This window comes from Dreissena polymorpha, chromosome 5 (genome assembly GCF_020536995.1).
Source record: "Dreissena polymorpha isolate Duluth1 chromosome 5, UMN_Dpol_1.0, whole genome shotgun sequence".
NCBI classification, from domain to species: Eukaryota; Metazoa; Mollusca; class Bivalvia; order Myida; family Dreissenidae; genus Dreissena; species Dreissena polymorpha.
Window position 1 is genome coordinate 4231579 of NC_068359.1, and position 123888 is coordinate 4355466.

The following is a 123888-nucleotide window of genomic DNA, read 5'->3' on the forward strand; positions in this document are numbered from 1 at the left end:
GCTTGTAAATGTTAACTTATTGCCTGTAACATGTGAGTAACTTGGTTACTTTTTACCATGTGGTCATTTTAACCAACGACCAAAGAGTTCTAAATAGCTGAAAAGAGTCTTCATACTCTTACTTATTTGACTGTGTTGAAATTATTAAACCAGAGAGTTTAGACATTTGATAGTGTCTCAGAAATGTTATTTAAGGCAGTTTATGTGAAAGTATCTTGTTTTTCATGTTTTCATTTCTGTTATTTTGCCATTTTGTAACACAGCAGGGTAAAAACATACATCATAATTATAAGCTCATTCAAAAATGAGGTCTTATCATAAAAACGCTGCTAGGTTACTGGTGACACATTTTGCTCCTTAGCTCAACACATTTCTTTAACAAAGATGAAGTTTTAATATATTTTTTTTTATAGTTTATTAGTTATACTATGTATCAATATGCTCCCTTAGACTTTACAAGTCTTACTTTATTACATGAATTGCACTGCCTACTTTAAAACAGCCTCAGAGCATATCTAATTAAGATTAGATAAAAGTTAATTGATAGATCATAAGCTTGTAAGTGAGAACTTTTATCAAATTTAGTGTAGATCAAATAAGCATGGAAACATGAAGGCAGAATTTTGATGGACCAGGTAAGATATTACATATTTTTGTTCATTTATTTTTTTACTTGTATCTTTAGAATACGTGTGGTATAATATGAAGGCTTGCAGTCATAGTATAATAGTAAAATAAGTAGTAAAATAAAAGAAGAACATTTATAAATTAAAACAAAAAATTTGACCATACAACGAAATTAAATTATTTTTTTTTCCAAATTATTTTTTTCTGAATTTAATAACCGGGTAACTGTACAGGCACGGCTGCATTTAAGCTACCTACAAATAAAATTACAGCACAATACCTACCTTTTCTCTGAAGTTACTGAAAAGAAACCATATTTTTAAACGAAAGTGCCCTTGTCAAATAAAAACGCACTTTTTACCAAAACACACATTTAGCGCACTTAAAAGTGCGTTAATTGTGTGTTTTTTGTTAATATATGCGTTTTCAGTGTTCAAAAGTGCATATAAGTGCGCTTTTTGTGCGTTTTTTCTTTTCAAATGCGTTATTTTAGTTAAAAAGTGCGTTTTTTGTGTGTTTTCTTCATCTGTAAGTGCGCTTTTGAGTGTAGATGTGAGCAAAATGTATGTTTTTTATCTAAGAAGTGCGTCTTTTATTTAGGAAGTGCGTTTTTTTTGTGTTTTCTTCATCTGTAAGTGCGCTTTTGAGTGTAGATGTGAGCAAAATGTGTGTTTTTTATCTAAGAAGTGCGTCTTTTATTTAGGAAGTGCGTCTTTTATCTAAGAAGTGTGTTTTAAGGTTTACAGATGTGCGTCTTTTTTAAGCATAAGTTAGTCTATTATTTCATAAGTGCGTTTTTATCATATGATCTGTTTTAAACGGATGTATCTAAAAAGACACATGTTTAACACACTTCTTAAAAAGTGCGTCTTTAACAACCGTTTAGCAAATGTTGTACAGAAATTGAACAAGAAACAAAATTGTTGCAGGCTCTAACAATTTATTTACATCAAATGAATAAACATAGACATATATCTCAGTAACCTGTAATAATATAAGGGGCAGTTTGAATAATTACTGGTTGTCCATATTAACCTGTTTAATGTTAACATACTTTATCATACAATTTCAATGCATACCCTATTGCTTACGTTTTAATCTCAAACATTTCTAAAAATTTCCACCTAAATCAGACTGTTGGTAACTAATTAAAAATATTGAAAGTGTCAAAAGTATTATGTGGGCTTGATAGTATCAATTATATTTCCTCAACATAAATAAGTATTTGAACTTTCTTATACTGATATTTATACCCTAATACAATTAATGTCTACCACACTGACCATAAACATACATTTTAAAAGGCAATTAAAATACATTTTAAAAGGCAATTAAAATAATATTTATACTATTGAAATTATTTGCTAAAACCATTCAGCATGTTATATTTAAATATTTACAATTAAATATAATGTGTTAAGGGTGCTGTGTATTATTCAATAAATAGTTTGGTGTTGAAATGACTGCCTTATCAGTATCTCTCAAATTATGTAATTTTTGGCTTAGACACAGCATGGAATCAGATAAGAGAATAGCCAGTCCCTATCAGTCCTCCATCTAAGCCTTAACAAAGGGGTGTTGATATACTTTTTGATTGGTTCAGGCACCATCTATTTGAGAACCACAGATAGGAAGTTATTTTTTGAAAACAAGCAGCAAAAGCAACTGACTTTAAGCATGAAGTATTGTGTGATGAAAAAATGTGTATTTACTACAATGTGTAAATCAACAATTAGTTTGTTGCAAAGGAGATTAAAAGTGGGTGGTTAAAGACATATAAAGTGATATGGTCTAGTTCAACAACTGCCTGTATTTTTGGAATACTGAAGAACAGTCTGTTGTAACAGGTTTGTACTTTCAATTCTGCATCCCTTTTTTATTTAGTTTATTGAATTAATTATGATCATTATCATATTTATGTATTGTCACTGGGAAATGTAAATGGATGAGTAAATGTAATGCAATTTTAAGGAAAAACAACACCATTTGAATTATTATGGCTGTATTTTATGGTTATTGTCATCTTAAAGTTATTTATACCTATTTTTGGTCATTAATGAACAGATTTTTTCCCCCATATTAAATGAGAACTTAAATTTAAAGGTTAAACCCCATGGTGACCATGAAATTTACATTGATCAGAAGATCCTTTGGAAAGAATGTGCATCATCGCATGCAGCCTGCCAAAAAAGGGAGCAAAAGGGAGACTACCTGATGTATGGACTTGAATACCAGGTTTTACCCTGCACAAGCTGGCCGACATGAGGAGAACAGGAGTGGGAAAACAGCTCCCTCTCCTTGACCAAAAAAAGCTGGATTTGTTTAGAGGTAAAACTATACAGGGTACTGGTTATTGCATTTTAAAGGTGTCACACTTCCGACCAGTCCACACAGCAAAATGAGACCACGTATCTTGGTACATTTTGGAACAGTATTTTCTATCAAACGTATTTATTTATGAAAAGCGTTAAGTCACATGTGATCAGGGGATTAAAATTGCAAAATAAACAACCAAAAACAACAAGCAAACAAACTAGTTTTGATTTAAATTTATAATTTTTATAGCAACGAGATTACCATAACAGCAATATTCAACACTTACATTATAAAATATCTTTCAGGACCTGATCAAATGAGATCTGATGCACAAGACGCATCGCGCAAAGGCCATGAAAGTATAATAGTTGCAAAGAAGTTTGACCGGCTGGTGGCAGACGTGGAGAGAAAGATGAGAGCTGCACTCTGCGGCCTCAAAGAAATGCTGACAGGCCTTGATTGATATGCATCTTTCTTATGTATATAGCTGTTCGTGTGTATATACTGTACATGTTATTATAGTATGCTATTATTTTTTGTTTATTTATAATGAAATTATGTTTATATTTATTTCATCAAATTGCCATTGATATTTAATTACTCATGTATGTTAAAAAATGTTGGTGTACATTAAAGTATAAAATTGAATTATTTTGTAATTATTAAAATACACAAATATATATGTTTATATAAATATTGGTATTTATTGCATATCTGAATTAAAAAAAACTTTTAACAGCATATAATTGAATCAACTGTTAAGGCAAAAGATGCACCTTTAACGCACATGTGTGCTTTTTGTGAGTGCGTTTTTTACTGCCATTCATGTGCGTAAATTGTGAGTTTTGTGTGGGTTAAAACTGCGTTTAACGTGAGTTAAATGTGCGCTTTTAAAAATAAAAAAGCGCACATTTAACGTGCTGAAAAGCGCAGTTTTAACCCACTTAAAAGCGCACATTTTACACACATGTGCGCTTTTATGTGGGTTATAACTGCGCTTATAGTGAGTTAAATTTGCGCTTTTTAAATAAAAAAAAAATTAAAACGTCTCCAGATTGATCGACATCTTAGAACATGTAGCATGTGATAGCGATATCTCAACCCAAAGGGAAGGGTGAAACTCCTCAGCCTGACCAAGCAGACTCTTAATATCACCTGTACGAAAAAGTTTGGGCAGACTGCAACCAGATTATGTGCAGAATAAAATACACCAAATCTGTATTGAATATCATATGGGCAGAAAATATTTTGTCCCCGTTTGAAATGAGTTGAACCATATTTCTATTTATAGATTTTTTCAATATAAACAAAGAACGAATTCTGTAAAGATTTTACGAATTATTTAAATTAAGCAGATTTTTTTCGGGGCAGAAAAAAATATGGGCAGAATTAAATGTGGGGAGAACCAAAATGTGAGAATGGAATTCTGTGCAGAATAAATCTGTTCACAAATAATTCTGTACAATAAATGTAGCAAAATGTAAAGTAAAATATACAGACTGTAAATATTAACCATGTTTATTTAATGATATTATGACATGTTATATATATAAGCAAAGTAACACATACTGACAGTCAATACAATAAAATAATTTACACTTAGACATCCTGTTAAGAAATAAATCCTTAAATACAACACACATTAGTTTATCACTGCTTTATGACATAAAAGCACAGTATATAAAGTTTAAGCTTATGTTTCAAGAAGTTACAGTTATTACATTGAGATGAAAATCCCTTTTAGAGCTCTTCTTTGCCTTAACTGGACCCTGGTGAGGTACCATCACTCTGTGACTGCATTACTGAGGTCGTTGTCAGGGGAAAGTTGCTGCATAATTTTTGACAATCGCTGAAAGCAAAAAAAAAATCCAATTTACAATTTTAAAATCATTTGGTTAAGTCAATCTGAATGATATGATCACATGGTAATTCTACTCATATTACAACTTAAATATTAAATGCAACTTGCTTCTCTTTATATTTTGCTTTTCACAGTATAAAATAAACTTGACATTTTTCATATGAAGGTCAGTTCATAGGGTGTGAGATAAAAAGAGAATTTGTAATGTTGATTTAGGTACAAACGACATTTTATTAAGTTTTTGCCTCATACCTTTTAAGTGATAACAGCACAATTACTCTGTGACTGCACTACTGAGGTCATGGTCAGGGGTTAAGTTGCTTCACAAACTGTTTTGACAATTGCTGAAAGCAAAAAATAATACAATTTATTATTTAAAAATTATTTTTTAGTCAATCTGAATGAAATGATCATATGGGATCTACTGAAATTACAACTTAAATAATGCAACACCTCTTAAGTGATTACAATAGCTTTCTACAATATATATAATATATAATATTATACAGTTCGCCTTGGCATAATGGATAAGGTGTCCGCCTAGCAATCGGGAAGTCATGCATGGGTTTGATCCCCACTTGTGAGTGTTCAGGAAATTTTGACTCGTTAGTGTTTCTATAAGCCTGAGGCTTTAAATGCAATCAAGCTAAAATAAATAGGTTTAAACTAAATATGTAAATGATAAAAGGCTTTAAATTTCCTGGCAGAGTAGTTATTCATAAATAAATCAAGGTATTGGCTAGATTGCCATTTCATTTGGTCACTGCAGATTAGGCAATAGATTGTTACCACTATGTTGGTTTTGTAAGAAGGAGATACCTTTGACAGACTTATGTCTTTTATGTGAACTTACTGCACAGATAATTGGTTTCATCATTTATTTTAAATGTTAATCACCCATCAAAACAGATATTTGCAACTGTTAAATGATATCATTAAATTAAACATAAAATTATAAGAAAACAATGCAAAGAAAAACAATACAAACCTGTTAAATAGTTCAAAGCATTTCCAAAAAGGCCACTTCATAACTCACTGAATTCCTCTTTTAGACTGATTTCCACTTTCTACTTAATTGTTTAAGAATGTTCATCAAAGTCAGTAATTCAGGATATTGTAAAAACTTCATTTTTTTCATACATTGCTTTGAAACTTCATTTCAAGCCAGTAACAGGCCTATCTTAACACATTGAAATTTGGCGTACAATCTGTAGCCAACCAATAGAAGAGATTATACACATTCCAGCAAGCAACAATAGATAGCTCTAATTTCAAGTTACAAATACCATTAGGCCCTGTTTCCATGTCTCCGCGCCCGCGTTCCGTGTGTCCGTGAGAAAACTAACTGGTTGAAATCTGTCGGAGCGATTCCATGTATCCGCGTTCCGCGAATTGCGTCCATGAAGAATTGCTCGGTGAGCGATTTTTCACAGACGCGGACTCAGTACACGGACGGAAGTGAACATGAATGGTCGACTTTCAAGTATAAATATTAGTGAAAAAATAATATATTTAGTAAGGGATCACCCTGAAATATCCAACCAATGTATGAAAGAATACAACGACAAAGACATTGCATCAAACGAATATATATTGTCTGCATATAGTACACTCTATAATCGCTTTTTAAAAGACACAGTATATATTTCAAACAAGATATAACGCTATAAGAAGTCGCTATTTATGTTCTTTTTTGTCTATGCGGGTTCACATACAAGTTTTGAAGTCTGTATAATTATAACGAATAATCAGCAATGTTTATCAATATAACTATGCTAATTGTCATTAATTCAGCCTGTCCAGAGTGGCTTATCAGCTAGTTTCGGCTTTCTGTACTGTGGTGTTGGAGAAATTAGCTGATAGCGGTATGAAACAATGAGATAATTAGGATTGCTGTATACCTTGGGTTAAAACAATATTAAAATATTTTGTTAATAATTATTAATAACTTACCAAGGTCCTGAACTCTTCATTGTTCAGCTCTAATTCTCTAATAAGATGGTAGTATTACAGTAATTTTGACGGTTTCTTATGATGGCACGTGACCAGTACCTATGTCTGCGTTTCCGTCTACTAACATGCAATGCTGCCGCAGCAGTCATCATAAAAAACCACCACGTTTGGAATGAGCTTTTTACACGGAAAGGCTGAAGTAATAGGCGGATGCATGGAAACGATACTCCGTGTCCGTATACGGAACGCGGACATGATTGCATGGAAACCCGGCCTTAAGCGGGCAGGATTTTTGTGTTATGGGTTTATGATTATTTACAAGTAAATTGTAGTGCCGTTTTTTTGAAGCACTGACATTGCAATGGTAATTTCTAAGTAGATCTACATTTACCTTTAATTGTTTATAGGTAAATTATTATTACATTCTCACATATTTTAATATTATGGCATGTAATACAAACGTGTATGGCAATTATTGTATGAATTGAACTGAACATAAATGTTGTTTTTCTTGTATATGGAAAATGTTTCCGGTTATAAATGTTTTCTCAACATTAAGAAACTGAAATCAGAAGTCTATTTTTTTTTTATCTAAGTCCCATTTTGAAATTTTGTTTCAATAGTCCAATATTTTGCCTTATTTTGGACCAAGTATCAAAAGTCTGTCTTGCTTAAATGCAGAGTGCTAAAAATCTGTCTTTTAAAAATGAAAAGTACAAAAATTCTGTTTGGTTTAATAATATGTACAGATGAAATTCTGCTTGATTGTAATTCTGCTTAAAAAATCTGTATAGATTTCGAGGCAGATTTTGGATCTGTGTCCTCTTTGTACAGAATATATGAATTCTGTCTTGATTCTGGGCAGATTTTGTACAGACTTTGTACAAAATTTGCATTGAATTTTCGTACAGGCAGGATCTTCCTTGGTCATTTTGGATATGAGCTGGTTGTGTATGCAAGAAAATGACCCGGCAAAGCCCACACATGCATTGTCCCATGAAAGTCTCAAGTATTTTGTTTTTTGACTGGTTCCTTCGACCAGGGATCGTACAGTGGGGTTAGGGAATTTTTTCCGGGATTAATCTCTTTAGAATCCCTAAAAATTAACCCTCTTTCAGCCGATTTTTAGGGATGAATCTGTTTTCACCGCGTTTCATCCGAATTAATCTGTATTAAACCTTTTCTAGTGGTGTTTAGGGTTGAATTGTGTTATTCATCTCTTTAAAGGATTAATCTCTACGCATGCGCAAACTTTTCAGATGTGAATTCGGATAAAATAAAATTTACCTCTACGCATTCGCAGTCGATGTCAGGGTTGAATTGAGATGAAAGAAGGATTTTATCAGTGTTATCAACGAGTAGGCGGGGCGTAAACAACTATTTTTAAGATTTAGATTTTACTTGCGTTAGTGTCCTTCATAATAAAATTTATAATTTAATGCTGCGTTCAACATAGTGCAATTTAGTGTAAAAAACGTCATTTATAAACTCAACATATATTTTGTACGTTATTTTGTACATGCATTCTTTAAATGGTACAATTGGGATTATACCTGGTTTGCACCATGCTACACACCAAAGATATATCAACTAACAAATATTCGTGTTATCGCGAGTTCCCATCGATTCAGCAACCGATATTTCAGTTAAGTAAGAAAGATGACGCATCTTATCGTGATAATCTTATCTATACATTGCCGGCATGTGAGTCACAGGCATACTCGTAAACGCTCTTAATCAACGATGGAACATGGTCTCCATTGAAGAAAATGCGTTTGCGCCATTATTGCAGATGTTTATTCAAAATGTTTATTGTTTTGCTTATATTATTCATTCGTAATAAGTGAAAGAAAAATCAATATATTAGTTTCTTTTTTTTAAGTTTAATATAACACTTTATTTAACACATTTAATGAAGAAATAGATCAGTTTAGAAAATATAGAGAACATAGCAGGAACATTGTTTTTTTCAATGCATCAATTTTATTTCAGCCTTTAGTTTTTATATTCATATAAAAGAAACTCGATTAAGAAACATAATTAAAATGACAGTTTATGACCAAGGCATAAATGAAGATTTCAATACAAAATGCCACTGCATGAAATTGTATAAGTTTCACGACTGAATATCTTCTAAACTACTTCATGCAAATTGAGTTCTAATTTGAATGAAGTAGTTCAGATGATATTCAATAGAGAAACAGTAAATTTTTAAGGTTGGCGCTAAGGAAAAAATAGACCATTTCGGCGTTACGATGACAACCCACATCATAGGATTATGAGCTCTATATATGAGTGCATCTGTCTCTTTGTGTGTGTGTGACTAACAACGAATGTACAACATAACACGGGCTGTTTGTAAAATATGCATGACCCCATATGGGCTCTTCGTTGTAGTGACAGCAATTGTGTGAACATGTTTTTTGTCACTGTGACCTTAACCTTTGACCTAGTGACCTGAAAAACAATAGGGGTCATCTGCGAGTCATGATCAATGTACCTATGAAATTTCATGATCCTAGCCATAAGCGTTTTTAGGTTATCATCCGGAAACCATTTTACTATTTCGGGTCACCGTGACCTTAACCTTTGACCTAGTGACCTGAAAATCAATAGGGGTCATCTGCAAGTCATGATCAATCTACCTATCAAATTTCATGATCCTAGGCCTAAGCGTTCTTGAGTTATCATCCGGAAACCATTTTACTATTTCGGGTCACCGTGACCTTGACCTTTGACCTAGTGACCTCAAAATCAATAGGGGTCATCTGCAAGTCATGATCAATGTACCTATAAAGTTTCATGATCCTAGGCCCAAGCGTTCTTGAGTTATCATCCGGCAACTACCTGGTGGACGGACCGACAGACCGACATGTGCAAAGCAATATACCCCCTCATAAAAATCAGTATTCCTTAAAGCAATAGCCGAAATTTCAACGCTAGATGACTGTGGTATCTTAACATAAATTTAACGAGATACAAAATGCTCGTTTTTATTTTTTTGTCATAATATATTCCATGAGAATTTCCCTCGACAATATCCTAACAGTTAGAAGAAAACGCAATCTCTCCTTGATTTGAGTGTTCATGGGGCTTTAAGAGGAATCAAGAGGGAAAAAAAGAAAACATAATTCCCACCTGCATTGCCTGGAAAAAGTAATTAAAAGCATTTAATTCTGTAAGCTTATAGTATTATTAAGGAAACATAAGCCCAAATAAACTTCATGACATAAAGTTGTTTTCAAAAAATGAATTGCATATTTCAATGTGATCATTTTTGGAATTATAATAATGCGATGCTCTGCACTACTGTTTTCAAGACTTTCGTACACAATATTTAGTTACGCATTTAAAAAAATGTTAGCAAAATAAACAAGAACAAGGGCTGTTTGTAAAACATGCATGCCCCCCTATATGGGCTATAAGTTGTAGTAGCAGCCATTGTGTGAATACGTTTTTTGTCACTGTGAACGGTGGTGGTGGTGGTGGTAGTGGTGTAGTAGTAGTAGTAGTAGTAGTAGTAGTAGTAGTAGTAGTAGTAGTAGAAGTAGTAGTAGTAGTAGTAGTAGTAGTAGTAGTAGTAGTAGTAGTAGTAGTAGTAGAAGTAGAAGTAGTAGTAGTAGTAGTAGTAGTGGTAGTAGAAGTAGTAGTAGTAGTAGTAGTAGTAGTAGTAGTAGTAGTAGTAGTAGTAGTAGTAGTAGCAGTAGCAGCAGCAGTAGCAGCATTACAATACCAATACTTAAGAATGATCAAATGGGAAAAGGTAACCTAGCACTGGCAGTAAATATGGGGCTCATTTACAGGTCAGATTTGGAATCTCTGCTGTAAATGAGATTTTGAATGAACTAAAGGGAGGCAAATCTGTAATAAAAAGAACATGCATAAACCGTAGTTGTTTCCCTTGTTTGAACCATGCTAAATCCTTACAAGGGCTGTTTGTAAAACATGCATGCCCCCCATATGGGCTCTCAGTTGAAGTGACAGCCATTTTGTAAATATGTTTTTTGTCACTGTGACCTTGACCTTTGACCTAGTGACCTGAAAATCAATAGGGGTCATCTGCCAGTCATGTTCAATGTACCTATGAAGTTTCATGATCCTAGGCATAAGCGTTCTTGAGTTATCATCCGGAAACCATTTTACTATTTCGGGTCACCGTGACCTTTGACCTAGTGACCTGAAAGTCAATAGGGGTCATCTGCCAGTCATGATCAAACTACCTATCAAGTTTCATGATCCTAGGCATAAGCGTACTTGAGTTATCATCCTGAAACCATTTTACTATTTCGGGTCACAGTGACCTTGACCTTTGACCTTGTGACATGAAAATCAATAGGGGTCATCTGCGAGTCATGATCAATCTACCTATAAAGTTTCATGATCCTAGGCATAAGCATTCTTGAGTTATCATCCGGAAACCATTTTAATATTTCGGGTCACCGTGACCTTGACCTTTGACCTAGTGACCTCAAAATCAATAGGGGTCATCTGCGAGTCATGGTCAATCTACCTATCAAGTTTCATGATCCTAGGCATAAGCGTTCTTGAGTTATCATCCGGAAACCATTTTACTATTTCCGGTCACTGTGACCTTGACCTTTGACCTAGTGAGTGATAATAAGATAATATATTTAAATGTATTAACAAATAAAAATGAAGAACAAGAAGAGGTGAAATTGTATGTTTTATTGTCAATAAGTATTGTAATGACTAGGTTTTCATAATTGAACGAGTATTACATTAGTTTCAATAGAAAAAGAAAACATTTTCGCCACTGAAAACTATGAACATAATGTTGGAATGAAATAAAAGAAAATGTATTATAATGTGTACAGATGTTAGTAGAATGAAAACATAAAAGACCCAATATTGCAAGCATCATAGTGATATGAAGTTTTTGCAGAAAAACAGAACTTTATATAAAAAATGAACAAAACAAAGTGCAAAGAAACATATTTACACTAATAAACGCAAATATGCAATAAATCAAAGACAGATATATTTCCAACACCTATATATTTCCTTAGTATTGCGGGCTACCGCCCCCAAACCCCCGCTTTGTTAAAAGTGGTAAACAACTGCGTACCAGTAAAGTGCAATCTTGCCTGTTTTTGTAGTGTTTAGTGTGGCCGCTACGGCATGTAAACAATAGATTCTTTTAATTGTACAGACATGTGATTAATGCTATACTGCTTAGTAAACTAAGGAGAAATGTTTCGATGTAATGTTTAGAGGTTGTTTTGTATCATGACAGTTTTTAATTTATTGTAATTTACATGTAATTTACAATAAATTCATATTTCAGTTCAAATGATACTGTATGCATCCAATGTTTTAATCTGGCAACCAGACTACCAATGTTTACGGTGATTTTTGTATTATTAGCCAATGCACAATTCGGGTTTATTCATGTTGGACCTATCATGAATGAAGGTCATCTAAGGTCAAAAGTGACGTTAAACAGCTACGCCGAAAAAAATTAAGATGCTCTTTTTTGATAGTCATTACATAGTTAGACATATGGTAAAATAAGTATATGCATGTACATGTCTTTGTAAATTGATTGTATCATATATACCGACATGAATAAAACTTTGAAAGAGGAAAACAAAAATGCTTTTTATATAATATATATTCAGTTGTTAATTTTCTAGAAAATGTTGGGCGAAAAATTTGGCCCAAATTAAATTCTCAAAGGGTATATTTTCCCCAAATGACTGTTTTAAATTCTCAATTTAACCCAAAGTTATTTAAAAGCAAATCCATCAATAAATAGCAAAGTTAGAGCAAAAAACAAGAAGTTCCACACACACACACGAACAGAGTGACTGCCTTTTAATTTTTTACCAGGAGGGCAAAGGGGCATGGCGCATTACTTTCAAAAAGGGCATTTTAACGCGGAGTTAAGGCACAAAAAGGGCAAATACGTTTGTGAATACCTGGTTTGGGGAGAAACATGTAATTAGTCTGGCAGTTGTGGGAAAATCATAAAAATATAAACAAGCACATTTACAAATGTAATGGTAATTGATGTATTTAACTTACTTAAATTAATATTAATATATTTACCTTGCAATGTCAATATTAGTTCCATGCTCTTTCAATCAAGAACAATATATGCATATGAATCTGATTATACGCAGATCCACTAACATATAAATGAAACCATGTTTGTCTTATTCAATTTTCTTACAATAATCTTGTCAGAGGTTTTACCTTTGCGAGTAAACTGAATGCTTACAATAGACCAGTTTCACAATACTACCGCTGTTGCTATATTTAGATATCACGTGACAGGTTGAATTTCAGAACGAGGCTGAACGTGTATAGATCTTTGGCGGAGCATATCGATGATTATAAACCACTTGAATTTTATCATTTTAATTCGGGATTTTCATGAGCACTGACACTGGTTACAATTACGGCAAACATATGCATATATGGATGTGTTGTTTAGTCAACAAATTGATGAGGGGTTATGAAATAAACATTCTCACACCCAAGTCATATTTCAAAGCCATAGTATATAGTACCACTAGTGTATATGTGTATATACATTTTATTTAATCTTGATTCAAATTCAAGATACCCATTGTCATCAGAGCAAAATGTGATTTGAAGAATAAACATTGATAATTGCACATAACAAAGATATACAAAAGTCGTATAATACAAAAGGTTATTATATAACTTAAATTCTCAAAGGTATGTTTGTTAGTCTGTACATTTTTTCACAAACGATCGAACGTTTAAAATGTGTGTTAAATCAATCATAAGAAAAAGCAATAGAAAATGCAAATCACATGATAAATGTTGTGTCGTTTTTCGTTTAACTTTTATTAATGTTCTTTAACAATGAAATACAATATTAAAGAATTCTTCTATACAGGTGAAAAAACGAACGTGGAGCAAACTGAACTGTCTATGCATGCAACTTGATTTCTCTTTAAACATGATTATAAGTGATAAATATATGCTACATCATGTCATAAATCTCTCTTGTGTGTGTGTGTGTCTTGATCTTTCGGAGACATTCTTGAACCCTGTTGTGGTAAATGAAAATTCGTGTTTTAATTGTGTTCTTCCATACACTAACGAACACTCTTTTTAAGACTATGTAAGGACGGAGTTTTATTTTATCGGTACCTGCTAAATAGGTTTCGTGTTTAGCATAAAAGCTAATAAATATTTCCAATGTATATATAAGTATAAAGCACTTTATTATGTATCCAAATATTCTTTCACAGGGAAAATTGTTACGCTAACTTTGACAAGGCGGACAATAGTTCACACGTTGTTTTAACTACCAGGACATTCATTTCCACGCTATTTAAACATCCCGGACAATCGTTCCAACATTATTTTGACAGCCCCGATATATATACTCCTACATAGTTTTTCGAGCGCCCAGAATTCTGCATTTTGGCAAATTACAGATCTCAGTGTAAGTCGATATATTCGTTTATTTTTTAACGTTATCATTCTCATGATCACGATAAAATCTTACACCAATATAAAATATACACAATATAAAATATACTCAAAATATGAGAACATTATTTTTAACTATTTCAATAATGACATATTAAAATACCGGATAAAAGTGCAACATTATTTTGATAAAATGTGATAATAATGACCAGGATAGCAATTATTCAGGAACTAATCTCCGGGCTGTCCAAATAACGAAGGAACGAATGTCCAGGCTGTCAAAATTATGTAGGAAACATTATGTGCTTTGTCAAAATAACAAAGACACGAATGTTCAGGTTGTCAAAAACATAGGGACGAATGTCCGCCTGTGTAAAAAATAGGCTAGGACGAATGTCCAGCATTCACTGTATAATAATGATTAAAACTGGCTAATATCTATAAAGTATTTAGTTTAAGTATTTGGCGTTACATTAGTCTTAGAAATGACTACGTAATACTTCTTCAACGATAAGACATTGAGGTACCATACATGGTGTTCAATGCTCAGGCATCTACCACGGGTGGTTTATGACGCCATGCTGTTATTTAGTTTTTGTCTGCACAGTATCTTATAATAACGAGATAATTGGTTTATCCGGAACACAGGGGCTACTTAACCACAGATGTATCAATAAACAAGATAGATCTTTTTTTCAAACTGCGCGATAAAAAAGCTCTACCATAGCGTGTCAAATGTGTGAAAAAACGGAGAAAAACAAGAACTTTATTAAATTAATCAAGACAATTTATTTAATGCATTGACACTTATAATGTGAATTACATACATTTGTATTTATAACTTATTCTGACAATGTCATATTGTGTTTTCTAAGTCGTTTCATCGCCAAATGTTCAAAAGAGTGAAAGGATGAAATCAGATGCGGCGTAACGCGCGAGTATTGGAAATTTATACACGTTCAGCCTCGTTCTGGAGTTCTGCGAGTCACGTGACTTTGCGCTCTTATAAATTTTGGCTTTTTGTGAAAAGGGCCTATTTGCAAACACTTGTTCCCGTGACTGAGTAGATAACTAAAAAATATGTTGTTGGTTTTCTAAAATGTTTTATGCATCGTTGATTATCACAGGCATTTCATTAACCCTTTCTAAATGTATGATCTCCATCGTTAATTCGATCGTTATTTGACATTTCTGCCAAGAGTCACAATTTATTGTCTTTATAGCCTGCCATCTTGTTAAAATTATGTTAGCGACAGGTGCCCATAGCAGCGTAAAATCATATAATATATCCGCCTTATACGCGATTCGCATTTTTAAAAATAAGTATACTTTACAGTAAGTATTTCATTTATTAATTATCTTTAAGACGATAACGATACAGATACAACTTGTTTGTGATTTTGTTTATTTAATTACACATAAAAATCAATGTTTTGATATAACTGTATTATGCATGAAATGCACAATTTCCACGAGGAAACCATCAAGGTTTTCATCAAAAGTCTCCAAAGAAACTGTCGACGATTTTATTGTGGAGGAGAACACATAACGGATTGATTAGTGTGCTTGGTATAACAAAGCCACTGACATTATCAATTGATATTGACACGGGGTGATTCACGCATGACTTATGCACAACTGCGTGAATCCTCGCTGCCTTGGGGCCATACTCAGATACAGTCGGCTTAGAAGTTTGGTCAAGAGACAATAAAGATGTTATCAATAAGGGTGCGAGGCCGCTTTTGCCTTTGAAAAGGGCAGAGTGGCGCTTAAGAAAGGCGGCGTGGTGCAGCGCCACGCAAAAAGGGCCTGGGAAAAACCCGGCGGGCTTATTCTTGCCTTCATATATAAATATATGATGGTTTGAACATTTACTGTGTTTTTGTACAAACCAATGAAAATGTTAAAAATAGTTACCAGTACAACCAAAGTAAAAATATACCAAGAAAAAACTCCAGAAAAGTGATATTTTAGAGAAAGATCATGGGCCTGTGTAAAATGTGTAAATTTTAATTTAGATGCAACATGTACAAGTCATTATCTGAAAATCGGGACGAAGTAAAAGTAATCATTTCTAAAAATAAACCAACATTTGTTTTTATTCAAATGGTCAACATTATTCATATTTGTGTTGTCTGTGTATTTTAGCTACTCTTATGAAAATAGATATCGTTTTTTCGATGTTTAAAGCAAGTCACATTTCTGAGATTAAAGTGTGTAAGTTTCTTCATTACGGTTACTGACCTACAATATCATTGTTTTGACAGATGACATCTGATGGTAATTGCATGAAGTATGCAGAGAAGCTGACAAAATGTTAAAATAATCGTGTAGAAGTAAAAATATCAGGGTATTATCTGTATCTGTTTCTAATATTCGTTAATTTTAAAATTATTTCATATTTGTTTAAGTATACAATCAATATTTGTAAATATTTCTTCTTGGCGAATCGCCACATTTAAAGACGCGGCTTGATTCGGCGGATCATTGCTGAGGCAGATACAGATGTGGCGTCACTCCTCGAATTATCGCAGAGTGCCTCGGCATAATGCCGAGAGAATCCTCATTGCGGATGCAGAAAAACAAAAGAATCTGTCAGCAGCAAAGCCGCAGACTTTGTTGGGCTCGCGTGAGCTGCACTGTATAAAAATGAATAATTATGATATGTTCAAACCAAGTTTTTAACAAATTAGCTCTCTTGTTATCTCACACATTTTTGAAATGAGGTCATTAGTATCAAACTTAAACATATGGTGTCAAATACTGTTGCTATTAGAAGCTTAATATATGTATGTTCTTATTAAGTATTAAACAAAGTCTTAATAGACAAGATTTTTTTCATGAATGCAGAATTTCCGTCATCACCAAGTACTTACACTTTTTGTGTTTTTGTTTATGGTAACCATAATAACTGTAAGTTTTCAAACACTATAATTTTTGGACACTTCCAATTTGGGTCAAATTAATAATTTTTCTTGACTCTAACATTTCAAACATACAGGTTTTCATCAATAGTTTATTACCCTAAATTTTTGGATAGTACATTTACAGCGCTATTTTACCAGATTTGTTCCCTGTTTTCCCTTATCTGGTGTCACTTCCATCATGCATTTGTATGACCAGATTAATGTCATAAACCTGGAAGATAAATGCCTTAGGGCAACGGACCATTACATTTGCGTAACTGTGTAAATAACCCATTTTCCCATCACGCGGGTCTTCAAATCTCATTGTGTCTTAAACCAAAGTTTAAACCACGATACTTTCCCATTGAAAATTGAAGTCAAACTGTGTTATTTTTAACACACAGGCAAATGTTGGTTACCTACTCTGGCTTGCAGGAAAGATTTTCAGACAGACTGACTGCATAGGCCTGTACGAAATGTTCCGCCCGGAATCGGCACGGAATCGCAAACTAAATTCCGGGCGTAAAAAATATTTCCAGGCGTATTTTTCTATATATGATTTTAAGAAGAGGGGCGGATTCCGGGCGTAAGCCGCCGGGCGGAAAACAGGGGCGAAATATGTAAATGAGGTGGGACGGAATTTTAAATTACGGGCGGAAAGCAGTTTATGGGCGGAATTCAGATTACTGGCGGAATGTTAAAATTACGGGCGTAACTTAGATTACGGGCGTAATTTAGATACCGGGCGGAAATCGGATTACATGCATATTGTAAATATACCCATATACCCATATAAGGACAGGCCATTTGAAAAAATAAAAGGCAATCGCAAAAGCTCACCATGAGCACTTTGTGCTCAGTTTAGCTAAAAACTTGTCAAAATTATGACAAGATACATTTAACATAGTATCTTTATATTTATTTTAAGATAATACATTTTAAAAACATGGATCACCATTTTATACTTCTGCAAATGCGGAACATATGCTGAAAATCCCCGCATGTTTTCCGCAGTCACAAAAAATGTGGAACTTATGCGGAAAATGTATGCATTTTCGTTCCGCATTTTGATGATACTTTTAAGATACAATGTAGCTTTTAAAGACAAACAACAAAAATATTCAATATATATACATAAAAAATAATTTGATAGACATGCACTTTTTAAAAAACAAACTGTTCTTATACACGGCCAAAATAAAAAAGTTCACTCTTTCACATTGACTGTGTTTTTTAAACTGCTTTCTTGAGTAGGAATTCCTCTCTATCACAGTATTGTTCAGGTCCACGATTCTCCCCCATCCTATGTCATAATCTGAAATGCAATTTGATATTAAGTACAACTACAGTTCACCTATTGCAAATACTGTTAACAACTTATGTAGAATTAATTGCTTTTTCAAACTTTTTATCTAATCCAGGGCCCCATCTAGGATTTGAAAAAGACAGGGTCAAAATTTGGCAACTAAGTACACTTTGAATGTGCTTAGATATTTATCCCTGTGGAATATTTTCAAATAACATGTGCAATATATGCGCATATTATTTAATATTACATGCATTTTCATTTTAACAAGGGCTGTTTGTAAAACATGCATGCCCCCCATATGGGCTGTCCGTTGTACTGGCAGCCATTGTGTGAATACGACTTTTGTCACTGTGACCTTGACCTTTGACCTAGTGACCTGAAAATCAATAGAGGTCATCTGCAAATCACGATCAATGTACCTATGAAGTGTCATGATCCTAGGCAAAAGCGTTCTTGAGTTACCATCCGAAAATCATTTTACTATTTCGGGTCACTGTGACCTTGACCTTTGACCTTGTGACCTCAAAATCAATAGGGGTCATCTGCGAGTCATGATCAATCTACCCATGAAGTTTCATGATCCTAGGCGTATGCGTTCTTGAGTTATCATCCGGAAACCATTTTACTATTTCGGGTCACTGTGACCTTGACCTTTGACCTAGTGACCTCAAAATCAATAGGGGTCATCTGCGAGTCATGATCAATCTACCCATGAAGTTTCATGATCCTAGGCCCAAGCGTTCTTGAGTTATCGTCTGACAACCACCTGGTGGACGGACGGACCGACCGACCGACAGACAGACCGACATGAGCAAAGCAATATACCCCCTCTTCTTCGAAGGGGGGCATAAAAATATTTTTTTTAATTGATAAAACTAGTTTCACTGTTAAAATAAAATTAGTTTATTGAAAATTAATTGAATATTCTGTAAAATAATGTGATCAGAACCAATTAAAAACATGACTCGGGGTCAAAGGGGGCAGGTTTGGATCTTAGTGCGGCAAGGTACTGAGACACCCTGTTATTGACAGGCCTAGCCCTGAGGATCACTAATCGTATAATTCAAATTAATCTTTATTTTGAACTTAACTATTTCAAACTAATAATACAATAACTTATATAGTAAAATTGTGATTTACCTATCAACAAATCCAGCTTTCCTTTGTCAAGGACCGCTTTGTACTCATCATCCAGGCGCGCACACAGGGCAAAATTTATATAAAAAAGTTCATTTTTTCACATGTTTTTTCAACACTGTGCTTTCTTGCAAACAAATTCTTCAATTTGTGATGTGGCTTTTTAGGTCCGAGAAGGGAAAATTTGTTATGCCACCAGCAACCTTTCTCCCTAATCCTATGACATAATCTGAAAATGAAATGTTAATTTAAGTACTTACTATATATTTTAAAGAAATTTGTGTATTTCATTTTAGTTTCAAACTGTGTTGTTTTTCCTTCAGATGCCCGTCTACTTTTCATCATCCTTTTACATTTCCCACTGGGACAGTACACAAATACAATTACAATTATATCAGTTAATAATCTAAATAATAGAGGAATGAAGGAGTAAAAATACAAACCTTTTATGCTGTTCTGCAGTCTATTCCAAAAACACAGGAATTTGGTGAGACCAAATCACAGTTAAACCTGAGCCAATTTGAACCTCTTTTGCAACAAACTTATTGTTCATTTCCACATTATGTGTATTAAATACAAATTGTTTTTGACACAGTACTCCCTGCAAGACATTTTTTCACTACAGTTTAGTCCTCATTTTGCTTAAGCATTATACTGACAATTTAGTTCCGAGTCAGTAATTTGCTTAACCGCTCGTTTTCAAACAGCAACTTCTACCACTCACTTCCTGTACCACTGACCAATCCACTGAAGCCTGATAAGCCCAGATGGTTTATAAACTTGTACAGATGTGACTCAGCCTTTGGTGAGTATAGAATGGGCAGCACAATACATGAGATCAACTCAGCAGGTTGTCAGTGTTTATCTGAGATTAAATTAACATGGTTTGGTATAATTATGTACATAATTATGGTCTTTTCAGACTGGGGAAATCTTAACTTCTATAAAAACATTTATAGAGTAACATGCAGAGAAACTGCATTCATATTGATGATATAAACAAATAATATTAAACTAGACTGTTGTGTGTTTAATGTTAAAGGAAACCTTAAAATGATGAAAACATTACCAAGTCTTGTTCTTTATTAAACTTTACAGTCATTATTATAATTATGAAATAATTATTAAAAATGAGCAAAATTTTCAAAAAAGAAGAAGAATTAAAGAAGTGAATTAAAAAAATAAGTGCATATAGATTTTTAATGCATGGTCATCCCTCAGACTTAAAATTATAAGTGGAAACTGTAAAAGTCAGCAATAGATAAAATTTATTTAATTAAAATGTGTTATTGTTATCTCCTATTTTTTTTTACCAGCAATATTGCCAATAATAATGCAAAATCTAAGAGTATAATTCATGATCACAAGTTCACAAGTCTGTCTCCTTTTCAGCTTTTCACAAATTAAGTGTAAAAATACTACAAAATATGTTTTAGAATCTGAACATGAAAATCATAAATTAGATCAAAGCTTTATGCTGAATTAATTATACTGTGACTGAAATAGTTGTGTCTATAATGAATGTTCATTGATTGTACAAATGTATAAATAAAATTAAATATTTTTTTTAAAAACGTTTATTAAGTTATCAGTTACTGGTAATATTTTGTTCAGTACTTTGGTTTAAATTAAATTTATTAAGTTATTGTTCAGTCCAATATTACTCTCTATAAAAACTACTAAGTTCAAATTCCGTCATGTGGCTTCACAAATATTTTATAAGTATGAAATTTTGCCCCACGAAAGAAACAAAGTGCAAAATTCCGTCCACAAATCTCCATCATACAAATTCTAAGTATAAAAATACGCCCGGATTTGTTTTACGCCCGGAAAAAACAGTTGAATTACGCCTAGAAATAATTTTAGTTCCGGGCGTAAAACTCATTCCGCCAGTTGTACGGGCGTAATTCCAACATTACGTGCCAATTCCGCCCTGATTACGCCCGGAATCCGCCCCATTATTTCGTACGGGACGACACACATTGAGTGGCTATATAATTTAACCATTTTCCTTCTATCATGGACACTGAACTATTTTGGTGGTTTTGTCTCACAATAAAACACAGATGGGATTAACCAATAGGTTTTCAATCATTTCTTTCCCTAAAATACCTGTTCTTGATATCTTGAAAGCAATACTGTGTTATCAATTATATGGCATTTATTGATAGTACATTCTGTCTTCCCCTGACGATTTCCCCTGCCGAGCCAGCACTGACCCAGAATGTCTTGGGGTATTGGGGATTGAACTGAACCGGTAATGCCTATTATGTGGGCAAAAATGTGCATATATGTTTCGTATGAACAAATGACAGTCGGCATTTGCCTACACTGATCAGTGTTACATCCTTTAGTTCAAAGACGCAGTGATGATGCTACTGTTCTGGGGTATTATGCTCAAATCAGCCAATGGAATAAATGGAGTGTATGCATTCCGGTCTGCTGGCATTTTGTAAAGTCATCTAAGGTAAAAAGCTGGGTTAAACAGCTAGGCCAAAAAAGTGTCTTAATAAGAGTCCAAACTTAAAGCAGTCATTCAAGGGATGTGGTCAAGGTGGCTGGTGGTGTTAGGTGATAACGTATATGTGTTAAACCACATACAATCATGCTCAATCATAACATTCTCCAAATTACACACCAAGCTCAGTTAAAGAATATGATTTTAAAACCATTTTTATTTACCTAATAACTATGTGACATTCATTGTGTCATCAAAGTCCTTCAAGATTTTACAGTTTTGTTATGAGAGTACATGTATTAATCTTATGTTTAAAAGCCAATAATAAGTAACTAGTAACACTGATGAACTATTTTTTGGAAAAAATGCTTTACAATCTTCATACTTAAAATTGTCACATTTCAGAATGGAATGTGCAAAATGTAGTGAACCTGTTGGAGAGGCTGCCAACTTTTGTAGGAAGTGTGAAACACCTTTCATCCGAGAAAGTAAGTAGAAAGAATGTATGACAATTTTACATGACTTGTTTAAAAATTATATTGTATTTCACTATTAACTAAACAAATTCATTAAATTATGTTCAACTTTGAAATTGCTTAGTTTCGCAGAGTATTTTCTTCATGGTGTCCTTCCTTGGTACAAACAAATGGTTTGCTAGTTACCAAATCCTTATATTATGTTAGATTCTGGTTATATATAGGGCTACTTATACTGGTGGACACATTGTTTTTGCCCTGTCTGTTGGTTTGTTTGTTGGTTTGCGTCAAACTTAACATTTGCCATAACTTTTGCAATATTGAAGATAGCAACTTGGTATTTGGCATGCATGTGTATCTCATGGAGCTGCACATTTTAAGTGGTGAAAGGTCAAGGTCATCATTCAAGGTCAAATATATGGGTCAAAATCGCTCATTTAATATACACTACATAGCAACTTCATATTTGGCAGGCTGTGGGGGGGGGGGGGGGCATAGTGTTTCTCAAACACATCTTGTTGTTAATTAGTAAGCCCCATATGGCCCTATATGGCTCATCAAATGTGCCCTCATCCAAGCTTTAGCGCTGGATGAGGGGCATTATTGGAATAAAGCCGGAGGCTAAGCATGTACAATCTTGCATATTGTCCTCGCAATATGAAGCGTCGATCGCGCTTTAAAGATTCAATAAGTATACTAAACCCGGTTTAATTGATTAAAAAATAATTGAAATCTAAATCAAGCACGACCGTTATCAACTTCCGGATGTGAACCCCGTACCAAATCATTCTCGAAAGTAAAAGGTGTTTAGTTCTATCAAAATGGGAAGGGAATAAATATCATAAATCTTTTATGAAACAAGATATATCCAATGTTGTAAATAGAAGCAATTTATAACATAATTATTAACACCATGGGCGGGTTTATACATGCTTAGCCTCCAGCTTTATTCCAATAATGCCCCCTCTCCAGCGCTAAAGCTTGGATGAGGGCACATTATTTTCATAAAGCCTTCAGCTTTCGCATGTATAATCTAGCATCTTTAAAGGCCCTATAAAGGTGACAAATTAAATTATTATGCATATAAACTTGCCTAATTTTTACCGGATTTCAGTTACTCTTGCATAAAAAATGCTAAGAACATAGCTGAGGTGCAACGTTGTCAAGAAGTATTGAAGATATACCCGTTTCATAATTGGAAGAAATGATTACAACTTTGCAACTAACGTGATGTGTAGCCCCAAAGCGGTGACGTATGCTAAAAATAGCCAAAAAGAACATTCACTTTTAATTCTATTTAAAACAACTTTTTACCAGCAAAAGGTAACTAATTAGATCACTACAAACGTTTTGACCATTATTAGAAGAGACATACTTTGTGAGTGATACCGGAAAACATTGAAAATCAACGATATATTTTTGGTGACCTGAGTCACTTTCCCAAGTAAACAGCGATGTAAATATACTGATTGTTACTGATTGTTTGTAAACACGATTGACTTGGAGGACACTGTATTTTGAGCTCAAAACAAGTTGTATTGCTCATATTTTTATGGTAATATGTCCAATAGCATATACATATTGTTTTTTGATAACCTGTATATATAAAATACGGAAAAAATATTTAACAATAGGTAAATAATTACGGATCTTCACCTTTATAGAGTCTTTAAAGAAACAAAACACCTTGCAAATAGTACATGTAAATAAACAAAACTCATCATGTTAAGTATTTTAATTGCCTTTTTGTCAACAAATACTACAACATATAACTGTGTCATGTGAGCAAGTTAATTGCTACATGTACATATAAACAAACAATTCATAATCTCACTTTAAATCAAACATCTTATTGAATTTCCACACATCACAAACACAAATCTGTTTCAAAGACATAATTGTTTAAATAAAGAAGTTTTTTCTTTTTCAAATAGACTAGTCTCGAATATATCATTATAGAAAATGAATACTTTTTTTTAAACATTTTTACGAACATTTAAAAACATTATCCGCAAATGACAGTTTGTTATTTACTTTCTCTCGCAAATAAAACCTCTTAACATTTTTATCTGACAACCAGTCAGCCCTTTCTAAAATATTTTTCAGAGTACATCCTCTTGAAAATTTCGCGGACACAGATGCACTTCTGTATGAATGAGCTTTGAATTGATCAGTATTTATTCCAGACATATTCAAAGCATCTTTTAGCCACCTTGAAATTGTACTTGTCGTAACAGACTTAAATGTAACATATGAAATAAAAAGTTTTGTAGACTTTCTACACACTTTAGTATTATTAACAAAATGTTATAATGTATGCATAGCACATAATGATTCATCTTTAAAATGCTCTATCTTCAGCGAAAATGCTTTCCCATTTTTGGAAGTTTAAAAAAAATTAGGAATTATAAAGAGAATGTAACATTTTTCTTTTCTCATGTATGACAAATCCATCGACACAAGAGTCTGTGCTTTAGGTGCAGTCGCTAACGCAATTAAAGCTACTGTCTTAAGTGTTAACAATTTCAAAGATAAATTTGAAAGAGGATACAAGCCTTTCAAAAACTTTAAAACTATAGAAACATCCCAGAAAACAATGTTTCTTGGTAAGGGCGGAGAACAATGAAACACACCCTTCATATACCTCTTAATCAAGAAACATTCTGTACACCATTTATTCCCATAAAAAGGAAGTGTCTGTAACAACATTGACTTATATGAACTGATAACTGAATATGATTTCTTTTGTGCATGCAAACTGTCCAAAAATTGAATAACTATACTTTCAGTTGTAATAAAGGGATTTCTTTCCCAGACAATGCACCAATACCACTTCCTCCATGAAGAATCATATTGTTTAAGTGTCCCAAGTTTCCATGAGTTGATGATGTCAGACACTTGTCTTGGAATTCCTTGCTTCTGAAGGCTTGTCCGGAGATAGCTGCAGCAATCAAGTCCATTTTCAATGGATGTTGTTGGCCATTGTGGGGTAGTCAGCAGGTTCTTGTGTCGTGGCAATCTAATCGGGTAATCAATTAAAATTTCCATTAATAAAGGAAACCAAACTTGTGTTTTCCAAAGAGGAAATACAATAATTGCCTTTTGTACACCATCAACTTTTAATTTATTGATTACTTGACCGATCAAAGAGAATGGTGGAAATATATAGGGATAAAATGAGCTCCATCATATACTAAAGGTATTACCACATGTAGCGCCTGGTTCTGGAAACCTGGAAACAAATTTATCAAGTTGTGCATTTAATCTGGATGCAAACAAATTGATTTGTGATTCAAAAAATTGTGAACAGATCCTACAAACAAGAGGGCCATGATGGCCCTGTATCGCTCCACTGCTGAAAAAAGGCTGAAACAAATATTCTCTGCATGTGCAAATACTTAAATATAGGCCCTATTTAAGCACATGTACACTTTTGTGACCCCCTGGGCTTGGTCGAATTTAACCACAGGGGCATAATTTGTGCAAATTTTGTAGAGGACTACTATATCTCACTACATGTACATACAAAATATGGTAGCCCTAGGTCTTAGAGTTAAGGACAAGAATATTTTTAAAGTTTTCACAAAATAAGCAAGATATAAGCGTATATAATGTTCAATTTTGTGACCCGCGGGTCAGGGTCAAATTTGACCCAAAGGGCATAATTTGAACAAACTTGGTAGAGGACTATAAGATGTTACTGCATACCAAATGGGGTAGCCATAACAATTAGATTTTTAAAGATTTCACAAAATAGGCGCTTTATAAGTGTTTATTCAATTTTGTGACCCCCCAGGGCAGGGTCAAAGTTGACCCCAGAGGCATTATTTGAACAAATTTGGTAGAGATTTATTAGATGTCACTACATACCAAATTTGGTAGCCCTAGGCCCAATGGTTATGGACAAGAAGATTTTTAAAGTTTTCACAAAATAGGCCCCATATAAGCGTATGTTCAGTTTTGTGACCCACCGGGCAGGGTCAAATTTGACCCCAGGGGCATAATTTGAACAAACTTGGTAGAGAACTGTTAGATATCACTACATACCAAATTTGGTAGCCCTATGCCTAATGGTTAAGGACAAGAGAATTTTTTAAGTTTTCACAAAATAGGCACTATATAAGCATATAATCGATTTTGTGGCCCCCAGGGCAGGGTCAAATTTGACTCCTGGGGCATAATTTGAACAAACTAAGTGGAGGACTATACAATGTCACTACATACCAAATTGTGTAGCCCTAGGCCTTATGGTTATGGACAAGATTTTTTTTTAAAGTTTTCACAAAATAGGCAATATATAAGCATGTGTTCAATTTTGTGACCCCCCAGGCAGGTTCAAATTTGACCCCAGGGATAAAATTTGAACAAATTTGATAGAGGACTATAAGATGTCACTACATACCAAATTTGATAGCCCTAGGCTGGCTGGTTATGGACAGAAAGATTTGTGAAGTTTTCACAAAATAGGCCTTATATAAGCATATGTTCCATTTTTTTGATCGCCTGGGGCAGGGTCAAATTTGACCCCAGGGGCATAATTTGAACAAACTTGGTAGAGAACTATAAGATTTCAATACATACCAAATTTGGTAGCCCTAGGCCCAATGTTTATGGACAAGAAGTTTTTTAAAGTTTTCACAAAATAGGCCTTATATAAGCGTATGTTCAATTTTGTGACCCTCGGGGCAGGGTCAAATTTGACCCCAGGGGCATAATTTGAACAAACTTGGTAGAGAACTATAAGATGTCACTACATACCAAATTTGGTAGCCCTAGACCCAATGGTTATGGAAAAGAAGTTTTTAAAGTTTTCACAAAATAAGCCCTTTATAAGCATACATTCAATTTTTTGACCCCCAGGGAAGTTTCAAATTTGACCCCAGGGGCATAATTTGAACAAACTAAGAAGAGAACTATTACATGTCACTACATACCAAATTTGGTAGCCCTATGTCATCGGGTTATGGACAAGAAGATTTTTGAAAGTTTTCCCAAAATAGGCCTTATATAAGCAAATGTTCAATTTTGTGACCCTCGGGGCAGGGTCAAACTTGACCCCAGGGGCATAATTTGAACAAACTTGGTATAGAACTATAAGATGACACTACATACCAAATTTGGTAGCCCTACCCCCAATGTTTATGGACAAGAAGATTTTGAAAGTTTTAAAAAAATAAGACCTTTATAAGCATATATTCAATTTTGTGACCCCCGGGGCAGTTTCAAATTTGACCCCAGCGCATAATTTGAACAAACTAAGAAGAGAACTATTACATGTCACTACATACCAAATTTGGTAGCCATATGCCATACAGTTATGGACAAGAATATTTTAAAAGTTTTCACAAAATAGGCCTTATATAAGCATATGTTCAATTTTGTGACCCTTGGGGCAGGGTCAAACTTGACCCCAGGGGCATAATTTGAAAAAACTTGGTAGGGGACTATTAGATGTCACTACATACCAAATTTGGTAGCCCTAGGCCCAATGGTTATGGACAGAAAGATTTGAAAAGTTTTCACAAAATAGACCCTATATAAGCATATGATCAATTTTGTGACCCCGGGGCAGGGTCAAATTTGACCCCAGGGGCATAATTTGAAGAAATTTGGTAGAGGACTATAAGATGTCTCTACATACTAAATTTATTAGCCCTAGGCCCAATGGTTATGGATGAGAAGATTTTGAAAGTTTTCACAAAATAGGCCTTATATAAGCATATGTTCAATTTTGTGACCCCCGGGGCAGGGTCAAATTTGACCCCAGGGGCATAATTTGAAGAAATGTGGTAGAGGACTATTAGATGTCTCTACATACCAAATTTGATAGCCCTAGGCCCTATGGTTATGGACGGGAGATTTTGAAAGTTTTCACAAAATAGGCCTTATATAAGCATATGTTCAATTTTGTGACCCCCGGGGCAGGGTCAAATTTGACCCCAGGGACATAATTTGAAAAAATTTGGTAGAGGACTATTAGATGTCTCTACATACCAAATTTGATAGACCTAGGCCCAATGGTTATGGACGAGATGATTTTGAAAGTTTTCACAAAATAGGCCTTATATAAGCATGTGTTCAATTTTGTGACCCCAGGGCAGGGTCAAATTTGACCCCAGGGGCACAATTTGAAGAAATTTGGTAGAGGACTATAAGATGTCTCTACATACCAAATTTGATAGCCCTGGGCCTAATGGTTATGGACGAGAAGATTTTGAAAGTTTTCACAAAATAGGCCTTATATAAGCATATGTTCAATTTTGTGACCGCCGGGGCAGGGTCAAATTTGACCCCAGGGGCATAATTTGAAGAAATTTGGAAGAGGACTATTAGATGTCTCTACATACCTAATTTGATAGACCTAGGCCCAATGGTTATGGATGAGGAGATTTTGAAAGTTTTCACAAAATAGGCCTTATATAAGCATATGTTCAATTTTGTGACCCCCGGGGCAGGATTTGACCCCAGGGGCATAATTTGAAGAAATTTGGTAGAGAACTATTAGATGTCTCTACATGCCAAATTTGATAGCCTTAGGCCCAATGGTTATGGACGAGAAGATTTTGAAAGTTTTCACAAAATAGGCCTTATATAAGCATATGTTCAATTTTGTGACCCCTGGGGCAGGGTCAAATTTGACCCCAGGGACATAATTTGAAGAAATTTGGTAGAGGACTATTAGATGTCTCTACATACCAAATTTGATAGATCTAGGCCTAATGGTTATGGACGGGAGATTTTGAAAGTTTTCACAAAATAGGCCTTATATAAGCATATGTTCAATTTTGTGACCCACTGGGCAGGGTCAAATTTGACCCCAGGGGCATAATTTGAAAAATTTGGTAAAGGACTATTAGATGTCTCTACATACCAAATTTGATAGCCCTAGGCCCAATGGTTATGGACGAGAAGATTTTGAAAGTTTTCACAAAATAGGCCTTATATAAGCATATGTTCAATTTTGTGACCCCCGGGGTAGGGTCAAATTTGACCCCAGGGGCATAATTTTAAGAAATTTGGTAGAGGACTATTAGATGTCTCTACATACCAAATTTGATAGATCTAGGCCCAATGGTTATGGACGAGATGATTTTGAAAGTTTTCACAAAATAGGCCTTATATAAGCATATGTTCAATTTTGTGACCCCAGGGCAGGGTCAAATTTGACCCCAGGGGCACAATTTGAAGAAATTTGGTAGAGGACTATAAGATGTCTCTACATACCAAATTTGATAGCCCTGGGCCCAATGGTTATGGACGAGAAGATTTTGAAAGTTTTCACAAAATAGGCCTTATATAAGCATATGTTCAATTTTGTGACCCCCGGGGCAGGGTCAAATTTGACCCCAGGGGCATAATTTGAAGAAATTTGGAAGAGGACTATTAGATGTCTCTACATACCTAATTTGATAGACCTAGGCCCAATGGTTATGGATGAGGAGATTTTGAAAGTTTTCACAAAATAGGCCTTATATAAGCATATGTTCAATTTTGTGACCCCCGGGGCAGGGTCAAATTTGACCCCAGGGGCATAATTTGAAGAAATTTGGTAGAGAACTATTAGATGTCTCTACATACCAAATTTGATAGCCTTAGGCCCAATGGTTATGGACGAGAAGATTTTGAAAGTTTTCACAAAATAGGCCTTATATAAGCATATGTTCAATTTTGTGACCCCCGGGGCTGGGTCAAATTTGACCCCAGGGACATAATTTGAAGAAATTTGGTAGAGGACTATAAGATGTCTCTACATACCAAATTTGATAGCCCTAGGCCCAATGGTTATGGACGAGAAGATTTTGAAAGTTTTCACAAAATAGGCCTTATATAAGCATATGTTCAATTTTGTGACCCCCGGGGCAGGGTCAAATTTGACCCCAGGGGCATAATTTTAAGAAATTTGGTAGAGGACTATAAGATGTCTCTACATACCAAATTTGATAGACCTAGGCCCAATGGTTATGGACGAGAAGATTTTGAAGTTTTCACAAAATAGGCCTTATATAAGCAGATGTTCAATTTTGTGGCCCTCGGGGCAGGGTCAAATTTGACCCCAGGGGCATAATTTGAACAAATTTGAAAGAGGTTCACCCCAGGAACATTCCTGTGAAATTTCATCAGAATTGGACCAGTAGTTCAGGAGAAGAAGATGTTATTCCTGGAACATGAACTGCCGAAATAAATATATTTCTCTCAATACACCATTCCCATATACACCTAGCCAAGTAATCCATAATTAATATATTTAATAGCAGAAATATTAACTGATTGAATCTCAATATGCACATGTTGTTGATGGAAATAAAGAGACTGCAAGGCATAAAAAACTGCTATGAGTTCAAGCACATTTATGGAATACAGACATTCTTTTGAATTCCATCTACCATTAGCATGTACTCCTATATTTCATTCAACAGAACCCCATCCGCTGAGACTTGCATCAGTACCACAAGTAATATTCACAAACAATGGTCTTATTGTCTTACCATTTCTCATTCTTACATTCTTAATCCACCAATCAACTTCTAGTTTACTCTCATCAGACAATATAATTATTTTATCATAATTAATTTCCTTATCTAAACCATAGATTTTGTCCCTTTCTAAAGCACGATAATGTAATGGTGCTTCCAAAACAGCATAGAAAGCATTGACTAATAAGCATATGAAAGTCGTAGATGCTATTTCTCTAATACTAACAAAAGGGGCGTTGAACAAATGCTGAGCATTAGTCATTATCTTATGAATTTTTTCTTCAGTAAGAAAAACCATAAATTGTACAGTATCTAACACAAATCCAAAAAACACCATTCTTTGTGAAGGAATCAGCACAGATTTTTCCTGATTAATAGTAAATCCCAAAATAGACAGAGTTTCTATGATTATCAAAGTATTAGATTTGCAAATCAATTCATTTTTATTCATATTCAAAGAATCATCCAAATTTAATAGTATGAACAACTAATACCTTGTTGTCTAAAAAATGCATAGACACTAGGTTTCAGTATTTTGGTAAAAACAAACGGCGCAGACTTCAATCCAAAACACAAACACGTAAATTTATAGTTTCCCATTCCAAATAAATTTTAAATATTGTTGATCATCTTCATGAATGGGAATGTGAAAATACGCTTGTTCCATATCAACTGAAGTTAAATAATCTCCTTCTTGTAAAAGCTGGAGTACCATATTAAATGTCTTTTGTTTAAAATGATCATAATGTACAAACTCATTTAATTTTTTCAGATTAATAACAGGTCTATACTTTCTACTTTATACTTAGGAACAATAAATAAATTTGAAATAAACTCCTGTGGCTCATGAGATGATTGAACAATCGCTCCGATTCGCTCTAACTTATAAATTTCTGCTTCAACAATTTTTCTCTGTTCATCACTGAATGTTATTGTATTGGGTAATACTAACTGCTCAGGTTTTTTGTCAAAACAAATATTATAACCTTTTATTGCATTTAACACCCATTGGTCATTGGTTAATTGTTTCCAACAAGGTAAAAAATGTTTCACCTTACCTACCAAAGATTTATTTGTCATTAGAGACTTCGAAGCTCCCTCTGGACACTCTTCGAAGCCAGGGCCTGCCTCGAAAGGGCCTTGCAATATTGCCATTTGTGGTCCAAATCTTTGAGTTACATGTTGTGGAGGGTAAAGGAGCATAATGACCTTGACCTCTCCGCATTGGTTGCCCTCTTCCACGCCATACTTGGCTTTTGCCTATGAAAGACATCAGTCAAAGGCCTTTATGTCTTTGGCCAAATCGTCACCAAATAAACTTTTTGTGATTGGCATAGAATAGTTACACAATCCGGAATATTTCCGATTAATGTTCAGTCGTATTCAGTTACGCCTTCGCACAGACAAATTAAATTGAACTTGTCCCATCAAAGTTAAGGCATCAGACACTAAAACTTTAGTTTCCTTTGTAATACTTGCATCATTTCTCATAGATTTGGCTAAATCAAAAATGGGCATCATAGCTGATGCTAACAATGTCTGAATATCTTGAACAGCTTTGTCATTCGAATGTGTGCGCTAGAAATTTCCAGATTTCTGAATTCACTGTAAGGGGGCCACACATATCTACATTTTCAGGAATTTTATACTTAGAAACTATCAAATATGTATCACAAGCTGTTGTACATGCTTGATTGATCAGTTTAGCCAATGAAGGAGCAACTGGTTTTCCTTTTTCAATATTTTTTTACTTTGGAGGGGCCCAGTTCTCATCTGAATCACTTCCAAAAAGCTCATATTGTATGTCATGGTCAACGTTTTTGCCGTTATGATCATCAGAATCATTTTCAGGTCCAATATGTAAATTTGGACGATTTTCCCTATTTAATCTTTGTCATCATATGTCTCGTGTACACCCAATTTTTCTCTGAGTAATCTTATCTCATTTGAATTGAGATTTTGTTAGTTCAAATTTGAAATGTTAGTGTTGTCATATGCCTTTTGTAAGGACAGTTTCTGTCTTAGTAATGTTATCTCATTTGAACTGAGATTTTTTATGTTCTAATTTGAAATATTTGCATTAGATTTTTTAGCTTTTTCTTTCCTTTTTGGCACAACCACAGTAGATTTCACTTTTTTTTTCCTGCCCTTCACTGGGCTTTTTCCATTAGATTTTTTGATTGGAGAATATGTTCCAACTTCAATTACTATTGCCACATATGGCGTGTCTACAATTTTATTTTCAAATCTTGAAAACTCCAAGTCAGACTCTGCAAGTTGGAGGACATTGTCCTCCTTTTTAGAGCTCATGATATTCCGTAAAAAAGAAATTGACAACTAAACCTGGACAGCGTCCTAGGTAAGCTCTCAACAAAAAAAATATACTCACCACGTGGTCTTCAAAGTGTATTTCGAGTTTTCATTTCGAACCGTCCTCGTTGACGCCAGAACAAAATATGATTTGGTACGAGGTTCACATCCGAAACTTGATAACGACGGTGCTTGATTTAGATTTCAATTGTTTTTTAATCGATTAAACCGGGTTTAGTATATTTATCGAATCTTTAAAGCGCGATCGACGCTTCATATTGACAGGACAATATGCTAGATTATACATGCGAAAGTCGAAGGCTTTATGAAAATAATGTGACTTGATAAATAACTGTCAATATATGGTAGCTGATTTCTGTCATACATCAGTCTAGTCTCTTGGTGGGTTTGAAGGGCACCAATAAACATCACCCAAGAGTGACAAAAATTAATACCAACACAACAAGTTTGTAAAAAACAAACACAACACTGTAAGAAATACATTGGTCCTTCTTTCACCCTAATTTAATGGAGTGTTGGTGCCCCTAATATGTCATACTATTGATCATATATCTAATTAGATCCAGAACAAAAAATGTAAAACAAGTGAAGAATTGAAATGAAAACATGAGTAAGTCATTTGGCAACATGCAAAATATACGTTCATGTTTGAAATACTTATACAAGCGTTATATGACCATTGTCATATCATGACGACCATGTCGGGACCATTTTCAGCAATTAAATGTAAATGTTTGACATCATATAAATCAGTAGCTATGCAATAACATTCTTTCAAAAGTGCTTTGGCAAAGATGTTCTATCTTGGCAGCTGATACAAGAATGTATAGTTTCCCTAAAAATTATAAATAATTAAATGGTCCATGTAAGCAAAAAAAAAATTAAGATACATCTAAAATTTTAACACATTGCACATATACAAGGTGACGATGACCAAGTTCCAGTCAGACAACCTGGGCAACCTAATTTTAACCTGCAAGGTGGTGGGTATAAGCCAGTGCAACAACAATATCCAACAGGTCCTTGGTGGTGGCCACCACAACCAATTCCACAAGGAAGTGGATATCCACCAACACAAAATTACTGGCGCTACCCCCCGTATTACCCACCTGGACTTTGGTATCCTCCACGGCCCTTAGTATCAGAACGAGAGCGCGGATGGCGTTGAAAGTATATTGGCAAGATACGGAAAAGTTGCTGCTGAAGTAAATGTTAAGGAACAGTTGACTAAATGAAAATCTTAAAGGCTATCAAGAAGAAAATATTTTTTTAAGATTAAGTACAAATCAATCAAACAAGAAGTGATGAAATATTGCAAAAACATCCTATATCAATCGGAAAATCGGAAACAACCGCGGAAACACGTATCAATTAAGCGAGCTTGGTATTTTGCGAGCGAGTTAATGCCCGAATGTTATTTCTGATTTGCCAGACGTTTTTTAATGCTCTTGTTTTAAATTGGAGAAGAATAGTTCCCTACAGATCTGTCTGTTGTTTGTTTATTGAAAAGATGAAGTAACTCATATAATTATTACATGTTCCTTTGAGATATTTGTTGTAAGCGAAATATGTAATCAAAACGATAGCCTTTCAGGAATGTTGGAATTAACGAAGGAAATGTGTATTGATGTAAGTTTATTGAAGAAATGTACAGAAAATATATAAAACATTAGGGCTGATTGTAAAACATGCATGCCCTCCATATGGGCTGTCAGTTGTAGTGGCAGCCATTGTGTGAATACGTTTTTTGTCACTGTGACCTTGACCTTTGACCTAGTGACCTGAAAATCAAATGGGGTCATCTGCCAGTCCCCTTGCAAAAAGTTAACCCACTTTCATACCAAAACACACTTAAACCAACATAAAACTGTGTTTTTTCTAAGTTTTTCTGAGCGGAAGTTGGTTTTTGCTAATAAAAGCGAGTTTTATCTGAGCTAAACTGTGCTTAACTGAGTTTAAAGTTGGTTTTTTAAAGTAGATATGTGTTAAAGCGAGTTTTTTTGCTGTAAGAAGTTGGTTTTTTATGTGTCAAAAGTGAGTCTTTTTATTTATGAGTTGGTTTATGTGTGTTTAAGTGTGTCTTTTTGTTTCATAAGCGAGTCTTTTACAACAGAAGTGGGTCTTCTTATAAACAGAAGTGGGTTAAAGCGAGTTTAAGTTGGTCTTTTTATAAATAATTTGAAAGCCGCAACAAGGCTAAAAGACTCACTTTAACACACTTATCAATAAGTTGGTCTTTTGTTTATTAACATAACTCAACAATAAAACAATAATTCTTCAACTAGGTCTTTGTTTCATGTTTATAGCCATATATTATTAAGGTGAATTGTAAAGGGGCTTTTTTACAGCTTGTTTGCCATTGCACCTTTTGTACATTTATGGGCTCCCCATAATTTTAAGGAAACATTGGATAAAAATTGCTCTTTCAGAACATCACAGGTTCACAGATACTATAAAAATGTTAAAATGTTCAAACTTAGTTTTATACCTGAATATGAAATTGTTTGTCTTTCACTTTGAATCAATACATAAATATTAAATATATTATAAGAACAATCACACATCTATAAAAATGTGAATACTTCCATTTAATTCATGTTCTTTGGAGAATTCAATAGACTTACAGTGTGTTTTTTTATTCATTTTTTGAGGGGGAGAGTGACACTGTTTCTATAATAAATAAAACTAGTTTCAGTGTGAAAGTGTTGATTAATATATGGAAACTTATGTGGGCTTGCCAGCATCAATTATATCTCCTCAACATAAAAACAATAACTATTTTAACTTTCTTATACTGATATTTAACCCCAATACAATTAATGCCTACCACATTGACCTTTAACATACAATTTAAAAGGCAATACAAATAAATAATATTTATACTATTAATATTATTTTCTAACACTATTCAGCATGTTTTTTTTAAATATTCACAATTAAATATAATATGCTAAGGGTGCTGTGTATTATTCAATAAATACATATATGTTGGTGTTGAAATCAGTAGATATTTCTCAGATTTCGTAATTGGCTTACACACATAAGAGATTAGCCCTCCCCCCCCCCCCCCCCCAATTAAATCATAAACATTAATTCTTATCACAGTATCAGTGCTCCATCTATAGGCCTAACAAAGGGGTGTTGATAGACTTTTGATTGGCTGAGCCACCATCTATTTGAAAACAAGCGACTTTGATTGGCTGGAGACAGGAAGTTATGTTTTGAAAACAAAGGGGGTTTTCATCAACTGACTTTGAGCTTTAAGGTATAATTGAGTAACATTAAGACTTATAATTCTAGTTTAAAATGTCTTGAATAACTTCAGCATGAAGTATTGTGTGGTGAAAACAATGTGTATGTACTACAATGTGTAAATCAACAATAAGTTTGTTGCAAAGGAGATTCAAAGTGGATGGTTAAAGTGATATGGTCTCATAATTCATCAACTGCCTGTTATCTTGGAATACTGAAGAACAGTTGTTTTAGGTTTGTATTTTCATTTTTACATCACTTTTTTATTTAGTTTTATATTGAATTAATTATGATCATTATCATATTTATGTATTGTCACTGGGAAATGTAAATGGATAAGTATAAATGTAATACAATTATAAGGAAAAACAACACCATTTGAATAATTATGGCTGTATTTTATGATTATTGTCATCTTAAATGTTATTTATACCTATTTCTGGTCATTAATGAACAGATTTCTTTCCCACATATTCAATGAAAACTTTTATATTTTAAATTTGAAGGTTAGACTCCCAAGGTGAAATTTACATTGATTGGAAGATTCTTTGGATAGAATATTCCTGCCAAAAGACAGCAGAAGGGGGACTAACTGATGTATGGATTTTGACACCAGATTTTACCCTGCACGAGCAGCCCAACTTGAGTAGATCAGGAGTGGGAAAACCGAGCCCTGTCCTTGACCAAGGAAAGTTGGATTTGTTGAGAGGTAAAACTATACAGGTTTTAGCATTTGAAAGGCGTCACACTTTCGACCAGTCCACACAGCCAAATGAGACCACATATCTTGAATGGTACATTTTCAAACAGTATTTTCTACCACACGTAATTTCTTTTAATTATTTATGACAAGCGTTAAGTCACATGTGATAACAGGATTTAAATTGCCAAAAATAAACAAACAAAAACAACAAGCAAAAAACTTGTTTTGATTTAAATTAATAATATTTATAGTAACAAGATATACCATAACAGCAATATTTATCACTTACATTATAAAATATCTTTCAGGACCTGATCTCAAATGAGATCATGCACAAGACGCACCTCGCACAGGCCATGACAGTATAGTTTTCAGACCTGATCAGCTGGTCAGACTGCTCTATGAAGTGCTGTTCAACCTCCCCTAAGGGGGAGATTCGAGAGGGTCTCCTGATTGCTGAACACTACGCCATGGTTGGTATGATTCTTTTTTATAGGGAAAAAGGGGATTTAAATATATAGGTGTTCTACTGCCTCCATATTCATTTTGAAACAAACATAATGCAATTGATTCAAATTTGACTCCAGCACATAATCTGTCTTGCGTTAATTTAATACTACTGCTAAAATTTAAGAGTTACTAAAAATTGTGTTTGTGTATAAAAGTTTTGAGAATTTAACACATAGGCAGACAAAAATAACCTCAGTATAAAGTTAACGATCAAGCTCTAATTTTGAACGATATAAAAAATTCAAGCAACAGTAATTTGCCTCCTTGTTTCAAAAACCTCTTTTGAAATCCTTCTAATGTAGATGATGTTAAAATGGGATATCTGAACTGATGATATTGATGTAAAAGTTTATTCCACCAAAATCAAGTCATTCAGATCAGACTTGATTTGGGTGGAATAAACTTCTACATGTTTTTTTAATACTGTAATGTACAGTAAAATCCTGCATTGATTGTTCATATACATTTCAGTTGTCATCTCCAAAAAGTTTGCCCTGCCCATATCAACAGTGGAAGAGAACATGAGATGGGCCTTGAGGAGGCTTCGTGTCATGTACTGCGGGGAGAATATATAAACTGTTTAGTGCTGAGCAATATGTTCCTTTGTTCATAGGTGTAAATATGTGTAAAGGGCTATCCAAGGAAAAGATAGGATGAAGGATTCCTTAATGTTGTCATTTTATAAATCCGGTACCACCAACACAGTTAAAAAAAATTATTATTAATTTTATCCTCTGTATCACCCCTCACTAACTGAAACTGTATATAATCATGGTTCATACCCTTCCTCCCATTTTTACCTGTGGTAGCCCAAAGAGGAGAATGTTATTTATTTTAATTTATTATGTTAAATGTGCTCGCATATTGTGATAATGTATCTTGGGTAGATGTTTTCCTGGTTTTGTTAAAAATGCACTGTAAAAATGTTCACATTATTTGTTTTTTTAATATAAACATTGTTTTTTGCAAATTGTGTGTGTCTTTTATTTATAATCACATGGGGCTTGTAATGATCTGTTGTGATTTTATCTCAAATAACCTTTTTACCATTAAGGTGTAAATATTTTTTTTTACTAAGGTTACAGGTCAAACAAGCAAAATTTTATGATCCCTTAAGCGAACAAAAGACTCACAAAAACCAACTTAAACACACTATTGTAGACAGAAGTGTGTTTAAGTTGGTTTTTTGTGAGTTTTGGTATGTTGGTTTTTTTGTGAGTTTTGGTATGTTGATTTTTTTGTGGGTTTTGGTATGTTGGTTTTTTGTGAGTTTTGGTATGTTGGTTTTTGTGAGTTTTTTCTGTGTTTAACTCAGTTTTAACCAAGTTGGTAAAAAAAACACTTTAAACACAGAAAAAACCAACATGCCAAAACTCACAAAAAACCAACATACCGAAACTCACAAAAAACCAACATACCAAAACTCACAAAAAAACAACTTACCAAAGCCCACATTTATGTAACAAGTGAGTTTTTTCTGTGTTTAACTCAGTTTTAACCAAGTTGGTAAAAATACCCACTTTAAACACAGAAAAAACCAACTTACCAAAACTCACAAAAAACCAACATACCGAAACTCACAAAAAACCAACATACCAAAACTCACAAAAAACCAACTTACCAAAGCCCACATTTATGTAACAAGTGAGTTTTTTCTGTGTTTAACTCAGTTTTAACCAAGTTGGTAAAAATACCCACTTTAAACACAGAAAAAACCAACTTACCAAAACTCGCAAAAAACCAACATACCGAAACTCACAAAAAACCAACTTACCAAAACTCACAAAAAACCAACTTACTAAAGCCCACATTTATGTAACAAGTGAGTTTTTTCTGTATTTAACTCAGTTTTAACCAAGTTGGTAAAAATACCCACTTTAAACACAGAAAAAACCAACTTACCAAAACTCACAAAAACCAACATACCAAAACCCACTAAAAACCAACTGCCAATACCGCTTGGTTTAACACGGCTAAAACTTGTGTTTAACTCGAGTTTTACACACTTATTTGGGAAGGGTCATGATCAATGTACCAATGAAGTTTCATGATCCTAGGCGTAAGCATTCTTGAGTTATAATCCTGAAACCATTTCACTATTTCGAGTCACTGTGACCTTGACCTTTGACTTAGTGACCTGAAAATCAATAGGGGTCATCTGCCAGTCATGATCAATGTCCCTTTGAAGTTTCATGATCCTAGGCGTATTAAGCATTCTTGAGTTATCATCCGGAAACCGTTTTACTGTTTCGAGTCACTGTGACCTTGACCTTTGACATAGTGACCTATATAAAATAGGGTTCACCTGCCATTCATGATCAATGCACCTATGAAGTTTCATTATCCTAGGCCTAAGCGTTCTTGAATTATCATCCGGAAACCATCTGGTGGACGGACCGACGGACCGACATGTGCAAAACAATATACCCCCTCTTCTTTGAAGGGGGGGCATAACAAGTTGATAGTACATGTATATATAATTATTTCTAAACCAGTTTTCGTGCACCGAAAAACAAAAAACTGGTTGGCTGAAAAAAAAATTGGGACAGCGCTAGCCCTGGTATATAGACCCCACGACACCAGTACATAATATAATCTGCAAATGTTGTCATTTGAAAGCAAAAACTGCATCCAAGAACGAGTCACTGTGACCTTGACCTTTGACCTTGTGAACTCAAAATCAATAGGTGTCATCTGCCAGTCATGATCAATGTACCTATGAAGTTTCATGATCCTAGGCGTAAGCGTTCTTAAGTTATCATCCGGAAACCATCTGGTGGACGGACGGACCGACCTACCGACATGTGCAAAACAATATACCCTCTATTCTTTAAAGGGGGGCATAATAAGCAATAGCGATATTTTTCTCAGCCACATAAGTGTTAATAGTTTAATGATAATGAATATCACAAAATGAAAGTGAAAGTAGAACTGTCAAAAATGACAACCTGTCAACGTGTTGTTTTTGCTGGCACCAGAGGGCGATTACACTCTGACAATGTTTTCACATTTTTACCATAGGCTTTGTCAATGACCTTTAAAGTATGAGCGGCTTTGTTAATTTTAATTGCTATCATGTAACTGCATGATTGTGTATATGATTGCAATACACAAAACACAAATAATGATATAAATATACTGATTGAGCTTATATTAATCTGATAACTATAGCCGGGTCAGTTAAGGACTTAAAATACATTTTTTTTTGTCCTGAATTCATCAAGACTTGAGACATTTATGCACATAGAGTATCAAGATATTGGGTGATCCACAAATAAAAAGTATTTTTGATCTGTGTTGTGCAGGCTCTTTTTCCATGACTGTGAAAATGAAATTTCCATGTGAAAAGAATGTCAATTTTTTCTGAAGTATTTGATTCAACCATTGCATAAAATGAATTATTCTGCATATAATATGCCATTTTGATAAGTGTTTGTTAGGTGATAAAAGGAGATGACCAGGGATCCTGAGAAAAGGGATATACATTTGAGATCTGGTCAGGGCTCCATATGAAAGTGGTAAAATGATATACATTTTATATTTGGCCAGTGCTCAAGAGAAAATGGGTATACATTTCAGAAAATTTTACCATTTCAAAATGTTTAAATACCTCTTCACTAAGGCTCTTAATTCATCTAGCATGAACATTTGTACTACAATGTATATCTTTTTAATACTAATAACATTAAATGTACAAATTTAATCTAGCAATGTATACAGATACTACTTAAATATATTTGACTTATTGAATGTAGGAACTAGCTAAAATATCCATTAGAAAAAGATCAGGGGGTGAAATATCCATTGCCTGAACTTAGGCTGAAGCTCTGACCCTGGGGCTATGTTTATATATCAAACACATAGATTAAAGAAGTAAAACAATACATTGATACAACAGATGGAAAATCATCCCCTCTAAACAACATGATACATAATTATGTATAATATTTTTGGATTTGGATCTGTACACAACAAAACCTTTCGGTATGCGCGCTGCGGGAGAGAGATTTTTGATTTAATTTAATTCACTGAAATTCATCATTGAAGTTACAGTATGATCTCATTTGATAAAGATGTACATGATTGTATCAAGCAACATATATTAAATAATTATCAGTATAAATTACTGTTTTGATTTCTGTATCATTTAAATGATTTCAGTCAAGTTTATCATTCATATTATACATTATTTTTGTAAATATTATCAATATAAGTATACTAGATGCAAACATATTTGAAATAATACAGTTTGATATACTGTATAATATAATTGACCAGTCGCAAAACACGAGATCGCTCCGCCCACTTAGTTGTGTATTCGTAAAACACTTTATCCATTACTCCGACAGTCTTTGTTTGTCGGACCATGTGACCGCAATAAACGAAATCTGATTGATTATTTCGTGAGCTTGATTGACAGCTGGCAACTGGTCAATTATGATGTAACTACACATCCAAGCAGTCGATCAAACCATTGCAGCCAAACCACCTGGTGTGCCGACGCACCAGCAGAAAAGTCAAATGCCTTCTGACCTAGTGCATTCTACATCTACATTAGTTAAAGATACATGTTAACATTTGTATGTGTCTGAAAAAAATTATTATCTTTAATGACATCATCTGACCATGCATGTCCTAGATTTCAAAATCAAGGCCCTGGTCTGAAACATTGGTAACATTTAAGTGAAATTCTTACCAGGCTTCTGAAATTAGTTTTTATTGAACTATGTAAGGAAATCTAAATCAGGCACTGATTTTTCTTGTTTTAAAAAAGTCATAGATCAGTTGTGGCCTGTTGGTAATGACCCATTGTTTGCTTACTTGTCACACTCTTACAACTTTCCACACTTCTTTAATAGCAAATCTGGATTTAGGTGATCTTCAATAGTACATTTACGCTTAAGCTCTGTCACAAGAGTGCTTGTAAAGTCAAGTCATATATTTAAATCTAAGCCATATCAACTCAAAGTGTCAAAGACAAATGAAAGATGCGTTCATTAATTATTGTTCCATTGTTAGATGGTCGCTTTAGCTACCGTCTAAAGTGCTTAGTGTAAAATTCAGGTTGGTACGGCCTTGGTATGATTAACCCAATTCCCGCTGACTACGCGCAAGAAAGAGTTGTATAATTTATGCAAGAGGTTTGAGTTCTCCAATTATGTTTATTCACAAATGGAAACATTATATTAATATCGTGTTAAATGCAATAGTTTCGAATGGTGTTTTATAGAAAAGAATAAAAAAACAATGATCGTATTGTACGTGTCGCGGAGGAGATTGTTTATGAATGATTAAAATAGTCCTCTTTCTGCTTCGTTTGCGTGACGTAGTATTTTCGCTCATCTCATTCATAACTCTGAGGCTGGCGATAAACAAAGGGGAGTCCGGGTGAGAATAACGCACTAGTATAAGGTTACGCTTGTTTATATTCGCAGGTCTCAATTAATAATACGTTGACCACGAGTTCAACAATTATTACAGGGATACGATAGACAACATAAAAAATGTTTCATTATCGCTGAAACTGTTAAAAAAACATTTAAATATAACAAGAATATTCTCTAAAAAATGTAGACTTACTGTTTTGAAATAAGGTTTGGAATTTTGGTTTCTAAATAACTTAATTCAAAACAAAAGTTTAATTATAGTGTTTTTTACTTGTTAGTCGCATATTTACCGCATTATAATGTGTGTTATAATAGGCAAACCATACATTAGTAAAATTCAATCTGCCTTCGCCTATAGAAGGAATGGGTCAATTAGGTGCTGAGTTTCCTTTGCTTACTTCAGTTAGAGGTCAATTCTTTACGTAATAGCAATCACAAGGCTCAGGCTTCAAAGGAATTACGGAGCGTTCTTACATAATAAAAGTCGTAGTCGCATGGTATTTGCGTTTTGCGTCCTATTTGGTCACGTGGTTCTTTTTCGCGGGTGTTTTGGCATTCATGATATGAGGCTATTAATAGATGCGCCTGTCGATAAACAAAGGAAAGTTTACTGGTTATAACAACGCAATAGTTTACACTCTCGCATACAACTCAATGACGTAGTACAGGTCGTAAATTGAGAGATTCGGGGAAAAAGTTGACACTTATTTATATTCTCAATTTATAAAACGTTGAACATAAGTTCAACAATAACTTCAGCGATATGATAGACAAAAAAAAAGTTTCATAATCGCTAAACCCGAATATAACAAACAATTTATAATAATAATACAAATGCAATAGTAGAAGGTTAGTAGAAGGTCAAGCTTGTTTATATTCACAGTTCTCAATACATAGACAGTTGGATATGAGTTCATCAATTACTACAGGCATACTAATAATAGGCAGCCTCGAAAATGCTTTTTAATCGCTAAAACCGAAAACAACTTAATATATTATATTAAATATATTTATAACAATAAATGTCTTTTAAAAATGTAGTCGGCGTATACGCTGACTTTGAAATAAAGTTAGCAATTTACTTAAATTCTAAATAATTAAATACAATTAAACAAAAGTTAAATTATTGTGTTGTGTTTTTCACTTGTAAGCTGCATATTCACCGCATGAAATGTGTATTAGCATTGTCAAACCACACATTAGTGTGAGTAAATAAAAAATATACTACGGGAGAGCACTTCATATGTGTCCTCATATGCCTTGTTATGAGTATCTTTCTTCACTATCGAAATATATCGGATGTTTATATTTGATTTAAACGCTGTTTTCTTTTGACACATTTAAATCACACGTCAATAGCGCCGTCATGCGAAAATGGGTCTTATGCATTTCGGCAAGCGTTTGTTAAACCCAACATGTGCTTTTGCGCAGTCAGGCCATATCTAAGGCGATGCTGTTTGCTTTAAAATCACTCAATATGTTATGTTTCTCCTTACCAGAAGGAGGGATAGCTGAATGGGCTATTTATATGATGGGCGCATATGGAATAAGACCCATTTTCGCATGACGAGGGTCATTACAAATCTCATTGCGAATTGAAAATGCCACATTTAAGAACAATGCTTTATGATACAAAATTGAATTCAATATAGCAAACTTGTTAATAATGGCAGCCTATCCACACATTAAGAAATGATTTCCAGACGTGCTGACCAAGTACGGCAAACATTGTGGTATGATAATTAAACGATTTTCTCTTATCGTGACACTATACTATTTCGCTAATGATTGTTACTCATCTTGGAGGCGAAAGTGAAATTCTGCGAGATGGATTGTAACGCGTAATTGTAACAGGGCCACAATTTGCGTCGTTTGAGCATACAGAGAGTAGTCCGGAATTCCTTACACTGAACAGTGCTACATCCTTTGAATTGAGCACATACACAATGATGTAGCAAAAATTCACAGGTTGTATCTCGAATCAGCTTATTAAATATTCGAAAATATTCATGCGTGTCTGTTGGCGTTATGCAAAAGTCACTAAGATGAAAACTGAAACAGCTACGCCTAAAAGCGCATTAGTGCTCTATACCTATGTTTATGTTAGCGTTGTTGACACTGTGTGAACTGCTCGGGTAACAAGTAAAGCATAAACAGCAATGTTTATATACTTTTATTCCTCCATATACAAGATACGAAGATTATTGTATATTTTGAATTTGTATATGGTGTCAAAAATCAAAAGTTTTGTACACGGAACTTTCATTATGAATTTATATTCTTGGTGAGATAGTCATTTGATATTAGAAAAAATATTCCTTTAATATGATGGTGACTGCAAATTTTCTTTATATTAAGTTCTCATTACCATTTTCATCATACTTTCTATGCTTTCAGAACTTCCAAAAAGCATGTTGTTTTTATTTTGTCTTAGTTATTTCTATGAAATAATAAGGATGATAAAAAGTGCACACAAAACTCGACCCGTGCGCTATGACACACACTTTATAAAGTTGAATATTGTGTGTTCATTTCAAACTTGCGATTGATTTTCAAAAATGAATTGCGTGTTAAATTATGCAATAGCGAACATCTTCAGTGCCTTCAGCGCTTTGATTTACTACTGCTGTGAGTTTTTATATAATATAACTCATGATGACCATCGATCATGTGAGAGAAAATTCACATTATCTTAGTATATCAGTTTTAGAAGCCTTTTAGATAACAAAGTGTGCTAGTTTTCAATGTTGATTCTGAGGATCAAACCCGCAGTGCAACCTCCTGCAATCAAAGTCTACACTCTAACACTAGGCTTTTAGGAAGATTCTGAAAAAAATTATCCCTTGAGAGCAACCAAACCAAAACTGAAGTCATATATTGCCGACTCGGTTTTATTGAGTCGGTTCATGAGAGATAATGGAAGGTGCAACATCTCTCATGCCCCCTAGCAGCGCCTTAAGCGGTATTCAATTCTCAACACGAAAGCGCTGGAGTCATTGATCCTGAGTGACCAGAAAAAAGCACTTGATTAATGTTCGAAATAAAATCATTTGATTAATGACAATTCTATTATTTGAGCCAGGTCACAAAAACGCAGTCTAATCGGTATCCAATTAAACTATTTGTTATTTTCAGAAAACTGCTTTTAAGCAAACAGCTTTCAAGCGACTGCAGGCTGATCTGGATCCAAACTGGCCACAATCGCCTTCATGTGTCTTTTACTGTGACACAGCTCATTTAACTTTAAAAATAGAAAGAAGAAATAATACAAACCAGTAATCAATGTTGAATTTCAGGACAGCTTGGTGATCTGCTAATCCCATATGATATGTTGATATCGGGTATCATAGTCATTTAATAAGTCACAAAATGCTCGAATAAAATTTATAAAGCAAAATGTGATTTAAATTGATAACTAAAAATACCAGTACCTATGCCAGTTTTGCCGTGTTAAGCTGTCAAGATCCAGAAAGTCCTTCATTCACATCGAACATATCCTTCGAATTCCATCTATTGTAGTCATTAGCGATATTTAGTGAATAAATAGCTCATTTATCCAAAATAACAGTTTCTGAATAGCCAAACAAGCCGAATTATGACACTTTCTCATGGGCGCAGCCATTGTTGGTATCACGTGGGCGGGTTACTTCCAGCCTGTAGTTCTAAAATTGTTTTGAGAACGAAATTTGTTTCAGTTTCTAATAACGTATGTTCACATAAAACGGTCTTAGAAAAATTCACTAAAAATGCTGTATGCAATATTTTTGGAGAAAAATGTTAGATAAACGTTTTTAAGTGAAAAATTGTAAGAATTACAAAATGCTATGTTAAATGTCTATTCCATCTGCCCAAAATCTGGTAAGGCACCAAAATGGCACACCGATTTACACAGTGATCTTGAAATACGGTATTAATAAAGTATACTTGCGTAAACGCAAATATACTAAAAAGGTAAATCATTTCCATAGCAAATAGTAAAACACTGCATGTAAACATGCATATTTAATTTTAATACTTGGCTTTAAAGGGGCCTTTTTACAGTTTTTGGCATGTTTTGAAGTTTGTCATTAAATGCTTTATATTGATAAATGTTAACATCGGATATAAAAAGCTCCAGTAACATAACAAGAACAAAATAAAAAAAATAAAAAAGGTAACCCTCAGCAGGGCTCCAACCACTGACCCCTGGAGTCCTGGAGTAAAAAGTCTCCCACTTAGACCACTCAGCCCTTTTTCTGATTTCAAAGTTAGGTGTATTTTATACCTGATATAACCAAATTCCTCGTAGTTTCACAAAATATAACGACGACAACAGAACTCTCCAAATTATTCATTCGTTTCGCGTTGCAACGCTTTATAATTTTCAGGTTTTAAATCGTCAAAAGATGCATATAATGGCTATTTTAGAGCATGGTAAATGTTCAGTATTACTGTTTCCTCACAAATATCATAACTAAAACGAAAATTTGCAAATCTGGAACAACTTTTTTCAATTTTGTCATTTTACCCAAACCTGAAAAGGCCCCTTTAAAATAACTTGAACCTAAGCTAAAACATTGTACAAAACACAAAAAAAGAATTATTAAGTTATGTGACTAAATTGAATAATTTGTTGAGCTTTTTATATTGTTTGGCCTTCTGATCAAACTATACATATATTATGCAATAACACAATTTTGAATAGATGTCTGGCATCATCTTTATGCCCCCCTTCAAGAGGAGGAATATTGTTTTGCACATGTCGGTCCGTCCACCAAATGGTTTCTCTATGATAACTCAAGAACGCTTAGGCCTGGGATCAGGAAAGTTCATAGATGCATTGTAAGGGCTGAACAGAAAACTGTTGTATCTCCTTCTTTATTAAATATGAGTAACAACAGTCTTCAGTTCACCCCTCAAATTTTGATCACGACTTGCAGATGACCCCTATGGATTTTCAGGACTCTAGGTCAAAGTTCAAGGTCACAGTGACCATGAATCAGTAAAATGGTTTATGGATGATAACAAAAAAACGCTTAGGCCTCATATCAGGAAAGTTTATAGGGACATTAGTCATGACTGACAGATGACCCTTACTGATTTTCAGGTTACTAGGTTAAAATTCAAGGTCACAGTGACTAGTAACAGTAAAATGGTTTCCGGATGATAACTCAAGAACACTTAAGCCTGAGATCAGAAAGTTCATAGGGACATTGGTCATAACTGGCATTAACTTTCAGGTCACTAGGTCAAGTTCAAGGTCACATTGACTAGAAACAGTAAAATGGTTTCCGGATGATTACTCAAGAACGCTTTAGCGTGGGATCACGAAAGTTCATAGGAACATTGGTCATGACTGACAGATGACCCCTATTGATTTTCAGTACTCTAGGTCAAAGGTCAAGGTCACAGTGACTTGAAACAGTAAAATGGTTTCCTGATGATAACTCACCAATGCTTAAGGTTAGGATCAGGAAAGTTCATGGGGACATTAGTCATTACCGACAGATGACCCCTAGTGATTTTCAGGACTCTAGGTCAAAGTTCAACGTCACAGTGACCTGAAGCAGTAAAATGGTTTCCGGAGGATAACTCAAGAACGCTCAGGCCTGGTATCAGGGAAGTTCATAGGGACATTGGTCATGACCGGCAGATGACACCTATTGATTTTCAGGTCACATGGTCAAAGTTCAAGTTCAGAGGGACTTGAAGCAGTAAAATGGGTTACGGATGATAACTCAAGAAGGCTTAAGCTTGGGATCAGGAAAGTTCATAGGGACATTGGTCATGACTGACAGATGACCCCTTTTGATTTTTAGTACTCTATGTCAAAAGTTAAGGTCACACAATGGCTGCCACTACAACTGACAGCCCATTTGGGGGGGGGGGGGGTTCGTGTTTTACAAACACTCCTTGTTAAATTATTGATTTTATAATCAGTGGAGGAAATCTTTTTATCAACACATACACATTATGGTTGTTTTTGCAAATTACAAAGTATTTTCTCAGGTACAAAACAATAGTACTTAAATAGTAATGTTTGTGATAGTGTAACGGTCTCCTTTTCGTCTCCAGCGCATGGCCCCAACTAAAATGGATTAGTTTGGGCAAACAGCGGTAAATTTGCTGCCACCAGTCCATGTTGAATGTGTGAACAAATATTAAATCCAAACTCAAATTAATGTCTTCTACAAATTTTATTTCACAATCACACATTTATTCAAGAAAGTACACTTAGAAATACACTATTATGATCAGTAATGAAAATTATATTTAAAACATTAAAGTGTTGATATCAAGGCACAAGTTTTCAATAGTATATATTATTTTAAAGCATCCATTTGTTTTCTCCTCAATTTTTTCTCCCCAAAACCCCCTTTAAATACTATTCAAATAAGACTGTATGCATTTTTCTGGACCAAGTGACCATGATTTATGGCAATTTGCAGAAATTAAGAGATTTAAACCAATTTGCATAAATGAAGAGGTACTCATGGGAGAGATGGCCTACACCTGAAGAGTGTGAGACCAACAATAAGATTACAGAAGTATTCATTACTTCCAACTTGAGCATAATTAAATGTCCAAAATAAGCTTATTAAAAAAATGCAACAGTATGCTGCTTTGTCAGTGGGCAAAGGCATGCGTTAAGTTTTAAGAACTACTTTCCCAACAATTCAAATTCAAACTTGTGAATATTTAACTTGATTCCTCACATGGTAGTCTTGTCATAGAATAGTAATGTATCAATTTGAATAAGTTTTCATCTTCATTTCTAATTTAAGATGACCATGGTCAAGTTCCAGGCAGACAACAAAAACAGCAAAAAGAGGATGCACTGACAGATTGCCCAGAGGGTAAATATAATTAACCAACTACACACATGAAATTTCGGAAATTTGCAGACTGAAGTGACCATGATTTATGGCAATTTGCAGAAATTAAGAGATTTAAACCAATTTGCAGAAATGAAGAGGTACTCATGGGAGAGATGGCCTACACCTGAAGAGTGTGAGACCAACAATAAGATTACAGAAGTATTCATTACTTCCAACTTGAGCATAATTAAATGTCCAAAATAAGCTTATTAAAGAAATGCAACAGTATGCTGCTTTGTTAGTGGGCAAAGGCATGCGTTAAGTTTTAAGAACTACTTTCCCAACAATTCAAATTCAAACTTGTGAATATTTATCTGGATTCCTCACATGGTAGTCTTGTCATAGAATATTTATGTATCAATTTGAATAAGTTTTCATCTGTATTTCTTATTTAATGTGACCATGGTCAAGTACCAGGCAGACGACAAAAACAACAAGACTATTGCCAAGCAATATATGTCCCCTACGGGCTCCACCATTGTCAAAAATGTATATTTTTTTATTTGTTGCCATAGCAACCAGAATTTTTCACGTAGGAACACAAAGAAATGACGTGCATTGACTGTCCTTATTGCCATCTATCCATGTTTCAAGTTTCATGAATAAATATTAAGAACTTTAAAAATTATCGCAGGATCCAGAAAAGTGAGACAGACAGACGCACAGAGCGCAAACCATAAAGTCCCCTCCGGTGAAACTGGTAGGGGACAACAAAAAGACAATGCACTGACAGATTACCCTGATGGTATATATAATCAACCAACTACACAATCTCCACAAGGTCCTCTGCTTTATCAAAAGCAGCATTTTTAGTTATTTATGTTATAATGCTTATGTATCGGCAATGAGCCAAATATTGTCCATGAACACTTGAAATAAAAAGTATGGTTAATATATATTTGTTCATTGTCATATCTTTTTCTAGGAACAAAAGTCTTTCAACGTTTGCTAGACATTTATCAGCTTGCACATGTAGCTTATTTACAAAGTTCATTGTACGCAGAGGAAACCTTCAATCTGTTGGACCTTAATTCCTCAATCAAACAAGCAAATGCTTGAAGTAGAATATCCTGATGTGCAGCAGTAACAGGTTGACAAATTCTTCCTCAAAAGACATTTCAGTAACAATTTGATACTCATTTGTTCATATCATAAACTTACACAGAAAAGCCTTTAATTATGTGCAATACATTGCTACCTGAACTTGGGTTTAGAATCCATTTTTTCATTTGGGGTCTAAGTATGGCTTTTCATCCTTTAGCACAACATCATACTTTCCAGACATGAATTAGTTCTAAAGAGGTTTTGTTGGGCATTTGATCTCACAATCGTGTCAATCAATCCATCTGGGCTCACCGCAATGTAAGGTTCTTGTTGACAAATCACAAGTCCATATCGACAAACAGTTTTCAACAAGTTTTTTCCAAACAATTGCCGTGCCACCGGTTTAAATTTTTGTCCATGTTGAGTAGCCACAGATCCCTTGAACCGGTTGTATAACTGACTGACAACAAACTTGTTGGGATCAGCACGGCCTGTTAAAGGTAGTGCATCATGACATGACTTGAGGTAATCCTTAACTCTCTGTCTATCCACATGTCTGAGTTTTGTGCTTCTGTCTTCTGTTGGATTGATCTTAAAATTGTCTAAGCACACATACTTTTAAAATGTGACATGGCACTGCTCGCATGACAAGGATCCCGACACTGGCTTAGTACTGTCAATATGGAGAACTTTGTACTTCTTTTCCCCAAGCAACCTGTTCATCTGTACATGTTTTTCCTGCTACTCCATGAGTCCAAGCAAGTGTTACGGCACATATGACTGCAGATATACGGCTGCAAGTTCTTCCTTTTCCAGCTGGACAAGTACAGTAACCCGTAAAGACTGTAGAGTCTGTAGACACAGCCACCCATGTGTCATAGTAATTTCTTCCAATACCAGGTTGTCTTGGTGATATAGTTGATTTCAAAAAGAAGACACAATTAGATGTGCACGAATAAATTTCAGCCATCAAGCCATTCAGAATATAATTTTACCCATAAAAGGCGCTGATGGATTTCATCATCTTCCCATCGTAGGCTTTAGACAAAATGAGATAGTCCATGAAGTCTTCATATGCTAACCTCCGTCAGGTGGAGGTTAATCTGAAAGACATAAATTGAACCATGTTAGGCGCCTTTGTTTGAAATAAGTATTGTGATCATAACAATATTTTACCATCTGGACTAGAAACTGCGAACAAGCAAATTAAGGGTGAAGACCATATATTTATTTCCAGGTGGTGGTCAGGGTTCAAGCCCTGCACAATTTTAACTACAGTTACATGTAAGTTGCCAAGAAATTGACAACATTGAAAAAGGCTATTATTTGAGTATCAGTACAATTCACCTCCGGAAGCGCATCCAGCAAAAAGAATAATTATAATCTTAGCATAAAAGTTATTAATTACAGTATTGTTTTCATACATACACTATTACATACTGAACTGTGTATTCATCTCTTGTGGTTAGATTGACAGTAAACTTATTGATAGCTAACTTCTATAAATTGATACTCTAAATCAGGTAATACATTAATATAACATAGTTCATCATTGCCTAATCAGATGGCATCAATTTTACAAACCAAATGGCTATCGTTTTCTGAAAGATTAAGTTAACGAACAGGCTATGATCATTAAAAGAGCGGCCATTTGCAAACAATTTCCATTGTTAAGCAAAGTTCACCTAAAAGTAGAACCGATTTACATTACAGTTCATTTCAGTAAATACACATTCAGTAAAAAGTAGATTCACAACCCTTGAGCAATCACAAAAAAATTCATACCAAGATATTCTCCGGACATTTGAAGACAAGCTTTTTTCTTGGTTGGTTGGTGGCTTTTGGAATCGCAGATTCGCCAAATTTTGCAGCAGTGTATAATGGCGGACAGTCACTTGGCTGACAAAATTGCGATAATCTATTTATACATTCTGGAATGGGCTCCATGCAAGACTATAATGTATCTCACTTTTTGAAAAATTTACAGGAGAAGCAAAAAACATTTTATTTTTCTTAATACTTTTGATAAAGACATAAATTTCTTAATGTGAGTTCAAAATAACAATATTTTACAAATGGAATGGTATACCGGTAATCAACATTAACTTTCATATTTTTTTTATATTTTGAACTTATTTTGAGTTACAACACAGGGAAAATGCTAAATTTGAAAAAAAATATAATTTCAAAATCATTTTAAGTAAAAATGTATTCCCATGCTATTCAACCACTTACTATAGTTTATAAACATCAACAGTAATACACTATTTCCAGTATGAAACAAGGGCTGTTTGTAAAACATGCATGCCCCCCATATGGGCTGTCAATTGTAGTGGCAGCCATTGTATGAATACATTATTTTGCACTGTGACCTTGACCTTAGACCAAGTGACCTAAAAATCAATAGGGGTCATCTGTGAGTCATGATCAATGTACCTATGAAGTTTCATGATCCTAGGCGTATTAGCTTTCTTGAGTTATCATCCTGAAACCATTTTACTGTGTAAAGTCACCGTGACCTTGACCTTTGACCTAGTGACCTGAACGTCAATAGGGGTCATCTGAGAGTCATGATCAATGTACGTATTTAGTTTCATGATCCTAGGTGTAAGCCTTCTTGAGTTATCATCCGGAAACCATTTTTCTAAGTTGAGTCACCGTGACCTTGACCTTTGACCTAGTGACCTGAAAATCAAAAGGGGTCATCTGTGAGTCATGATCAATATACCTATGAAGTTTCATGATCCTAGGCATAAGCATTCTTGAGTTATCATCCAGAAACCATTTTACTATTTCGGGTCACCGTGACCTTGATCTTTGACCTAGTGACCTAAAAATCAATAGGGGTCATCTGCGAGTCCTGATCAATGTACCTTTAAAGTTTCATGATCCTCGGCAAAAGCGTTCTTGAGTTAACATCCGGAAACCATTTTACAATTTGGGTCACCATGACCTTTGACCAAGTGACCTCAAAATCAATAAAGGTCATCTGCGAGTCATGATCAATGTATCTATGAAGTTTCATGATCGTTGCCATTAGCGTTCTTGAGTTATCATCCGGAAACCATTTTACTATTTCAGGTCATCGTGACCTTGACCTTTGATATAGTGACCTGAAAATCAATAGAGGTCAACTGCGAGTCATGATCAATGTACCTATCAAGTTTCATGATTCTAGGCATAAGCGTTCTTGAGTTATCATCCGGAAACCATTTTACTATTTCGGGTCACCGTGACCTTGACCTTTGACCTAGTGACCTGACAATCAATAGAGGTCATCTGCCAGCCATTATCAATCTACCTACGAAGTTTCATGATCCTAGGCATAAGCGTTCTTGAGTTATCATCCGGAAACCATTTTACTATTTCGGGTCACTGTGACCTTGACCTTTGACCTAGTGACCTGACAATCGATAGGGGTCATCTGTGAATCATGATCAATCTACCTATCAAGTTTCATGATCCTAGGCCTAAGTGTTCTTGAGTTATCATCCGGAAACCATTTTTCTATTTCGGGTCACTGTGACCTTGACCTTTGACCTAGTGACCTGAAAATCAATAGGGGTCATCTGTGAGTCATGATCAATCTACCTATCAAGTTTCATGATCCTAGGCCTAAGCGTTCTTGAGTTATCATCCGGAAACCATTTTACTATTTCGGGTCACCGTGACCTTGACCTTTGACCTAGTGACCTCAAAATCAATAGGGGTCATCTGCGATTCATGATCAATGTACCTATGAAGTTTCATGATCCTAGGCCCAAGCGTTCTTGAGTTATCATCCGGAAACCACCTGGTGGACGGACCGACTGACAGACCGACCGACAGACCGACGGACCAACAGACGGACATGTGCAAAGCAATATACCCCCTCTTCTTCGAAGGGGGGCATAAAAACAATCCTACATTTCTAACTCTTAGCACTTGCTTACATTAGTTTTGATGCAAATTGAACTAAATTTTTGATGGATTGGAATTAAGAGTAATCTAAAGTGACAGCATTACAATCAGGGTTCTCAATAAGAGTCCGTCGCCAGCCAAATCGGACGTTTGAAATCAGATATTTGCCGTTTAAAAATCGCTCAGATTTGGAAAATCGGCAATTGACTTTTCGAAATTTGCTTGTCTTTTCAGAAAGTTTGCTCCTATTTGCTATTAAGCAAAGACGCTTCATTATCTCCCTTAACGCATTACAACAAAAAACAACAATGAAAAGGTGCATATTGGAATCAGTCAAAAAGCAGTAAAATATTTTGACGTTCTGTTCATTACATGTTGAGTTAAAATTTTACAAAAGTAATAAAGAGGTTTTTCCATTTATCTTTTGTTAGTTAAAAAAGCTAAAATTCATCAAATGCACACAAAAATGCTCAAATTTAAGTGCCTGGTTGACCACTTCAATAGCCATAAAATAGCCCACAATGCAGGAAATCAAGTGCTCAATTTTAAATTTTTCAGGGGGAGCATGTCCCCCGGACCCCCCTTGAAGGCCTGTTGGTTTCACATTTGGGCCTGTTGGCTCAAAAGTTATTGAGAACCCTGATTACGATAAATTACCAAAGAGAGGGATATTTAATCAATCGAGGGGTTAAAGCCAGAACGTGATAACTCCATTTTTCAAATAGTGGAGAAAAACGCAAAATTAAGGTTTGACAGACTACAACTTTTAAATGAATATGAATATCAGCGTAATATTTGGTTATAATATAGGTAATAGTATTGTTATGACATTGTAAACATATTATATGATTGCATACAATATTTTAATGCTTTTGTATTCAAAATAGCACTTACTTCATTCTGGCATAAACGTAAAACATATATATTTTCAGAGTACAACTGTGTTAAGTGCACTTTGTGCTATTTTGCATAAGAATTGAACGCTGCTTTTCCTATGCCATACAGGACTTTGTGCCATTAAAGCATAACAGTCTTGTGCTCTGCATCTATTTTACGAGACTAAACGAAACATGTGCACTTAAAACAAGTTTATTTTAATAATTATAATGGTAATTCTTTTTGTAGAAGTACATACTTATTTTCTTTTGCATTCTAGATTTGAACAGGACATGCAAATGTGTCTCCAACCTTAACAATGGAAGAAAGTTAAGATTCAGATATTCTATTCCACATCTGCATCTTATCTATCTTCTATTGTATCTGGGTCTTGAATATTCTTGAAATACTGGTGATATTCTGAAGGAATTATCCCTTCAGAGCGAAGTGATGGCAGGTCTTTCTTCTTTGTTGCTGTTATTGGAAGTTTGGAATCTACAAGGGTTGTATGTCACATTTTATAGAAAGTCCTTTGATAGAGGATTTGATTTGATTTTATAGAGGATATGAGTTTACCACACTGAAAACTGGTATCATCAAAACTGCACTTAAAAAACACACACCTGGATCACAATTGTAGTTTTATCAATTTTTTTTTGTCCATATAATCTTTTGTCCACTTACATTTACAACATTTGGCGGCATTACAGTTTAAGCTACATGCTTGATATAAAAAGCGTCATAGTTTTTCATAGGCACTACGACATATGGAGTTCTCTTTGGTGTAACCCTCACAATTGGTTCCCCATTAGTAAATATACCAATGTAAATTTCTTTGCTCATTCAATGGAAGCAGGTTCACTATCACACTCCATCTGGGTATGTCCACTTTCTAAATACTTTTGTTCAATGGTGTCTATGTTTTTACATTTTTCAATGCAACAGTAATAACCTAATTTCGATTTTGACCACTACAACAGTCAGAATAAAAACAGACATTCTTTACTGTGATGGGAAGGGATTTCATGTAAGTCAAAAGACAGGTTCCCACTTCACAGCCGCATTTTCCTTCAGTTTCGTTCCACAATAAACATGTCAACCTTGTGTTTTGTAAACAGTAAAAGAAAATATTGAAACTTTTTCTTTTTCTTTTATAAAAAACTTGGCTCACACGAGAACATGGAATCAGTAAAACAGCCTCTAGATCAAATCTTATTTTACCATCTTAGTGGGAGAATAATGTCTTTTAGAAAAGCACCAATGAAGGCATATTCTCCCTATCTAATTACAAATTAGCACAATAGTTTGTGTATTCCTGTTTAAATAAACAAGATGCAATTATTCCTAAACAAGGAAAGGGCTTCATATTTTGTTTTTACCTTAAAATATATGCACACATGGCTTATGCTTAAATGATTTAAGTGCACTTAAATCCTTTTGGCACATGTTTTTCCTCTCAATATGTATGAAAACCTATTGTGCCAAAATGACTTAAGTGCACTTGAAGCATTCTGGCATACACCAGATTTGTCGATAAGCACTTAGTGCACCTTGGTTCTTTCGGATAACCTATGTTGTATTCAAGATGTGATTCCAGGGAATAGTGCATATTGTAGAGCGTTCGAATAACTCTATGAAAGTGCAAAAAAGTGATTTTTGATAAAAAGTGCACTTATCACGTTCTGGCTTTAACCCCTCGCAATAACAAACATCAAAATTATTAAATGTCCAGTTTACGAAATGAACAGACTGTTACCCAACTCATGACGCATTAGTAGGAAAAAGCAATGGTGCTCCCTTTCAAAAACGTAGTCTGCATAAAGACCTATGATGACTCGAATTTACACTCCCTTGTAACACTAAAATCATCCCTCAACAAGTGATACTGTGCTGGGTCTTGGTATGTCTCTTTTATATTTTGTGTCAAGTCAGTAAATTCCTCACCTTCATAATACAACTGATACTTAAATTGATTTGAATAACAGATGTCCATTTTTATGGTTTTAAATAAATATCAATCTACTTTTCCCGCTCTGTTGTACAATTGAAATATTCTATAAACAAGCAACTGCTTTATAGTCACAGAAGTTATTTAAGGACATCTATTAAATTTCACTAATCTCTACACAATATACCACACCATTTCCTAGACATCAACCTGTTTTGTCTACCTGTGACTCTATTCTTTAGGCTACTGACCTCACTTTCACTATTCCCTAGAAAACTGCATGACCTCACTTTCACTATTCTCTAAACAAATGACCTCAACTTCACTATTCCTTAGACAACTGACCTCAACTTCACTATTCCTTGGACAACTAACCTATAGCTTCAATATTCTCTAGACAACTGACCTCAACGTCACTATTCCCTATACAACTGACCTCAACTTAACTTTTCCCTAGACAACTGACCTCTACTTCACTATTCCCTGGACAACTGACCTACCTAATAGCTTCACTATTCCCTAGACAACTGACCTCAACGTCACTATTCCCTAGACAACTGACCTCTACTTAACTTTTCCCTAGACAACTGACCTCTACTTCACTATTCCATATACAACTGACCTCAACTTCACTATTCCATAAAGTAGTTGTTTCACCTACTGACCCCAACTTCACACTTCATTGGTCTACCTGCTTCTCTATTTGCTAAACTGTTTACCTTAACTTCACTATTTCCTAGATAATTTGCCTGTTCACTTTTACCTAAACAAACAACCCAAACTTCACTTTTCTATGGACTACAAATTTCCTCTTCAGTATCCCCTTGTCTGCTTACTTTATCTGCTCTATAATGTTTAGTCTACATTTGCATTTGATTTTCAGATTTATCAAAGTTATTGGTGTCGCACTGAAGTGCGGCGACTAGTATGTAATACTTTTTTTTTCGCTTATGGGAGAACTTATTTTACGGATCAATGTATATATTTTTGTTGTCAGAATATCTTGCATAGTAGTGATTTTTTGTGTAAATTAGTGTAAATAAGTACTGCATTTGTGCCGATTACATTTACTACAACTTTTATTGCCAATAAGGCAAAGCTAATTGTTTTAATAAATAACTGATCACAGGGACTAAGCAATAATAAAAGATCACAGGGACTGGGCAAATACGCGAACCGGTGAAACTTTCTGGTTTTGTATAAACACAAAACTTCTTTGTTCCACTATCCTAGCAACCACCTAGTTACTAATAAAGGCGCTATAGAGCGCGAAGCGCGACACGTATTATTAATTGTAATAATGAGTCTTGATAAAGGAAGCAACCGCTTTTCAATGAGGAGCACCATCACAGCACCCCAGTCTCATTACTATCAAGTCCTCCTACAGGGTGTTTTTTTTAAGAACCACATATAGAAGGCTGCAGGCCTAACCCGTATATTGCCAGTGTAATGGATCCTTTGGTATGGACCATTAACCCTGCTCACTCACTATCCAGCGTTTAAACTTCCGGGTTTACATTTAAACCGACTATTAATAGCTTATTAATATCTTAGTTAGAAGGTGATTTTTCAAGCGGTTCCGTAGTGTAGTGGTTACACGCTTGCTTCACATGTGAGAGGCCCAAGGTTCGAGCCCCAGTAGAATCAAATTATTTTATTTGTGTTCTATGTTAACTTTTTGTTTTGCTGTAGACATTTTAGTTTAAATAAATATGCTGTTTTATTGTAACCATTTTTTGTTTTTATTATGCCCATGAAATATATGTGTGAGAGGGTGGGGGTGGGGGGGTTCGTAAACACATTAAAACTTTTACAGTGTTATCAATGAGTACTCAACCCCTATTGTAAATGAGCAACGTAAGAATAAGTTCAGAATCATCTCCCCTTGAAGTTGAGAAAAATATGAAATTACGCTTACAAGATGAAGCAGATTTTTTAAAACCTACACAGTTCTGTTCCATTAATGAAAACTGCACACAGATGCCAGTACAAAAAAGGAAACTAATGTAAATAAAATGAACTATGAAATATTTGGGGGTTACAACACAAAATCATAGATAATGGTTATTTGGGGGTTATAACACAAAATCATTGATAATGGTTATTTGGGGGTTATAACACAAAATCATAGATAATGGTTATACCAGTATCTTTTTTTATTTTGTTTAAAATAATCGGCCAATAATATTTACAGTAGAAAAAAAAATCGTTCCATGTAACTTCATTGAGTGCCTTTTACACTGAATTTCCCGACGCCCTTTGATGCTTTGCATCAATACTTATCTTGTCATGTATATATGATGTTCAAAAGGAGTCCAACAGAATAATAAAATGGCATGAGAGACTTTATTGTCTCGGATGATAAAGAACAATTATACATTTTTAATTGTATGCAATTGACAGGCGTTGATAATGTCGATATTTTACACACAGCAGAGTAAGTTTTTTAATTAATTAAAAGGCCAGTCTTAATGGTACATGCAAATACGTGCAATATACAATAGCAATTGAAACCCTGAGAAACAAATGGTACTGTAACTCGTCAATGGATCCGGTAATTGTGTTCCGTTTAGCATTATGCATGTTAATAAGACAAAATATTTATTTACAAGGCAAACAATGCAAAAATGAACGAATATGTATTTGTACACAGTATTAAATGGATGCTGTCGACCATGGAACAAACTGAGAAGTAGAAAAAACCACTGTACAAAAATCACCGGCCAACCGAACAATAACAATGCAACATGGAGAAAGGTCAGTGTATTCATAAATTGTGGCAAACTGGGATCGAATTTCAAAATTTATAAAGTAAGAAATAAAAAGTACAATGTGCCATGACAACAATTTTTTTTAGAATATTTTAAAGAATTTTATGTTGTAAGGTATTAAAAGAATAATTATAATAATAAATTATGTACGGAGAAATTTTGCAAGTATCAAAATCAATACAAATTTCCATTAATCGGTAAATTTTTCGTAAATATCAGTAAATTGAGAATACAATAAATAAATAAGAATGTTTTTGATTTTTACATTTTTTATGAGTTATAGAAATAATGAAATTAGAAGCGCACAGATAATTGAGAGTATTTACAGAATTTTATATAACTTTTGTATAATTATAATATATATTTATGTACTTAGGACACTTTTGTTTGCATAACAATAAATACATTTTAAATTGTTGATATTTTTGCAAATTTTCATTAGATTAGAACACATAAGGAAATGTGAATATAAGAAAAATGTTACATTAATTTTAACATTATAGGAATACAGATATTTGAGGCGTATACATAATTAAGGATTTTTGAAGAATTTTTATTTTTTTATATTAATATAGGAAATTAGAAGATAGGCATATAAATTAGAAAGTAACTGAATTTTACGTCATTTTATTTATGATATAAACTAGGGACCTGCATATATAATGAGAATTTAGAGACATACACAAAAATCAGTATACTTGACTTATTTTATATGGTTTCGTGCATTAATAGAATAAATAAATTAGGAATGCAAGCACATAAATACGACAAGAGGGCCAAGATGGCCCTAGTTGGCTCACCTGAGAGGAGTCGGTTAATTCAATCTTTACCTAACGTCAAACTTGTCCAGACAAACATCCTGGTCAAGTTTCATTATTATTGAACCAAAACTCTGGCGTATGGAGTGCTTTTGTTTTTGTAAGATTTGACCTGGTGACCTATATCTTGAGTTGACCCCCCTTACCAAACATCAAACTTTGCTTACAATAAATATTTTGACTAAGATTCATAAAATCTGAAACAAAATTGTGACCTTTAGAGTGTTTATAAGGATTTTGTATAATATAATTAAAATTTGGACAATATAAGTTAATTTCAAGGGCAATAATTATGGCATTAATCATGTGATTTTGCTCATGCATCAAACTTGACTGAGATCTTTCAGCAACTTTCATAAAGAATGCTTGAGAAATGTGAATGCTAGAGTGTTTTCAAACCAAATGTGGACGGACGGACGGCGGACAAAGACCAATCCTAAAACCTCACCTGAGCAATCAGGTGAGCTAAAAAGTGTGTTTCACCGATCTGAGCCATTTTCCAACTTGTCCGAGAAATCAACAAAACCAATTTATTGACTTTGGAAACTCATCTGAGATATATATAAAACCAATCTTTTCACCAAGTTTCATGATGATTGGGTTAAAAATGTGACTTCTAGAGTGTTCACAAGCTTTTTTTACTATATAAATATAAGAAAACTGCCCCCCCCCCCCCGGCAGCCATGTTATTCAACTGACCGGAACCATTTTTGAACTCAACTCTCGTATCAAGTAAACAAATGTTTCGACCAAATTTCATGAAAATTGGGCCAAAAATGTGACTTCTAGAGTGTTCACATGTTTTCACTATAAACATATAGAGAAAAATGCCCTGCCCACTGGCGGCAATGTTTTTCCACCAATCTGGACCATTTTCAAACTCGTCCGAGATATCAATAAAACCAATGTTTTCAGCAACTTTCATGATGACTTGGCAAAAATTGTGACTTCTAGTGTGTTTACAAGGTTTCTCTATAGCCAAATAAGGAAAACTGCCCCGCCCACTGGCGCCCATTTTTTTCAACGGACCAGAACCACTTTTGAACTCAACCAACATATCATTGAGACAAACATTTTGACAAAGTTACATGAAAATTGGGTATGAAATGTGACTTCTTCAGTGTTTACAAAGTATTTCTTTTTTTTGACCTAGTGACCTAGTTTTTAACCCAGCATGACCCAGTTTCGAACTCGATCAAGATATCATTAGGACAAATGTTCTGACCAAGTTTCATGAAGATCGGACAAAAAAAGTGGCCTCTAGAGTGTTTACAAGGTATCTTTATAGCCAAAAAAGGAAAACTGCCCCGCCCACTTGAAGCCATATATTTCAATGGACCAGAACCACGTTTGAACTCAACCAACATATCATTGAGTCAAACATTTTGACAAAGTTACATGAAGATTGGGCATGGAATGTGACTTCTACAGTGTTTACAGTTTTTCTTGTTTTTGACCTAGTGACCTAGTTTTTGACCCAGCATGACCCAGTTTTGAACTCGATCAAGATATTATTAAGACAAATGTTCTGACCAAGTTTCATGAAGATCAGACAAAAAAAAAGTGGCCTCTAGAGTGTTTACAAGGTATCTTTATAGCCAAAAAAGAAAAACTGCCAAACCCACTGGTGGCCATGTTTTTCAACAGACTGGAACCACTTTTGAACTCAACCAACACATCATTAAGACAAACATTTTGACATGTTTCATGAAGATTGGACATGAAATGTGACTTTTACAGTGTTTACAAAGTTTTTCTTTTTTTTGACCTAGTGACCTAGTTTTTGGACGGGCATGACCCAGTTTCGAACCGAGATATCATTCGGACAAAGCTTCTGACCAAGTTGCATAAGATCAGAAAAGAAATGTTCCCTCTAGAGTGTTTACAATTAAATGTTAACGGACGGACGGACGACGGACAAAGACGGGTCACAAAAGCTCACCTGAGCAATCAGGTAAGCTAAAAAGTAATGTTAATTTCAAATATGAATAGGACAGACACAAAAAATAATATCCATATGTATATACATCATCATCATTGTGTTTATTGCAAACGTATGTAGATTATCAGTAATATTGAAGGTCTTGAGTAATTTTAAGTAAGAATTTAACGTGTTCTGTCACAGATACTGTGCAGTTAAAATATACTGATATATGCGCATTAAATTTCTGTTATAGAATAAACTCTATAGGGTACATAGAAGTTTATTAGAGCCTTCCATTTACGCATGGTGGAAGGATGCAAAATTGCATTAGATTTAAGGGATTAGTTCATTTAGAGAACAAGACCTAATTTGGAGATTTGCCAATAACGGTTCTGATATTATGAACGAATATATATAAAAGTCTGCCTTTTCGTATTTACGCATTTTTACCAATACCTATTCACAGTTCAGAATTATCAATAAATCTATGCCTAGAGGCAAACTTTAGTGGAACATGAGGTTTATGAAATCCCGGTATATAGAGGTACGCCTGTCATTGTACATTTCCCTAGGGCAGTAAAGTAGCGAATACCTGTCAAAAAATTCCTGGTTGCACCTTCGTAAAATGTCAATATATCAAGCTGTTACGTATTTTTTTAGAAAGTGTTTAGATATTAATTTAATAAAGGTTGTATTTACTTAGACGTTCTAGTAAGTTGTCATGACGATTTTAACTAATAACGAATAGGAATATTTATAAATGTTTGCCATGATTTTGAACAACTGATGCTTGTTTCACTACAACGCAGATGAAAGATCGAGATTTTAAGACCAGGCCAATAAAAAGCGACATCCCGAAACAACGCCTTTGACAACTAATTGAAGACCATACAATGTGAATAGCATGGGGACACCACTGTGTTTTACTCTTTAAGTGAACACATGGTTCTCTTGCAAATAGAAGACCCAACGCCAGAAGATTTCGAAGGAAAAAAAGTGAAGCAACACTGGAAAAATACTTATGACGTTAAACACTATAGAGTAGATGCATGTGGTTCATCTATATGATGTGCATGGATAGCCCATTCGAAGTCAACTACACTTTGAAACACTAAGCCATCAAAAGAAAAAACTGCTATAGTTAATACCTTGTAAGCATTATGACCAATAGAAGATCTTAATGTCCTGAAAGAAATGATGATGCTGGAACCAACAACAAAAGTACAAACAACAATGCAAACAACAACAACGATTATTGAAACAGAAACGACAATCAACAACGCATTATAATCATAGGAAAGCAGATCTGAATAACCAAACGCATGCAAATTGCCACAGATGAGTTGACAATCGGCTAATCTTCTTGACGGCGGCAGTGACTTTAAAGAAACATCATATTCGCCGCAAGTAACAACTTCAATACTACATGGATGACACCAGATGTACTGATGGCCAACGATCAACATGTGATATGCTCCTCTACATCTCGATTGACATTTACATTGTTTAACAAAGCCCAATGTTATTTATTTCAGCTGAGACGTTCGTCAAAATCTTACTGTTTTCTATCATATGTGTGTTTATGTGAATGATGTTTCATGTAATTTGTAATTCAATCGTTAAAATGTTAAATATTTTTTTAAATCATAAAATATAAAACAAGAGCACTGCATAATGGGTGCCAACGCTCGGCTGCGGATGCATTTTTGAATAAATGAAAGCTTGTCTTTTTTTTTTTATAGAGGTCACAGTGACCTTGACCTTTGACCTAGTGACCCAAAAATGGGTTTGGCATGTAGAACTTATCAAGGTACAGCTACATATGAAGTTTCAAAGTTGTAGGTGAAAGCACTTTGATTTTAGAGCCAATGATTAAAACCTTAACAAAATGTTAAGGTTTTAACACTAAGCCTACGACGGACACGACAACGGACATAACAAGCTGGCAATGAAAATTCCTCAGGTTTTCTACGAAAACAGCCGAGCTAAAAATCAATTTAGGGGGAAGGTTGTGTCACGTAACAGAACAATTTGGGGCATTTTTGAATTAATATAATTATCAAACTTTGTATTAACACAATAAACCAAATTCAATAGGCAGTCACACCGAGATCAACATTTCATTAGCCTCGGGTTATCAAACATCATTAAGAGCCAGATACGAATATGTGCTTCCCTTGTGTGTCAAAATTTGGTCAATTCCGTATGTATTCGTTATGTGTCCGTTGCATTGGTCATAGACACATGGCTTACATGTGGCCAATCAGAATTGCACACGTAACAATCAAAGGTTTCATTATCTATATTATGTTAGTAAATAGGCAGTTTCACGCGCGCAGACAAACATAGAAGGGCATAATTTCTTGCTCTCCTAGGCGTAACCCGTTGCATGTCTTCGCATTTTATCTTGAATTTTACAAACATTTGAAAACGTTGTGTTGTGTAATAAACAGATATAAAACTTAAAGAAATCTGAATTGGACTCTATGTTTACATGTATTGTGTTTCTCCAAGAACTTTGTTACAAAATTCAATTGTATTTTCCTTTTATTAATTTCAGACAATCCAATATCTGATGAACCATCAAAGCAAATGAAGTGCAAAAATGGTAATGCAGAAATGGATTGCTATTAGATATCTTCTTTCTAAACTTTTACATCAATATGTTAATGAGAACAGTATTTACTTATTTCATATTTGTCATGTATATGAAAAGATAAAATCTGTCATTATACTTATCCAGATCTAAGAATACTTCTTGTTGGACATACTGGCCATGGCAAAAGTGCGACTGGAAACACACTTCTTGGGATCACAAGGGATGAAGGATTCAAAGATGAAATGAGCGTTCAATCTGTAACAGAAACATGTATGAGGATGGTATGTTGTAAAAAATAACAGGCTGACCACTATAGCCCTATATCCTTCACCTGTGTGGTGTGGCAAGTTTGAACAAGGGCTGTTTGTAAAACATGCATGCCCCCCTATATGGGCTATAAGTTGTAGTAGCAGCCATTGTGTGAATACGTTTTCTTGTCACTGTGAACGGTGGTGGTGGTGGTGGTTAGTGGGTGGGTGGGGTGGGGTGGGGTGGGGTGGGTGGATGGGTGATGGGTGGTGGTGGTGGTGGTGTAGTATTAGTAGTAGTAGTAGTAGTAGTAGAAGTAGTAGTAGTAGTAGTAGTAGTAGTAGTAGTAGTAGTAGTAGTAGTAGTAGTAGTAGTAGGAGGAGGAGTAGTAGTAGTAGTAGAGTAGTAGTAGTAGTAGTAGTAGTAGTAGTAGTAGTAGTAGTAGTAGTAGTAGTAGCAGTAGTAGTAAAAGTAGTAGTAGTAGTTGTAGTAGCAGCAGCAGTAGCAGCAGCTGCAGCAGTAGCAGCAGCAGCAGCAGCAGTAGTAGTAGTGGTATGCATTACAAAAATGCAGTTAGCCTTACATTTGGTAAAATTTAAATATATTTAAAGGGAGGCAAATGCTGTAACAATAAATTTAAACTTATTGCATTTGTTTCCCCTGTATATAAGAGTGTATTACCTCCCCTGTCCTGCTTATATTTATATTAATCAACAAAATTAAAGTTTAACACAATATTGAATATACAAAATATACAAAAAATCTCATATTCTGATAATATTTTTACTTAACCACTGTATTTTACTAAAAGGATGATGTTTCATTGGACTAATAATTATAGATTTAGGATTACAGACCAGTTGCTTCAGTAATATTGTTTAGAGTGTGCCCTGTTGGCCGCGTATGCATTCTTGAGTTATCATTCAAAAACGATTTTACTATTTCAAGTCACCGTGACCTTGACCTTTGACCTAGTGACCTCAAAATCAAAAGGGGTCATCTGCGAGTCATGATCAATGTACCTATGAAGTTTCATGATCCTAGGCCCAAGCGTTCTTGAGTTATCGTATGACAACCACCTGGTGGACGGACGGACGGACCGACCGACCGACCATGAGCAAAGCAATATACCCCCTCTTCTTCGAAGGGGGGCATAAATATTTGGGGTAGCACGCAAACTTTAACATAGATTGATCAAATATATGCATATTTCAAGTATAACAGGGGCAATAATTATGACAAATGCTTGATAGAGTTGTCTGCTCTTGTTTATAGGTTGGGGTGAGTGAACTTGACCTTTGACCTAGTGACCTGAAAATCAATAGGGGTCATCTGCTAGTCATTATCAATGTACCTATCAAGTTTCATGATCGTAGCCTTTACCTTTCTTGAGTTATCATCCGGAAACCATTTTACTATTTCAGGTCACCGTGACATTGACCTTTGATATAGTGACCTGAAAATCAATAGGGGTCAACTGCGAGTCATGATCAATCTACCTTTCAAGTTTCAAGATCCTAGGCATAAGCGTTCTTGAGTTATCATCCAGAAACCATTTTACTATTTCGGGTCACCGTGACCTTGACCTTTGACCTAGTGACCTGAAAATCAATAGCAGTCATCTGCGAGTCATGATCAATGTACCTATGAAGTTTCATGATCCTAGGCATGAGCGTTCTTGAGTTATCATCCGGAAACCATTTTGCTATTTCGGGTCACCATGACCTTGACCTTTGACCTAGTGACCTGAAAATCAATAGGGGTCATCTGCCAGCCATTATCAATCTACCTACAAAGTTTCATGATCCTAGGCATAAGCGTTCTTGAGTTATCATCCGAAAACCATTTTACTATTTCGGGTCACTGTGACCTTGACCTTTGACCTAGTGACCTGAAAATCAATAGGAGTCATCTGCAAGTCATGATCAATCTACCTATCAAGTTTCATGATCCTAGGCCTAAGTGTTCTTGAGTTATCATCCGGAAACCATTTTACTATTTCGGGTCACTGTGACCTTGACCTTTGACCTAGTGACCTGAAAATCAATAGGGGTCATCTGCGAGTCATGATCAATCTACCTATTAAGTTTCATGATCCTAGGCCCAAGCATTCTTGAGTTATCATCCGGAAACCATTTTACTATTTCGGGTCACCGTGACCTTGACCTTTGACCTAGTAACCTCAAAATCCATAGGGGTCATCTGCAAGTCATGATCAATCTACCTATCAAGTTTCATGATCCAAGGCCCAAGCGTTCTTGAGTTATCATCCGGAAACCATTTTACTATTTCGGGTAACCGTGACCTTGACCTTTGACCAAGTGACCTCAAAATCAATAGGGGTCATCTGCGAGTCATGATCAATGTACCTATGAAGTTTCATGATCCTGGGCCCAAGCTTTCTTGAGTTATCATCCGGAAACCACCTGGTGGACGGACCGACCGACAGACCGACCGACTGACAGACATGTGCAAAGCAATATACCCCCTCTTCTTCGAAGGGGGGCATAAATATAGTGCTTTACATATAATTTGAACGATTTGTAGAGGACCAACAATTTGTAGAGGACCACAATCTGATGTTACATACCATAAAGTCAATTTAACCCAATTTACCTGCTCTAATCACAGACAGGGCATATGTTAACCCCAGGGGCATGGCCCTAGTTCGCTCACCTTTTTATGTCCCCCACCACTATAGTGGGGGACATATTGTTTTTGCCCTGTCTGTTGGTTGGTTGGTTGGTCTGTTGGTTGGTTTGCGCCAACTTTAACATTTGCAATAACTTTTGCAATATTGAAGATAGCAACTTGATATTTGGCATGCATATGTACAGTCAATCTTGTGGATGCGACCACTTGTATTAAGCGACCTTTGTCTTATGCGACCATTTTGAAATCCCACGGAGCTTTTTCGCTATATAATGATATTGTATTAAGCGACTTTTGTCTTACGCGACCAGCGACCGCTGCTTTGTGTGTATTTTGATGTCCGAATCTTGTATTAAGCGACCACTAGGAGGTAAAAGTGGTTAATCTATCGATCTTTCAGGGACAAATCCGTGTTAATTGTTTATCTAAGCCGATAAGATGTACTGTTACACCTCTGCTTTGTTTTCACAACCATTATGATTATGCTTTGTCTCGTTGACCGGTTCTGACCGGTATTGTTGTAGACTGCGTATTAATTTATTGAGTTGAATAATAGGGGAACGTATTGCGCACAGTCTACAGCTTAAATAGTTTACTATGTGGATCGTTAAGTGACAATGCCGAATTTTCTCGAGTATAGATAACAGGTGCAGAAACAATGCACTGTACGCGACAAACATTTCCTGAGAAGTGCGGAAAATAAACTATTAATCGGCAACATCTGTCGAAATCCGTACATTACCAATTTGTAATAATGCTAATTAGTAGATATTTGTAAGCCAATCACATTGTTATTTACTTAATAAATTTTCCAACCAGGTCTGATTGTTTGTTTTCAATTGACGTGTTTTAATTTTTTCAGCTCATTATGTATCATAATCGAGTTAGATTTCCTTAAGCGTACATGCAGAAATTAAAATGTCAAAACAAAAAGTGTTAACGTTGAACGAGAAAATTCGGGTTTTGGAATTGTCAAAGAGTATAAGTGCACGTAAAATCGCAGACGAGATTGGAGTCGGAAAAACCCAAATTCAGAACATTCTTAAGCGTAAAGCCGAGGTGCTTGAAGACGTGGAAAATAATGTGTCAGGTGAAAAAAAAACGCGCAATATAGAAACGGAAAGAGAAATACATGTGATAATATATCATAGCTTTTGGCTTCTGACATTTATTTCTAGTTTTAGCTGTACACATGTATATGTAGACTGTTACACATTTTTAGCAAAATTCTTTGTTCTTAGGAAAAATATTTCCTTGTCTATGTTGTTTTTGCAAATAAATATGTACACACAATTGATTTATAATAAATGATAATTTATAATAAGTGAAAAATAAAACACATTATAAGTAAAATATTGTTTATGTATTGTGTTTATATTCATTTTATTATAAAAGTTAAAATCATTGTGGATAAAAGAGATAATCCTTCATATAGATTAAAATTGAGGGTAAGCATTCTTCCAGAATGGCCTTTTGTATTCAAAGACCGTTTTATTAAGAGACCACTTTTGATTACTCCCTTAAGTGGTCTCTTAATACAAGATTGACTGTATCTCATGGAGCTGCACATTTTGAGTAGTGAAAGGTCAAGGTCATCCTTCAAGGTCAAAGGTTAAATATATAGCTTCAAAGCAGCGCAAAAGGGGACATAGTGTTTCTAACAAAAACATATCTTGTTTCACAAGGCCTTGTTCATTGCTTAGTTGAAAATTCAGTACTCAGAGCATTGATTATTTCTGATTGAGTTATGTCAATTTGCATGGGTGTTTTGCAATGCAAACAATTACAAGTAATGTATGTGTTTATAAGGTTTTTGTAAAATGTGGACCTTGTTACCAAGCTTTTGACCCCACATGACCCAATGACAAACTTTGCCTATAAGATATCATCAAGAAAAACATCCTGGTCAAGTATCATCATTATGGGACCAAAACTATGTCCACTAGTGTGTTTACAAGGTTTTTGTAAGATGAGACCCAATGACCTAGATTTTGTCTCCACATTACCAAACATAAAACTTGACCTAGATATTGTCCAGACAAACCTCCTGGTCAAGTTTCATCATTATTGAACCAAAACTCTGGCGTTTGGAGTGTTTACAAGGTTTTTGTAAGATTTGACCTGGTGACCTATATTTTGACCCCTCATGACCAAACATCAAACTTTGCTAACAAAAATTAATATTATGACCAAGTTTCATAAAATCTGAAACAAAATTGAGACCTCAAGAGTGGTTACAACGATTTTGTATAATAAAATGAAAATTTTTACAATCTAAGGGCAATTATTCTGGCATTTATTATGCGATTTTGCTCATTATCAAACTTGACTGAGATCTTGTGGCCATATAGATTCTCAGCAACTTTGATAAAGAATGCTTGAGAAATGTGAATGCTAGAGTGTTTACAAACCAAATGTGGACAGACGGACAGATGACAGACAAAGACCGATCCTAAAACCTCACCTGAGCAATCAGGTGAGCTGAAAAGTGTTTGTTTTTTCACCTGTCTGAGCCATTTTCCAACTTGTCCGAGATATCAATAATACCAATTTCTTGACTAAGTTTGACGATGATTCTAAGCCAAACAAGGTGACTTCTAGAGTGTTTACAAGGTTTCTCTATAGTCATCTAAGGAAAACCGCCCCACACCCCCTGGCGGCCATATTTTTTAGAACGATCGGGACCATTTTCGAACTCATCTAAAATATAAATAAAACCAATGTTTTGACCAAGTTTCATGATGATTGGGCAAAAAATGTGACTTCTACAGTGTTCACAAGCTTTTTTACTATATAAATATAAGGAAAAGGCGCCAACCTCCCTGCATGGCAGCCATGTTTTCAACGGACTGGAACCATTTTCGAACTCAACTCTCATATCTAGGAAACAAATGTTCTGACCAAATCTCATGAAAATTAGGCCAAACATGTGACTTCCAGAGTGTTCACATGTTTTCACTATATATATAGAGAGAAAACTGCCCCGCCCACTGGCGGCCATGTTTTTTCACCAAACTTGACCATTTCCAAATTCGTCCGAGATATCAATAAAACCAATGTTTTGACAAAGTTTCATGATGATTGGGCAAAACCTGTGACTTCAAGAGTGTTCACAATGTTTGTCTATAGCCGGATAAGGAAAACTGCACCGCCCACTGGCGGCCATGTTTTTCAATGGACCGGAACCACTTTTGAACTCAACCAACATATCATTAAGACAAACATTTTGACTAAGTAACATGAAGATTGGGCATGAAATGTGACTTCTACATTGTTTACAAGTATTTTGTATTTTTTTACCTAGTGACCTAATTTGTTGACCCAGTATGACCCAGTTTCAAACTCGATCGAGGTATCATTGAGACAAATCTTCTGACCAAGTTTCATGAAGAACGGACAAGAAATGTGGCCTCTAGAGTGCTTACAAGTTTTCTCTATAGCCAAATAAGGAAAACTGCCCCACCCACTGGCGGCCATGTTTGTCAACGGACTGGAACCACTTTTGAACTCAACCAACATATCATTAAGACAAACATCTTGACAAAGTTACATAAAGATTTGGCATGAAATGTGACTTCTACAGTGTTTACAAGTTTTTTTTTTTTTTTTACCTAGTCACCTAGGTTTTGGTCCAGCATGATTCAGTTTGGAACTTAATCGAGGTATTATTGGAACAAATCTTCTTACTAAGTTTCATGAAGATCAGACAAAAAATGTGGCCTCTACAGTGTTTACAAGCTTTCTCTATAGCCAAATAAGGAAAACTGCCCCGCCCACTGGCAGCCATGTTTTTCAATGGACTGGAACCACTTTTGAACTCAACCAACATATCATTAAGACAAACATATTGACATAACTATGTGAAGATTTGGCATGAAATGTGATTTCTACAGTGTTAACAAGGTTTTTCTTTTTCTTTACCTAGTGACCTACTTTTTGAACCAGCATGACCCAGTTTCAAAAATCAATCAAGGTATCATTGGGACAAATCGTCTGACCAAGTTTCATGAAGATCGGACAATAAATGTGGCCTCTAGAGTGAACAAATGTGGACGGACGGACAGACGGACAAAGACCGATCACAAAAGCTCACCTGAGCAATCAGGTGAGCTCATAACCGATTATGTAGAAGACCACTGTATGATGTTACATGCCAAACATAACATGTTCTTTGACGTTTGTTTTAAAGATATTTTTTTAATTTATGCCATGAGTCTATATAAATAATGTGACCCTGGAGTTTGTCCAGTTTTAACCCTTCAAAAAGATTTTGACCCAAGGAGTATGATTTGAACAAACTTTGTACAAGACATCTATCTGATGTTTCATACCAAGCATCAAAGCTCTAAGATTTGTTGTTTCAGAGATGACATTTTAAATTAAATGTTTAAAGTAATTGAATAAATAAGTCTTTATTATAAATCCAGTTACCCATGGGGGTGACAAATTTTTAATCCACGTGCATGATTTAAATGAAGATCTATTATCTTTACACTATAATTATAATTGTTTTTCGGCGTAAGCTGCATAAGCCAGCTTTTCACCTTACCTGACCTTTGTAAGTGTCCAATAAAATTCCAATAAAATTTCCCGCGGCTAGGTACGAATGAATACACTTCATTTATTCCATTGGCTGATTTGAGTATACCACCAGAACATTGGAAACATATCCGCGTCTTTGTAACACTGTTTTACTGTATGAAACAATTTTATCTCGAATGAAAAGGCTTAATAGATAGAACAGTTTTACACTCAATTCTCGACATCAATACAGTTTGTGCGTACACCTTTTATTTTCAGAGTATTACCAGCGCAAGAGCGTTTATACTTAAAAGGCTATGTTCTCATATTTAGTACTTACTTCCTTATTCCTGTCAACATGTTAACATGTAAAAGTACAAAGAGCAATGGAAGCGAGGCCTCACTTTAAAGCATTGCATTTCAACCCGCGAGGTATATCGGGTCAATTCGCGGACATTCAGAGTTTATATACAGGTCATCACCGGAGTTGGCGGCCAGTAAAATAATCGTTATATAATAAAGACGCTATCCGTGAACTAGGTGACCTGGAATTTTCTTTAGACCAGAAATATGTTAAATGAAGATATTCAGCAATATAATTATGGTATGTAAATAATAGATTCTTAATGTGTTTTCAACAATACAATGATAAATATTATTGTTGATAAATTTAACAATAATTATTCGTCCATATTGCCTAATGTACTAAAGTGATATTATGAGCATGTAACAGTTTATAGGTGTCTATCGCAACCGTTGATTATTTTTGATGTTTCTACTTCATATACACTTATATTAATTAATGCAGCATCATCATACTAAAACAATATACCAGAAAGAGAAAAATAATGCATTTGAATATCAACCGTACTTTCGTTTGGCAACTGATCATGCGTTTACGAGTTGAACCTAAATTTAGTTTTAGTGCAGATTTGTTCATACGACACAAAGACACGAACTTGTTTTACGGATCATTTCAGCTTACAGGACTGGGTGGGTCACGTAAGAATATCGAATATAAAATATATTTTTATAAACAACTGGTAGCAAGGTGAGTTGCAGATAATTAATCAGTAACCACATTTTAACTAACTATTTTGACCTGTTAATTCTTTTCAGCTCAATTCAACAGTGCAAAATGCCCATAATATCACTTTAAGCATTAGCACGATGATAATTGATACTGTTAATAATCGAATCAAATAGCAATGCCCGACAAACCACTAAAACAGGTTTGTTCGAAGAACGCGCCTATAAATACGGATACTTCTCGTGTGGCCGGTTGACTCATTTGTTTAAATTTCACTTCCATTCTTCTTTTGGTTTTCTGTTTTGTATCTATAGGTTTATGACCAGCAATATGTTATAATGTAAAATAAGCCGCGAAAACTCCCCGTAACATCCCGTACTGCGTGTGATGCAGCTAAGAACTGCACAGAAAAAGACATTCGCTATCCTTGATCTCATTCATTAAACTATTTACGCCGTATATCTTTTTTAAAGATATTTCTTGTTTTACTTAAGTACACATGTTTCACAATAACAGTTTCAAAGCTTCCTATAACCTGACTATATAAAGTGTATCACTCCACTAATTAGTCTGCATAGGACCATGTTTGTTAGATAATTGCCACTTGTTATTTTGAGATTTATCACCAAACAATAAACCTTAAGGTTATAAACTGATCTTATGTTCATCCAAGATTATGATCTAATCATTGATTAGACCAGGTTTGGAAAAGTCTCAGAGAAAAACAACGTCAAAATTGCATAAAAATGTGTGTATTTATTTTAGCGACAAATTTACCAATTAAATGACCTTCATGCATCATATTATAAAGCTTTTATGTATATTTTTTTCAGAAGTAAAATGTGCAGTAATTGAATTGCAAAACATCTTTAGTGAATGCTTTGTACCCAGTAAAACTATATATAACACGGGCTGTTTGTGAAACACGCATGGCCCCAAAATGGGCTTGAACTTTGACCTAGTGACTTGAAAATCAATAGGGGTCATCTGTCTGTCATGACCAATGTCCCTATGAACTTTCCTGATCCCAGGCTTAATTAAGGGTTCTTGAGTTTTCATCTGGAAACCATTTTACTGTTACGAGTCACTGTGACTTTGAACTTTGACCTAGTGACCTTAAAATCAATAGGGGTCATCTGCCTGTCATGACCAATGTCCCTATGAACTTTCCTGATACCAGGCCTAAGCTTTCTTGAGTTATCATCCGGAAACTATTTTACTGCTTCAGGTCACTGTGACCTTGACCTTTGACCTAGTGACCTGAAAATGATTAAGGGTCATCTGCCAGTCATAATCAATGTACTTATGAACTTTCCTGATCCCAGGTCTAAGCGTTCTTAAGATATCATCCGGAAAACATTTGGTCGACGGAACGACAGACGGACCGACGGACATGTGCAAAACAATATACCCCCTCTTTTTTGAGGGAAGCATAATACTCTATACATAGCCGCATTTGGATTGATTGCTACATTATTGCATCATGACAAGCGATAAAAAAAGAATGATCAGCTTTTAGAATAGTACTTCTTGACTTATCTGCCCACATCTCATTTGGGACAGAGAGTTATGATGTTCTAGAATCAAGAGTGTTTTCAAAGCATCCTGTATGGCTTTAAATTTACCAAAGTATTGTTTGTAATAGAACATTGCATGTAGTCTGATGTGTTGCCTGCAAGGTATTTTGTATCACGATAACATTTCTTTACCTTCCTTTTATTGTCTATAATCAATTCCTTACAATGTTTGAACTGACGAAAACTTACAGATTGTCAACACAAACTAAGTTGTCCAACCCCATGCACAGCTAAAAAACATTAAATAATTCATTATATTGCCTTGTCTGTAAATTCTTTGTTAAGTTTCATTTTCATGTTGAAGGAGATTGATAAAATAGATACCATTGTTTTGCAGACAAAAAAACGATTTGGACGAACAATAGAAGTTGTTGACACTCCTGGACTTTATGACACTTGCCAAAATGACCAACATGTATATGAAGAATTAACCAACTGTATAGCGTTGACATTGCCTGGCTTCAATGCTGTCTGCTTAGTACAGAAACCAGATCGGATTTCTCAAGAAATAGCCAACACTGTAGACCATTTCTTCAATTTTTTTGGAAAAGGCGTTGGTGAATATGCATTTGTCATCTTGACTCACATAGATTCAGAAGAAACATTGAAAAAATACATAAAAACTGGTGAGAAAAATACTGAACAACAGGGACAAAAGGCATTTATAGAGCTTAGAAATCGCTGTAAAGACAAACTATTGTTCATTGAAAACAATGATTATTTTCCTAAAGATAAAAAAGAAGAAATGGTTTGGAATATTTTGACGGCAGTGGATGAAGCCAACAACAAAGCATCAAAACCATACTTCCAAAACCAACTTACAAAGGATATAAAACAAAGGGCTAAAGACTTTTATATCAATCATGTTCTTGGTTCCGCTTCCAAGAGGGCAAAAGAAGGTTAGTACTTTTATTAAGTCCTTTGTCCATTCAAATGATTTTAAACTTTAAAAGCATATTAAATACAGGGCCATAATTTAACCATATCACCCATCTGATTAACTTAATCAACCTTATGTACGTCTTTTTATGCCTGTACATTATATTTTTATTTGACAAGTTATTTAGCACAACCCTTGTAAGCTTTGAAAACACAAATAAAGAGTAAAACTAATTCAACTTCTCATATAAATCCATTTCTATAAACAAGAGTACAACCACAACAAAACAAGAAACCGTAGGAGACGGGATATGCTCCCCATAGGTTTTTTTTGTCACAATATTGCACTATATATTCAGATAAAAGGAAATGTCTAGTAGTTGGGGGGACAAGAATTGCACTATATGTACAGTTTATAGAAAATTTCAAAGGGCCATAACTCTGTGAAAAATCATCCGAACAGAACCGGCTGATAATATGCACATCTTCTATTGGTAGTGAAGCTTCCCATAAAGTTTATTTGAATTCCGGTCATTAATTGCTGAGAAATAGCCCAGACAAAAATTGTGCACAGACGGCCGTACACAGACACGGACAGACAAAGCGGCGACTATATGCTCCCCCAAATTTTTTGGGGGGGATTATAAAAACTCCAATCAATATTTTTTAGGTAAAGATTGCACAAAATCACAATTGAAAGCATTTATTTTAATTTTGACCTTGCATTGTGACCCTGAACATTTCTTAAGGACTTAGTTTTTGAGTGCATCACACAATGTTTGTTGGCTTGTACCCGGGTGTACATTGTCCAGGGTAATCATGGAACTTAGGCTGGAAATCCATGGTATAACATGGAATTCCATGGTAATCCCTGGAATTTGAAACAGTTTCCAGGGTTTTCCAGGGTTTTGTTCTAGAAATGTCCATGAAACGTGGACTTTTTTTCCAAGCATTTTCCAGCCTTGGATGGAAAAGCATGGAAAAGGAATGGAAAACGCTGGATTTAGGCTGGATAACCCTGGAAAATATTTCCAGATAGCATGGAAAGTGGAACATAGAATTTTTTAAGCATGGAAAAGACTCTAACATTTTCAGCTAACCCTGGAAAAAACTTAGACTTTATAAGAGGAGAAAATAACTTATAAAAATGCAACACATTTTATTCAAAGTAAATCAGAGTTCAACAATTTACACAACATATGAATAAAACATAAAACAATGTGCATAGTTTGGGCAGAAATAGTAGTAGTTATAGTAGTAGTAGTAGTAGTAGTAGTAGAAGTAGTAATGCTGGTGCTGGCAGTAGAATATGTTGTAGGAGTAGATGTAAAAGTGGTTGTTGTATAAGTTGTACAAGCAGTTAAACTACTGATAATTATACTATTGGTGCAAATTTAACTGACAGTAGCAGTTACTATTGTGTTGTTGTTTTAGCATTTACAGGAATAGTAGCAGTAATGGTAGCAATAGTAGTATAAATAATAATAACAATACTAGTAGCAGCAGTAGTAGTAGTAGTTAAGGAAGTAGCATTAGCAGCAGCAGCAGTAGTAGTAGTAGAAGTAGCAGCAGCAGCAGTAGTAGCAGTAGCAGCATCAGCAGCATCAGTAGTAGTAGCAGTAGTAGTAGCAGTAGTAGTTGAAGTACTACTAGTAGTAGTAGTAGTAGTAGTAGTAGTAGTAGTAGTAGTAGTAGTAGTAGTAGTAGTAGAAGTAGTAGTAGTAGAAGTAGCAGCAGTAGTAGTGGTAGAAGTAGTAGTAGTAGTAACAGCAGCAGCAGCAGTAGTAGTAGTAGTCGCTGCAGCAGGAGTTGTAATAGTAGCAGCAGCAGCAGTAGCAGTAGTAGTAGTAGCAGCAGCAGCAGCAGCAGGAGTAGTAGCAGCAGCAGCAGTAGCAGCAGCAGTAGCAGTAGTAGTAGTAGTTGAAGCAGTAGTAGTAGTTGAAGTAGTAGTAGTAGTAGTAGTAGTAGCAGTAGTAGCAGCAGTAGTAGTAGTAGTAGTAGTAGTAGTAGTAGTAGTAGTAGATGTAGTAGTAGTAGTAGTAGTAGTAGAAGTAGAAGTAGTAGTAGTAGTAGTAGTAGCAGTAGTAGTAGTAGTAGTAGTAGTAGTAGGTAGTTGTTGTTGTTGTTGTGGCTGTTGTAATAGTAGTAGTAGTTTTGCAGAAGTAGTAGTAGTAGTAGTAGTACTAGTAGTAGAAGTAATAGTAGTAACTTTCAAAGCAATGTCTACAAGTTTAAATTCCTTAACCCTGTTCAAGGTGTATACACACTCAATATTTAACTACAGTCCAGGTTTGCAATTAACAAACTATCTGAGGTGCCTGTGTGTGAGTCAGATGTGTCTGCGGCTAATCTTTTGTTTATAAAATATCACAGCCTTTTCTGATTGGCGGAGTTCAAATACAGAAAGTTTACCTGTTAGATTGAAATTCTGGTGAAGGCGTATTGAAGAAAAAATGCAGGTTAAACTTGTTGTTAAAATGAAGTTAATGTAATTTCACAAACAGTAGAGTTTAACTTAATGAGTTTTTCCATTAACAAGAATTTCTTAAAATAATAATGTATGGATATCATTTGGAAAGTGACATGAAATGTTGTTAAAAAGTGATGCATACAAGTGTTTCAGAAGTCTGTCTAGGAATAGAACAACAACTGAAGGTTTGTGCTTTTCATTATTTCTAAATATTCCTTTAAATTTATTCTTCTTATGTCATCATTGTAGACCTTTTTTATGTGACATTTTAGGTAAAAGTATGGCAAATATAGAAGTTTAAAAGCAGCTGTCACACACATTTTCACAAAGTGCAGTTTGCAGCTTGATAAAGGAAGTCCTATGTGGAGATATTAATAAGCTTGAATGTAGTATTGGAAGTTTATAATGCATGGCTAGGGAACTGAGGCTAAGGGAGTTATGTGCTGTGCATGATGAGAACTCAATGCTCATTAATGCTGTTAATGTTTATAAATAAATTAATTAAACCAATAGCATTGTTTTTTAGGTTTCACTGTACATTTTCATACCAATAGAATTACACATCATTCTAATTATAGCAATAATAAATTTGTACTAATCATACCTACAAATTTTGTTATGCTATGCTTTGTGATGTATTAACTTCATTGTAAGTTATTATTTAAAGACAATTTTACTAAATATTTAAAACAATACTTGAATTATTTTCTATATACATTTTCATTATGTGCTTTAACTGTAGCTGACCAGTTGATGGAAGATACTGCAGAGTTTGGCAGGGAAATAACCCAAGACAGCAAAGCGGCTCTTTTGGCGCATTTACCAAGAGGACTAACATGGCCACAAATTCATGGTAAATATTGTTATGCCCCGGGCTCATATAAGTAATTTAGTGTTAACCACCTGAAAGTATTTTGTCTTTTTGGTATCCAATATTTTGGTCTAGTTTCAATTACAGGTTATTTTTATATGAATTAGCAAATTAGCATATCTTTCATATAGCAATATCTGAATATAAAATTCCTATATATGTTTGAGTTTCCAGATACATGCTAGTGTACCCCGTTTTGGGGCATTTAAGAAAACAACAATATAAATTTCAAAATAAAAGAGAGTCATATAAAAATATAAGTTAAATCAACAATTTATTCACTTGAAAGTCTCAGTTTTCCTGTGTGGTTGCCTGTTTGCAAGTAGATTAAAGCCCGCTTGCAAACTTTAAGAGAATAAATTTCAGTAAATGGAAAAGAAATAATTGCTAACTACTTAGGATCGTAAATGTTCGCTCAAATACAAAAAAGCCAGATGTACCGAATTGAGCAGTGATATGAAATATCTAAAATATATTAAAATATGAATGAGCATTGAAGTATAGATATTCAATCATATGATTGCTGCACATTTACTTTTACAGATGAATGTAAAAAACTTATGACTTTCTTGTAATATTGTTTGCTTTGTTTTCCTTTCAGAGATCATGCAGGAGCCGTACAGTATAACAGCAGTACAAGTTCTATAAAAGATCCACGACCTACTGAAGCCCAGCTAATTAACAAAAAAGTTTTTAAAAACTGTAATTTTATCCCACCTGGGTACTTATAATTTACTAAGCTGCCTTCACAAGTTTTAGACTTGCAATTATATTTTAAACTGTCACTTGGAAAGTAATACATGTACATGCATTCATGTTCTGAATTTCTTTGAACAATAAAATTATATAAAAGTATTTTAATGAAATTGAGCACCTAAATTGCATTAAAGTGAAAGTAGCTGAGAAAAATAGTATCCTTTATTGTTCTCATGGGCAGCTACATATATTGTGACAAACATGAAGTAGCTAAAATAACTTAAATTTTTCATTTTGTTTCTTGTATATCGTTTGTACAGGGTTCGTGAATTGTTACTGTATATTACTTGACTTGCTTGTATTTTGTTACTTTGAATACATGTTGTTAAGGTTGCATTATACTTTTTAACTTTTAAAGTAGCGCCTGTTCTGTTATGTAAGGCCCTGATTTATGATAATGGACCTAGAGGCTTTGTAAGCATGTATTAAACAACACTTGTTTGATCTGAATAATTTGTTAAATAAATGTAACACAATTTGTAATCTGATGTTATATTTTGATGAATTGTGAACAAAATAATACATCGAAGAAACTAAGGCATTATGTTGATTTTTTGTTTTGTTTTAATCTAACCTTAAATTATGATTTATTTAAGCTGTGAGTATTGTATTCATTTAATACATGAATATTGTTTTTAGACCAGAAATTTCTTTTTCTATTCAGTGACCATGGTAAACGCTGGACAATTTTCCATGTTATACCAGGCATCCATGGAATATTAAACAAAGAAAAAACCTGGAACATTTTCCAGGGTTTTCCAGCCAGCATGGAAAAAATACCGTCCGAATACTCCATGTAATCTGGAAAACCCTGGAAAAAAATCCATGGTTTTCCATGGTTTTCCAGATTACATGGAGTATTCGGACGGTATTTATTCCATGCTGGCTGGAAAACCCTGGAAATTGTTCCATGGTAATTATTCCAGGAAGCCTGGAAAACCATGGAAACTATTCCAGGCTATTTCCACATACCATGGACAATTTTCCACACTTTTTTTTTAAATATTGACGCTGGAAAAGGCTGGAAACTTAGTCCGAATACTCCAGCCTCATATTTTCCATGGATTTCCATGGAAAACCCTGGACAAAGTACACCCGGGCAATTACTGTGATTATGGTCAAGGTATTATCAAATTTATCCATACTGGACAAAGTTATTCTCAGACCACAATTTTAGGGGTTGGTATTATATATTTGACAAATGTATCTATTTATTAGAACTATGGAAAACCTGGTTAAAATATTATAATTTAGCTGATTGTTGATAAAAATTAGACCTAGTATTTGTAAAACAATATTTTAACTAAAGAGCCTATAATGAAATCTTTCAAAAGATCGTGCACATTTTAAGAATGTGTTAGAAAATTTGCGCTCTCAATATCCATGCGTATTTTTTAAAGATTAAAGCAATATCGACGTCACCGAAAATGTTGAGAGCCAATTTACAATTGTTTGTCAATTACATGTATCTTTCTACGCAACTTAAAGGCAGAGCCTCATTGTGTTGGAGAGTCAATATTGACCAATGAGAGCACACCCTTTGAATGAGCGACAGCATTCTTAGGCAGTCAATACCTGCAGTGAAATCATGCAGATGAGGCGAGGCATAATTGCCATAAGTGCATGGTTTTGTACCAGTTTGTTGGGTTTGTTATTCCTATCAGGCTTATTGGACCCTATGGTTTGCACTTCCACAATGAAACGTGGACAGTTAATTAGAAAACTTATGATGGGAACTAGGCGTAATGCTTGTGGAAATAGTGCATTTGATGCAATATATTGTCAAAAGATGTATTCAAGCTTTTTAAACAATGATTGTTAAATGGCTTACACACAACTGTTAACGTTTTGTTGAATTCTTAAATGACTTACTTGTCTTGACTTATTCCTTTGAACTCCTTGTGGAGCAAAGGGCCTTGGCAACAGTCCCCCAGCGTACTCTGTTTTGGGCTGCTTTCTTTAGCTCTCCCCATGACATTTTACTGTTCTTCATTTCTTCCTCTGAGATCGCCTCCAGTCGGTCTTAGGGTGTCCGACTCGTCTGTTGCCCTGGGGATTCCACTGTAAGGCCTGCCGTTTGATGTCTTCTGGAGGTTTTTGCAAGGTGTGACCAATCCACCTCCATTTCTGCCTTGCGATCTGCTGTCCGATGGGATCCTGGTCTGCCTGCTTCCATATGTAAGTGTTCTTGACTTTGTCTGTCCATCTGACCTTTAGGATGTTTCGGAGGCACCTGTTCATGAAGACTTGGATTTTATTGGTCAGAGTGTTGGTGACTCTCCAGGTCTCAGAGCCTTAGAGGAGGACAGACTTGACGTTGCCGTTAAAAATCTGGAGTTTAGTGTAGATAGAGAGGGTTGCTGCTTTCAAAACTGGCCTTATAGTGTTGAAGTAATATCTGGCTTTTCCGAGTTTAGCCTAGATGTCATCATCAGAACCGCCTGTTCTGCCAAGGTAGGTGAAGGAGTCCACCTCCTTGAGCTCTTTGTCCCCTAGGGTAATTGGCTTCTGCTGTTTCTTGTTCATGGACATGGTCTCTGTCTTTTCGAGGTTAATTTGCAGTCTGGTTTTTGCTGCTTCTCTGGTAATGTTTTTTGTTTTCTGCTGCATGTGTTGGAAGCATAAATTGGACATTAGGCACAAGTCAACTGCAAAGTCAAGGTCCTCCAAGGTCTTTGTCAGGGTCCACTGGATTCCGGTCGTACCTGTTTTGGTTGTCTCCTGAATACTTAAATGAGTGTAATTATATTTGTTATCTGAAACACACGTCTGAATTTTAATGTTTAAGCGACGTTAACAAATTCTTGCTTCAAATAAACAGTGCCCATGTTTTTCGTGTTCATTAAGTCTTGATAAAAAGCACGCAAAAATCATGCTGCTGCTGATGTACAACGTCACTACAACCACATGAAAAGCATGGATGTATCCATTAATGTATCACAATTTTGTAGCGCTGAGCCCTGGATATCATGAAAGGCATGCAAATCAGTAAATGTTATTTTTTTATTATTTAAATGATTCAGTTTGTAACCACCATGGGAAAACAGATTTTTTTTTTGTCATTAAGTTAGAACAATACTATGGAAAGAACTGTTTTATTTAACGGCAGTTATTATAGTATTTTACTGATGTGACAGTATATAATTATGTTAAAGGTAAAACAATTAAACATTGAAAGTAAAATGTATATAGAGAATATTATGTGACTTTTGGTTTATTAAGATCAAGTTTATCATGCGAGGCGTAGAACTTAGCATGATGACTTGATCTTTATCCAAAACTCACATAATATTCTATTTATCCTATTATGTGCTCCCTTTTTCCTTTAATAATGATAAAATATCACATTTTTTGACAATTTTATCTTTCTGTAGTTGACGAAAAAAATATTCTCCAATTTTTGGAAAACCCCAAATCTGATCTAAAAATAGCGATACAGTAGATTCCACTTAATTGAATATCAGATAATCGATTAATCCGATTAATTGAATAGAAATTAAAAACTCCAAGCCATTTGCATCTCTTCCCATTGTAAAAACATCATCTAATCTGATAGGAAATATGGAGTATTACGGTTAATAGAATAGCCAATTATTGATTGCACATTATAAACCAGTGTAGAATCTCATTAAATCTCCAAGGATACGCATCGTATTGATGATTTTGACATACACGCTACATTGACTGCCTTTGTTTTCATTTCACACAATGCATGTATGCAGCATCTGTCAAGCGTCATGTGACTAACAAGTGTAGTATGCTGGCTAAGTACAATGCAAACACAGGAGTCTCCTGTTAAAACTGACGCAGATCACAGTTTGCAGTCAGGCGCAAACTTTCGAATTCAAACATTTTATGTTGCATGTTATTTTTATTATATGTATTGCAATGCGTGTATAGGCTTTTATATGCTGTTTGTTTATAATGTGTTTGTATGCATTAATAACAAGCGATGTGTTTGTCAGAAACACAATGCCCCCTATTGCGCCGCTTTGAAGCCATAAATTTGACCTTTGACCTTGAAGGATGACCATGACTTTTCACCACTCAAAATGTGCAGCTCCATGAGATACACGTGCATGCCAAATATCAAGTTGCTATCTTCAATATTAAAAAAGTTATCAAACTTCAACCAAGGTTAAAGTTTTGGGACACACACATACAGTGACACAATGACAGACAGACATGCAGACCAAAAACAATATACCCCCGATCTTTTGATCAGGGCATAAAAAAGAGCAACAAAATAATTTTTTTTAATCGTCTGTACATGTTTCTAGTCAGTATTGTCGTCAGTGCCAATGAACATCAAGAATTTAATGTTACCTGTGAGTGAGTGAATATTACTAGTGGATTATTTTCAATGCACCGTTTAATGAAAAACAATCAACTTTCTTCGTCGCTTTTATTTGCGTTTATTGAATAAAACAAGTTTATTTAGCAATGCATTTAACAATATAGCTTTGAAATAGGTTAAAACACGATAACATACACACATGTATATGATAAACAGTGATAACATTGGAAATATAACTGATTCCGTATAATTGAATACTCAAGATAATTGAATATTCGGACGTGACAGATGGGCTATTCAATGAAGCGGAATCTACTGTAGTATAAAGCTTAAGTTTATATGATCGTTGTTATACTATTGATTTTCATCTGGTAATAGGATAAAAAAATGGTATTTGATAATTGTCCCCCTGTTTCTCAAAAATCGCCCCTATTTTTAAAGAGAGAAGGGAAACTAATATTGGATTTCTAGAATAGACACTGGGATAAAGCCATAGTTTATTGCTCTTTTTAAACTTTACCCTTGAATTGTAATCTTATAACATCAACTTCTATCCAAGTATTCCCAAATTTTGTATGTGCAAGTCTATAATTAAACCATTGACATTGAATTGAACCCTTAGGTTTTGTTCAAGACACTGTCAGTTCATTTTGCTATTCTTAGGTTTTTCAAAATGAATCCATTATTTATAAACACTTTTTGCAGTACAAAGGTATTATTTGAACAAAAAAAGTTTATAACCTACTTATACAATTTGACATTTGTGTTAGATTGTAACTTTGACCAAAAACTTCCAAACCTGAATCTTGGGGGTTACACGTCTTCTCATGATGCTGATCACTTTTGCCAAGTTATTGGAAAATTATCAATCCTGGACCATGTAATTTTCAAGACAAATGTTTTCCTTCAGCTTGCCCTACTGCCAAACCTGACTGTGTTCCCTTTAAGGACCTGACTTTTTGTATTATACTAATGACAAATGCTGTTTCCCATTTAGATATTTCCATTACAAATTATTGATTAACAATGCTGTCCTCGAGATAGCTACATCCACTGCCAGGATTTGTTTACCTTGACATGTTGACCTTGATTTATAGCTAAGTGTGAATGACTAATGCCTTTCAAACATCTTCTTGATAACCTTAACATTGTGGCCAATTTATATGAAAATCCGTCAATCCTTAAAAAAGATATGGACCAGACACTAGAACAAGGCTTAATGAATTTAAATTTAAGCATTACCTTGAACTTGAGCAGATATGACTAACTCGTGCCATCTGCAAATCGTCTCAATGACCAAAATATTGCAGCTTAGCTTCATGAAAATCCTTCAATGAATATCAACCTGATGGACCAAAACAAAAATAGAGCTTTAAAACTTTGACCTTGAAGCTTAACCTTGACCTTGAGCCGGGGTGACTGAATTCAATATTTTGTCTCAATGACCTAAAGATTTAAGCCAAGTTTCATAAACATTTCATAAGAATAAAACTTTTCTGGTTCTAGCTGTAAAACGCCCAGAGACAAATGATACATGGACAAATGTAATTGTGTATCAGGTAATAGTGGACAGATGAATGTCATAAATTGGATTTTGATGATTATTCAACTGCTAAGTGATATCAAAAATTCAATCAATATGTTCCCTGTCTCCAAAATGCTTTTGACATACAAATCATCACCTTTGAGTCAAAAGTTATGACTGTAGTCCTTCATATTGGGGTGGTGGCTAAATTTCGACGCCATGTTGGATTTCTGTGTACCATTATAAACTTACACAAACGATGATAATCTTAAAGTGTTCTTTGACCCCAGACGCCTAAGTATAGACACCAACATCATCAAATTTGAGTGGATAGTTACATAGTTATGATCACAAGTAGGTTTTGGCCGCCATCTTGGTGGCCATCTTGAAAAAAAAACACTTTCCACAGGTCCTATTTCAGTAAACTTATGATATGTTATAAAGTACCTAACAGTCAAAATAGCTTTTATAGCTTTTTGGAGATCCAAGTGCATATTGACCTGACTACAATGCCTGTGATATATGAGGAAGAATTAGAACACTTATTGCACAACACACTATTCCCTGTGCACAACACACTATTCCTGTCTATCCCACTTACAGATGTAACGATGCCAACAATAGGTTACTAATAACATCTCATATTATAGCTAGTTGCTGCAATATTTTCAGATCATGAGATGTCAATGAATATGTGCTTTGATCATGATATATTTAAGAGTTAACTGCTGCAAGACCTCACTCGTATTTATGGAATATATTTGAATGTAGAAGACGTCTTACCTTTACTCATTTTATTATGCAGTTTTATTTTACTAATTTATTTTCCATTCTACAAAAGCAACTTAAAATAATTGCATTAATTTTCGAATTTGTAAATGGTTAATATCGTAACCACAAAGCCTGTTATATAAGAAAATCTTCATCTAACTCTTAAACATTTATGATTACTGAATATAGGTTGTAAGATGGCAATGTGAAACATAAATTAAACGCTTAAATGAAAATTAAACAAAACAGAGAAAAGCATTTTGTCTATCTGTGTACATAATTATGGGATCTGTTTTGAATTCTTAATACATTTATATAATCATTGAATTACTATTATACATGAATTGCTAATGAGATCGAAAAATGCATTTTTTTAATTAGTCTGTGTAATCTTGTGTGCAAGCTTTAATAAACATGATCTTTATAATTTGCATGTGTTTAAGGAAATTATTTTAGTTTTAAATAAACATTGTAGTTTCACCTTTCCATTGCAAATTATTTTGTGTATGGTCATTGGTTTCCATGGTCACATGACATCTTAAACCTTGAGAAACCTTGTAAACAATCACTGATAAAGTTTGAAAAAAAAGTAGATGCATACCTTGGAATATAATGGAACAGTTTTTAAGACATATTGTGATGTGTCAATACAAATTTTTAAATAAGTTAAATGGACTGCAAACATATTCAGAGCAAATTAACACAAGAGTCCATATCTTTGTCAAAGATCTATCAAGAAACAAAGATTAGCGTTATCGGATTCTCGCGGAAATTCGCCTGGCAACGAGATGTCAGTTATGTGAGAAATGGTCTCCCTTGAAGAGAATGCGTTTGCACCTCTATCGCAGATGTACTGTATTCAAAACAAGAGCACCGCATAACGGGTGCCAACGCTCGGCTGCGGGTGCAGTTTTGAATAAATTAAAGCTTGTCAGAATAATTTTTTAGAGGTCACAGTGACCTTGACCTTTGACCTAGTGACCCAAAAATGGGTGTGGCGTGTAGAACTCATCGAGGTGCAGCTACATATGAAGTTTCAATGTTACATTGTAGGTGGAAGCACTTTCATTTTAGAACCAATGTTTAAAAGGCTAACAAAATGTTAAGGTTTTAGAACGACGCTTATGGCGGAAGACATGATGAGCTGGCTAAGACAATACCTCGGGTTTTCTCCGAAAACAGCCAATCTAAAAATAATTGTCTTGCGAATATCAGTAATCAGCAAAGGCACAATCAATATATTTGTTTCCTGGTTGATAGTTTTATCTAAAATTGACACTTTATTTGGAAAATTTAAATAAGAAATTAGTCAGTTTAGAAAATAAAGAGAACATAGTCGGAACAGTTTGATATGAATTTATATCACACCTCCTACAAAAATGAGCTCAGTAAATAATAATCCATTTTATTTAAGTTGTTAGTTTTTCAGCGTAGCTGTTTAACGTCACTTTTGACCTTAGATGACCTTCATTCATGATAGGTCCCAAATGAATAAATCCGAATTGTGCATTGGCTAATAATACAAAAATCACCGTAAACATTGGATGCATATCATTTGAACTTAAATATGAATATATTGTAAATTACATGTAAATTACAATAAATTAAAAACTGTCATGATACAAAACATCCTCTAAACATTACATCGAAACATTTCTCCTTAGTTTACGAAGCAGTATAGCATTAATCACATGTCTCCATAATTAAAAGAAGCTATTGTTTACATGCCGTAGCGGTCACACTAAACACTACAAAAACAGGCTAGATTGCACTTTACCGGTACGCAGTTGTTTACCACTATCAAAAAGCGGGAGTTTGGGGGCGGTAGCCCCCAATACTAAGGAAATATAAAGGTGTTGGAAATATATCTGCCTTTGATTTATTCTAATCCATATTTGCGTTTATTAGTGCAAATATTTTTCTTTGTACTTTGTTTTGTTCATTTTTTATATAAAGTTCTGTCTTTCTGCAAAAAATTCATATCACTATGATGCTTGCAATATTGAGTCTTTTATGTTTACATTCTACTAACATCTTTACACATTATAACACATTATCTTTTATTTCATTCCAACATTATGTTCATAGTATTTCAATGGCGAATATGTTTTCTTTTTCTATTAAAACTAATGTATTACTCGTTCAATTATAAAAACCTAGTCATTACAATACTTATTGACAATAAAACATACAATTTCACCTCTTCTTGTTCTTCATTTCTTATTTGTTATCGGGATAGGGAAGCGGACAACGACAACAAGCGAGGCATGGTATTGTAATGCGCATGGGGGGGTTAGAGGGTTAGGGTATGGGTTAGGGTAAGGGGTCGGGTTTGGGTTAGGGTTAGCCTTAACCCATACCTTAACCCTAACCCGACCCCATACCCTAACCTAACCATAACCCAGGGTTATCGCCCCTATACCATGCCTCGCTCGTTGTTATTGTCCTCTTCCCTTGTTAATACAGTAAAATATATTATCTTATTATCACTCACTACCTTCATTAAAATACATGGTCGCTTCATTCCATCTCCTTTCACTGGTCGCAAACATTACAACATCAACGCCGTTTATCTTTTTAAAGATATCTCTTGTTTGTATAAATTTAAAATGAAACTTTATTTTAACACTAAAAATACAATTACAGTTTAAGGCAAAGGCAAATATGACCTTTTCCATGAAAAAAGTATGCCACGGCCTGTCTCGAACTCTTTAAAAGTTTCTCCACTTAATATCTAATCTGAGCTACTTCAATAAAAATTGCTAAATTTATTTATGGCTATAGCTTTTTATATTACCAATAAATATTCAAACATGAAATGTTAATTTAGAAATAGTAAAGATGAGGGCAAAGGTGTATAATTATGTACTTTTTAATGAGAAAATATGCATTGGCCTGAAATGTTTCAAAGATTCGCTCATGAATATCTCAAAGACTATTGACCTCAAAATCAAAAAGTTTTCTTAGCCATGTACATTTTTATGTTACCTTTAGAATGATACGTAAATCAAAAGTATTTGAAAGAAACAATAAAGTTTAAGGCACAGGCAGATGCGTACGTTTCAATAAGAAAATCCCCCTGAGAAATGTTGTTCTGCAGTTCACGAATAATTCGTGAACAGTTCATGAACTGTTTGTGAACTGAGTTCATGAATTGTTCACGAATAGTTCGTGAACAGAAAATGAGCCACGTCTGTGAAAAGTTCTTGAAATTTTAGTTCATGAACTGTTCATGAACACTAATGGCATGAAGTGTTCATGAAATATTATTGAAACCTAATGGCATGAAGTGTTCATGAACTATTCTTGAACCCGTGTGGCATGAAGTGTTCATGAACTATTCTTGAACCATTATGGCATGAAGTGTTCATGAACTATTCATGAACATCAATGGCATGAAGTGTTCTTGAACAGTTCATGAACAACACAATTCTTGAAAAATTCTTCAGGGTTTTGCTGTTCACGAACAGTTCATGAACATTTTCCTTCTATTTTTCAATGGCTCATTTTCTGTTCACAAACTGTAAGTGAATAGTTCATGAACCATAGTTCTTCAAGAGTTCATGAACTGAGGTGGCATGAAATGTTCATGAACTATTCATGAACAAGAATTTGTCAATTTATGCAAAGGTTATCATAAGTGTCACTAAAGCTCAACAAACAGGTCAGGGTAAGAAGAAACAAGTCTTGTATTAGCACTTAACATATTGATAGCAACATATAACAATAATTTAAATATAACACTAATAACTGAGATACAAGTGGTTTGATAATACTCTTTAAATTTCATAATACAACTTTGCACTATATGTTCATGAATAATTCATGTATTGAAAAGATTATGAATAGTCTCATTTTCAGTTCAAGAATCATTTACTAATCAATGGTTTCCCTGAAATGGTTACACTTACAGTGCCAAAGAACTTGAAATGGAACCAATGGCTGATCAGTTCAGCCAGTAATTTATTAAAGACTTACATTTTCAAATATAACATAAACCATGTGCCTTCCGTTTCAACTTCCTGTGCACACAATATTCTTTCTTTGTAAAAACAGCAATGCAATGTACATTGAGTTCTTGATATCATCTTAAACTGTTCTTGAAATAAGATGTCCTTAAAACGTTCTTAAACTTGTCTTTTAAGTCTTCCAAAAACAATGACAGATCCTTTTAAGAACATATTGGATTCTTAAAAAGTCCATCATACGTTCAAAAACATTGTGTAGACCTGTTTAAGAACATCAGAAGGAAACATGTTGTTCAAAAAAGTTCTTAAAGTGTTCAAGAATAGTTTAAGAATAATTCAAGAACAGGAAAGGTCCTTAAAAAGTTATTGAAGTGTTCCTGAAGGCAGTTCTTGAACAGTTCTTTTACAAATGTTCTTAAAATTCTCTAGAACAGGTCAAGAACTCTTACTTACAGTGGTGAAAGTACTATGCATATTCATACTAACTTCACAGGTTTCACAAATCTAGATTTGTATGCTAGACATTTCAATATTACTTTCAAAAATATGTATGAAACATCTAGCACAAAGGAATTCATGAATTATTCATGATGGATCCTTAAAGTCTGTCTCAGAAAAGTCATTAGAAATACTTGTGCATGAAATGTTCATCACTAAGTATTTATGGTTAGATGAAGAACTGTTCATGAACTTTGAAATGTTCAACAATAATTCATAAACAGTTCATGAACATGTCTTAAGAACAGTTCATGTCCAAAAGTTCATGAACCAAGCTAAGGAACTTTTTCAGAACCGTTCATGAACAGTTCTTGATTGGCTTGAAGTGTTCATGAAATCATGAACAACATTTCGCCGGGGTCGAGACTAAATCATATTAAAATCAAAAGGTTTGTGTAGCCATGTACATTTTTATATTACCTTTAAAATGATACGTAATTCAGAAACTTTTATAAAGAAACAATACAGTTTTAGGCAAAGGGGGATATGTACTTTTCAATTAAAAATTCTGCATTGGCCTGTAATGTTACAAAGATTTGCCTATGAATATCTACAAGACTTTTCCAGTCAAAATCCAAAATTGTATTGTAGCCGTGTACATTTTTTGTATTATCTTTAAAATGATACCTAAATAAGTAGTATTTTTAAAGAAACAATAAAGTTTAACGGCAAAGGCAGATAATGTTCTTTTCAATATTAAAATATGCATTTCGGTGAAATGTTACAAAGATTTGCTTATGAATATCTCGGAGACTATTCACGTTAAAATCAAAACGTTTTCGTAGTCGTGTGCATTTTTTGTATCACCTTTACAATGATATATAAATCAGAAGTATTTATTAAGAAACAATACAGTTTTATGCAAAGGCGGATACAAACTTTCCAAAAAGAACATCTCCAAAAGTGTTTGTAACCTTTTTCACATTACCTTTAAAGTGATACATAAATCAGAAGTATTTATAAAGAAACAATTCAGTTTTAGGCAAATGCAGATATATACATTTTAAATAGTCTTACTTGGCCTGAAATCTCTGAAAGTATTGTTATTTAATACCTGAGAAAACATTAGAGCTAAAAGCACAAAGATATTGGCTATAGACTTTTATATCACCTATATAGCATAATTACGAAGTCATGAAATTTTGTCTATTGGAATCAAGCGTGTGGATACTCTGCCATAGTATATGATATCCCCAGATAACAGAGGGAGAACAGCGAAAAATTCAAAATTGATGTTACATGATGCAGGTCTTGTTTTTCAAGGCGAGAATTTCCAATACTTAAATTGTATTGGTCTGAATAAATTTTTCCAGTCTTTGTGTATTTATAGATCTATATTCTTGTATCATTTATTAAACAAACAAAAAAGAAGAAAAGATTTCTTTGTTTTCTCAGAAAGTCAATAATTAGAAATATTTATGTTGTTACCATGGAAACCATTACATTTTCTTTAATGTTTTCATATCCTTGAGTAATATTGGCTATATTATCATATTATTAAACCATACCTATTTTGCACTTATAGAATTAATAAAAATGTATTTACTTATTTTATTAACATGAACATAAATAGAGAAATGTTCATGTTTGTGTTTAAATAGGCATTCCTAAATCAGCTATTTTCACCTTAAATTGAGAAATATTGCAAACATTTCAATATTTCCGTGTTCAACATAACATGAATTGCAAGCTTCTGAAAATGTGAAGAACTCAATTTTGTCCATGTTCACCATTTTGACCAAAAATCTCAGAAACACACATCTATATACTATTGTTTTCATTGAATTGTATTAAAGATTCTTGTAGATCATCCCGGTCCTCTAGTTTGAATTAGTTTTGCATAGTAACCGGTAATTATGTTTCTGTATTGCTAGATCTAAGAATTATTCTGCTTGAACTTCATGGAAAACATTTAACCGGAAACTCGCTTCTGGGACGACACCTTTTTGACAGAACGGGAAATGCAGACAAACAAATACAAGTATGTAACACTTTATTTTTTATAATGTTTGTTGGTAAATAATAGATAATTTTTATTTAGACACTTTTTCTCAAAGCTAACCAATCATTTAAAAAATTAAATGCTACTATAACATTCTAATTTAAATAATATTAGTTAAATGTAAAAACTATTACTCAAGAATCAATGCTTTTAAGCTTAACTTAGCACAAAGTTCATTTGGCGAGTTTTTGTCATGCTTTTCAATGATGCAAATCTGCTCAGTCTTTTGTGCAATGTCAATACAAAACTTTTAATACTATAACTTCTCCTAAACGCGTCTGCAGGCAAAGCACAAAACTTAAAAGGAATCAAACTTTTATTGTTCAAATTATTCATGTTCACCACATTTGCAGGTCACCTGAGATTATATATCAAGCAAGAGAATTTTGTCTCTGACCCTACTAATTTATGTTGTCACAGTAAAAATAAGATCTCTACCATTTTCATTCAGCCTTGCTTAAAGGAAATTGTTCACAGATTTTTTTTATGTTTTGAAATTTGTCATAAGAAGCTTTAAATTGATAAATGCAAATATTGGAAGTAAAAAGCTCCAGTATTAAACAATATCATCATCTAAACCTCATCTGGAATTTTGTACTTTACATAAGCAATCCAGGAAGTGTCAAAAAATATTACAATTACAACAGCACTCTCCAAATTATTCAATCATTTCGCGCTTGTTACGCTTTATAATTTTCAGGTTTTTAAATCATCAAAAGATGCATATAATGCATATTTTAGAGCATGGTAAATGTTAAATATTATTGCAAAGAATATAACTACAACAAAACAAGAGGGCCTGAAAGGCCCAAAGTAGCACACCTGAGATTCAAAGGAACTGACCTGTTCTGTGCAGCCCAAGATGTCATTAGAACAATATGTTCTTACCAACATTCATGAATAGGAAACACCCTGGCGGCAACGTTTTTCAACAGACTGAATACATTTTCAAAGACATCGAAAATATCATTAAAACAAATATTCTGACCAAGTTGCATGATGATCGGAAAATAAATGTGGCCCCAAGAGTGTTGACAAGGTTTTACTATAGCCATATAAGGAAAAATGCCCCGCCCCCTAGTGGCCATGTTTTTCAACCAACTGGCATCATTTTCAAGCTTGTCCAAAATATTATTGGGATAAATCTTCTGACCAAGTTTCATGAAGATCAGACAATAAATGTGGCCTCTTAGAGTGTTAAAAAGATTTTACTATAGCCATATAAGGAATCATGCCCCGCCCCCTTGTTGCAATATTTTTCAACCAACTTGCATCATTTTCGTACTCGTCCAAGATATTATTGGGATGAATCTTCTGACCAAGTTTCATGAAGATTGGACAATAAATGTGGCCTCTAGAGTGTTTACAAGGTTTGACTATAGCCATATAAGGAAAAATGCCCCGCCCCCTAGGCGGCCATGTTTTTCCACCAACCGGAACCATTTCCAAACTCATCCAAGATATCATTGAGACAAATCTTCTGACAAAGTTTCATGAAGATCAGACAATAAATGTGGCCTCTAGAGTGTTAACAAGGTTTTACTACAGCCATAAATATCCATATAAGAAAAAATACCTCGCCCCCTAGTGGCCATGTTTTTAAAGCAACCAGAACCATTTTCAAACTTATCCATGATATCATTGGGACAAATCTTCTGACCAAGTTACATGATGATTGGAAAGTAAATGTGGCCCCTAGAGTGTTAACAAGTTTTTATTATAGCCATATAAGGAAAAATGCCCCGCCCCCTGTTGTCCATGTTTTAAAACCAAGTGGCATTATTTCCGAACTTATCCAAGATAATATTGCGATGAATCTTCTGATTAAGTTTCATGAAGATCGGACAATTAATGTGGCCTCTAGAGTGTTAACAAGATTTTACAAATAATCATAGCCATATATAGCAATATAAGGAACAAGAGCTGTCAGAGGACAGGGCGCTCAACTATTCGAGTGGTTGACAGTATAACGTAAGCCATCATGGAGAAATTGTTCATATTCAATAATTTATTAGACGATTTTTCAAAAATAAAAAAAGGAGAAAAAAAATTGGGGGGGGGGGGGTAGGGGGGGTTAAGAGGGGGTATAATGTGGGGTATGGTCATTTATAGGACAATCTTTCAAAAGTAAAAAAAGGAAAACAAATTTATTTTGGAAGGGGGGGGGGGGGGCAGGGATTCTGGGTTGGGGCGTGGGGTATTGTTTGGGTGGAATCCATTGTGGTATTCAGGTAAGTGTTGTTTTGTCAAAGTATTAATAAAATATGATCATAATTAAGAAGTTATGGCAATGTAAGCAAAATGTTCAATTATCTAAGTACAAAAGGGGCAATAATTCTGTCAAAATGCTTGATACAGTTGTCTGCTCTGGTTAATAGGTTGGGGTCATGTTGGTAAACAAGTATTCAAAATATGAAAGCAATATGTCAAGGGACATAGGACATACTTGGGGTAGTACGCAAACTTTAACATAGATTTATCAATAATATGCATATTCAAAGTATAAAAGGGGCAATAATTCTGTCAAAATGCTTGATACAGTGGTCTGCTCTTGTTTATAGGTTGGGGTCATGTTGGTAAACAAGTATGCAAAATATGAAAGCAATATGTCAAGGGACATAGGAAATATTCGGGGTAGTATGCAAACTTTAACATAGATTTATCAATAATATGCATATTCTAAGTATAAAAGGGGCAATAATTCTGTCAAAATGCTTGATACAGTGGTCTGCTCTTGTTTATAGGTTGGGGTAATGTTGGTTAACAAGTATGCAAAATATGAAAGCAATGTGTCAAGGGACATAGGAAATATTTGGGGAAGTACGCAAACTTTAACATAGATTTATCAATAATATGCATATTCTAAGTATAAAAGGGGCAATAATTCTGTCAAAATGCTTGATACAATGGTCTGCTCTTGTTAATAGGTTGGGGTCATCTTGGTAAACAAGTATGCATAATATGAAAGCAATATGTCAAGGGACATTGAAAATATTTGGGGTAGTACGCAAACTTTAACATTTGCACGCAAACGCCAACACACAATGTTAATGCCAACGCACTTGCCAACGCCGGGGTGAGTAGGATAGCTCCACTATATATATTTCATATATAATAGTCGAGCTAAAAATGCCCCGCACCTTGGCAGCCATGTTTTTCAAGCAAACTTAACCATTTTCGAAGTCATCCAAGACATCATTGAGACCAATCTTCTGACCAAATTTAATGAAGATTGAATAATTAATGTGGCCTTTAGAGTGTTAACACGGAAAATGTTGACAGCGCATGACAGACGATGCACGACGGACAAAAAGCGATCACAAAAGCTCACCATGAGCACATTGTGCTCAGGTGAGCTAAAAATGCAAATCTGAAACGTTTTTTGTTCAATTTTGTCAGTTTATCAAAATGTGAACAGGTCGCTTTAAGTCTTTTTCTGACATAGCAGCATGCAAAATCCATGGCATTCAGGTAAAAAGACAGGTGCTACATGCAAATATACATTGTTTTTTATGAAGTTTGACATATGTGCAAAGTTATTACAAAATCCATCAATTTATGGCACAGTTATAGCTGAGGCAGTATATTTGAAAAAGAATTACAAATGTACAAATGGACAGTGCTACTGCAATATGCTGCCTCCAGCGAAAGGGAGCCATACAAATAATCAAACCTCAACAATAACACACAAGCAATACATACAAGTAAACTGACCTATTATGTATAACATTTCAGTCAAACGGGAGTAACAGAATCACTCCTATATTCAATGTTTTACATGTTACATAAGCTGATTTTATGACTAGAGTAGTAAGAAAGATTTTTTAAGATTTGACCTAGTTTTGAATGCATTTGACCCAGACTCAAACTTGGCCTGAATATGGCAAACATTTCTGTATTTTCGTCCTTCATTTCTCCCCAACAGCCAAACCAGTCAAGGGATTGATGATAATGATGATGATGATGATGATGATGATGATTTAATGACCTAAGTTTTTTTCACATTTGACCAAAATAACAACTTCGCCTAGATACATATCAAATAAACATTTTGACAAAGTTTTATCAAGATTATGTAATAAATATGGCCTCTAGAGTGGTAACAAGGTATTTAAGATTTGACCTGGTGACCTAGTTTTTAGACACAAGTGACCCAGATTCACTCTGTTTAGATATTGTCCAGATTAACAGTATCATTTTACATTTAGTTTTAAATGTCCCAAAACTTACCACAATTATGGTAATCAGTCTGATAAAGTCCATAATGTTGACAGGCTTTATCAATCACCTCCTCTCAAAGATTGTTTTTCATGGCTATAAATTTGGTGCTGCTGGTCCAGATGAAAAAATTAATCGGGTGCCAATTGTCCTGGTCGAGGAATTTAAGAGGTGCCATTTCTCAGGGATTGAAAAAAGTAGGTGCGGATTGACAAAACCAACATGATACAATGGTGTGATCACACATTCATTTATCTTAACTGAGAAGTTCTGCTGAAAATGATTACTTTTTTCTCATAGCGTCTTTATTGATTAAATGTTTGCCTAGTGTTTGTTGTGTATTGGTGTTGTTATTTTTACAGTTTATCTCAAAATCAATTAAAATAGGTTCGGCAGTTGAAACGCTTTGATTATAATCTATGGAAAGTATTGACTGTCATATAGGTACAAAAAGTCAATATGTCATTATATTGGGTGCCTGTGTCAATATATTATGTCAAGCCACCCTAATATATTGAGTCAACAAACCTATATATCATGTCAATGTGACCTTATATTATGTCAATACATCATTATAAGAGGTGCATTTGTCAATATATTAAGTCAAACCATCCTTATATTGAGTGGTTTTGTCATTATATTGGGTGCATTTGTCAATATATCGTGTCAAGCCATCCTTATATTAAGTCAATCTGTCATTATATTGGGTTCATTTGTCAATATATCTTGTCAAACCATTCTTATATTGAGTGTTTTCATCATTATATTGGGTGCATTTGTCAATATATCCTGTCAAACCATCCTTATATTAAGTCAATCTGTCATTATATTGTGTGCATTTGTCAATATATCGTGTCAAACCATCCTTATATAAAGTCAATCTGTCATTATTTTGGGTTCATTTGTCAATATATCTTGTCAAACCATCCTTATATAAAGTCAATCTGTCATTATTTTGGGTTCATTTGTCAATATTATCGTGTCAAACCATCCTTATATTAAGTCAATCTGTCATTATATTGGGTGCATTTGTCAATATATCGTGTCAAACCATCCTTATATTAAGTCAATCTGTCATTATATTGGGTTCATTTGTCAATATATCATGTCAAACCATCCTTATAATAAGTCAATCTGTCATTATATTGGGTTCATTTGTCAATATATCGTGTCAAACCATCCTTATATTGAGTGGTTTCGTCATTATATTGGGTTCATTTGTCAATATATCGTGTCAAACCATTCTTTTATTGAGTAGTTTCGTCATTATATTGGGAGCATTTGTCAATGTATCGTGTCAAACCATCCTTATAATAAGTCAATCTGTCATTATATTGGGTGCATTTGTCAAAATATCGTGTCAACCCATCCTTATAATAAGTCAATCTGTCATTTTATTGGGTTCATTTGTCAATATATCGTGTCAAACCATCCTTATATTGAGTGGTTTTGTCATTATATTGGGTGCATTTGTCAATATATCGTGTCAAACCATCCTTATATTAAGTCAATCTGTCATTATATTGGGTTCATTTGTCAATATATCGTGTCAAACCATCCTTATATTGAGTGGTTTCGTCATTATATTGGGTGCCTGTGTCAATATATCGTGTCAAACCATCCTTATATTAAGTCAATCTTTCATTACATTGGGTTTATTTGTCAATATATTGTGTCAAACCATCCTTATATTGTGTGGTTTCGTCATTATATTGGGAGCACTATTCAATATATCGTGTCAAACCATCCTTATATCAAGTCAATCTGTCATTATATTGGGTTCCTTTGTCAATATATCATGTCAAACCATCCTTATATTAAGTCAATCTGTTATTATATTGGGTGCAATTGTCAATATATCGTGTCAAACCATCCTTATATTAAGTTAATCTGTCATTATATTGGGTTCATTTGTCAATATATCGTGTCAAACCATCCTTATAATAAGTCAATCTGTCATTATATTGGGTTCATTTGTCAATATATCGTGTCAAACCATCCTTTTATTGAGTGGTTTCGTCATTTTATTGGGTTCATTTGTCAATATATTGTGTCAAACCATCCTTATAATAAGTCAATCTGTCATTATATTGGGTTCATTTGTCAAAATATCGTGTCAAACCATCCTTATATTGAGTGGTTTCGTTATTATATTGGGTTCATTTGTCAATATATCGTGTCAAACCATCCTTATATTAAGTCAATCGGTCATTATATTGGGTGCATTTGTCATTATTTTATGTCAAACCATCCTTATATTGAGTCAACAAACCAAAACATCATGTCGATGTGACTTTATATAAAGTAAAAAAATCTTTATCTTGTGTGCGTTCGTCGTTATATTGAGAGGATCAAATTGACCGGGTCATATTGCAAATGTGCACCGATACCTTCGCGCAACATTAGGCGGCAACGTAGTGGTGCACAGTGCGACATTACCCGGTCCATTTGATTCACCCTTTATAATGACGAAACCACTCAATATAAGGATGGTTTGACATAATATAATGACAAATGCACCCAATATAATGACAGATTGACTAAATATAATAATCGCAAAGTTTACTTCAGACTTTAGATGCTGATATAACCTTTAAAATTATTTTCAAATAATTTCATTCAATAAAGAAGTTACTGTGTTTTAAGCACAGGCATAACTGATAAGAGTACTTTAAAAAAAACACTTCTTTTTCGGCCTTAAACATTACGTGTTGTCACTGAATATTGTTTCACAGATAGATATGTTAGAAAGCTGTATAATTTTTAGTCAACTTTTATTTTTAACGATGTGAAATATAATTCATTAATGTTTCTAATCTTTGTTTATTGATAGATCTTTGAACCCTTTAGTCTACCAGATTCTTCAGTACAGTCATGGCAGTGGGTCAAGTGATAGCCAATATGGTGGCTGTCAATTTATCAATTCTGGGATTTTCTAAAGGGGCATGGCAATTTTCACATGCTGTTTATTTTAAACAAGGGACCCAATTGTCACAAAACCAGGTTTTCAATTTGAAAAAAAAAGTCTGACAAAGGGAGACAACTCAAACTGAACTGATCGTTTATAATTAACCCCCTTTGTTTCAAAATAAATCTATTTTTAGTCGTGGCATCCTTGACCTTGGAGATATTGACGTAATTATTTGGTGTGACACACCATCCAATGATGGTGAACAAATGTGCCAACTGATTTTAAAATCTCACAATGAATGACATAGTGATGGCCCGGACAAGCTCATTTATGGCCATTTTTGACCTTTGAACTCAAAGTGTGACTTTGACCTTGGAGATATCTACGTAATTCTTTCGTGCGACACACCGTCCAATGATGGTGAACAAATGTGCTTAACGATTTTAAAATCTCACAATGAACAACAAAGTTATGGCCCCGACATGCTTGATCCGTCCGCCCGCCCGCCGACATTCGCCAATCTAACCAGTTTTTTTCCGTAAAAAAACCTGGTTAAAAAGGCATGAAATAGAGAAATATTAACAATTATAAAAATACAAACATAGAAACATGTAAAGTGTAATTGTTGTGTAATTTTTACATTAAACTGAGTATAATTAATATATTTGATCTATTTATCTTTCAATATCTTTTAGTTATTGATGTAAATAGCAGAGTATAATTAATATATTTGATATACTTATCTTTCTAAATCTTCCCTTTCTTTTACATGCTATTACAGTAATCTTTCAAGAGTGACAAGCATAACAAAGCAGAATATACATATGAATCTGATTATACAAAACACATCCGCTAACATATTAATCATACCATGTTTGTCTTTTTCAATTATCTAAAAAATAATGCTTAAAATGTGTTTTTCTTTGCTACTGCAGACTAATGTCCTTTGCTAATTCAAGCGTTATTTGTCATTTTTGCACAGAATCATAACTTCATTTCTTAATTGTTTGCCATCTTGGGATAATGTTGAATTCAACATTAGTGTATAGTAACGTAAAAGTTTATATGTCAGACTACATTAATCACCAACCAACAGTTTTGAATTTTGATCTGACCCCTGGGTCAAACGTTATGGGTAAATCTGTAAATGGGTTAGATAGGTAAAAAAACTCATTTTATTAACAATATGCGACACACTAATAATAACTTTTGACTCAGGGGTCAGATCAAAATTCCAAATAGTGCACCGTCGCACATATGCTCATAGCTACCATGTGTGTAAGTTTCAAGGTTCTAGTGCTATATCCACTATTTGAAATTTTGATCTGACCCCTGGGTCAAATGTTATGGGGTTTGGGATGGGGCCGGGTCAGAGATTTTCACTTTTTTTTAGGTTATTTTTCATTAACTTCTTTATTTCTACACCGATTCACTTCTAATTGATACTAAACTTCTTTCATGACAATACGGTCAATCTCAACTATGCATGGCCCCATTAACAACCCTGAGGCGCCGCCCCACATAGACCACGCCTACCCAAAATTTAGTTTTAACATAACTTCTTCATTTATTCCCCAATTGAATTCAAGGTAATACTGAATATCTCTTATGACAACACGGTCTATCTCGACCATCCATGTTCACATTACCCACCCCGGGGCCCCGACAACAATTAGGCTTTGCCCACCCAAAATTGCCATTTAATATAACATCAATGCGGCGAGGGATACGCGTCAGGACCTGCCGCGCCATTTCTAATTTAATATGTTGCCATTTGACAGCATGAGACACTCCTTTAGCACTTGTGGGGAATTCTGTCATTTAAACATGCGAATCAGTTTGCTTCTGGTAAACAATATAGTAACCATTGTTAAACTAATACAATATTTAAAAACATATTTGGTTTTAATTGTTTATGATAAAGGCATTTTTGGAGTAAATGGATTCTTGAAAAATTCCATGCAAGAGGGGAAAAATACATATGGGGGAAAGGGCCAAAACACGGCGGGTCTCAAAGAAGAAAAACAAACCCACCTCAGTAACTAATTGATTAAATCTACTCATTTAAAATACTTGAAAAGACTAATGTATGCTTAATATGGAATTTATCAAGCCTTGGCGAAGGGTCAGAGACAATTATCTCTGATTTTGCTGCATCTAGACTAAAAATTTCGGTCATGAGACAATTGATATTATTGATAAGGGTAAAAAGATAGTATGGAATGAAACCTAATTGTAGATATTACATATCTTGCATGTGAATAAAGTTTATTTATAATTCTTATTTTTAAGAGTGAGGTAAGCAATAACCGTAAAGTAACGATTGTGGAATGCATGGTGGAGAAAACCTGTTGCGAAAGTGAAGCATATATGAAGCAGCAACTCCTACAAATAGAGAAAATGTTGAATCCAGGATTTCATGCAGTTTGCTTTGTAATAGATCCGAAGAGAATTGATGACGTGAAAAATCAATTTCAACCAATCATGGAGTACTTTGGAAATGATGCTAGTGATTATGCTTTTGTACTCAAGGCATCTACAGAGCAGGAAGAAAAGAAACTTCCTCTAGATGGCGAACACCTGGGAGTAACATCTGTTTTGAAATTTTGTAGGTTTAAAGAGTTGTACATAAACAATTCCGCCCTTCCTAAAAAAAAAGAAGAAATGATAGCAGAGATGTTCGCTTCCATTGACAGTGCAAATGTGAGAAAGCTTACTCCTTACTTTAGTTCACGCTTTAAACAACAAATGGAAGCTGAAGAAGCCTCTGCCAGAGCTAAAGCTGCTGCAGTTACTGAAGCTGCTAAAGCTGCTGCCAGAGCTGCTGAAGCTGCCAGAGCTGCTGAAGCTGCTAAAGCTGCTGAAGCTGCTAAAGCTGCTAAAGCTGACAGAGCTGCTGAAAGAGCTGAATTTTATAAAACTACAAAACAATTAATTGATGCTAAGCAAGCTGCTGAGGAGGCAAGAGCTGCTAAAGAAGCTGAAGCTGCTATAGCTGCCAAAGCTGCTAAAGATGCAAAAGCTAAACACCAAAAGAAACTAAGAAGGGAACGTGAACTTTTTGAAGCATATAAAGAAAATATTGAAAACAAAATAAAAAAACAGAAATCAAAATGTTGTTTAATGTAAAAAAAGAATCAAATCATATAATAGGTGATTTATAGACAGTTTGTTTGGTAGACACACTATCAAGTACTGATATTTTGACTTATTAGACGAATTTTAATTTGGCTGATTGTGTTTACAAAATTTAATGCAACTTGTTTCTCTTCAGTTTCTGTTCTATTAAAAATTAACTGATTATTAAAAGACATATCTAAGAAGAGTCAGAACCATAAAAAAGTCATTCGTGTTTCGGCTCATGAGTTGAAAATTAGATAAAAATCAGCAAATTTGTTACTAATCCCTTTATAAGTCAACATTTGACAGGAAATGGTACAATCAAACTGCATTAATTTTGTACTTTATGCTGCAATCAAGCACAAAGGTACTACCCCTTAGAAACTTTCAGGAACATTAACAGTTCATAAACATCTAATGACCAGCAATAGCAGCTTCGCTGTTGAACAAGAAACAATCAAATTAAAATACCAGTATTCTTCTATTTTCCCTCTAAGGACAGTTTGAACTATCAACCAATCAGAAACAACATACTTCAACAGGTAGATAAACTGCCAATCAGGAACCGTGTAATGAAACATTGAATATAAACAACTTCCTACGGATAATGGATGTTTACGTCTATGCTTTTTAAATCAATATATTAATCAATCATTTAAAGTAACAGAAACTTAAAAAATTGATGTTAACAATTTTTTGCACTTTTCTTGAATTCATATCTAAGAAAGAAAAATATTTTCTTATGAACTGAAAGTTATGAACCAATTGTTCATGAACATTCAGTAAAATGCATGAACTGTTAAGTTTATCAACTTTGTAGTTCATTAAGTTTATCAACTTTGTAGTTCATAAAACAACACATTCACGGACAGGTCATACATTGGAACAATACGTTTATGAACTATTTGGACTTCATTTGCCATTTTATTATTAACTGTTCATGAACCATTTTTAGGCTTCATGCCCTTTAATGAAGTTAAAAAAATTCTTCATCAAGAGTTACTTAACTCCTGAACTATTTGTGCAGGGGTATTATCTTGAGAATTATATCACCTGAAGTTTACGACAGTATGTATAATCTCTCAAAACAAAGATTTTGTATGTCAGTAAACAAATTAGTCATTTAAACAAATGCATTAAATGATCAGTTGATATTTCACATGAATTTTCCTTCACTTTCCCCAGATTTTCAAAAAGTAGTGTGCAAGTGGAGACCACAGGTGGTGAGCATGTGGCTATGATATTAATTAGTGAAAACATCATTTTGAATGATAAATAATCAAATAATAAAGAAAATCAACTTTTCTGGAAAAAAAATTCACTATCAAATATATATATATAACATGGTTTTCAACTCAAACTCAACCGAAAACGGGGTGCATCGCTTTGAATAGCCATAACTTCATCAATTGTGCAGCGATTTTCACGAACTAGATCTTATTCAACGCAGAAATGAATTTCTATCTGGAAATGTATATATCTTGCAAGATGTTTACAAATGCTGTGTCAAAGTTTAAGACATAACACGATACACAACTCGCGTGACGTACTTGACATCGATCGGACACGATCTAAGACTGAATGCTTCACAGAATAAAGGGCATTTTCCCTGCAAAGTTCACATACCTCAATACCATAATTCAATAAAACGTTTGAAAAAAACATTCTTACCATGCTTGCCTTTACATTATGCATCAAAACTAACTGCCCAGAGCCGTTTGAAACCTTTTTACATACATTTCAACTAACCGATATTTTAAACATACGAGTGATTTCATTGGTCTATTGCGAAGGTGTGTCTTTACACCTGAAGATTTCATTCATGAATCGGGTCTGATCGCTGTCAAGTAGACCACGCGAGTTGTGTCTTGTGTTATTTCTTAAAATTTGACCCAGCATTTGTAGAAACATTACAAGATATATACATTTCCAGAAAGGAAATTCATTTCTGCGTTGAATAAGACCGGGTTCATGAAAATCGCTGCACAATTGATGAAGTTATGGCTGTTCGAAGCAATGCACCCCTTTTTCCGGTGATTTTGAGTTGAATACCTTGTTACATTGCAACTCAAATATATCGCGGTTGAAGGGACGTGGCCGTGATATATCCGGCGCGTGATATAAATTGTCAAGTTATTATTCTATGTAAGTATTTTCAAATGCGTATAATTTAATTTATAATCCGAAAACCATTGTTAAGTATTATTGTTCAAGAAAGCAAGCACAAATTAGACCCCATATACAAAATGATATCATTCACGTCATGGAAAGCACGGGCAGTTTGACAAACTGCATGAGGGACATGATTCGACTCTCGATTAAAAGCAAGACATTTACACTGTATATAAGGTGCAAAGATTGTTGAGATAGGTCAGTATTGACTTGTGCCATTTACAGTTATAATTGTATACACCTTAATGTGTTTACGGGTGCGTTTCGGCAGTTCAAGGCAAATTCAATAGAGAAAGGTAACACCCAAAATGACCTGTGACAGGCAAGTTGCTTATTGTTTATTACAGTACACAGGTGCTATAGTGGTGTACAATGAGAGCAAACAATCTGGTTCAAACTGGATTATGAATGTCGGATTATACAGAAATTAAGGTGGGTGAAAAAAAGGGTAAAATACAACTTTGAAACGGATTTTATCTCAGCAAATAGTCAGATTTTAAAACATTAATTTAGGGATTATGCCCCTCAGATTTTTGGGAGCCATAGCTGATTCGCGATATATTTGACAACGCGATATAACGGACCGTGATATATTGGAGTTGCAGTGTATATTTATATTTGATAGTGAATTTTTTTTTTTCAGAAAAGTTGATTTTTGTTATAATTTGATTATTTATCATTCAAAATGATGTTTTCACTAATTAATAGCATAGCCACATGCTTTCCACCTGTGGTGGCGACTTACTGTAAATTTTGGCTATAATTTATTTCAAAGATCAATTCTTGAGGCAATAACATATGACTGTATTAAAAACATGAACACTCAACAGAAACATAAAAAGTAGAATATACAGCAAAAAAATGTATGAATTACCTCATTTTACCATGTATGACAACCCGGACAGACGCTCCTACATTATTTTTAAAGCCCCGACAGTTGCTCCTACACTATTTTAACACCATGGCCATTGTTTGACAATTAGATGCAAAACATTAAAACATACTATAAGCCGATCAAAGGTTAACACCTATAATTAGTCGTAAATTAAATTTACCTAAATTATTAAGTAAAATATAACAGTTAGCAGATTTTAACATGAGCTGATCAATGTGTTTTTTTTAAATTCATTAACTAATTAAATAACTGGGTTACAGTTTTTTTACCAAGGGACTTGAAAGTATCTACAAGGAGGATGAAGAAATCCATCACATCCATGGCATGTTGGATGGCTTTGCGTTCTTACCCTTGGATTACGTCGCCAGCGGGATGGCATATTTGAAGAAGTCGGCACCAGACGTACTCACATCGGTAGTGGACTACTTTGGCACTTACTACGTGTCTGGTGTGTTCCGGACTAAATACCAACGGTTGGATATGCTTCAGCCGGACTCCCCGTAGGTGACAACCAGAAATGTGGAATGTCCACGCATAGACTTTAAGCTCCAGCGTCCGCACCAACCATGTCTGCGAAAGCTGGAATAATGGTTTTGGCATCTCGTTGACCACGACAACCCATCACTGTGGATTTTAATAGGCTGCCTGCAGAAAGAAAACGCGATGGTTGAAACAGATGTCTACAGACTAAGCAAGGGTGAGTCAGTGGATAAACGTATCAGAAAGAAGATGGTGAGCAACCAACATACACTGAAGATTTTGTGTGATCAGTATTTAACTGGAACCATGTCGATGGTGGAGTTTCTTCAGAATGTTGCGCACCAAATTTGTCTCGGGCACTAGGATGTGTTGTGAATAATCAGTGCGCATAATATCATAAATACTAGTTTAAAAAAATGCTCCAACAACCTCAACAGGACCAAAGATGCTGCTAATTGGGAAGACCTGGTGAAGAAGACATTGGACAACCCTAAAGATAAAGAGGAATAGGACATCACAGAAGACTGCTTTTACTAGGAAACGCCAACTGGGATGACAGACCAGGAAGTGAAGTTTTTTGACAGCGACAACAACATTGAAGTTTAAGAATTTAAAGGTTTTGACCCCTCAGACATCAACGGAAGACAAGTGTAGACAACAACCAGAACCATAATGACCCTTTTCAGGGCACCTATATTCTTAAGAGAATAATCTTTTAAATTGTCTAAAATATAGTGCTATTCAATCCATGCATCTTATCATATAAACGCAACATTCTTTGAAAACAAAATTTGAAGGCTCCGCTTGAAATACTTGGATTTATTTTTTGTGAAATAATTTTTGTCTTGAAACCTTTTTTTCTCCACTTTGGCTTCTAAAATATCGGGTGCGTGTCATACATGGTAGGGCACTATACATGGTAAAATACGGTATATAATCTAACTAAGCTTCAATCTACTATCTAACTGTTTAGTTACAAAACAAAATTAAATTAACAGGCAAATTAATGTCAGTAGACTTTAGAACGATCAGGTTAATTGAGTCATTTATATTATTTTTTTTATTGTTGACAAAAAATCTCAACAAAGGTTATAACAAACCCACTTTTTCCTTTTTATCACTGCAAAATTAATGAAATGTATATAAAACACTTTCAGTTAGAAATGTCAGCTTTAATTATTTAGGTTACAGATGGTGGACTGTTTTGTTCCTCACACAATATTAGGATTACTACAAAGGAATTCAATGTTAATTTCAGCAAACCTTTAACACACCTTCAGTTTAGTTAATATGGCATGACAACTTCATATTATAGCAACAGGAAATTCAATTTGTGTAATGAAAATTAATTCAAGCTTCATATTTTTTTAAAGGCTTAGTATATAAATTCCGCTTCACTTTACATATAAAGAACACTTTTTGACAATGGTTTGTTGTATATTCCAAATATTTAGATTGAGTAAACATTTAAGAAATTCATTTTAAATTTCTACAGTAAAAGATATATGTGTTCTATTTAGAATTCAAAGACAATTTATAAAATATAAAAAAAAGAATTGTGTATATTGCATTACAACATTTAAATATAATTAAGTATTTTAGAAAATCAAATAAATGTATACATATGTATTTTTTTTATACATATTGATGTATACATTTTAGTAAGTATAAATCTTTATCTGCTCATATTACTGCAGGGTCTATACATTTCAATATCATTTTCCTCCTTAATGTGTGCACCTTAAGTTCTATGAACATTGAATGTGGGTGTTTTAAAACTTGACGTGATTTCATGACTATGTTCTATTTCATATGAATGACATGAAAATTGAACAGTTTAAATGCTTTAAATGTTAACAACGTGAAAATGTGAAAAATGTTCCCTTTTTTTATATAACTGATGTAAACATTGAAAGTTTCTCTCATGTTTATATAACTGATGCGAACGAAGGAACGTTGTCCACATTTTAGTATTGCTAATGAGAACATTCCACAGTAATGTTGTCTTCATTTTTATATTACTGAATTGAACATTCAACAGTTTTCTCCATGTTTATATTACTGATGTGAACATTAAACAGGTGTCTTCATGTTTATATTACTGATGTGAATATTTAACAATTGTTTTCATTTCTATATTACTAATGTGAACATTCAACAGTTGTCTTCATTTTTATACGACTGTTGTGAACATTCAACAGTTGTCTTTGTGTTTATATTACTGATGTGAACATTCAACAGTTGTTTTCATTTCTATATTACTGATTTCTATATTACTGGTGTGAACATTCAGCAGTTGTCTTCATTTTTATATTACTGATGTGAACATTCAACAATTGTCTTCATGTTTCTATTACTGATGTGGACATTCAACAGTTATTTTCATTTCTATATAACTGATTTCTATATTACTGGTGTGAACATTCAACAGTTGTCTTCATTTATATATTACTGATGTGAACATTCAACAGTTGTCTTCATGTTTCTATTACTGATGTGGACATTCAACAGTTATTTTCATTTCTATATTACTGATTTCTATATTACTGATGTGAACATTCAACCGTTGTCTTCATTTTTATATTACTGATGTGAACATTCAACAGTTGTCTTCATGTTTATATTACTGAAGTGAACATTCAACAGTTGTTTTCATTTCTATATTACTGATTTATTTATTACTGAGGTGAACATTCAACAGTTGTCTTCCTTTTTAATATTACTGATGTGAACATTCAACAGTTGTTTTCATTTCTATATTACTGATGTGAACATTCAACAGTTGTTTTCATTTCTATATTTCTGATATGAACATTCAACAGTTGTCCTCATTTTTATATTACTGATGTGAACATTCAACAGTTGTCTTCATTTTTATATTACTGATGTGAACATTCAACAGTTATTTTTATTTCTATATTACTGATGTGAACACTCAACAGTTGTCTTGATTTTTATATTACTAATGTTAACATACAACAAACTTGTCTTCATTTAAATATTACTATTGTGAACATTCAACAGTTGTTTTCATTTATATGACGGATGTGAACATTCAACAGTTGTTTTAATTTTTATATAAATGTTCATTTCATAGCAAAAGTGCATTTCCCTTAAAATTCAGAGAAGACCTTTAATATAGAAACTTATTTTTAATGAAAATGTGATTATTAGTACTCAAACTTTTGTTATACTTTTATTTTTTACATTAAATTATAAGGAAGTTGCCCTGCTTTCCAGTTGTTTCGGATTTCAACTTTTTTTTTTAATATTTAAGTTTTTTGGTTCAGTTCTGTTTGTGTACATAGATTTTTTTGCAGACTAGATGCAACCTTAATGATTGTTATTGAAGCCCAATGTCAACAGATTGATCACATTTAAGTGGAAAATAAGCTTGGTATTTATTTTAAATACATTTCGTTTTATACTGACTGATGTGCAAGGTCAGTCTAATAAATCGATATAAAAGAAGTTTATAATATCATTTTCATCAAGTGATTATAAATTTTCATTTGATTCAATATATTTGCTAAAACCAGAATGGCAATTAATAAACTCATCATATAAAAAAGATTTATCCACTTTTAATTTATAGTTATTATTGCATATATTTTTTTGAGACTACAAGCCACAAACAAGTCTCATGTTTATGCACTAATGATAAAGTACAGGCATTTCCCCGGGATAGTGGTCAGGCACAGCAGCAAGACATCGCGAGAGGGGGATGGTGCGGAAGGGAGCGCGTGTCAATTATGTATATATATATGTATATTCTACATGTTATTGATCAATATCTAAACTACTTTGAAGTTATTTAAACACAACATTTACTTGTATTATTTATTTATTTTTTGTCAATTAATTTCATTGAAGTCATATATTATAATTTTTAATAACAATCAAAATATCAGTAGGCATTGGAAAGCAAAAACTAACTGAAAAACAAACAAATTTAAATTGACATATTTTGCCATAAGTATACAGTAATACAATGTTAAGTTATTAACTGTTTTCTGCGGCTTCTCCTGATGCAAGGCATACACCATTCTTTCGGGATTCACTGCATCAATATCTGACTTCAAGCGGAAAGAAGACGTAGTGCGAGCTTGATTTTCTTTGTTAACCATTTTCATTATGCTGAAGCGCTTCTGGCAGTCTGCAATGCACACAATAACTCTCAAATTAGATATTTTAAATTACTTTGATTTTACATGCAAATATATATTCATGCAAATAAAAAACATCTTTCATTTGTTATAGTGTTCTTGAGAGCCTAGTCAAGTACCTATAAGCTGTTAAAAGGGGCAGACCAACAGCTGCCAGCTTGTACCGATGGTTTTGGCTTTTCCGTAAATGGATGGTCACTAACTACAACGCCTCATCAGTCTTTTTCTGAAAGCTAATTAAATCACTTGGTAGGTGGGTAGGAGGTCTCAGGATCACTGGAAACGCCCTAGGCACTTGCACTTATCATACTCTTCGACAGCAATGATTCATAAGTAGTTCTTACCAAGAAATTAGCAATTGCAGATTTCCCAAACACAGGGACTGGTCATTTCTTGATCTCATCATTCTGTCATGCACAAAAACTTAAGAAAAAAAATGCAGGGGTTGAAGAATTTTTCCAGAGCCACTGGCCCTGCAGTGTGAGTAGGCCTGACAATCCACTCGCCCTTCACTTTAATCTACTTGCCCAGCATTAAAAAAATAGATATCTATATTTATAGTTATGATCAACCAGAACCTTTTAAACCTACTTACCATAGTGACACTAAACTGCAATCAAATTAACTACATTATCTGATGGATTATATTTGCTTTCCTTACGTTTTCTGCACCTCTTTCCTTTTCTCAATTCTTTCCGCTTCTCGTTTTGACGACCTTTCTAATTCTTTCTGTTCCCTGTCGCCACCACCTTGCAGATATTTTAAAATAGAACCCTTTTCCATTTTAATATTTCAGACGAACTTTTACTGAAAGACACGCTTGATTGACAAACGGTTACAATATGGTAAATTTTGCCTAAGGCTTCTGATCACGAAATTCGGAATTATTCTGTTTATTAATTATTATATTTTCTGTTTATTTTTAATTAAATATAAAAAGTGTTATAATTTACCAGTGATGTATTATTGTTTTATTGATATTTACATTAAAATTCACGGAATGACCAATATATTTAACAGTTTTATTCACTTTTAATTAATTAGCTAAGAGCACTGACAACGACGAAAAGAGCGCAGCCGATTTCGAGAATTATTTTTACTGTGCCCGTGACGTCATTTGTCATTGTCTAAACGAAAGTGCAGTTTCTTTGTGTACTAAACGTATGTTTTGTTTGTTCAAAAAATTGTTCGCAATTTGTATCGATGTGGAAGGAGTTCTGGAACTGAATTTATATTTCTCAACTTTAAAAACAGCACTCGCCCGGTCGGTCGAGTATTTAAAAAACTTCACTCGCATATGCGAGCGGTCAATGGATTCTTCAACCCCTGAAATGTTTCGAAAAATCTAAGAAACTATTGGTGTGAATACATGAGATGTTGGTGCTGTTAATTTAAAATGTTGCACGTATATTTCGTAAAAATCAAAGAAAATATTGGATGTGAATACATGCTGTTCATTAATAGTTGCCTTTGACAAAATAGTGTGACCATATTTTAAGTGGGTAGTAGCGATCAACTGAGACGTTTGACTCAAATTAATTGTAATTATAACTTAAATGATGCACAACCGCAACAAACTGCAGTTACTGCATATTTTTGAAACACCCCTGAAATAGCAGTAAACAATACAAATAAAACACACACAAAAAATGAACATACCAGTACCTTTAATTACTGTAACACCGAGTGTACCGGTAATAATCGATCATTAAGAGGGGACAAACATCATGATTGATCCCCAAAAATTAACCTTTATATTCACCTTATGAACACACTGCTGATTAGCGGGTGCGTGTTTTGATTGGTCGTGTGCTGAATGCAGACACCATTCAGATCAGAGCTTGCAAGCGCTTGTGCAATTTTCAAGCGTCGCGGCACTATGATAAAAAAACAAGCGCCACTGCTAAATGAATTTTGAAGGTCAGGCACCGCAGAGCAGCTGTGCTAAAACCGCCAGGGGAAATGCCTGAAATAACATTAATCAAAACTTGGAAATAATTTATTCAATGTAACAAAGCAACTTTAAAACTCTGGAAAGCACTTTATGCATGTCAAAGCTCCATATTTCTTATATATGTGAATACAAATTTCTTCTTGAAAAGTGTTTTTTCTTATTGCATTTCTACAGTTCATTATCCAATTGATTATAGCAAAGCACTAGCAACTATACTGTGAAACAGGGATCTTTTTTTTTCGGTTTTGTTGGTCCTAGACCGATTGGGGTCATGAAAGACCGATTGAAAATCCCAAACAGTCGGTCCGATTCTGTTTGCTAAAATTCCCATGTCATGAAATCGAATACACAGTGCACATGCAAACATACCCTTATGACATGCTTATCTCGATTAGGTGTGATTAACCAATTGCTTCAGTCTCTAAACCGGTCAGGACCAGTTTATTGCACGTCAGACCAAGAAGCAAAACCTTGTGAACAGCGGATTGAAGACCCGTCCGGACCTTATATACTGAAAGCACGCGCTGTACCTAAACAAAACATGCCGATACATTTTCCACCAGCATAATAATCCGGTAATATAATTATGAATGAAGGTCGCGGATCTGATCAACAGAACAGCCGAAAGTTATTTTTATGTGCGAAACTTCACATAAAATAGTACACAAGAAAATTAATATACATTGTATACTAATAAATATGTAGTAAAAAACGTGTTAGAATGGAAATAATTTGTGTACTTTGTAGTTTGTTGTTTAATAACCCACAACCGGAAAATTAGATGCGTGGTTTCAAATCACTCGTGCTTTGCACTCGTGATTTAATCCCTACGCATCTAAACTATCGGCCGTGGGTTATTTTGAAAACAAACTATAACATACACACATTATTTCTTAATTACTAAGCATTTGGTTTTGTTATTGTCAGTAGCCAACCTTTGCACAGACATCGGTATAGACTTACACAGATTAATAATGTTGACAACGTTCAATGAAAAATGTCTGTGTAGTAAAAAGTAAGGTCACTTCCAACAGCCTTGCTGTTGGGCTAGCTCTTTAGCGACGTGGTTAAAGTGTCTGACTACTTCTCTGGAGGTCGTGGGTTCAATCCCCGGCCTGAGCTCAGTATTTGCACATTAATGGCGACGAGGTAAAAAGGTACTGTGAATGCGGGAGTCGGTCTGGGCTGTTTAATGGTTTCTGGTAGGGCCATGCGGTAGCAAGACATGCTGTAGCGGGCGTGTCTGGGCCTTGAATCATTAAAAGGGGGAGGAGTGTAGTAAAAAGTAAGGTCACTTCCAACAGCCTTGCTGTTGGGCTAGCTCTTTAGCGACGTGGTTAAAGTGTCTGACTACAACTCTGGAGGTCGTGTGTTCAATGCCCGGCCTGAGCTCAGTATTTTCTCATTATCTGATAAAACAGCACACAAAACAACAATGAAATAGCAAATGATAAAATTAGTTGAGAAACTCGTATGTTCCGTTTAAAAAAATGCGTAAAGAAATTTTACTTGTACACTTATTATACCACCTTCATGAATGGCAAAATCAATGGTATATATTTTAATGTAATTTGTCATGATTTCTGACATAAATTTTCGGATACTTTTTCCCCCATTTATATCCAGACCGATTGATGTTGCGGGAAAATATGATCCCTGCTGTGACACCATTTACTTTTGTAGGCATGGAATTTTTTAATTTAAACAAAATGGAATAGTTTGTCCACACATACATTCACCGATTAATATACATATATTCCTGAATTTGGAAAAAAAGAATTTGCGTTTATCATTGTCCCATTTGTTTGTAATTCTTGACTGCGATTAATCAGGGTGGTGAAAAATCACAGTGAGAAGAGGGGGTAACTTCGGAGTCATTTGTATCAGGTGGGCCAAATGTTTATTACATGTCAATTAAGTAGTCCTTTAAATTGTTATCAGATTTATTTATTAGTACCAGGTAACTGGCCCTTCTTATTGCATGCTATGATTAACTATTTCATTGTTATGATTTGCAGATAAGTGGGAATGACTGTTAATGAGTGTTTGCAGCGATGAAGTTAATTTCATATTAGTCTTATTCAGTTACAATCATTGCCAAACTGATGACAATGAGTAGATAGTTGTTAACAATTAGCATCAGTACTTACTATTCCACCTAAACAAGGTAAATGTTATCGATAAAGCTTTACTCCATTAGCTGCTTTTTACAAGAAATGTCACGTGTCCAGAAAGTACACAGTATAATGTACTCTTCTTTGTGTAATATCCGAATTTATCTAGATTGCAAAACAGGCACAGAATGCATAGAAAGCTTTGGATATTAATATCTTTCATGCCTACGGGTATTCAGTTTTAATTTTTTCAAACATTGGACACAATTATTTGATAGAAACTTAAATTCGTCAATCGGTCTATTAACCAAATATACACACATTAATGTTTGGCGAAAATAATGGTATCAAAGTATATGGATTTATGGCTACCGTAAAAACGCAGTCATAAGTCAAGATTTTTTACCTCCAAAATTTGATTAAAATTACGTTATCGACTTATGAGGTCGTCCATAAAAAAATTAATGAAATTCGATGAAGATTGATCCCCGCGGCAATTGTTGTTGTTGTAAAGAAAACTTGTTGAAATACGACACACAAAATGTCGTCTTTTAACTGATACTTACCAATTAATATAACCACAGTTTGACGCAACATTTCTCTTGTTTTTATTTTTATAATTTAATCCAAAGTTTTCATGTGAGCAGGTTTTTTTTTACAACTGAACATGTACATGTAAACAAAAGATCAAGTCAGTTTAAAAGTCAAGCGAGAATTGGCAACCTGTGTGAATTGACAGTTTGACGTCATCAAAGGAAAGCTGCTTCCTGTCAAGAAGCCTTAAAGCATCACCCTTCTCGCCAATAAAATAAGATTTCTTTAATTTGTGAATCGACATGGTTAACCAATCGCAAGTTTGTTATTCACTGGCAATGGCCCAATTATGTTTGAGCACGTGCATAGCTCTGCCTTTGAATCTGTTATGTAGAACAAAGGTGGAGTTAGCGGTCTGTTGGTTATGTCAATCATTGTTATAAAGACGTGTTTTACCGAGGCACTAATCAATTGTTTTGATAGTCAGATTAAATGTACAAAGATTTGATTACAGTGATCACAGTGTGTCATCCGATTATAAGTTTGTGGATTATTACTAGCGTGGACAATTTAGTGCAAACTTTATAATAATAATTTATTAATTTGACTAACAAATTTGATATGTGAAAATGCGTGGAAAACGCAAACGCCATGCGTATGACAATGCGTTTAAAATACCATGATAGAATTTGAAGAGCAATCAAATAATAATAGTGCTGCTTAACGCGAGTTTGGTGTTTTGTATGTCGACTCGTTGTTGTGTAAATTACGATGTACATGTATATACGTTCTGGTTTCCTATGTTGTTGATTTTGTTTTAATGTGGTTCATAATGATGTGCTTGTCTATATTTTTATATATTATTTTCGATTTCCTAAATATATATTGTATTGATTACCGGTATATTTAACAAAGTACATAATACACGTGTCTGCTATGTCTACGTCGCACAGGGCTATAATGACGTCATGGTCAATGTATAGAATAAAAACTTCCCATACATTTAAAATGGCGTCTGTTTATGAAATTTGTGGACGGACAATTTCTGACTCGACTTATGACTTGGATATATTCAAAATCTCCAATTTTCGTATCATTTTTTACCCCCCGACTTATGAGCGGGTAGACTTATGACTACATTTTTACGGTATTAAAGTGTGTTCTATCAACACCTCAAATGTTTGATGGTAAGCATTAAATGTCATAAAACATAAAGGAACAAAGCAAGACAGGAAAGTCATAATATACAAGACCTGTGTTTGTGAAACATAATGCCCCCTACTGCACTTTGAAGTTGCACAGTAGCTATTTTAGAGAAAATTGTTATACCAACTGCAACAAAATTCAATGAACTGGAAAGAAATGCATGCTTCGTTTTTTAAGTCATGTAGTAAGATTCATATACTAAAAATCAGATGAATATCTTAAAGCGTTTCGTAAAAAACCTGCCGAAAAAAGATGCTGGCCGGACTGACTGCGTTGTGCCATTCTACCTGGGGCATCAAAACTGATTGTGTGAAAACTTATAAATTAATAAATACCTTCATATTGATGTTTATCTATACACTATTATTGTTTCATATAGAAATTCAATCCCTATTTAGCACATCAATTAATAGTTTTTTTTTTTTCAACTTTCACCTTATGATTGTGCATTCCTTAATATGTGAAATGTTTCATGATAATTTCTTACTTACCTTTTGAAAATGTGCATTATTTTGTGTTATTTTATTGTCATTATCAGTTACATCATATTTGAAAATTGCAGAACTAAAGGGTCATGCATCATCCTCTCATCACTTTTAATATGGATAACAAGTTTCATAATTATACTATCAGGGTGCAGGATCAAAGGGGTTTTCAGGGGTTTACACACAGGCTGGAAAGAATGTAAACACTCCGTTAAAAACTTTATTTTTGCAAATATCTCAAGTTATTGAAATACCTTGCAAATTTTTTTAGTGCATAAAAAGAGTTTTTTTGCAATTTGTGCCAAAATCTTAAGATTAAATAATAAATCATTGAAAACCTCTGATATCGACACCATCATTTCACATTGGGTGCTGCATAACTGTATACATGAATGCAGCATAGATTTAATTTTTGGCAGAGAACTTCTGATGTATTTCAAATTGCACTAAGCCGCGTCAATAACTGACGTGTATACACTACCGTATTTTACTACGTAAAGTGCGCCCCCATGTATAACGTGCATGCAGTTTTTTAAAGCCAAAATGGAGAAAAAAAGATTTCAAGACCAAAAAAACCTGAAAAGCAGACCAAAAATCGCTGCCAGTTTTATATTGCGCAAGCATTTAATCTGAGTTTTTCTAGCGCTGTATTTTTGTTTTAACGTCGGGAGCGTTTATACAATCAGGAGCATGGGTTGCATAGCACAATATTTGAAACAATTTGTATGATTATTTTCTCGAGAATATGGGGCCGTTGTCGTCATCGTGATGGTCTGGAAGTTGTCAAGGCCAATGCACATGAATAGTATCAAGCCAATCGGTGAATCAGTGGACAAGTTATTGATCCGAAACACTTTCACACTTAGTGTGTAACAGTGACCTCGAGCTTTGACCTACAATGTAGTGACCCCAATTTCAATAGGGTTCATCTACTGTCCAAGGCCAATGCACATGTTAAGTATCAAGCCAATCCGTGAATCAGTTGACGAGTTATTGATGGGAAACAATTTCACACTTAGCATGAAACAGTGACCTTGACCTTTGACCTAGTGACCCCAATTTCAATAGAGGTCATCTACTGTCCAAGGCCAATGCACATGGGAAGTATCAAGCCAATCAGTGAATCAGTTGACGAGTTATTGATTGGAAACGATCGTACTCTTAATGTGTATCTCGATCTTTGACCTTTGACCTTGTGACCCCAATTTCAATAGGGGTAATCTACTGTCCAAGGCCAATACCCATGTGAAGTATCAAGCCAATCGGGCAATTGGTTGATAAGTTATTGATTGGAAACGATTTTCACACTTAGTGTAATAGTTACTTTGAACTTTGACCTAGTGACCCCAATTTAAATAGGGGTTATCTACTGTACAAGGCCAATGCACATGTGAAGTATCAAGCCAATAGGTCAATGGGTTAACGAGTAATTGATCGGAAACAATATTCACATTGAGTGTGATAGTGACCTTGACATTTGACATTGTGACCCCAATTTCAATAGGGGACTACTCTCCAAGGCCAATGCACATGTGAAGTATAAAGCCAATCAGTAAATTCATTGACAAGTCATTGATCGGAAACCACTTAGTGTGATAATGACCTTGACCGTTGACCTAGTGACCTCAATTACAATAGGGGCCATCTGCTGTCCAAGGCCAATGCACATTTGAGAAGAATAAAGCTAATAGGTCTATTTGTTGAAGAGTTATTGATTGGAAATGATTGTCATACTAAGTGTGATAGTGACTTTGACCTTTGACCAACTGATCCTAATTTCAATAGGGGTCATCTACTGTCCAAGGCCAATGCACATTTGAAGTATCAAGACAATGGGTCAATTCTTTGACAAGTTATTGATCAGAAACGAACTGGTCTCTCACCATTCAGACTGGTCTACCGACAGGTCTACAGACAGACAGCTAGCAAAACAATATACCCCTTCTTCTTCGAAGAGGGGCATAAATTAACGTCTCAAATTACTCAACAAGTTATAGAACATAATTCTCTATGAAAGCTGTCAATTACGAAGTGCAAAAAGATCCAGTTCACACCTACCTTAACCGCGAAACACAACTCCTTCACACCAAACTTTATCTGCTTGCATTTTAAGTCGACAACAGCCCGTAAAGCTGCGGTCAATGAAGAAGTGTGAAAACACCAAAAAAGACAATTTTTCATATTTTAATCTTTGTCCAAACTATTACTAACCAGTTTATACCTTCCCTTACCCGCTATTTGTTGTTTCAACAACGGACCTTTTAGTCTATAACATTATAGGGTGTAGTTTTCTGCAATAAAAAAATGGCAGCTATTATAAAGATTTGCGATTACGAAATGGATTTTTCAAAATTTAGCAACCAGGAAAGCGTTGTTTATGTATAACGCGCACCTAATTTTTTATTTGAAATTTGGAGGTAACAAGAGATGTGTTTGTCAGAAACACAATGCCCCCTATTGCGCCGCTTTGAAATAATAATAATTTTTTTTTTACCTTTGACCTTGAAGGATGACCTTGACCTTGAACTTCCGCCACTCAAAATGTGCAGCTTCATGAGATACACATGCATGCCAAATATCAAGTTGCTATCTTCAATATTGAAAAAATTATGGCCAATGTTAAAGATTTCAGTCGGACAAACGCCATATATTTGACATTTGACCTTGAAGGATGACCTTGACCTTCACCTTTCACCACTCAAAATGTTCAGCTCCATGAGATACACATGCATGCCAAGTATCAAGTTGCTATCTTCAATAGTAAAAAAGTTATGGCCAATATTAAAGTTTTTGGACGGACGGACAGACGCCATAATATATTAGACATATGACCTTGAAGGATGACCTTGACTTTCACCTTTTTCCTTTCAAAATGTGCAGCTCCGTGAGATGCGCATGCATGCCAAATATCAAGTTGCTATCTTCAATATTGAAAAAGTTATGGCCATATAAGTTTTCGGACGGACAGACTGACATACTAACTGACACACTGACGGACAGTTCAACTGCTATATGCCACCCTACCTGGGTAAAAAAACTGGGCGCTATACTAGGTAAAATACGGTAGTTGAAATTCTTTAGAAAAATTGTTTAAACAAGTTATTTGAAATAGAGCACCACTTACCGTTGTGTTCACAATCATTTAAGTTTAATGGGGAACCCCACAATGTTACGTGATCCTGCACCCTGTATTTGTACTTGTGAAATTCTGTCATTTGTTTGAGGACAGAGAGTCAGATTAATATGGGACTCATTAGGAACGGATTAACAGGCAGAAGGCAAATAGTATAGACAAATCTGCATACCCAATTTCATGATCATATCTTTTGTGGTTTTTGAATAAAATATTATGTTTTGCTTTATTTTTAGTTTTTTATGAACTCCATATGGCCAAAAATACTTAAGAACTTATATTTTTAAAATGCAAAATTGCATGTTGAATAGCAAAAATATTGTACCAAGCAAATGAAATTGCTGACTTACTATAGGAATATATAAGGTAAAAGTTGTGTATATTGCAGGCACATTTGCATACTGTGGCACACATGGTAAAGGTTAAAGCAAATTTAAATGTGTGTAACGTAAATAATGCAATTAGCTGAATTGGTACCCGTTATAAAAAGATCCTTATCATAAAGCCACACAGTAACTTAAAAAAGAGCAAACAAAGTAACTTACTACTTCTGTCCATGTCCAGGACTTCCTTCCAGTGGAACTTCTTTATAATAAAACCCTAAAATAAATAAACAATATAATTACCATAATTGCAACTAATTAATATTATTGGTTGTTATAGTACACTTTCTATATCATGTTAAGTTATATTTTTCATGACAAAAACAAGATTTCAGCAACACGTTAAGCTCCCGTTTTCAGGGATTCAATTTGCAATTATATTTTAATGAGTGACCTTGACCTTTGAGAACACAGGCATAAGATGAAATGAACTATTGTTTTGCTAGCTGTCTGTCTGTAGTTAAACCTGGGCATTGGACACATGTCTTGCATGAAGCATGTTAATTTCCAATGAATTGCTTAAGTGATTACAGTCATTTCAAACTGTATTATTACCAAATATGCTTTTTTTCCTCAAAACTTTGAGCTAATAGGGCACATGTTTTTTCACTTGCAACACACCGTCTTTAAATGATTAAGATTTTAAGGGATCACACTTTAATTATAGAGCAAAGAAGAGCAAAAAGCTTTCTTCTTCCAAACAAAATTAGCATATTAGAATGCGGTATGCTGTTGTCTGGACATATGTGGGTCATTCTTGGGACATCTTAGGTACTTTTGCTTGTGAGTCATCAGGTTAACTTGTGTACTAGATAGCTAATTGGACATCACATGTTATTTCCGTTGGAATGTCAAATTTACTAATTGCGTGGAATGTCAGATGCAATTCTAAATGTACTTCTGTGTCTGATGTCAAAATTTGTTCTTGTATTTAGGAATTTTTTTTAACATCTATATGAGATGTCCATTGCACTAATCTACAGCACATGGCATATTAGATATACTTCTCTGTGAGATATTTGAGTACTTCTGTGTGGGATATTAGCCGTATTTTAGATTTTCTGTGACGGATTTTGAATACTTATTGTGGGATGTCAAATGTAATTCTGTGTTTGAGGTTAGATGTATGGTACCTCTTTGTGGGATATTGATAATGTGTACTTTCGCGTAGAAGGTAAAATTAAATTATGTCCCGGAGGTTAGATGTACTTGTGAGAGTTAAAAGTCAAATGTACTTCTGTGTTGCATGTTATATGTACTTATTATGTGGGATGTCAAATGAACTAATGGGATTGTCGAATGACTACCTTTGGGAAGGATGTCAAATGTACATGCATGGGATTGAAAAAGTACCTCTGCATGTCTGATGTTAAATGATTTTCTGTATGGGATGTCAAATGTGTTTCTGCTTGTGATATCAAATGTAGATCTGCATAAGATAATGTATAATATACCTCTTAATGTGGGATGTCAAATGCATTTCCATGTGGATGTCACATGAGTTTCTGGATGAGATGTGAAAATGAACTTCAATGTGGGAATGGAAAATAAATTTTCTGTGTGAGCTGTCAAATATTCTTTAGTGTGGGGGCTTCAAAGGACTTATTTATCTTTAAATGTAAATAAAAAGCAGGATTAAAATACATTTCAAAATTGGACACATTAATTATGTTGAACATGCTCTTGAAACATTTATTTGTAGCCAAAATCTAGCCCTACATATCTATGCACATGCCAAATAACGCACTTAAAAGCTCTAAATCGATGCATTTTATGGATTTTGAAAGTGGGACATGGAAGGACATTCATAATATTTAACAATAAACATGCCTATAGAGCTCAAATATAACATAGAAACAAAGATATGAACTGACAGCTGATTTTTGTGAAATGAATTTTCTGCAGGACAAACACATATATTTATAGTGTAATAAGGTCACTTCCAACAGCCTTGCTGTTGGGCTAGCTCTTTAGTGATGTGAAAGTGTCTGACTACCACTCTGGAGGTCGTGGGATCAATCCCCGGCTTGAGCTCAGTATTTTCAAATTCATTGGGACGAGGCAAAAAAAAAAAAACCAACTGTGAATGCGGGAATGGGTCTGAGCTGTTTAAGGGTTTCTGGGTGGGCCATGCAGATGCAAGACATGCTGTAGCAGGCGTGTCTGGGCCTTGAAACATTAAA

At 34.4% G+C, this 123888-nt stretch overlaps 1 protein-coding gene and 3 long non-coding RNA genes across 7 annotated transcripts; 3 read left to right on the top strand and 1 right to left on the bottom strand.

Annotated features, from left to right (window-relative positions):
* Window positions 1–543: 543 nt before the first annotated feature.
* On the top strand, window positions 544–105455 carry LOC127832275 (uncharacterized). 2 transcript variants are annotated; one of them, XM_052357660.1, is made up of 8 exons: window positions 544–635; window positions 22404–22486; window positions 49896–49967; window positions 65830–65877; window positions 66013–66149; window positions 76235–76796; window positions 93807–93913; window positions 103356–105455. In XM_052357660.1, the coding sequence occupies exons 2-8, from the start codon at window positions 22405–22407 to the stop codon at window positions 104190–104192; spliced, it is 1845 nt and encodes a 614-aa protein (XP_052213620.1). In that variant the 5' UTR covers window positions 544–635; window position 22404; the 3' UTR covers window positions 104193–105455. The 2 variants fall into 2 exon arrangements, with proteins under 2 accessions (XP_052213620.1, XP_052213621.1); XM_052357661.1 differs by lacking the exon at window positions 22404–22486 and having other exon boundaries at window positions 552–635.
* On the bottom strand, window positions 9728–55607 carry LOC127832312 (uncharacterized). 2 transcript variants are annotated; one of them, XR_008026775.1, is made up of 3 exons: window positions 54560–55607; window positions 54189–54414; window positions 9728–11267 (listed from the first exon to the last, which is right to left on the bottom strand). It is a non-coding gene; the product is annotated as an uncharacterized LOC127832312 (long non-coding RNA). The 2 variants fall into 2 exon arrangements; XR_008026774.1 differs by lacking the exon at window positions 9728–11267 and adding an exon at window positions 49302–52135 and having other exon boundaries at window positions 52818–54414.
* Window positions 36353–37584, top strand: LOC127832321 (uncharacterized). The gene is made up of 3 exons (XR_008026786.1): window positions 36353–36765; window positions 37038–37240; window positions 37543–37584. It is a non-coding gene; the product is annotated as an uncharacterized LOC127832321 (long non-coding RNA).
* LOC127832314 (uncharacterized) lies at window positions 79216–81410 on the top strand. Of its 2 annotated transcripts, XR_008026778.1 has the most exons (3): window positions 79216–79431; window positions 79989–80099; window positions 80719–81410. It is a non-coding gene; the product is annotated as an uncharacterized LOC127832314 (long non-coding RNA). The 2 variants fall into 2 exon arrangements; XR_008026777.1 differs by lacking the exon at window positions 79216–79431 and having other exon boundaries at window positions 79465–80099.
* Window positions 105456–123888: the final 18433 nt, after the last annotated feature.

What these genes read in the sequence shown, in the direction of transcription:
- LOC127832275 (XM_052357660.1), top strand. Translation starts at nt 22,405, where the DNA reads ATGGAATGTGCAAAATGTAGTGAACCTGTTGGAGAGGCTGCCAACTTT. An exon ending in CAGAAACATGTATGAGGATG is followed by an intron (nt 66,150 to 76,234) that starts GTATGTTGTAAA and finishes ATTGTTTTGCAG; the next exon opens with ACAAAAAAACGATTTGGACG. An exon ending in TTCCAAGAGGGCAAAAGAAG is followed by an intron (nt 76,797 to 93,806) that starts GTTAGTACTTTT and finishes CTGTATTGCTAG; the next exon opens with ATCTAAGAATTATTCTGCTT.